At 36.0% G+C, this 135,244-nt stretch overlaps 1 protein-coding gene across 1 annotated transcript; it reads left to right on the top strand.

Annotated features, from left to right (window-relative positions):
• Positions 1–21,743: 21,743 nt before the first annotated feature.
• Positions 21,744–90,756, top strand: LOC110447196 (neuronal acetylcholine receptor subunit alpha-10-like). The gene is made up of 5 exons (XM_021492737.1): positions 21,744–22,006; positions 66,121–66,299; positions 67,185–67,342; positions 75,141–75,676; positions 89,749–90,756. The coding sequence occupies exons 1-5, from the start codon at positions 21,931–21,933 to the stop codon at positions 90,333–90,335; spliced, it is 1,536 nt and encodes a 511-aa protein (XP_021348412.1). The 5' UTR covers positions 21,744–21,930; the 3' UTR covers positions 90,336–90,756.
• The last annotated feature ends 44,488 nt before the right edge of the window (positions 90,757–135,244 follow it).

Raw genomic sequence — 135,244 nt, 5'->3', positions numbered from 1 at the left:
GGGGGGGGATTTACACTTCTGTTATGAAAAACAATAATGTCTTACGGAAACTGAAACTCTTATTAGGTAGGGATGCTCTTTTAATAATTACCAAGACTTTTATTTTACCTGTTTTAGAATATGCTTGTGAGTTGTTGGCGGTTGCACTGTTTTTGAATCTGAAAAGTTAGAAAAAGCCCAACGTGAAGCTGCTCGCATTATTTTAGGATTTCCTTCATATACTCCTATTGATACTTTATATTACGAAACTAGTCTTGAAACTTTATCTAATCGCAGAAAACGGAGGAAACTTTAACTATTGTATAAGCTGCATAATAAATTAACTCCTGATTACTTTAATCATCTTTTGCCGCCTTTATCTGGGAAAATAATTGTGACGCTATACGTAACAATAATAACTATAGGATTCCTCCTTTCAGATTATCTCTTACTAATTCTTCTTTTTCACCTTCTACTCTGCACTATTGGAATAACTTAGACAATTCGGTTCGATCCCTACCCTCTATTAATTCATTCAAATCCTATTTACCATCAAATAATCAGTCAAGTCCACCTATTTACTTTAAAATCGGAAATCGTAAACTTAATATCTTGCATACTAAGCTCCGAAACCAGTGCAGTTCCCTTAATTATGACCTTTTTAGAGTTAACCTTGTTGAGAGTGCATCTTGTAATTTTGGGCATCCTTGTGAGAATGTCTTTCACTATTTTATGGAATGTCAACTTTTTACAAACGAAAGACGTATTTTGGTTTAAAATTTGAGAAGGCGTTGATAAGTTGTTATAACTTGTGCCTAATGCCTTGTCTAATTTTGGCAATAAATATGTTTAAACTAAACCAGACCGCTACGGACTCTTTGTCCGTAATATATGTTCATGTGACTATATATATGTAATGTGTTTGAAAACATATAAATACTGCGTTTTTATTTGTAGACTTATAAATAAAAAATAAGATAAAAAATTAACTTTTGATAAAGCTTAATGCTTAATACCGTCGGTAATTTCATCTTTTTAGCGATTCATGCGGTATTGTTAACATGTCATTCGTAGAAGTAAAAACAAAAGTCGGTTTTCTAGCACACATGTTTTGGGAACTTTTAACTTTTAGAGCTTTATCAAATATTGACAATTCCCGCAAAAATAACTAAGCTTGAAATTTTGCGCGAGCGCGTCCAGTTCATAGTCACCGGTACCAACGACCATCAAAAGTATTGCGATTGTTGCATGCTGAATCAGCTCGGGAACTCATTTTTCTACGTACACCATCCACGAACTTAGACTTAATCTAATTACGTGGTACATCATAGTATTGAGACTGATGAATAGTAAAAAGTACATAAACCCTGAATTCGATCGGGAACTTCATAAGTTTGAAACTTGAGCATGTGATTCATTGATTTGCAATTGTTGTTTTTCAACCTTTTTTTTGTAAAACACACCTCGCTTGATCCTTTCTGACCAATATGTCTCTATACGTGTTCTATACGACTCATAAATCTTTAGCGAGATAGTAATGGATTTTATATCAAACATCAATTCAGTAAACTTTTCTTGTGTTATTTTGTCATAGACTATGCATAAGCTGACCTTTTTAGGGGCACCATCTTGTTTAATATAAAGTAATATAGAGGGCTCATTGTTAACGTAATTGATTATACCATCACATGCACAACAGCATGTCAGTGAAACAATGTTTATACAGCAATATGATCCGGGCTGGTCGTATTCAGCTATACGGTCGAAGTCCTACGTACATGTAGACATATGTGACCCGCCTAGAGCTTCATACGTGTACTCATACAACTTAAATACCTCACGATAACTCGGTAATTTAGCCCCCTGAACTCCATCGTTTCTGATTGTACCATGTTGTTTTTCACGTCCAATAAATGTGTTGAGAATGCGTTTTTTTTAAAAACTATTTTGCTTCACAATATAGCTGTATATTTTATATATTGTGTTGCATAGATGATCACCAAACCTTGTTTGTACCAGGTATATATAAATCGGTTTTTAATGCATATACTTTCTGTTGATATGTACATTGTATATTGAATGTTCATTTTAGGGGAACTAAAGGTGAAACCTGCATTTGGCGGGGAGGAGACTGATGTGAGATTAGTTATGAGAGGGAAAGCCATTCCTGAAGGTTTTCTAGAAAGTGGTGATAAAGGCCAGGGACCTTCTCTGCCTACACTAGATGTATCCAAACAAAGGAATGATGACATACTATGTTTAAAATATACTTTTTAGACTAATAGTGCATTTCAGTGACTATTCAGTCCATTTGTACTGGCCTAAGGACGGTCTTTCTGTGGATGTCAAAGTGTTTACTGGAGGTAGAAGGTGAGGCCAAAATGTGTAGTGATGTGATATGAGTATTGAGATTTTCCTTGGCCAATAAAATGATGGGAAATGAACAGTTATTTATTATCTACAAAAAAAAAAACAATATTGAATATAGGAATAACAAATTCTGTGCCTTAACTAAAATGCCTGTTTTGATTTCTGGAAATGATGTTTAACAAATATTTGAGAAAAACAATCACTAAATTAAAACAGCAAGATTTTGAAGTTTTTCATTCAAATAAAAAATGGTACTGTTGGAACAAGTGACCTCATCAACCTCAAATATTTACATGGGGAAAGTCTGAGGCTAAGTATACCAGCATTTTCAACTAAAATAGAATAGTCAAATACTTATTACACAGGATTGTACTGTACTGAGTGGTTGGGTGGTGAAGTGGATAGCGCACTTGCCTTCTTTCACCAAGGCGGCCGGGGTTCAATTCCCCAATCAGACGTGAACAGATATGGGTTCACCTGCCCGATCACGTTGGTTTTCTCTGGGTCCCAAGTTTCCCCCAGTCCCCCCCCCCCCCAATTTATTTTTTATTTATAAGCTGAAATATGTTGTTTCATATTGTTGTAAAATAAATGATGTTTATCTTTAATTCCTGTACGAGTTTTGACCAAAGTTTCGCAAGAATATATACGCTAAAGAGAAATAAAAATTGTAATTAATCCGTTACACAGAAAGCCACGATTTTCTTCGTTGTATATTTAGATATAATCTCTTCAATACATTAAAAACTCGTTGAGCTGGGCATGCCTGACATTCAAAGTTGCGACGTAAAAGACAGTGACCACGCTTGCAACGTCAAATCTTGCACCACTTTATTTCATGTATGTCATGGTCATTACAAAGTGGTATAGATTTGTGAATACTGATTCAAGTTTTTGTTGTAAACATATTTTTGTCACAGATATAACCGGAAGAAAACTGTAGAGATGTTGGTCTTCAAAGTTCAAAAGTACAGAAGTATTATTTGTACCATGGTCATATGGAACCCTATTGTTTTACATTTCAGTATTTGTGTATGACTAATAACATATTTAATTATTTCCGTTTAAATGCTCTGGAATTTCCCTTTACAATCATGCTCTAACCCTAACCCTAACTTCTGGAGTGAAGCCAGAAATAAGCAGTTAAAATTAATATACATATATATGTTATCCGCCGGTTTCAATCTTAAAAAGTAACGTTAGAAATTATGACGTTGCAAGCGACGTCAGTAGTCATATAGCATACTTCTATGTATGACGTATCTTTAAAGTGGCTTCAAATCATCAAATATTGAAGGACTGACATATTTTTTTATATCATTTTGATCAGAAATGTCTCTAAATTTCGAAATCATAAAAATCACAAAATTTATTTTTTACTACTTACATACACTGACTTACAATATGTCCTATTTTCAGTCGTTCATGTTAGTATGAAAAGTAAGTATGGCAATTTGTATGCTTGTTCCAGTAGTCACTTAACATGAACATTTCTGAATCCCTGTAAATATTTTAGATAACATACGACTGTCTTTATATAAACCTATAATTTTGTTGATTTGGTAGCCAAATACAGTCATTCTATAACGGAATGTCAAGTAAATAGATCTTTATTTTTTTTTTTGCTGTAGCAGTGACTCACGAAAGTTAGGTTTGTGTGTGATGTAAAATAGTAACCTAATTTATGAGTAAAGAAATATTCTTTTTAAAACAACAACAATCAATATCATCTTGAGCTACACCTTCTCACGTTGGTTTAAAACTGACTCTTAAGGATCACCGTACCTTGGCCAAAATATACAGCTACGCATTGGACTTTGGTTGTTCCCTGACATAACTGTTCCGTCTTTGCGTATTGCAGAGTTATCTTCTCTTGTGAGCAGGTATTGTTTGTTACGTCATTGGTTTGTGTGAGAAAATTACGTCGTTTTCTCCAAAACTGATGACGTTACTCTCACAAAAAAATGACGTAACGATCAATACCTGCTCACATGAGAAGATAACTCTGCAATACGCAAAGACGGAATAGCTTTGATACACCATACCTTGTGGGGCCTTCATGAATAAATAATCAACAACAGTGTTCTGAATGAAAACAAATCAGCTGGGCTGGACCGGGATTAGAATCCTTGACTTCAGATTGTTATACTATTGCTCTAATATGCCGAGCTACCTGGTCGACAGAAGTGTCCTGGCCCAAGTGTGAACAATTCCGTTGCATCTAAAACGAAATGAAAGGATGGTTACTGTTCATACGAAAAAGCACAGAGCAGTAGGACAGGAATTTTTGAATTTAAAATTGTTACAGGGCACTATTGCATTGAGAACACCGATGTCCCCTCGGACGGTACTTACCTGAATAGTTTCAATTTGGACTTAACATTTCTATAATAAAAAATTTACTTGCCAAAGAAAACAACGAACACTATTAAAGTTCATAGGACAGAACACCTGGATCACAATTCACTTAAAAATAAAATACAAGAAGAGTTGTTTAGAAGTAACCGTATGCTAAGCATGATTCACCCCAGTTACATCATTGGCAGTATATCAAACCTAACGTCACAAATTTTATTCCGTGAATTTATAAACGGCATAGGCGAGGTATAACGTTAAGAAGCGTAAAATGCAATTATTGTGTCGGTATCCATATCATACCGATTGACGTTTTTGCAAGAGTTTAATTTCCCCTGAGATCCAGACTTTTATCATCTTGATTGATTGCTTTCTTTGAACTTCCATAAGATTTTCGAATATTCTCATATGAAATAGGCGTTGATGGCATTGTAGTATTTTTGATGCAATTAATTGGTGGAATCCATCACTGTTTAATATTACGCCGTAATAGAGTTAGAGACGAGAGAGTAAAACACTCCGAGTAATTGGTGTTTGTGGGAACCCATGGTTACCGTCTGTGTTTGGCGCAAGAGGTTTGATAAATGCATGTCTTACGATAATACTGCCGTTTAATTATGTGTAATTTATAGCACCAGTAATTACATAATGCTACTACTTCGGCAAACACATTAGTTACACCTAATTCCAAAAGCATTTAAGGAAGACATAAATGGTTTATTGGAGGACGGGGCATGCACGATTTATGAGATTAGGGGAACAGTAGAATTATGCAGATGAATCGATTACAAGGAACGAATGTTAGCTGATAAGATGATTCAATATTCACCAACTACAAATTTGCCGGTTTGGGGTCATGAACTGGAATTTATGATGACGCTTAGTATATATTGTACGTCTCTGAAAACATCAAGAAATATGAAAATATTAGTCTACCCACTTTCCTATTATGTACTTTACCCTAGAGGGTTATGATAGAAATATTATCCGACTAGGATGTTTTCCAAATGTCTACCAAATATTTACCTTTATGATGGTACTGAAGGAACTCTTCCGTTTTCTCATTCATGAGATGTTTTCCGTTCGACAAAATACGAATAACGTTACATTTATGTTATTGCGAGCTATTTAGGAAAAGCAAGAAAATGATGAATGCCAAAACAAAATATACCAAAATCCTGATTTTAAATATCTTTGCTGAGTTCGATGAGGAAGGTTGATGAAGACCATCATGGTCTCATTTAGAAATCCGTTATTTCTTCATGCGTATGAAAATCGACGTTTTTGACAACTATCAGTTTGACTTCCTTGTTTTGATGTCATTAACACGGGTTTCTCTTTGAGAACATAACATTTTTTTGATATTACCTAGAATTACCTGGTGGTTTCTTTATGAGGCAGAAAACTCGTTCCCTTCAAAACCACCTTACTTCCCTTTGATCATATTTACTTACTAACATTTTTGTTTTCGGTTTAGTTTGGGTTGGTTTAATTTTGTTTAACGTCATATTAACAGCTAAGATAATTTCAGGACATGCCTCTATGTGTGTTGTGTAAGCGTGTATGCGTTTATGTGTGCCGGAGACAGGGTATGTTGGTGTACTTGCCTCTTTTTTAGTTAGAATGATGATTTTATTCACACTTTAATGTGCTTGTACTTCATTCTTAGATAATGATTACAAAGTTCAGTGATAACATTCGTTAATTATGTAATGTATCTTGTGATAATTTATATATTTGCCGCGGAGCCGTACTATTAATTGCAACCATGACAGGAAACACCTTTTTGACTGAATGAACGTGTTCATGTGAATTGTAAATGTAGACCTCTTTAATTGAATGTGTTCTTATATGTTTGTATTTGTGTTAAAACGAAAAAATTTGTCTTATAAAAGTGCAAAAAGAGGAACTCAATCACGTTTTATGTACAGAAAAATATGAAAAGCATAGTATGAGACAAATACACGTTATAAACTGGGAAATTCAGGACAGGGTATGAACAATCTTTGAGACAATTCCATCGATCGTAATATATAACCCAGTTTCTACACACAGTAATTTGTACCTGTAAGGATTGACCTGTCGTTGACGTCTTATACGGTAGTATGAACGCAGTTGCCAACGAACAGTCTATACTGCACGCTAGCAATCCATAAATAATATGTTCGTTGCCAACTGCGTTCATACTACCGTATACGCCGTCAAAATGAAGGTGAATTCATATATTTACATCATAAATAATGTCCAAATACTATACAAAGAAAAAAAATCGAAGCGGGTTGCTACAATTGTGACCACGATAGCCGTGGTTGCTAGGATAATTAGTTCCTGTGAATCTACATCGATATATTGGTAAATTTAGAAAATATGCAGTGAACAACACTATTTTTCTTCTTTTCATCCCTTGCGAATTTTTAATTAAGTAATATGAGTAGCACTAAGAACATATTTATTCATTTATAACGGTCGTTATGTACACGCATTGACACACTGTTCTGGTAGTGATGCGGTCGAACGTCTCAAAAGGAAGCCGCCATTCTTTGTTTTACCGTCAAAGATTTTAAATGTGCATCCATGGAATAGGAATTTAGTCAGCATCCCTTTGTTGTATCATCAGACATAATGGATCCAAAGTATGTTTCATGCTTCTAGATACTGATGGAACCAAACAATTAATGTCATCGAACAGAAATCGCGCTGAAGCGTGAACGGCGCCATATTTGAAACATATATCAATCCGCCGAGCATTTTGTCATTGCGTATACGCTAATTTACACGCATCTTACTAAGCTGAATAAGGAAGAGATGTAAATATTTCACTTAATGAGACCCATGTACATGTATCATGCTATACCTGGTATCAGATGGTTAGTTTCTCTGTTATCAACGGACAAAAATGGCCGATAACGAATTACTGTTTACCAACGGATGTAACATGTTAGGGTATAAAAAGAATAAACTGGAATAAAACATTATATAATGTCTCTTAAAAGGACTTCTCAACCCTGGCCCCCTTTATTGATGTGCCAAGGGATTTAATCATAACAGATAGAAGACAATGATAGGAGGATTCTCGAACATTAGAGAAAAATAATACAGAGGAATCACCCCATTAACAACAGCTACAGATCCCGATGATCACTTCTATGTTAACACCCATGTCTCTATAACCTCACATAAACATGGTGTTTCTTGGCACAATCTCACGTAACGTAACGTGGTGAACAACGCAAGGGACCGATCAAGCTTGTATCACCAATGAATATGCAATTTTGTGTCACTATGATTGCAATCCCTACACGGCTGGCTCCCTTTACAGACGGGAAGGGTCAAACACCTCTGACTGCCTCAAGCGAGTCTCGTTCAAAGCTTGTGTTTGTATCGACAAAGGGAAGAAGTCCAAATGAAAAATCCTAACATCAACGACCCAGTCGATCAAAACCTGAGTAACGACTGTAACTTCAAAACTTACAAATATTTTTCGTAAGTTTGCATACTAAAAAGTATTTGGACTCCCAATTACAAAAAATGAGGCTATTGATATCATTATTGCAAATTTTATAACATATTATACGAATATTACGTTAACTTGTTGCATGGGCTTTGAATACGTTAGCCGGATTGGCAAACTTGAACACATTTTTAATTAAAGGCAAAAAAGAATACTGTTTTTGGTTTTAATTTCATGAATTGGTTTTCGTTGAAGTTAGATGCGGTATAACGTAGAATGTATCAAGAGATAAGGATAATTACAACGTGTACAGGTATATATGACACAGACGGAACGTCAATATTTCCCCTTTTTATAAACATATACAGTATATTTACATTGCCTGGTCATCTGCATCTTCGGATAGCAATTGCTCCATATGATGCATTGGACATTACTGGTAAATAAGGATATGCTACAAAGAACAAATATCCATAATACATGTGCTAAAATATATAAAACAAGATGTTACACATGTTTGAGCCTGGAACACCATATTTGAAGAGAACATAACGTTGCTATTGTACAATGATAAGAGATTCGTTTTATACATATACAGCACAAATAAGTCCTATCGGGTCAAACTGAGGCACTTTAACTTCACATCATTGATGACAGCCCTCTCCGAATTCGAGAAAGTTGATAGGTAATTCGACGCACTGAAAGCATTTTTGGCATTTCCGTTCCAACTTAAATGAATAGTCTGTCTTTTCTATGAAACTATTAAGATTTAAGCCTTCAGGTATTGACCTATTCTCGAAATGTATTAGATTTCCCGCGGCAGAGTTGACGTATGGATTGGTATCATTAGAAGACTTCATTACTCGCTCCTAAGAGTTTGAAAATTGTATTGATGTAAGAAAAAAATTTGGGAAGACGTAATTTATAGTTAGATGTTATTCCATGTCGTCATCTGAGTGAAATCCAAGCTCATTAAACGCATCAAACCTACTTCACGTAGTGCCGAGTGTCGTGTTACTTAAGGTTTCTCATAAAGGTCATGTACCAACTTACAACGTTCAGAACTGACATCAACGCACCAGTGCTATTGTAAAGGTAGTTGTCGGCTGTCGGTAGCTCTCTTAGGTAGGGCTTTGATTATATATATTCAAACTAATCATTTTAGTTATACTTTAGATACAGTATCACACAAGCAAACTTAAATGGAGTCACCAAAAAAAAGGATTAAAAAAGACACTCTTTGCTAGAATTAAAATTATACGTCTTTTTTTTTGTTACCAGTACATATGATAGAGATGTTTTGACTTTTGTATAAAATAAAACTTAATAAATCTTGAAATAATCTCAGTAATCAAAACAAGTTTTTGCTTCGTGCAAAGATTAGTTTCAGGATGTTCACATTGTATTTCAATATAATCTTATGTTGCAATCTATCTTTTCCTGTAAACTGATAAGTTCGAAGATGTTAGAATTTCTGACCTTTTACCTTGTGTTAGCCACTTGAATACGGAAACATACTGGCGCCAAACGGTTTTAACAGTGTTACGTAGTGGAGGTTTCTTATGTTGCAAAACATTTTTGGAATATAACTTCTATTATATTGTTATCAACTTTAAATAGCAATTAACATCTGGAACATTATCTCCAGACGTGGGCAGCTTTTGTTTCAAGATAGAGCACTGGAATGACCTAGAAAGAGATCAGAGGGGCGAATAGGAGGCTGAACAGGTACGATATGTAATAATGAGCAATAAGGTCAGCTGGCAGATTTGAAAGAGCAAGAGGGTGAAATGCCCGAAGGACTGACATCAAGAAGATGGAGAACTGTAGAACTACCTTCCGTTTGAAGTCGTACTATGAGTTCATCGCACTTGTTCACCTCGGAATTGAAGGAAAACGCATGCGGACTCTAAGCAGGAAATCTGGAATCCTAACATATGGGAGGCATACAAGGCGCTATAATTAACATCTACATGGATAATCAGACGATTTTGATAATGTCAGAATGACGGACTGAACAGTCACGGGATCACCAAACTATGTCACATTTATGAAGGGTCAAACGGAAAAGGTGGCATGGAGAGGAAAATGAGTACGGACAACATTATTGGACTGCGAAATGACAACAGACATGCAACATTAGAGGAGTTTTTTTTAGCACAGGCTGTTTCTTGTATTCCCAGACTCCGAGCAGGTCTTACATTGTGTAATGGTGGATGGCGGAGACGGTGGAAATCCCCGTTCAGTAACTTCAGATTGGAAGGTATGGTGTCTGCTACTAGATGTTTTTGCACGATTTTCACTGGAGGGTTTTTGAGATTTCTAGGCATAAGGAACAAAATAAAAGGTCTTCTAGTAATGCACACAGGTTGGCAGAATTTTGGTTCTACCGAATAATGCAGCGAGTTTTGAGCTTTTTATAAACATGGGATCCAAACGGAAGCTCACAGGGTGTCTTAAAGTGGGGGGAGACCGGATTACCTGAAGAAAACCCACGTGGTCAGACAGGTGTCCCAATGATCTTGTAACGTTCGGACTGTAATGATTGTGATAAAGTATGATTGCACTTATTTAAGTTTCTTTACATTGTTTTTTCTTGAATATTTTAATTGGATCGCTAATTCAACAAATAAGCAAATCTATTAAGATTCAGTAATGCGTCAAACGTTGAGTGCGCTAAATAAGTACGTTTATTAAAAATTTAATTAATAAACGTACTTATTTTACCACGTATAAACCAGTTAGTGGCTGACATGTTTTCCTTTATTTCACAGCAGACATCATGACGGTTCTACATTGAGATTAGAAAATATTCCGGAGCTTTTGGATTCGCTTCTGGTTTTTTTTGAGTGGGTTTATTATAACTCTCATTATGTTTTGATACACGCCTCGCTTCTGTTGTCACATTGAGGCCGGATGTTGTCCTTATGGGTTGACGTTATAGAGTATTTCGTTCCTGTTTTACTTTTCGTGTGAACGTATCGGAATCAGAACTATTCCTGAAATACCTCATATAAACGAGACTCGTAACATGTTACAAAACCAATAGGCTTCCGTACACGGTTGCTTCCGTATGGAATGTCAATAGAAAGAACATAAAACTTTCGATGTCGTCAGACGTAGCCTTTCTAGACATTTGGTATTTAGAGTTCTAAAGACGTGGGCATACCTACGCAGTTATTGTAAGGAAGGGAACGAGTTTTTTACAGGACGTATCAGGTAGCCGGTATACACACTACTAATTAAACGATATACAAGAATGGTTATTAGTCCTATACAAACAATCAACATCGTGCGTGCTTTGATTAAACTTAAAACTCCTTAGTGTATGACATACTTGAAACGTTGAGCAGGACAAGTTATTGACCTTTTTGTACCTTCATTACACAATAAAACACAACAAGTCAGTCACCCGTTTGGCTGACCAAAATGCGAAGTATCCAGGAAAAACTGTTTAAACAACCAGCACATGAATAGGTCTCACCAGTTCTGCAGGTACACTACAGGTAAACCAAATGGTATTTCATTTTGTTGATAGTTTGTTCCAAAAGATAATCTTTAATTTCTTGAAGAGGAGTGCTCTCCCCTTTAAGTATAAAAAATGGTCTGGCTAGCTGTGACATCTACTGTGTCTAAATGAAGATCATGTGTATGGAGACAATAGAGGGTAGATGTTAATAACATGACTTCTTACAGGGGCAAAACATCTATATATTGATTATAAAACGAATACTGAATCGTTTAAGAACAGTCAGAACACTATTAACTATACTAGTACTTTTTGCATACTCTATCGATATCATGTCATACACGTTACAAACAAGATACACCCTCCTGTCAAAAATATATAAAATAGTTATACAGCTGCACTATCGATATTGTTGTTAAAACTAATTGTTTTTTTTATATTTCAGTCACCAAAATTATAGCTTAGCAAACCGTTTGGGACTGGTATTTTCCCCATCCCAAGAAAAACATCTTAAATATTCAGTTGTGTATTGAGAAAACAATCATCTAGAATGTATCAATACACACCAGTATGTCAACTTGAATTACGCGTACGTCTAAATAGATCCTAAAATTAACTCCAAATATACTTTCAGAGTTGACATTGAAACGCTACAATTTCTATGTCGGATCTTTATGAAATCAAATGAAATATTTCTTTGCAAGATATATAGATTTATAAAGCGAACAATTCTAGGTTTATAGTACAGCTCGCTGTTTTTGTTATGCTTTTGACAAGTTAATGTTTTTAATAAACATTACACATAACGGAAGTGCTGCTTTGCTGGACACGTTTTATTCCGGAAAACCAGTAGTTACATCTGTCTCCAAACGTTTTATAGCGCATTAATATATTAGCTCCTGTGTGTAGGCCCAGACAAGTCATAACGATGATCGAGAGCAGTGGTTCTGGGCCAGGAACAACTCCAGTGACGTACCTTAATACCAGACAACACTGTTGAGAAAATCAGATGCTTTTTTTGAAGATGACTTTCTCCTCGCTCTCTTCTCTTGTTAGTCAAGGAATAAAATGTTTTAATACATTTTTATAAATAAGAAAAAACCCCCAAATAAACTTACTTATTTAAGCATCTTGTCGGTCCTGATAAAAGACATGTTCACCATGTATAAAACTGTTATTCACAGAAGACATCATAACGGTTCTACATTGAGAATAAAAAATATTCCGTAGCTTTTGGCTTCCCTTCGGGTTTTTTTGTGTGGGTTCATTATAACTCATTATGTTTTGATATCTTTCTAGTTTCTGTTTTTACGTTGAGGCCGGATTCTGTCCTTATGGATTGACAGAATAGAGTATTTCGATTTTGTTTTACTTTTTGGTGTAAATGTATAAGAAACAGAAGTTTTCACTGTCGAGATAATCAGATGGTAGATATTGAAGATGGTTTTCTCCTCATTCTCGTCTCTTGTTATTTGTAGAATAACATATTTCCCCACATTTTATAAAAATAAGAAAAGAAATTTGTTATACATTCTTTTCACAATGTCGTGGCGAGGGATTGCTAAACTTTAAAGATATGTCTCTATGTCAGATAAAATCCCCAATAAAAATATTGTGACGGAGTACGCCCTTTACAAGTCACGATCAATATCGTCCAATCTAATGTTAGAGGCCTCTTGTCGGCCCAACGGGTGGAATACGATTTAAAAAATGGACGTTGCATTATGTATCCCAAGATACCATTTAAGTTGAAATGAGGAACATAATTCATTTCGTAAATGTAAAAAGGATTAACACGAAGGGTTGATTTAATATATTCTTTATTGCACTAGTGCCGAAACGTTGATGTATAGAGGTAACCCAATTTTCCGTTTTGAAATTCAATCTGGACGAACGTAACATACAGATTGCATACTCTTCTTACTGAAAAAAATGGATTCATATTGAAACAAATTACTCTCAGTGGATGATAAAGTTCATCTTTTAAAATTTTCTTCAAATGGAGTGTTGAATTGAATTGACACCGAGAAGCAACATTTCCTGATATTAAAGAAAATTTTACAAATATTTCATTGAAATTGGTTTACTTTTCCAATTTCTGAAAACTTTGCATCAATATAACTTTGTTATACGTAATTGTACTCAAATACGCATTTAACTCTTTCTATATACCGCCTTCAGACCGAATTCAGTACAGAATTCACAAACTCGACAATCTTTTTATATATTTACTTTTTATTCTGACTAAGATGAAATATAATTCACAATATGACTAAGCGCTCGCGCAAATCATGTTTTCCACTTTAAATAATAATGATTAGATTAAAGACCTGAACAAATAATAAATAATCGATGACACAGAGACCTATTTCGACTCTAAGACCATTTTGCTGACAGTAATGGCGAAAGCCGGACGACTTGCAAACTATTAGAGTTCAACAACCTACGAAACCATTCAAGCACAAAAGCTTTCGGCAGCCATGCCCTTAAAGATGCCTGCTTTAGGCGTTGTAGCAGGAGGAGGTCATCGCAAGTAACTCTCGCTCGGAACTTCTCGGTCGATTCTGTCATCTGCGTTGGAATCAGGGCAAGGTGTTCCGAATGATTCCATTACATGTACATACATGTTCGGATACAGGAAACGTAAGCATAAACACAAACTTTCATGGTTAGGTACCAAAATCATATTCAATAGTGTTAACATATCCTTATCGTAAGGACAAAATCAGCTCATTTTCCTGTTTCATACATGGTGCCGTCGAAATATTTGTTCATTCAAAACCGCAGTACCAGAGGCATATTTTCATTTCCTGACGAAAGTCAGGAGGCATTCAAGCCCGACTTTAAAAAACCGGAAGTTGATCTATATTACGGATTGATCATTAATGTTTTCAATTTTGAACGGCGATGAAACTGGAAAACAATTAACACATTGTTGGACCAACTGTGTTGTCAAGTCAAAGATCTGTGACTTGTTTTCTACATAGCTTCATCTCCTTCTTATCTTTACAATATTATTAATCAGTCCTATATACAATCTTATTTGTCAACGTATCAAATCAGTAACCAATGAGGAATATTATTTTACTCAAACATTTAAAAAAAATACTACTTGAAGAACAGCTCCGGCGGAGAATTACAGAAACAAAAGTTAAGGTATAGAATTTGGCAAAAAGAATTGAAAACATAATTTTTTTCTGGGAAGCCTTTCGCAAATGAATTTGATGATCCATAACATCACCACTAAAATCATTATTTGTACGTTTCCTCTGTTCTATTTGAGATAAATCTGATAGAAATGGAAAGAAAACAAATTGTTGTATTTGTTAGTAAAGACTATGAAAGAAGATATTTCTATAACTATAAATATGAACATTGTATATTTTTAATGTTTATCACTGACAACGGAATTTTACGTCATTCGATGATTCCTTCCATCCAAAACCATGGTTGTGTCATATCACGAAACGTTTCCCTGGTGTATATGTACAGTGTGTTAGTGACACGTGTAATTCATTATAATCATTTATATATATATCTATTTATGGAATAAGAGTGGGTCGATAAACACCCGATAGACATTTCTAGCTCCTGTCAACGTGCCTTCATTTATTAGACGACGGCTAAATGGAATCAGGCCAGCCGGGTCTGTGTCACAGTTCCAAGTGTTCCAGCGGTAGTTAGGCCAATTTGAATGCATTTTGGACAACATTAGACAAACTATTAAAACAGAGCACTATAGCTAACCATACCCAAGGCTATTGGAAATGCAGTTGAAAGAGTCACCTTTGACGGCATTTTGTGTGTGTGTGTGTGTTTTATTATCAAAATTTTGTATATTTTTTATGGAAATTTCTTGTCGTATCCCTTGATTGGGGTATTTTTTATGCTAGGCAAGAGGACTTTTAACGTTTTCTGAAAATTTCTTCTGTTACACACACGGACACAATAGAACAATCCCTTTGGATGCATGCAAAAAACCTTCATCGTGCTGTTTAGGCCTGACTTACATGTGGAAATGTCACCCATCATGCCAGATAAATGGAAATTCTAGTATAGAAACAGGGTTTTGTACATAAATTTAAAAGTGAACGTAAGCTTGCAAATGGAAATAAATGTACTTCGCTAAGAGAAAAAAAGGTTGAAAAATAAATACTTTCTGCGATTCAGTACTAGATATATGTTTTTAACAACAAATGTTTTTAGCAACGTCCTTCTCGCCCTAACTTCATGTCATTGCTGTATAACATGCACAACCGGGATTTCGTTATATCTCGTACATATCAGTCGTGATGTTTATAATAGCATGTACCGATGACATTCATCTTGCGTGGACCTAACTACCAATGAGAAACAATCACACTCTGACTTTTTCAAAACAAAATATCGCCGCGCAATTAACTGACGCTGATTGTAAGAACAAGATATTCTTTAAAGCATATCTTCATCATAACGTTTTGCTATTTTCAGCTTCTCATTTGAAGAGCATGTTTATTGTGATTGCACTGGGTACAATATCCTGAAGTACTGGACACACGTATCAGTTCGACAGGTGTATTTCCGTGTTTATGTTACATTGTACAACTGTGCATCGCAGAGGCAGGCAGTGCATCACGCTATTTCCAATACTAGTTCTTGAAAGACACATCTCACATTTTGTTCCTGGTTTTCAAAAATTGATTTGTTTATCTGAAAACACTTTGATGATTTCATTGATTGTAACTATAGTTACCACAGACGATGTATTATATAACAATAGAGCTGTAAGGAATTTAGACAAGACTTGATTCTGGTGCTCCAAAACTGTACTTTAAATGTGCAGGGAATTATTTTCTAATAAAACCTAAAAAAATAATTTTGTTGAGACTTTAAACTCCTTTCCTATATCATACATATATCCTAGATCATACAAATATAAACGAAAGGATAGGTGCGAAATTGGGCATTATGGTGACTGTCACCGCTAAGTTTCATTTTTTGTATACACATGCTTTGGTGTTATGTATGGTTCGAATACGTATTAAGGTACAAAAAAGGAATGATTGTTGACATAATTCAGCCGATATATAACAAGGTCACAGTGGCCTACTTATCAACTATGTGCTACTTTTATCGGCCATTTTTCTTATTTGCAGCTATAGTAATAAGTAACACAATGCATCAAAAGTATGAAGAAACTTAAAAAAAATTAACATGTAGTTTTGTCAAAAAGAGACCATTTGCGATTTTGGTCCCCCACTTAACCCCCTCATATCTCAGAATGATCTCCAAGCTGACCTTAATTTATGTCATATCATGATGGTATACTGGAACCTCAATGTATGTATATAGCCACCCGAATGCCCAAATTGGCACCCGTCCTTTGTATTTCGTTTTTACATGCCCAATGGATAGAACAACGAATATCCAAGATGGCCAATGCTACCCTATTTTACCATCGTTGAATACAATATTAATCGCTCCAGTCATTAAAAGCGTATATATTTGTCAGCTAGATTTTGTGGAATTATATAGTGGGATTGTCATGCAACGGTGAATATTACCGTCAGTTTTTGGGGACGCAATAGAGAGATTTCTGAAGCCAATAATGTGAGACGATTTAACAGCGGCCATTTTGTTGTTGGCTGATGAGAGCGCCGGCCTCTAGTGTCGAAACTATACAAATTTGATCTTGGACAGTAGTACAATAAAAGCCAGGCGGCATCGTTCCAGAGTGGTCAAATGATTATCCAATCAGTAGCCGGTAGCTTATCGCGTGACGTCAATGAGAAAGCATTGAAAGTGTGGTCATGTGATTGCTAAGGAATTCGAACAACCCATTGTGGCAATGTATATTTCATACGTCTTACATCTATTTTCAAAATAGTTATAGGCACAGCAATTAATTTGAGTTTCTTCTATGCATAATATCTAGTCATTAAGTACAATAAGGATGGAAGTGATTGTGCTGTATTGTGAATTTCTCACGCTGGTTTCATTTTTATGGTTATGCGACACATTTCACGATTACGAATAGTCCCTGATGTTTCATCACAATGAATATTTAATTTAATCGTTCATATCTTTTATCTCTCGCAGGACAAGGACTTTGTCAGTCTTACAGGAAAGATAAAGAGTACTACCCTCGCGTCGATCAAATACCAAAAAAACGTCATGCCGCCATATTTTGCCGTACATCAGCAACCTAAGCAAAGTGCCCACCTGGCCGATCGGCCTTTCGTGACCCGATGTGCGCAAATCAAGCAGGTCTATGTAACAACCATAATTGTTATCTCACCCATTAATGAATCCGGGTCACACTAGCGGGTGCAGTTACGTTAGAATATAACAGTGGTTGTGTTACACGTCTGTTTGTGTCACCTGCTCCTAAACGTCTTTTCTGTATTTGCATATTGTTGAGACTTATTGTGTTGTTGTTTAAGTTATTTGTGATTCTTATCAATAAGACACAAAATAGATTGTTTTCAGAATATTAACAGTATAATGCAGTTAGTGGTGGAAACCTATTGGTAAATTTGCTACAGCGAATTTGAAATATATTGTGTAGAAATGTCGCGTTCAGTGATATTTAATAACATTACAGTGATAGACGTTAGTGCAGACTAATTAATTGTATACATTAAAGTCGCGGTTACATCTTACGGTCTACTATAGTCAACCATGGTCATCCCTCACTACGGTCAACAACGTGCGTGACCAGAAGATCTGACCGCGGCTTAAGAGTAACCTGTTCATTTTTCACAGTTCCGAGTTTTGTACCCACCAACCAAACATGTTGTTATAATCCAATAGCTATTACATTGGAATAAATCAAATCGGGAACTGTTCCGGATTATTTGTCATATTATTTGAGTAATCGGGAATCGATCCCGGCTTGGCGACAAATTCAAATTACTCTAAGGAATTCCCGAATGATGATTTCAAATTGACATTTGCCGTTGGAAGAAACTGCTGGTAATAGAAAACAAAGCCATTAATTTTAAACTGAAAGAAACCAGAACATAAAGATGATATATAATTGTGTTGTTGTTTTAAACATATATATATATATTTATCGCATAATGTACTGTGTTATCCAATTAACATTTACCAATGTAATATGACTTATCAGCCCTTTGATTGGTTGTAAGTACATGACGTCACAGACTTACGCACTGGAGTCAAAATGGTGGCTTTTTACATTTCAAGGTTGCATGAAAATTGTCGTTTTAAACGAATAGCTGCCACAAGTCTTGAGTATGTGATAAAAAGGATCTTTCACTCGTTATCATTTCATATGAAAGTTGAGAAACACGAATTTTTCATTTTAGCTCGCCAGAGGCTCGCTAAATTGAAAAATTCTTAGACTCGTTTCATAAATCTCATATGAAATGGAATATCACGTACGTTCCTATATAGATGGATTGATATCACGTATCATGAAATATTTTTGAAAGGAGCTTTGTTACATATCATCACAAATGTTATAAAAATATGCATTTCAATCCACCGATAGTCGTATAAACAAAAAATGATAGTTTTGTAATTTGTTTTTTATGAATTTATGAATTGTGAAAATATAACGAATGTGATCGAATCTAGCTCGCTGTTATGTTTTACGCGAATTTCCAGTACATTGGCAATAAAGCTCGTAAATGGTTAATTACGTGCAAACAAATGTTAAACTTTTAGATTCAGTATTCAGAGTCGCTAGCTTTATACCAGTATACATTCATGTAAAATCCATAAAGGTGAGATAGACATCATTTTGTTTAAACCAAGAACAAGATATATAAGTCTTGGGATTTAATGATCATCCCCAGATAATATACACGAGAAACGTTATATTTCTGCACACACATGTTACCGAACGTTTCATTAAGCTGACGATTAATTACTCAATTACAATATAAGGAAGCACATGCATGTATCTAAACATGCATTAAGTCGATGCAGAAACCCAAACACATGTAACAATTTTATTGCACCATTATGGCCATTTTGTCCATTTGTTACAGCAGGTGCTGCTCGTTTTCTCTTTCGTAAGTTTATATAATAGCAAATAATTAGCCTGAATTAACATCGTTCAGATCAATAAGTTCACTGCTGTTGATGCACACATCAAATACATTTCAAATAGCTTAATACAATTTTATGCAACAGCTCGAAATCCCAGGAACAAGATAGTTGCTTCTAGTCAAGCTTGTTTGCATATATCGATGTCCCCCTAATTGTTATTGTCATTGCTATGACGTCAGACAAGAGACTATCTGTGGCGTTCGCTGTCATGTCATTGTAGACACACCTCGAAACTCCAGCCGTCTACAAATGTATGTAACTCTTTATGCTGCCAAATCCATCAGCTCGTAAAGGTGGACCAATAGTCCCCGATGATCGCCTGTCGGCGGGGACAACGAAACCTATGTACTCTAATAGTATCAAACAGAGTGACCAGCAGGTACGAAGCTACCAACCAGACAATAACGTCGATTCTAGAAACCAAGCACCTGCTACTTGGCGGCATTTACTTTATATGTGTCCGCCGATTGTGTCGTGATTTTGCTTTTTTTTTACAGGCATGTTGACATTACCAACATCCGACACCGCAAATCAACGGCAGAACAGCACACAATACATGTATCTTCATTTGAAGACTGTGTTTTGCTTGTTACTTCATTGTGTTTGTAAAATAGCAGAGTTAACTAAACACTTTCATCGAATGTTGGAAATGTTTTATTTTGTAAATAACTATTATGATTTCAGAGTATTCACAAAATAGATCGTAGATGAATCACACCCTTCTGATTGAAGTGTTATACGGACATAACAATGTTATTGACCAGCCTTTTAATATCATCTCAACGTCATTACCCATTTTTAAAGAAACTATCCCATATCTAAGGTGCAGACAGTGTCTCTCCACAAATCTTAGAAAACTGGCTGTGACCCTCCACCTATCCGACATTACAGACAATAACTCGCGCCTTATCCTACAGGAAATGCTGGTTGTAACTATCAGGGATTATTACTCATTACAATGGGGACATGTGTCCGATAGGCTGTTGAAAGGTCCAGCACTCAACATCGCCAAACCAAATCGCGGTTGGCGAAGATGACGAATTAACTTGTTTCAAAAGGGTATTTGTTAGAGGTATGACATGTCCTTATTAACTGTTTGCGCGTCATTTACTCTTTTCATTCCGATGGCGAATTGCAAGTACCGTCTCAACGGGGCTCGAGTGTATGAAGTGCTCTAACCGAAGCCACGGCCAATTGATAAAAACGAAAGCATACCAGCATTCTGGTTATGTGATATGTCTTTCTAACAACGAGACAATTTCATCTGAATAGGAAAATGCTTGAAACAGCGAACATTTCATAACTATAATTACCTCGATTCGGTTACTTTAAACAACTACATTTACATGTACGCTAGCTTATATATATATACGGGGAACTGCAAATACCATTCTATAGTATACATGCAATAGTGTTAGTTCGTAAAATAGAAAAACGTAGTCTCCAGAATAAAAAGAATACATTTTTCGATGATAGGGCCTGTTATTCCAGCGACTGTGAAGGAGAACAGATTTCCTGTTAAGCCGGAACACTCGACGATAAGGGTCATAACATTTGAGGCTAGTAAGATCAATTCTAATTCCGCGCGATACATTAGTACTAAAGACAATGGCGACACATCCTTGTAATTAACGAAGACAATACTCGCGCGTGCCTTGTGTGCCACTGTCAATCTGGCCAGGTTACACGTACATATAATTCTTCCGGGAGAGTTAACATGGCCTTACAGCCTTCTCTCTGTATGTAAATAAGATATTCATCTCCTGAACACTCCAGTCGGACTCGTACACCTATTCGGAAAACAGATGCATATAGGCTTTGTATATATAGAGCTGATAAACCCAGTATAGAATGAGTTATAGACTGGTTACATTTTTTTCTTTCTTGACACTTAGTTTTGAAAACAAACACCGACGGATACTGATGTTCCCGACAGTTCCCGACATATGCCGGACACATGGGCCTTCACCGCCACCCAGCCTGCCTCTATACTTCAGCCGATAAGCTTCAATATTGACTTATGCAGCCGCCCATAGGTACACATTGATTTCGCCACAAATGTGAACGCTATGTAAAGTCTCACATGTACAACAAACTCCGTAGTAATAGAAAGGAAAAAGCCATTTACTGTGATAATGTACCTCGCTTTTAACTCGTGTATGGGGTACAGCTACCGGATGGTCAACTAAAGCACTACGGATTACAGCTATAGGGTGTTCGTTCCACAAGAAGTTTGGCACCTGTGACAATGGCACCGTACAGGTGGGAAACAGCGTTCGTCCATGTACTTATCATGATTGGATTGACAAGGGGATGCAGAACAGGTAAGATCATATTTATAAAAAGCAATGATATTATGTTAAAAAATGAACACACTTTATTATGGATAACTTTGATTTAAACATGCACGGAATTGGAAATGCATCGCGAGAAAAATGTGCTGCATGATGAACTAACACAGAAAGCAGAAAAAATCATTGATTTTTATTTCACTCCATGTTTGCAGATATTTACATTTTAATCTACAACATGCCATATTCCGTACTCACTTAGGAGGGTTGTCGTCACATGGCCGGTGCTTTTGTTCGTATAGTAGCACCTCTCAATTTTGCTACACACACACATTAAACATGGTATGGTCACAGATGGAAAGAATCGGTCTATTTGGTAACAATGCACCATTAAAGTATGTCTGAGTAAGCGTCGTTTCACGCGATACCTAATTGGGTCCAGGCGGACAAATCAGTAATGGAGGATCCCCGGGGACGCTTTCCTCTAATACAAATTCTATAGTAAATAAGACCATTTGTTCGTTTTCTGATATTTCGTTACGAGTGAAACATGCTCTAATGTTAAAATAAATATCCGAAATTACCATCGGCAGACCAAACTTTAAAAAGCTGATTTAGAAAATCACTTGGCACATTTTGGGAAACCCCACTATGTAACAGTTTTGGATCCTTCACTGTTTACGAGCGTCGCATATTAGAACGCTGATTACTTAAAGATTGAAAACATTTTCGTTCTCATACTTGCATTTACACGTTTATTGTCAATGACGCCTTACGAAGAGTATGTATCACTGGATTCTATTTATAAAATGTTGTCATGCATATTTACTAAACAACCCTTTTAACTCTGAACATCATTTTTGAAGGGGCGCTTATTGGGGTAATACCTGCCGTCCGTTTATTCTCATGCCTTTTATGGGAGTGATCTAAATGCACGTATACACCTATATTGGTAGATGTATTGAGCATGCGCGTGCGGTCAGGCCATTTAGGGTATGTTTGAACATCGGGATTATTTCAGAGAAATGTGTATTTGGCTTTGAACCCATCATTTGAAACATGTTTTATTGATAAATGACGTTTGTTTTGCTTGGGTTGCGTGTGATGTGGGCGTGCTTGGGATCAGCCTTTCTATACAAAAAGGAACAGCTATATACCAATATGCGTGACAGCGTGTATATTAAAAACATTTTTCAATTTGAAATTATTCATGATACTTGTTTTAAATTCATACTTTGCTTGTGAGATCTTCATTTTCAAACATGCCAAATATTCGTATTGTTATTGTTTTCTTATAAACAAGGCATATACACACGTATACCAAAAACCTCCGACACAATTTAGTGAACGTAATAGCTCTGATCCAATATATAATACAATGAAGCTATGTTAAAGGATTGCTTGGTGTTGAATTCGGAAGGAGCCTCTGCATCGATATGTCAGGTTTCTGTCGGCGTCCACGTGGAGTGATTGATTGTCCGTTGGTAGGTGACACGAGAGAGGCAATAAGCTGCAATAAAACCCATGGTTGGTCTGATTTCATGCATTTTATTCACTGAATATAAAATTCCCTGATATCGTACGTATTGCTATGCAAAAAGATAGAGAATATTTAACGGAATACCGACATACCAATGACGTCACACTTGACAAAATGGCTGCGTGTCATTTTATAATTTTACCGTCTTCTGTTTTTTTGGTAACATTTGCCTTCCTAAACGGCGTCAATTTTGAAGTCAATAAAAAGTGCAGTTATGATTGGTCAATAACAAATGAGATATATTCACATCGTGACAAATATCACTTTCGATATGTGTCACAGTTTGGCAAATTTAAACCGATTCAGCACTTTATGCTTTCTGTATAGTGCTCTGATAACATGTTATGGTTATATAATGTAGCAAAATGTTTTTCCTTGTCATTGTTGAATACCTGTTGACAAGGCATGTCCCCATTTTTAAAGCATACAGGTAGGTATGGCAGGTTTGGCAGGTATAGGGAAGCCGCCCATATAGGCGTGAACGCCGCGTTCATATGATCCTATACATTTGTAGCGGAACTGGACTAGGATCGTCGGCGACCAGATAGCTCAATTGGAAAGGTTTCCGTCTTGACTTCAGAGGTTCCCGTGTTCGAATCCCAGCCTGGCCGTCGCATTCCTCTTTTTCCTGTTACTCACTTGTAAATATATATCATGTGATCTGTTTTAAATTGTATCGTTTTGAAAGTGTAATGCTTTCGTGGTTTCCATTCTTGGTATCTTGTAAATTGTATATATTGGTATTACAATTTTATATATGGAAAATTATATCTGTTGTTTTACTAATTAGCAGGCAGTGCGTTAAATGTTTTTCCATAAGTGATAACATTTGTGAAGCATATTTATGGAGAGGTATTCTAACATTCTCCACAAGAAAAATGTGTATTGCTTGAACACTCATATCCGATTTGAAACATGTGCCAGGGATGGAAAACGAAAACTAATTAGCATGAATTGGTAATGTATTGCGTCTGGGTACAAACTAAATGTCAATACAATATAACGTTTTCTACTGCACAACATTTCAATTAAAATTTCCACTGCCAGGTATTACAATAAGTATTTCATCACATCTGTCCAAGTGTGCGTTCAATGGACTATATCTGCCGTCTAATGTCTGTTTAAATACTGTTTCTGACAGGGCGTAGACCATCTCCAATGCCGCGTGTCACTACGATACATTTCACATTAGTCCCATTAATAGAATGGGACAATGTAAAATGTTTTGTTAAACAAGAACAACCCGATATAGATGTGTCACGCATTATGGAGTAATTTGTTCAGAAATGTGAAGAGGATGCCTATCAATGTACAATGAGGACCCAAAACACTTTGAGAACAATATGACTACACTTACCCACACGACCTAACCACGTTCTCAATGTCAAGGTCATTGTGTGTTTGCTCAACAAGCTTCGGGGTTATTAAACACGTAATGTGCAAATATAAGTCGACTTTGAAATGCACGGGCTGAACAAAGGTAAAACATTAGCTTAATGAAATATCAGTGTAAAGCTTTCATCAATAATATTTTCATAATTACTGATTGAAAAAAGATTGATTAAAGATTGAAAACAAAAAAATACATGACATAGGGATTAATATTTTCACGGGTATTTGAAAATAATATTACTCACTCTATTAATTAATCTTATATTTAGGTCCGTGAGGTCTTTGAATACCAATAATGGTATAAAATATCAGGTAGTTTTAATTACCAAACATCCACATATACCAGCGGTTATGGGTGTCTCTCAGTATAATTCATTAACAATATTCCTGTATCCACTTTCATCAATATTTAAAAATCACTTAAGAAAAAAACGCACCCGATGGCTTCCTATATTTGAGAAAGTTTGCAGAACCATACATGATTAAAGTTCTAGTGATTAGCATTATCTACTTAACGCAATTACAAGAAGTACGAAGTGTGGACACTTTTATTTAGAATTTAGTTGGCGGATGCAGAAACCCAGATAAAAACACACACGTAGGTGAATAAGAACAATCCTGTTGTCTAAATCGTCTGAATATAAAAGCTATGAGGGTAGGATTGGGAAGGATATCGAAGATCAAAAAAGCGCTGGTCACCTAAAAAGAACTTATACGATCTGAAACTTAATAAAACATAAGAGTTGTTTGTATTGTACTGTCTATCTCAGTATCATTTAAATATAATGAAACTACCACGTGGTGTCAAGGATGTAGTTCCTGGCTTAATAGGACAAGATATTGCAAATATCTTAATGCTACGCGTATCTTCATTTATAGCACTATTTTTTAATACAATACCGAATATGCATACTATTGCATTGTTTACATTCTAAAACGTTAAGATGTCGGACTTTCTGTGTGTAACATGAATAAACCCGGATTACCGGAACTGCGCCATCTTAATGCTTTTCCCATGTAAAACGTGTGAGGTGTTACGCACACATTGATCAATAAAGCGTCGCACCGGTGATGCCAATAACTCAATTTGTTAATCTGAAAATGATATTGTTATATTCGAATTATGCACAAATATTTCATGGAGTTCGGGTTTTTATGAATCGCTACAATACACAAAGGAAGGCGACACCAGTGCATCTGCTGAATTTTGCAGATCATTTCTTTCCCCTCTTTCCCCGAAACAATCTGACAGCGAGAACAGAGCTAGCGGTTAAGTTGAACACGAAGCGAAAACACATTTAATCGATCAGACTAATTATGAATAAATTTTATGTCCACACTTCCCCGGTATGCACAACAATTTCGTTTACAATGTTTAGAATGTAGTATAAAGTAGTCTTTAACATTCTACTTTACGCGTGTATAACGATCAGCCTTGATATTGATGTTGGGGTAAGGTTTGTATTTATGTCTTAAGATCACATATAGATCAATTTAATACATGAACACATAAGCTGCAGTATTTATCCTTCGTTAATTAACTACAGTTATCAAATCTATAAATCATTCAGTTCCGGGCGTTACTCTATTCAATTCCTTCCATACACTTTACGTATATTGCGAACGATGTACAAGTCTGTGATTCCCTAGAGTAAAATCTTTAGGCTGCTAGCTTCACAACTTTTGCAATTTATGCACATTTAAGAAAATACATTTATAAAATGTTAGAAGTTAGTTTTTCCATAGAGAATCGTTGACATTTGTACTACTTTATATACTAAATATACCAACTCTTTGCAGTTTTGTTGTATCGTTTATGCAATTTGTTTATATCGGACAAATAGATGAGTCATCTTTATGACCCCATTTAAACATCCATTAAGGGGTGGAATGAGTAAATACATTAACTGTTCCTCTGACTGGCTGCAGAATTAGAGTGTTATTTGGACGAGATGTCTCGATATTTTCTGACAGCTGTCTTTACCTATTCGGCACATTGTGGCTTAACGTGTTATTTTCACCGGTTTTGAGTCGAGACGTCAGTCATTTGCATTCTTTACTTGACAAAGAAAACAGACCTTTTCAAAAGCTCGCAAAACAAATTTGTTCAAAACAAACTACGCATATATTGTTTATGTACATTTTAAAATGTATTGATGATTTAAAATATAAATTCATTACACACAAATCCCGATTTAGTTAACACAAGTAATGCATATTCAAGCAAAAGGTATTATCTGGGTTATAGTTGTGGGTGACACCTGTTAAATATCAATATCCACTCACAAAGTATGTAAAGATTACACATGCCTTAAAAAATTCACTGTTAAATTACATTTGTCCGGATATCAAAGCCGGAAATTCCGAATAGATTTGATCATATAAGACATTCTGATATAAAAAAGTCAATGCATAGTGAATATATATATTGAGGAAGGATTCCAAAGCCCTATCGGTTTTCCTATAATGGTGTATGCTGTTTCTTTTACCTGTTTTCCTTGATTCTAAACAATTGCAAGTAAAAAATGTGTCGTCGCCGGAGACAAAATCTGAATGTAGAAATATAGATCAATATTCGTTTTTGCACAATTTGAATACATTCTCCAAAAGTACATGCAACGTTTTCCCGAAATCGATCTTAATTCTGTCCTCAGATACAATATACCAGTGTCATAAGTTTGTGTATTTTGGTTACAACGGAGCTGTGCTGATTTATCCTACAACATGGTTACAGAGTGCAAATTGGAGTGGTGCTGTTCCTTATATTATCCATACAATATGCCTCCCGTCGCTGCGTGATACCTGATACTATTTGACGGGGTGTAAAACGGATGATGGAACCGCCAGTGTGGAAACATAACAGTATTCCCATTGGAATCCATTGTCTGTTCTAGAGAGACTGTTTGTGGTGACATTTACATACTATCGGTAGACTGATATTGGTGCATACACATATTTGCACGTTGTACCGTCTCACCATCAGTTGGATTCGATGGCAAGTTGAGCTTATTACCGGCCATTCCAGGATATAGATCAATGTAGGTCACGATCGTTTAATCTGGATTAGGTATCTCCTATTTCGTAGCCGTGTAGACAGATTTGTATCTGCAAATTCCATTAATAGCCTTTTGTATTCAGATATAGATATCCGCCTAATTGTGCAAACATAAATATTTGCCCAGCATATTTTGAATATGTTATAAGTTGTAGAAGGTGCGGTTGTTTGTTTCCAAATGACGTCATTAAGTTTACTTAAACATGCGTGCTTCGACTGCATTAATGATAATAAAATTAGAATGTATAGTTTCGAAAATTAAAATTGAAGTACATTTCTCGATAATGTTTTTAGACGCAGACTGAAATGAGATGTAATTACATAAGAGACAATGCTATTTGCTTGTGTTAACGCATGCTTTCAGTATTCACCATTGATGTGCCCGCAGTCGTAGCCAAACCACACTGGGCAGTCAAATTGGTGTGAAACAACATTTGCTTATAGTAACACCACGTATAATGATGCTGATTATCGTCTAGAAAGTAGTGAAGACGAGATAGTTTGAGTCTGTGAGTCGCCGCATCTTTAAATGAAGCAGTCTTTATGTGGCGTGTTTCCTCTCCAAGTAAACGTGTTTGATCAGCATCTAGACTACGTGCCTTTCCCAGCATTCCCTCTCAACAACATATCCGGCAATCGCCCATATGTCCCCAAACTAATTACTGGTTGCCCTTCCAGCGTTAATACTTATTACTCACCAAACATATAATTGATATGACAAAAACACACTTGTGGTGCGAACATGACGTTCTATGTGGATCAAATTAACGAATATAAATATAAAATGTACTTTATTTCATGGAAAAATGTGTTTGTTTTATATGGGTATACATGTTTACAGTGTGGCCAAAATATATACCATCGTGTTTTATCAAATAAGATGCACGCACTATCGCAATACCAATACATACAATGTCAAATAACTTACACAGTGTAAAATGGCAAAATATCAAATGACTTGAACACAGTCATAAATGACATGTTCATATAACAAATTCAGTTATATAAGACAAACGGGGTGATAAAAAAACCGGTATTCACAATATTCAATTACATGTACATAAAATCCAATATCTTAATACACATTGACGTTACATTATTTCTGGTTGGTTAATCATATCACATGACCGGAAGTCGTATATATGTCAGCGCATGACCGTAGTCAACACAACATCGTATCTCCTGGTAGCACGTGCCCCAGTTCCGATTATCACACAATGGCCACAGGAATATGAAAACAAATTACATTAGATGTTTTCAGACATTCTCTTCTGAGTGTGTAGCGAGTACTATTAGATGTTGTATGACTTAGATTAAAATCCATCGGGAGATACGATTCACTTCAGGAAACAAATTCCATACCGCGGTGCGTCCTGGGTAAAAAAGGTGCAATGTTTAACAAAATGAAATCACGTGTGCACAATATCAAACAACATCCGACACAAAGTCATAAATAAATATAGTCGAGTTACGGCAGCATTTCGCTAACAGTTTAGTTGTTAATTTAGAGTTTATATATGCTCGACAATAGTTCCTACATGCAGAGCACTGGTTGTACCTTTGCGAATATACGACGAACATCGACTCAGTAAACGGGAAAGTGAAGCTAGGTTTTGTTACTTTTTGCACCATTTCGGTACAAAAATGTGTCATTAATGTTTCGTTTTTATTTTTGTTAACTGAAAACAGGAGATTAAGTTAAAACAAATATAAATGTTATTTATTTTACAACAATCATGAAACAAGTTTGTACAACTTATACTAATCAATCTTGTTAACCCGGATATTAGCGCGCAGGCTGGGGGTCTTGCTGTGGGAGGAAACCGGAGTACCCGGTGAAAACCCACGTCGTCGGGCAGGTGACCTCATACCTTTTCACGTCCGATCGAGAAATCGAACCCCGGCCGCATTGGTGAAAGGCAAGTGTGGGGTATCCACTGCACCACCCGACCACGCTTAAAGTAATTTAAATGATAATCTAAAGACTGGAATGACTGGACTTGAACACAACGTCCAAAGAAGGTTGTTGTAAACTTGTATGCTTTTTATATTGATCTTAAAATATCGAATCATAGTCGATGCGATATATGCACGGTCTGTTTGTTAGTAGAAGAGGTGACAAATCCTTTTTTCCATCAAATAATATATTTCAGGTAAACAAATTCCTACATATTATTTTCAGAGTAAAAATTGTTTTGTAATTCTCTCATTTCCCTGTGTGTAAGATAGAGCTGTCATGGGTAAAAGAGGGGTGTTGGAATAATAGAATCTTTCACCCCCTTGGGGGTGAGATAGGAGAATCTCAACCCGAGGGGGAAGGTTCTTAAGTTGCCAAACACGAGGCTTTGCCGAGTGTTTGGCAACTTAAGAATCTTTCCCCGAGGAGGATATCCCTGTCCAGGGTAAGAGAAATTTCTATCTTACACCCCATTTCACGTGACGTGACGTCACAATGGCTCAACAATGACGTGACGTCACGAATTTGGAACTCTCCGATGCCGCAATGCGGAAAAGGCGACGTGATGAATTTAAACCTTTTATTTTATATTTACCGTACATGTTAGAAAGATGAAATTATTTTTTCTGTGCTAAAGGTTTGCAAATATGGGATATGCTAAACCTGGCTGGCTTATTCGTTTTTATCCAAAAAGCTCAGGGGAAAAATTGATAAGAGAAGATTACTCTGCAATACGCAAAGACGGAATAACGTCAGAGTTAAACTGTTTGCGTTTACTTCAGAATTTAAATTGACACTCGTTTTTAAATATTTTACACATATAGAGAAGAAAAGTAGAACAGACCTAAATAACTTGTTGTGAAATATTGTAACAAAATCAACCCGTTGTTAGATAATAAAATGAAGTGCATTTGATCGATTTATTGAGTTTCACAGGTCAAAAACACATAACACATCATATAATGGTAACTATACGGAGGAAGTGACACCATCAAATCTATGTGTATCAAAAACTATTAAGTGGACCGGAACTAGTTAAGAATAAAGGAAACATATACAGAAAGTACGTAAACTGAATCGTAGCATGTCTGATGTATTCTACAGGGTATCGCGACAAACAGCATTTGTTGTATGTCGTGACTCGCAAACTGACAGGACATGTAGTGGTAGACTCTGTACCTTTATGCATACACTGTATCGGTCAAATGTATATAACAGTAATAGGTCTACACTGGATGACATCATATATACTAAGCGTCAGACTCAGTGGATATCAGTTTATGTATATAATGTATCGGTCAATTGTATATAACATTAATAGGTATACACTGGATTACATCATACATACTAAGCGTCAGACTCAGTGGATATCAGTTTATGTATATATGTCGATAATATATAACAGATATAGGTCTGAACGGGATGACATCGTAGGTGTCAAACACAGTATATATGTCTGTAATGTATTAGTCCACTTTATATATATATATAATACATGTATACACTGGATGACGTTAGATGTACAGTACATGACATAAAATAGATATGCCTTCATTAAAACAATGTATATGTCAGTTATATATCAAAGATACCGGTTTACACTGGATTGCATCAAAAACAGTGTCAGACTCAGTAGATATATCTTTATGTTTATACTATATTATTCAGTTTTATAAAATATACTGGTGTACACCGGATGTTATCAGTTACATAGTGTAAGCATATTTAGATAAAACGTCGTGTGGTCAGCATAGCAGTCAACACTGGATGACACGAGATTCAGTTCTGTACCATGGTGCCAGCCTCTGTTAGGACATTTTTATGAATTCAATGTAATCAGCTAATTGTAGTTTTTCAACAATACTAACTAACGTTACACTGTGACTCGAATGTCCACCCAATGCGCAACAAGACATTAATAATGCAGCAACATAACAATAAAAGCAACATGTTTCCTTTATTTATCATATTAATCAAAAGCCTAAAATCGAGTTGCCAATTTAGTCATACATTATCAACCATTTACTGTAAAGGGAAGGAAAGTCATTGGGTAAACGTGCTAATTATTGTTTTGTTAAGGAGTTACGTGCCCGTTGCATCCCAAGTTCCCGTTGATATACAGGAATCAAACACCCTTTATGACTTTATGATATCTATGACAGGAGAACTGTATCAGAAAAGTATAACTCAAATGATGGGAGTATGTTAGTAAAAAAATGTTATTAATGTTCCGGGAATAAATTGATACTGAAAAATGTGATAAAATTGCTTAACGGTTGATGGAAAAAATTTACAAAAGAATAAACAAAGAGGCGAGTTTTTCTTAATGACTTATTTTTGTAGTTAGTTGAATCATAAGAAAACTTATTTAATACATAAGAAAAGTACCACATTTCGTTTTTTAAAATTTCGATAATGTCTCTTATGATTCAACTTGTTTTATTTAAAGATAAGGCTGACAAACAAACCGATTAGTCTCGCTAAAATTCCATATCCTCCATCTCTGGCAATGTGTATATCTTCATGGTATTATTTAATAGAAATCAATAATTTGTCGCCTATGGTTTTATAATGTACACTATGGATATGCCATGGAAATCAATTGCATGTGATATTTATCAGCATATAGAGAGGCTAAGGCAGTGCTTGAAGCACTAATAATGCATATTACCTCCACAGCTTATATACAGAATCTAGATCTAATTTCAAATATTAACACTGTCAACATTTAGTGATGGAAATTAACTAGAGACGGCAAGACGTCTTCATATAAATTATGAGGTGTAAACAAACCATTAAGTAAAAGGAAAAGGGTAACATATGCTCCATATCACAAAATCTTAGAAGTAAACATGCTTATAACACACGACCAACCCTTTGTGGGTACCTATATATATAGAACGGACTGTTTCGGAGTAGTTTACGTTACAAACAGAAGGAATTATGGTAATGTATTAACGGGTTTAAACATAAAATTTTATACTCGGACCACTAGATGAAGCCACGCGATACTAATCCCAGTCGGCCGTGATAGCAAGAGAGTTCCACTTCCTGTGTTTAGAGTACTGTAAACGTGGAATATTACGCGCTTGTTTTTTCAATGAATATGTGTAATTTACTCAGTATGCCTTCCGCACAACAGTAAAGCACAACAGCTCTAAGCCTGATACAACATTGACTGAGAGGAAATCTTGCCTTAGCAAACATTTGTCGGTGGCGATAGTCATTTCGTGAGTTATTCTCAATTAAAAGACAATCACGACCGAATCATCAACCGTCTTTGTTTCTACCAACAAGTTTACACGTTTTATTTATTCACTCCGACACACTTACGTGTGTAACAAGAGGTCACATACATATAGTAAATATGATACATGGCGTGTGATGTACACAATTACAACATTGTATATAGCATAGTTACATATAGAAGGAGCACAACCTTGTACAGAAATGAAGTTAATATTTTTCAAGCTTTTCTAAGAATCTACAAACTTTTGTGTACATTTTTACATTAAATATATTAAACAATCCTTGCGTTTTTATTTGTCTTGGATAAGTGAAATGATATTTTGGTATACATTTCTCTCTTAGACATTTAACTTAATAACTTTCGCATATAAATAAGTAATGAAATTCATCTCCAATGTACGAATTACATAATGTATAGGTTATTTCTTGACGAGGAATACCTAACCATCTTCCTTTTTCTATGGGTAAATGCATATTGCAAGAACGACATTTACACATGATTTTCCTATCATTTGTATTAAGCTTAATTAAATATTTTTCTTGTTCAGTCTTTGTCTTAAATATTGAATATGTTTGTCCTTTAGAGGAGTTTAGAATATCATCAAACCATTTCTGTATAAATTGATCCTTTAGTCTACTTTTTAACTTATGCCAGAATACTACCGTCACGCAACAGTTCTATAACAAGTTGTGAAAAGAATTGACAATCTTTGCTGTAAATTATATTTTGTTCGATAGCGTAAGAATTTTGCTAAAACATATTTATCTATCAGTGGTATGTCAATATGTCAATGTTGATCCTAAGTAATGCTGCCAAAAGATATACTAACTTTTGGTTACATATACAAAGAAATACATGTCTTCTCTCTGTGATACTCCATTGGTCGACTTAAAAAAATAATTTAATAAACATTTACAAATACGGACTCAATACGCTAGTATTAATAAGAATTGTTCAAAACGTGTGTTCCTTCTTCTTGGTTTTGTCGAAAAATAATAAATACCAACCCATACGATGTAGTTCATATATATGTTTCGAATATTCAGCTTTTTAGGTATTTAAGAACAATTGTGTGGTATGAACTAAATGGGAAAACATGCTACTCGTGTCCACAGCAGCTGCCAGTATTTTATCACCTTCTGATGAGGAACATAACATAATATAGTGTTATAAACCAATTAAAACCTAAATTATTGCAAATCATGTTAGTTGGATCTAATTGCTATCTTTATGTTGTATTTTAAATAAAGACAATCCATAAAGTATTCGGAACTTCTCGTGTTTTTATATATGTGGAAGTATATAACTCTTTTTTTTTATGTCTTCCATACACTTTTACGAGAAATTTATTCATTCGCATTTGGGATAGTTTATTGGACCACTATGGAACAAAACAATAAAATTAAATAAACATTACGACATAGATATCCGACTACTTGTTTGTATTAGGAAACACAATTCACAAATTTACAAAACATCACCAAAGCTATGATTGTTCTTGTTGTAATCCCTATAAACCCATTTGGATTGTATCAATCCAACCGTAAGTGTCTACGGTCAAAGACATTATACAAGGAAGAAGCCTTTTATCTGTCAGCTCAAAAATACATATATAAGATTGCTACAATATGACAAGCATAGCGGAACTCCTGTCAGTTACAACCTTCAGAAGAAGTCATTTTCCGCCCAGAAAAGCAAAATAATAAACAGAATAAAACAACGTAACATTCAGGGAGTATCGACCAAGGTGTGTTTATTCTTAATACATAATTTGACTGTTGCTGGGAAACACAAACACAATCACAGGAATTCAATAGAATGTTCGTCAACATTTTATATGGTAATTTCATATGTTGTTTAGACTATAGGTATTACAAGCAGCAGAACGAACGATGTTACGTTAATAAAGCTGAGGCATGGCTATTTGTGTAGGTTATTTCTGTAGAAAATGTGCTGGCATAATCATACACAGAAACAATTTTAAATTCAATCATTCTCAAAATTTCCTCCTCAATATATTTCATCTTGAACTTTGTCGTGTTCTTCGCAAAATATGCTCAGGTAGTTTACAACCGTACATTTATTTCACCGTTCCCCTTTGTTGGAAAAATAACGCTCTGCTATTAAGGTAACGAACCTCCAAATCAACTCTTACTCTTCGGCTTACTTCTGGTTTACTAGGGGAAGTCCGTCTGGTATAAGTTAACAATGATGGTTGCAGTCTTGGATATGAAAAGACATGTGAATGCTGGTACAAAAGCAGATCGACCATTGCCATCGATGACATCATCATGGTAAGGAACAGCGACACCTGGTGGCAAAGTATTGACTCATTGATATTACGCAAACTGTGGTATTGTAAAGCAAATTCATGTGTACAGAAAATATCAATATTTATCTACAAGCACAACGTCACTAGTGATACTAAGTGATTGAAACGTTTTGTGGTGTTAGAACTTGCCTAAAGACAGTTTCTGGGATGGTTTGCTGTAGTCCTAGCATTTAAACGGTATATTAAGTTTATTTGATTAATCTTAATGGCGCTAAATTTGGAGGCTTGTCTAGACAAGCTGCGTCTTCAAACATCGATTCTGTAGAGACCGATTAATCTAAATCAAGTGGACAACACTAATGGTCCCTGTGAACCCTCCAGTCATTACCCAAGCGTACAGCGTTATTGGTGCCAGGACTATCTAAACTTATATAATTCATACCAATAGATACCTTGATGTTGTACATCGGAATATTATACGTTTTATTTTCTACATATTGACTATTAAGGATGTGAAGCCGAAAGAATCAGGGTCATACGGTTCAAAGTAAATCGAGTACACCCATACTAATTTTGTCAAGGCAATCAGCCAATCAGGTATCCGGATTAACGTCATATGATATCAACATAAAATTTACAAGACTTGAAAGATTTGTTCGGACTTTCTTTGTTCCATCCATGCAATTTCTGCTTTATATTCTAGACTCGCATTGTTTGGTAACCCTATTCAGATATTTTACCTTATAACCGATTGTATGGCATTTGTATTCTTCTGCTGGTGCTCCACGTTTTTGGATTGCTATTGTTTATGTTATAAATATGCTTATGCAACATGGTTGACATTGTTGTAACCATATCTGCCATGTTATTCGTCATTTAATAAAATGACATTTACTAGACATAAATTAGTCTTTGTTGTTACTGGTGTGTATGTATCCATTACAACTAGCTTAAGTTGTGATCTGATGATCGTGATGGAGATTTATAACATGAATATATATATACATGCTCATTAAAGCTCAAACAAGTTGTTACGGCAGGATTAAACTGGTGATCCTGTGGTAATACAACTACATGCAGACTATACCGTACGAATAACGTGTTTATACTGTTTTAAAGATTATCCATACTCTAAGAGCGACATTGATACAATTTGTTCGTGGAATTTCTTTACTATAATTATGGTCGTAATCAATATGTCTATTACGATAACAGTGATTGACATCAACATGTCTATGAAAAGTGCATGTTGCTAAAAAATTTATATTTTGTTTGGCATTTTTGTACTTTAAAACCTAGACTTCATTTATCGCGATGTAACCATATGCTCTCGATGCTGGATTTATTGCACGCATAAACCAGTTTTGATGACTGCGTCTTCAGAAAGAAATTTGACAAATACATTTTTAATTCGAATAATATTGGTATTTTGAACATAAAAGTATCCGTTTAGAATATTTTCATCGAAACGAAACTTGTCAGCGTCAGTAACACGTACACGTCATGTCAGACACGTATGATGTAAAAGTGTTAATCAGCCAAACCATTGTTATATAAGTTATACAGCGTAACATGTGTTGTATAGGTTATACAGACTAACCGGTGGTGTATTGGGTATACAGCGTAACATGTGTTGTATTGGTTATACAGACTTACCGGTTGTGTATTGGGTATACAGCCTAACCGGTGGTGTATTGGGTATACAGACTAACCGATGGTGTATTGGGACTACAGACTAGCCGGTGGTGTATTGGGACTACAGACTAAGCGGTGGTGTATTGGGACTACAGACTAACCGGTGGTGTGTTGGGTTATACAGACTAACCGGTGGTGTATTGGGTATACAGCGTAACATGTGTTGTATTGGTTATACAGACTAACCTGTGTTGTATAGGTTATACAGTCTAACCTGTTTTGTATTGGGTATACAGACTAACCGGTGGTGTATTGGGTATACAGACTAACCGGTGGTGTATTGGTTATCCAGCCTAACATGTGTTTTAAATAATCGGTACAATCAATGAAACACCTATTTAGAAGTTTTATTTGTAGATGAACAAGCCAAAGTTAACAATTTGCTTTACCATATAACCATTTAGTCTATGTAGTCTCATCAATCGTACTGCAGGTCAAACGAATATAAAATCAATGTCTTAAGTGTTTAAATATATATATATATAGAATACAAAAATTGAGGAATGGTGAAGTGTGTTCAATAGATTCTTGTTATGTTTAGAAGAAATGAAGCTTTGCGATATGGATACGTCGTTGCTACTTGCCTTCGATATATCACACTCATAAGAAAACAGCATAAATAGATTAACTAAAAAGAATGAATTTCAACTAAAAGAATGGTACAGTTTGCTCCAATGGGTATCCTGCTGAAAAAAGCTGAATATATATCCTGTCAACTAAGAAACCAATCGTTCTACAATAAAATCCTCAGAATATTTCATCTTGAGCTTTCCCGTGGATTTCAAGAACTAAGCTCGATGAAGCTAATAGAGGGTACATGTAAGCGATACATTTTTTGTTTGTTTGTGTATAGTCTAATGACTCTGGTGTAATTCACAACAAAGCCATGGATCTTAACCATTCGCAATTTGTCATTTTCTTTTCTGAAAGTTGATGAAATTAAATTTGAAGCTTAAAATCATATTTATTCTAGTGCTAATTTCCAAAAATAATTCTTTCAATGGCTGTTTAAATTGCAGTCTTATTTCATAAAAAGCGGAACACGTCAGAAGGTATTGCCACTTTCCTAGTCATTGTAAAATGTCAACCCGTCAGAATTATTTCCGTTTCCCAGAAAAGACCATCACGATGTGCCAGCCATGATCGATATGATTGAATCAACATTGCCTGTAACACCCTGTAAGATAGCATGTCATTCGTCCTCTTCAATGTATTTAAGAGTTTCACTAATATCGTTATTTGCTACATGCGAACACATAATGGTATTATCGGCAACGGTCTCACCGCACAAGTTCTTATTATCTCAGAAATAATACTGGTCTTCATACCAATGAATATAACATTCTCAATATTTCTGAACGACACTTATCTCCGTGGTCTAAGCTATGGAAGAAACTGCCCTTTCCATGCTCATAATTTCCGTTGACACTTCGGTATCCCCTATATTTATTATTAGATTCTCTCCGCACGTCCGTCTTCTTGATTTTTTTTTTTTCCCTATAGGTAAAAAAAACCCCGATCGTTTCCGCGTTACTTTTCTTAATTCAAATATCGAAGAAAATATGCAATCTTTGCATCAATGCTTATATTTACACAAACCTGTTTAAAAATATTAACTTTAACAACCACACACGATAGAATTGCATTTTCTAGAAAACATATTTGATGAATAATGTGGTGTTAATTACTATTGCTACTTGAATGACGTTACAGACCATCGTTGGATACCACTAATATGAAGTGCAAAGCCTCGGGATTAGTATGAGTACGCCTAACATTTTATACGTAGCAGTATGAAATTAGTCTAATCGAATTCGAGTGTTTGGTAGGAACAACGGGTTTGTGTTTTCAAAATAAAATTAAATCTGTGGCATCGCAGTTTTCTTACTAAACCTTTGGTATTTCAGAGCTTGCGTGGTTTTCGAGCTAACAACTTGATCGCTGTCAACGAGTTTCCATCGATAGTGAACAATCTTCCCACAGCTTGGGTTCCCTAGGGAATAATTCTAGGACCTTTCCTATTTTTGGTTTTCGTTTATGACAGTGTCGAAGGCATTAATTGTCTTATAATGTCATTTGTCGACGATACGTCTCTCGACGTTGTGGTGTTGTTGCTAGGTCTGAACCCCAACCTGTTGAACAGTTTGTCTAAGGAATATTCATGTGTTGTCGATTAGATGATCTGTTAATTTCATTTCATCATTTTTTTACCTCTGATTGTAAGAAAATAATAGAACATTTCACCCTCTCCTCTCTCTATGAATACTATCCACTGTTTATTTCAACTAACTGATGATGAACTGAACATGTACATGCACACCATATTATCAGCAAAGCATCAAAGAAATAATAAAACACTTTTTCATATTGACTGAAATACCCTTTTTTATTTTGTTGTTATGGTGAAGTGGCATAAAACAGCATTACGATTGGCCAAATGAAAGAAAATATACAACTCGAAGCTGCCAGAATTGTAACTGTAGCTACTACACTGGTCTATCAAGATATCTTGCTGCGGAAACCCTAGCTATCTGTCCGAGGAAGAACACATAAATCACACAGTTGCACATTGTCAGTCCCCATCCCATTTTACTTTCAAACTTCAAGCTCGTCTTTCAGAAATACATTCTCGTGATATCAGAAAAGCAAACCATTTATGTCGCACCAATTTGTATAAAGATTCCTTTAACCCTTCTCTACTGATATATGGAATGCACTTCAGGATACCGAGAAGCAAAAATCGTCTCTTACGAACGTTTATTCCCTGGATGAAGGTAGTCATCTCAAACAATCAATATATTACTACTGAAATTCGGCCAAATGAATCAGATGAGACTAAGGATAAACAATAGTTCGATCAATGGTCACTTGTATAGAGGAAAATTAGTAGCAGACAATCATATATGTTCCTTTAAATAGAATCTGCAATGATTAGCATTTCCTCCTCTTAGGTCGTTACTGCCATCAGTAAAGAATCAAATGATTCAAAGCCCTCCTTTCGACCTGAAACATGATAATATACGGAAGTTTGTATATTGCAAGTTTGTACAGTTGTAAGGTCGCATGGATTTTTGTTCATTCCGTTATATTTACTTACCAATTCTACCAAATCTTATAGTTGCGTGGACTTAAGCGCACACCAGGACGAGGTGCAATTGCATAACGACTTATTTTTACTTCATCCAGCAATTTATCTCTGACTTTAAACGATTTTAGAATTAGTTTCGTCTAACGTTATTATTGTGTAGTACATCAATATCACTAATATATCATGTGAATCATGTCCAGTCAAACAACGGTGAGACACGACATTGATGTCTTATAAGACAGAATGCCAGTCTTGCGTTTTGTTTCCTGTATCAAATGATTTTACAAAAAACACTGATTGATTTCACATGATGCCAGAACAGTCAGAAGTGAATAAGGACATGTTACACATGAGTACAAGTAAAAGACATTTTAACATCCCCCTATAGCGTAACCGTAATACTCAATTATATTCCCGCCAGATTTCCATCCAGTAATGCAGCGTTTTCACTAAATTGTCTGCATTAAACCACGTTCTAAGCTATTGCAATCCTTTCTTATCCGTCGCTATGTTAATACAATATAGTAAGTGCCGGTCTAACGGCAATACATTAATGTAAGGAGATCAATGCATATAGATTCCATGTTTCTGTTTTCAAATCATGTATTATTTTGTTTTATTTATATTACTGTTATAAGATATTGAAAACAAAATAACGTTCAATCTAAATGGGTATTAAGTAACCATCTAAGAAGAGGCCCAAAAGCGTTCTCTTAAAAGAGATGGTCTTTTTAATAGAATATTGATATTTAGAAAACTGCTGTATGCTGATCCCATCAAAGAGACGGTCTCTCGAGCAGATACAATAGTCGCATGGAGACGATGCACTTAGGTGTAAGAACCTGTTTCTAACCGATTGGTCTGTACACAAGAAAGTATATTTAAATAACAGTGTGTTTTTTTTTACTGGGAACGTTGCGACAATTTCGAGCATTGCTCTATATATGCAGTTGTAATCAATATTACCAGTACCGTCTAATAATAGGTCTCCAGTAATAATATATTGGGTATTTGATATTTTCTGTTGTTAGAGCGTCTCTCTGCTTTTCTTTTCTTTTTATTTAACGAATGTGCGCTCCATCGACGCTATGCTACCCTGTCATTGTCCCGTTTTCTCGACGCTGTTGTTTATTGTATCCTTGCGTGTTGACGTTGCGGTATTGTTTTATCTTTTACCTTATAAACAAATCACTTGACATACGACGTTGGGAAGTACACATTTAGAGCTGAAGTACGGCAATGTAAAAAGTCAAACAACGCACACGGTTTATGTTCACTTTGATTTAATCAGGTAACCTATTTTAGACAAAATTGAAAACTGAAAGTGTTAAAGTTATTATATATAAGTGACGTTGTTTCTATTTCTCCACTTTTTCCAGCACACTCCGGTAAATGCACAGATTTAAATGCTCAATGTATAAAAAAGGTATTTTTTTTTTTACCTTTATCAGAACACCTGTTTATAAACGGCGCCTCCGTGAGTACGAAACAGCACTGCGCTTTTACACGTGAGCCCTGGGACACCTCTCGCAACCCAATTCAACTTTTTATTTGATTTGCTGAATTGACAATCACTTCGAAACCAACTTCATCCAGACCTGTATTTAGTTCCTAAGTCGTCATGGCTTTTGTGTAATAAAGTTTTGTATGTGTCGTCAAGACTCTTGCATTGCTGTCAATGGCGATGGCGTATTCTATTTCACGATTACCAATCATGCACACTAATCTTCTATTTCTGAAACTTCATCTTGACAACTACACATTATTTTCATTATGTAATCAACTTGCAACGAACTGCGTCCCTGTTTTATCGGTTGGCATGATCATTCTGTGACATTTTACAAATGGTGTGGCGTAGTAATACGCAACTATGTCTATTTGACCTCTAACCTATGTAGCAAGGGCTGTGCAGTGTTGTGTATAATCCGTCTGACAAATGCGTTTTTCATCTGATTCATACTGATCAATTCAATAATATCTCGATGAATCGTCTGGGTTTCGAATTACTCTTGGTCAAATAAGTTCAATAAGGTACCGGCAGACACTCAAGGTCGATAATGACTCTGTCTATCTACTCTTCAGCACCAACGCTATAGACAACATCAATATTTTAATCGTAAAAATGTGCAATAATCTTCTCGCAAGTAAGTATTTTGTTGGTAATATACAAATAATAGATGTACAGGTTATTGATCACCTGTCTGTAGCGGCTAATCGCGAGTATACGAAAGAGCATTAGGACCATGAAGAAATACAATTCGAGTATGTGGATGGAATTCAAGATCATCGCCGGCCACCCGTGAGTGCATCTACATGGGTAATTTTGAGAATGAACAAAACTCGAGTCTTAATCTTTTTTATTTAATGACGTCATTCGACTAGTGACTTCATGGATTATTGCAAAATAACGTGCTTACATTTAGAAAACAATTCTCATGTCGTTATCACATTGATCCCGATCTTTCATGTTCTCTCAACGTAAGGGCTTTGGTTATCGTATTTTTTTTACTCGAGTTAACTCGTTACCAAGTATGTTTTATAACATTTGAAATAAAACATCACACAAAAGAAATAGAAAAACATGACAAACGATCGGAATGAACCCATAAACCATTTTTTTTTTCATTGAGACGAGACGCTATGCATGATATTTTTGTCCTTTTCACATTTTGTTAATTTTCCTACATTGATGTTAGGGGTATTCTTTTGTACCATAGTTTAAACTATCATCTTTGGCCTGTACTGGGTCAAAAAAACAACTCTATTGCATTGTCGTCCGTTCCTAACCTAATGCTGTACGCTGTTAAAACCTCAGGTTGAACTCGCTTCGTTTCACACGGAACGTCAAAGAGGTGCATGTAAAACTAGGCTAATAAATTGCAATTTGTCGAAGGGAAGATCGCCGAGGTTGCATGCAATCAGCAAATAAACTTACCATTCCTTGTAATGTTCGACTATTGTCGCCAGCCTGACTGCAGCTGACTTATTTCAAGGTCAATTATCGAAGTATACACGGTACTCAAGTGTTGCTTGTCCGACGAAAAAAATGATACCTTTTAAGTTAAAGTCTTCGTATTCTTGTATGAAAAACACAACGAAAATTATAGTGAAAATGCACGAATACTTTGACCAGATGTTTCTTCACATGCTATTCTTTTCTTTGCGTAATATTTGTTTTAAAACAAAATCTTTAGCAATATCAAAGTGATACACTTGTGAACCGCTGCGTGACTTGACTACGACACATTGTAAAAACAATGACGACCAGAGTTATAACTGTGAACATAATCACCAAACCATGCAAATTTCCACTACAACAAAAATGTTCACAGTATTACAAAAATGTACTGCATTGTAAAAAGTAGCATTAAACGGTCACACTAGCGCATATGGTCAGAAATATTCCAACTGATCACAGCCTCCCACAGATTTCTGAGACTTCTGCTGACATTTTCATGGCGAGCACCTCATGTTGTGCATGCACTGTTTTCGTCGACCTTTCTAGTGTTTTTGAGTATATCCGGCAATATAATTTCCAGTCGACGCTGACTCTCGGTGATTTCCTGTATTTTGAAATTGTTTTTGATATTACCTCTTTCTTGTCTTATGGTAAACCTGTATGAAATGTTTTACCGTGATTCTTATTTTTTTGGACAAAAACATCACTTTTTGACCACTGTATCAATGCACAAACCATCAACGACGTCTTTAAGTAGTTTCAACATTAAAAAAACAAATATATATATCTTCCTGTAGTATTACCAATGTGTATTTATTCACGGCTCGGCACTGTGTTGTATCTTTGAGCAAGATGCTTTATTCCGCTTGTTCCAGTCTACTCAGCTGTAAACGAGTACTTGGTTGGGCAGTGTGGCAGCACCGGCTGTATGGTCCCAAGGGAGTTGAGAAAGATATTGGCTGGTTGCAAAGGCCCTATGACCACGGATAATAATTTGTGAACCGCGTTGAGACGACCTATGTACTAGGTTGTGATAAAGCGGTATATGTAATAACCTCGAACTATTGTTTATTATTAATGATTAGCTGGAAATCCCTATTGGGGCGCATCAAATTCAAATTTGAACTCATCTCACAACTGTGTCACGTGCCCCGAGCCGCCGAGGTTAGGAAATCTCTTTACAGATTAGAAATAGGACGCGGATGCGCCAAGCGTATGTCGGAGTCCAGCGTCGTGACCGTCGTGACCGCCGTAACTAGTGAGCTCCATGGCCATACTATGTTATGTTCGTATGTCTACAGACAATTGATCTGTTTTAATACAATAATGCAGGATCATTAATGAAATTTTCTAATTAATTTTCAACAATGATGCTTTTAGTTTAATAACCCTCATGTTTTGATGAAAATATTGCTGCAGTATCCAATGGTCTGTACTTGGGTATTTTATCCCCATGGCGGCCAAATTCTATTGATTTCCGGGCACGTATCAAATCCTAGACGATAACCCGACTCATTTCAAGTAAATTCTACATTTTCAGGAAACAATTTATTCAATGCAACTATTTGTTATTTCCTACTTGCGTTAAGCATACGTGAGAAACGAGATCGGCGAAGCGCTTGATTGGCTGCCCTTACTTGAATATGGAGTTCTATTCGTCTGTCCCTTCGTGGCGATAAAAATCTAGTCACACGATATAAAGTAGCGTGGGAGCGCGTCAAGGTCAACATGATGATGTAACGAAGCAGGAGATGAACAAACAACCTGGTCTTATTAATGAAATGATGTGCTAGGATGAGTGGTGGCCGATGTCAGATCGGGCGAGCTATCGCACAATAGTACCAATAGCTACTCAATTCAGTTCGTTTTTCAGAGCGGAGAAATTTGATATATCCGTCATTCGATGTTCATATCAAATGACAAACGTGTTTCAATTTCTTATGATCAGTGGTAGACATATGGTTTTCAAGGTAGGATAAACGACTCACTTAACTATTATTGCGACATTATCTGCAAGGAGAGATACATACATATTTTTTTATCATTACCGAAATACATAATGTAATAGCTATATGGTGTGGTAAACAAATTATTTGAACATTGTTGCAGTTTTTAGTAATAGTACCAGGTTATGCCGCAACGTCAGTAAGGATCTATGATAAAACACATTTGAATATGGTTACGACCTCCGTTACAAATTATGGTAAAAAACCTTTATCGACCATTGCTTATTAGACGTAAGTCACAGGGGCTGATGAATAGCGTATCTTAACACTTAAACAACTTAAGTTGGAGATGTGTGGATGGTATCGCAACTACTGTCCATGAAATATACACCGTCGCCAAATATGAATTGTTCCAATTACATCTGCGTGTGAACTGCTGGCTCAGCTTAAATATGGAACTGTTGTTATATAATTATTTTAATATGACTTCATCGAAGGTATTTAGTAGGGGTGTCACAATACGCTAAGATTGTATCACGATATATTGCAATACAGAATGAATACATTGCGATACGTATCCCGATATATTGTCATAGAAAAGATGTGCTAGATTTTATGATAAGTTATTGTCAGAATGTTATCAAACTTAATCATATATAATATGGATTACATAGATTTAAGATTTTTGTCAACCCAACCAACGATTACAAAATTTGAACTAATTCCCACCACTATAAAAAGCATGTTTTATGCCTATTGGCATATCTGTTAGAATTTGTAGTAATTTGCAAAGTTAAATTACCAATCAGAATGAGATATATAAAAATAAGCTTTCAAACAAATATTGCGATACAGCAATATTTCCTCACTGTATTGTGGTACAATACGATATACCCGTGTATTGCGATATACCTGTTTTCCGATATATTGTGACAGCCCTAGTATTTAGTGAAACGTATTTGATTAGCCGTGACACTTTCTGCCATTTCATAAGAGAAATATGTACCTGAAATACGAAGAGAGTATCTATTAAAAACGTTCATGAGTCGATGCGGGAGCAAAACAAAGTAAAACTTAAAAAATGCTCCATATAGCCATTTCGTCTATTTAGTACTCACCTTATAATATTTCAATATTTCAATTTTTAAAGGTCAAAAGAATGAAAAACGGCATTAGGGGAAAAAATGAATTTAAATCCTTTCAAAACGTTATAAATTTACAGCTGCTTTTGGACACAACATATGTTATGCCTCATTAACTATGACAGAAATATCCATTTACTCGTTTATTGTTTTTGCCTCAATTTGGCTCTAATTGTCGCATATGGTTGAACGTAGTCAGCCGATTTTACCACCATTGCTTTAATGCTAGTTCCAATGTCTGTTCAACATCTCCTTTCACCATTGTTACATTGTGAGCTAGATGGTTTATGTGGATGTGATTTAAAGAGTCAACATGCTTGCTTTATGTATAAGACAAATAGAATATCGGCGATCAGAGCGAAAACAAGATATATGCGCTAAAGGGGTGTCGGGACTAGCTGTGATTACAATGTAAAATATCGAGGCTTTTTCTGGAAAGATGATGGAAGGTCCCGTTTCGCACGGAAATTGCCCTGTAAATCTTAATTAGGAGACTTTTGATTAGAAATTAACTCGAGCGCTCTTTGCGTGTTAACCTTTAGCGAGACGGGAACAGTGTTGCCAATACGGTCCCAGAATAGCTATTAGAAAGTCTCCAAACACTTTTTGTCGTATCTACGGACATACATCATCAATAAAATATGACGGAAAGAGATTTCCACGTCCGGTATTGAAAATGGCCGAAACAGCAGTTACTTGGACATTAGAATTTAATTGGTCCATAAGTTATTCCGGGACAGCAAGAAGGTATTTTCGGAATTTTCTTTTTGATAGTGTCATTTCACAGATAGTTTCCCCGTTAAATGCTCCTGTTTTAATGACATGATTGGTCTAGACTAGACCACTCGAAAAAAATGTTTAACCATCAGCTTAATATATTTGTCTTGATGTCTATCCACAGAAAGACAATTATCATGAACCTTTAACGAAACAAAACAACACACTTTACAACTTAGCTTTATCACCGTTAACTTTCCTTTTCTCAGTAGTATACAGTTATCTCCGTCAAGGGGCACAGTTTTTCACCAAGGGTGACCATAAATGTACTATTTCCCGAATTACCCATTCTATAACTGTTTTATTATAACGAAACAAATAATTAAAGGCAATATAACAAGTGAATTTATTTATTCATTTCATTTCACAATTTCAAAGAGAAAACAATACAATTGGAAGTACTGTATGCATCGTCGTTGATGATATCTTAGGTAAACAATCTTCAAACTATTAGTATCCCCCCCCCNTTGTATGGGCAGTAGCAGGTCTAAACTTATAGACGTTTCTTAGCACCAAATACTCTCTCATCACACTTTTCTTTCTTTCCTCTCTCTCTCTCCCTTATGTATGCACCAGTCCGCACTTTATCATTTCTATCTCGGTCACCACACAATACCTTTTAACACGCTGCACATAATACTCGAAAGAGGGTGATTCAGAATATATAGATAGATAGATAGATCTTCATTTCTAGCATTTAATAAATGTTTTTATAGACTGTATCTCATAGTCGCCATTGTTTGCCTACTATATCTAGATCTAATCCGATCCACTTGTTTTAATTTCTGTGTGTCCTAACTGGACACACGTTCCTCTGAGCTTGCTTGACCCTTCTCGTCGACACTTCCGGCACTTCGTTCTGTTAAATAAGTTTGAAGTGAATTCACTGCAGTCTGTATAACAGCTTTTGTATTTAAACTACGTTTAGCGTCCAAAATCTGCTGTAACTCCTCCTTACAATAACAAAACCGCCTTCATCGGTGGCCATTCTATTCTGTTCTGTTCTTGGTAGATTCCTCCGATTGGTTTTCGGAGCACCCAGGGATTAAACTAATCACTGGTATAAGTTGGAGGCACTTCCGAATCAAAGTCACGTGATTCAAATATTACACTTGATAGTCTTAAAATGTCAGGTGGCACATAGATTGTGCTAAAACGGTATACAAAAAGAAATAAATAGTTTAGAAAAAACAGTGTATTCACAGGTTACTGTTTGCCAACTCTCTACTCACTGTTGTCATTTGGTTCTGAAAATGTGACGTCACGAGCGTCATGGAGAAAGCCCCGCCTATCAATGTTTTCATTGGTTGAAATCTTATAAGCTCCGCCTACAAATATTCATGAGGAAAATAGAGCTTATGATACAAAGACATTAATTAACTCACGGGAAAACACTGACATACGATCAGACGACTTCAAGAAGGTCGTATATGAGGCGCATGGAATGCAGACTGATGTGTTTTGTTTACCGACCTCACCTGTACATGTACGTATCATGTGCTAACAGTATAGTTCACAAGCTCTTGAGCGCTACGATTTGTGTTGTCGAGCGAGTTACCTTCTGTCAGATAAATCGGTTCACAAATGCAATTACAATAACTCTGTGAAAATAGTGGTTTGTTAAATATCAAGATCCCTATATAATGCAAGTGCATGTGCGTGTACGTAATAACGGCATACCATGCGATAGCCTATGGTTACATATGTATATACCATGCGTAAGCGGGCTATGGAATGATGTCCAAAGTGTACATGATTGAGAGTAATTTTGTTCCAGAAAAGAACAGTAAATTGACAATAAAATATAGTAATTTAATTTATTTCCGTCTTTGGTATAGTTAAGTCATTTTATAAATTCTATCTCTCTGCAAAAAGTTCCAATTTTTTTTCAAGGTAGACAACTCTCACCAGGATCAAAATTATTGTAAAATGTAAAATAAATTAATTATAAAGACTTTGTGTGTATTTGGTTCAATTTTCACTCTTTTTGTGTGAAACTATGTGTCCTGTTTTCCTTTAAACTGTATTTAGCAACTTTTATCCATACAATTTCAATAAAAAAACGCTTTTTGTAACATGTTGTAGATATTTTATGATAAATAAAATATTTGTAGGCTTGATGAGCAATGTTTCTTTTCAATATTTTATTGTTGTAATAGTTTTGAACAATGCCACACGCTCAAAAAATGTGAAAGTGTTGAAAATCAATTTTTCGGTTTTTTCTATAAAAAAAATCCCCAGTATCGGAATGCTTAGATTTTCATAAAATCATCTCTACATTGTGACATAACCATAAGGTGAAACTTTCATTGAACTCTACTGGCTAATTGCGAAAGGGTGGAGCCTCCTTAACCTTAGTTTAGCGTTTCGATCCTACGTTTGAACGACCTGTGCGTTCGGGTTTGTTTTTAATCCAGTGTTGTCATTGTATGCTGGACGATTTGGTGTTATATCCCTACTTTACTATTCTAAATGCTTATTATCATCTAGATGAATAATATTTGCAATATAATTGCGATTAAAAATTGTTTAAAATGATAAAAGCTTATAAAACATAAAATGTTACACATTGTCGTAGGATATTTCGTTTAAACGCATTTGCAAAAAAAAGATTGATCACATCATAGCTGCTTCATTCTCCTTAGATTCCAATAATGAAACTGAATCAGATAAAAAAAATACTCCGAGTTTCCATAGTGATAATTTTGTAGCGTGCGCATTCCAGAGACAGGAACCAATCTCCGCTTCATTTCCGGGGCGTACCCTACCTGATCGCTAAAGGAAATTTATAAAATTCGCCATATTGTATTCCAAATGTCTAATAAGAAACGCGATAGCGAAAGTAAAGAAAAAGTAATTTGTGCCGGATATACAACTTGTTGAATGGCACGCAAAAGGCTTGATACCTTTCCTAAGAGTGGGGATATATTTGGCGTAATCAAATTGATAATACATTATTGGCAAGATTGTGTTGCAGACTGGCCGGGGAAACTCCAGATGGGGGTTGTAAGGGGTTATTTATACTGATTGTCTGCGGTAACGCTAAGCGGATAGTGGGTATATATTTGACTTTTTTCAGCGTAATTAATTACAGTCTATATTGAAATTGTTGTACGTAGATTTATTTGAGTTGCAGGCCACGTCCGTATGTTTTACGATTACGGAGAATTTATTTTAGTTTTCATAAATGTATTTTATGTACTAGGCGCACTTTACGGCAGATTGAAATTTGTCTGTTATTATATTGAATGATATCACGCTATATTGCTTGGCTATGCTATACGATATCTTTGTCCTAAATTAAGATAGAATATGATATGGCTTCTATATATCTCGTTTAACATGTAAAGCAATGCAATGCACAAAATCATATTAAAATTGCAAAAAAAAAAAAAAAAAAGGAGCGTCAACACAAAATTTTCAACTACTATGTGAAAGTCAATATATGGAAACAAAAATAGTACATCGCGTAATTCCGTTACCCCTCCCCTACCCCCCAAAACACCCAAAAACACCGTTCCCACCTAAAAACCGTTAGCTAGCCAGCGTCTTGGTAATCACCTCATACCGCACACATGTATTCCATTAAATGTATAAATAACGCAATAAAACAGGTGAGTCAACACTATTTCATTTCAGCAAATTTTGTTGACATAGATTGTACAGTCAAATAAATTGAATAACAGGCAGGCCTACATAAAATTTCTCCGTGGGTAGTCAACATATTATGACTTATTTTAAGAATGAAGTAACTTAATTAATAACTTTCTATGAAATAATCGACAAAGTTTTAAAAACGAACAGGGGAGATAACTAGTATATGCAAACAAGCACAAAACACCGCACAGGACACAATATCACGTATACTGTAAAAACTAATGAACTTCACCTAGTGGTCACCGATACCGTAACAAATATGTAATGCGCCGTACCCTATACACGTATAATACAACAATGAGCACAAACAAAGTGTCAAGAATGACAACACTTTCTATAACTATCATTGTGCATGTCACTAACAGTAATATTAGGCTAATATGAATACATACTATTAACATTTCCTATTTTTGTTTTTATCAAATGTTAATTATGTTTTGTTACTTGTGTTGTGCTATTGGTCTAGTTGTACATCACAATACCGTAACACCACAAGGTATGCCACAGGTCCAAACCTGTTTTGACCTACTTGTACTATTCTGTATCACAATTGTTTATATGGTGATGAGGTCGAGTTTGCAAAGAATGCTTTATCGAAGAAATAGTTGTCAACAAACCACTTCATGTTATACAAGTACGAAGATTTGATAACGCAATGTTACTGATATTGTTTTTCTCCGATTTTCCAAAAAGCATGAATTTATTGTGTGTGTGCTTGTTTTATTTTAGTTTGTGGTTATTTTGTTTACGGTAATTCCGCGGTATAACTTATAGGTTCACTGGGGGAATCTTACAATCACATACGGCAGGTTAAGAGGGGATACACACTGGTCTGCATTCCTTATATTGATTTTCGTAAACATTAAATTGATTTATAACTTTAAGACTGTTGTTTTGTATAGCATATCCAAAAAATTGACACAAGAGAAATTGCCTCAAGATTTGTGTCCTTGGAATTGGCTTGATAAATGTTTGTGTCTTATATGCATAACTTCTTCTTTGCATTTGAGCAACTTTTATTCTGGTATTGCTGTATTGCAGCCGATTATATTTAATGTCATGTGCCATCTGAGGGACAGACAAGAATTAAAACAATTGTTTTTGTATTTCTTAAATGATCAATAACAATAGCACAATTTTGCTTTTATCAAGTGTTTCCAGGATGCTGTCTTTGTGAAGCTAGTAGTTAAGGACAAGAGCACCACCATATTGAATTCCTAGATACTGGAAGTCGTGTTAAAGAGAACAATCATTATATGCATGAGTTTTATAGAACTTTGGTGTGAGAAATATAATGACTTTAAATAACAAACAGAAGAAGAAATGAAATACCACCGGTATACATTTTGAAAGTAATCTGTTCAACTTCAGTATTGTTTCTCTAGAAGAAGGCAACCGTAAGTGAACAGAAAGTGGTACAAGTATAGGTACATTTTCTAATCGTGGACGGGTTGTATCAACACTTTTCTCGGTCTGTTATATCCTTGTGGTCACCCTCAGGTCGGCACGAGGGAATACCTAGGTTTTAACCAGTGTATGTATGTCTCCATGTCAAGCGTGGCATAACGTCAACGTTGCTTATATGACAACGTCAACTTGGCATGCTTCTTATTCTCTTATTAGGCAACTTGGGTATCTCCCCCTCGGAATGAGATTGCTGATTTCCCTACATGGTAGTGAGAGGTTTTACAAGTTCGTATGCACTTAATTTCTCCTGATTTATTTGCCATGCTATTGTAATAATTTTACCTCCTTCCTAACTCATGAGTAGCTTAGTAGTTTCCTTCTGAAGATATGAATACATTTACAATGGTTATGATGGAGTATATGTTATATACATGCATACAAGACATATTAAATCAATTCATTCGATATTTCCATATTTGAGTTATGACGTCATCTTTAGCTATGGACAGTTATAAGCGCGTGCTTCAGTAATTGTCAGTGTATACCATTATCAAAATGACACAAAATAACATTTGAATCACTGGTCCTTACATAATTATTAAAGCTAAAAAGAAAACAGTTGATCCGTATAAGATCATATTCAACAAAGTCAAAGATTTTAAGACGGCGTCTTAACTGTTAACATGTCTGGGCCCACTTGTATAAAACATCTCAACTCTTGAGATATCCTCAAGTCTAAGATTTCGCATAGACAATACATTGCTTGTGTTTTTCCTTAACTTTGAGATGTTTTATACAAGTGGGCCCTGTTCCTTCAGGGGGTCTTTATATCCATTTAAAGTTATTTGTGTTCGTCTTAATTATGTAAGAATGGCACAATATGATCAGTTCATCACAAATATGAATTTTTATGATAAATATCAGACTTATTTTGTATAACGTATACGAATGGAAAGTGCATATACAATCACATAACCAATCAGGGCTGAGGGAAACCTAGTATAAAGAGTTTTGTTGGGTAAATAGTCTAGTGATTGGCGCCCTATTTAACATCAGCATCTAAAAGCGAGGTGAGTGGTCTGTAGCATCTAATCAGTCTGGGTCCATTTGTTTCAGTTGTAGATGGAATGTGACAGTATCAACCAAAGTCCATAAAATAGTCTCCAGAGGGCGTCGTGCATAAGACATGACGTCACGCACCCATGTTTAACAATGTCGATAAGATGCAATCATTTGCTGATGTTCATGCTCGAGTTAATTACTATAATGGTTGGTAATGGTATCATTCGGTGGTTTCAGGATTTCCCCGGATAAGGTGGTTCCCTGCTTCCTCGGTTAATTCAGAAGTATGCTTCCCCTCGGGATGGTTACCCTAACTCTGTTAGCGTTTACAGCCTGTAACGCATCACATCAGACCAATGACGGGTAACAATGTACTGCCAATAGCCCACAAAGCTTCACCGATTATATGTCGTATACACACTCAAAGGAGATAAAGATTGAAGACATTTCCAGATCTGGGACGTGTGATGTAAGAAAATCCCTTTCGTCAGACAGTGGTAGTGCAGATCGGCAGAAATCGGAGATCCAGTTCTGCTATACTCTTGACAGCGAGAACTGTTTCCCTTCAGAAAATGCTCCCCACATTTTATCACATGTCAGAGCGGTGAAATCTGAGATGTGCTTACCGATGGGTTTTATGACAAGTGGAACGAGTATTATCTTTGCTTTCTTTTTCTTTACTTTTGTCGATCAGGTAAATTACATAGTTTTCGATAACGAGTTTCCAGTTTACGTTTTTGATGACGGTTTTGTGTACTTTTGTGCATTAATCCGAAAATAAGTTTCATTTTTGAAATTTACATCATCATTATTGTTATTTGTTTATGGGAAAGATACAAAACATATCTTTTCAAGACATCAAAGGTTGAACAATGATCCAATGAAAATAATAATTCCCTCAACTTAGGGAGATGCTTATGATTTTGTTAAAACGTCTTTAAATCAAAATGACTAAAAATAACAGTTTCTTTTGTACGACACCCCAGATTAGAATCTGTTATAATACTTTCAGAATGTTATAATCAGGAATGGTATCTAATGAAACATTCAAAATCTCCTTGAAGAGGGGTTTCTTTATAAAATTACCGCGTTATAAAGTTCAACTGTTTCACAATTTGATACACGATCAAAGTGGTAGTGATTTGTTACGTTTGCATTTACGACAATTTAAACCGACGCCGACAATAATACCAACAAAAACCCCGGTTACGAATACGTTTATTATATTACTAATGTATCTATTGCCACTCATACAGACAACGATGGCTCCAAGCCAAAACAAAGTTTAACAAACTCACCCGTAACCAGTAATTAACCTCTGTTAACATCCTCCCAGTGGTATGGGTCTAAAGAAGGTCGAGCGTCAAAGTAGCATAAAGTTCCCACATTGCTTTATATCTGTAATGTTTACAACTAGACCCAATAATTTATAGGCCATGACTTCAAGGTTGTTCGACTACGGAAAGCAGGCAGGCGGAAGTTCGACTACCATAAAAGAAGATTTATAAGCAATGGCATTATTCTTCATTTATGTATGTATTTCCTAAATAAACTCAATGTCACGTCTGATTTGATTTTCAAAAGTGTTTTTTCTATCAATAATATTTAATGAGAATTTAGATATGTTCATTCATATAATAAGGCACATGGCCGGGGTTTAGAGCATAAGAGCGTGCATATGTATCACGGCGCAAGCGTTCTATCCGCAAGGAAGATAACTTGTGTTGATGATTACAACAATTTCAAAGAATGTCACCAAATGCAATCTCATTAAGCAGAATAGATTTTTAACATTTCTAAAACCTATGCTGAAGAATACCATTGTAAGGAGAAAGATCCTTATTTAAAGCAGAGGAATTATGATTTAACAAAATTTAAGTTCTATAGTAGATACATGAGTGACATATATACATAGGTATGATAATTATTGCTAACGTTGATGCATACATTACAACTGAATTCAATTCAATTGTCAATCTAGTTGAAAAACCGTAAAGACACTTCGAAACTGAACTTTGTGTATACAAATGGAAAATGGGTTCTGAGTGAGATCATATCATGAATAACTATTTCTACAAGCTCCCTTGTGTCCCTTTTAATGGGCTATAACTTTGGGAATTTACAATACTATCGGGACCTTTCTATATAGTAGTATACTAGCATGTATGTTTGTCCTCTGAAAATGTATATAAAACCGTAGCTGTTGATGTGGATCATGGCAGGTCTCCAGAGGTTACACTGCCAATGTTATGGAAGGAACAGTGCCGGCAGCACTATTTATAAGGATCTTCTAACAAACAACAACAACAACAATTGTTAGATAATTGAAGGAGGTAAATGACGTTCTAAATATTTTAATCCTTACAGTTGATATTTTATGAAACTATTAAAGTCAGAGTGCTGAATATAAACTTTAAAGTTAAACAAATTATGACAGAAGCTCACAGAGTTTGAAAGAAGCATGTTTAAATACCGCTTTATAGATAATGATAACACGAAGAGTGCAGACAATTCACGAATAGTGTGTTCAGGGATAACACGACCACACAGTTAAAACGTAATTGACATTCTTTTATGCATCTGATAATTTCATGCTGCTGCATGGAATACGATAAAACGGTCTTGAATAATCCGATATGTTAACTCTCCTCAAAGTGCAGCACTGCCCGTTGTAATCGACACGACGAGTTTCATAAGTATTAAGTTATCATTATATAGGTACAGATAGCTACGGGGATTTTGAAGAAAACACGGAGTTTTGTTTGGAGTGGATACTGCATCATGACACTGCCGAGAATGCACAATATATATTTTATTTCCTGGGAAAGGACACTTTATTATCACCCTGATAAAATAGACTGGAATAGTTGTGATAATGTGCTTACGTTTCTTTATGTATTTTACAATACATCATTTTCATTCAAAGCCTGCTAAGAAGTATTATTACAAAATTCTAGACTTTACTGATATTGATAACATCACGTGTCTACATTTGTAGAAGGGAAATATGCACACTGAGTATGTATAGAAGATATTAAATGCCTTTTGAATACTCATAAAGGTCACGAGAATGCAGAATCCAAATTTGTAACATTTTTACAAGTGAAATATCAGCAAATATCTTTGTGATAAAGACTGACATCTTACTGAGGTGAAGAGATATGAAATTCTATGTCTTCACAAGTGATGCTATAAAGCTCTCGATCGTTTGCATTTACATTTACTAATCAGAACGGTAGTTTTTCAAAGTTTCTGTTCAGATACAAATGACGCGACGGTAGAATATATGACTGTTCATGTGCATTTTTGGAACAATGCATACACTAAGTTGTTAACATAACCACCTAATTGATAACATTTTGCAAACAAATAATGTCAGAAAAAAACACACACGAAAGAATTGCGTTGAGTAACCTATTGAAAATGGCACACAGCCTTGTGGTCAGGCGTGACGTCATGATAACCTGGCGCCAAATATTACGTTACTGATCCCTTAGTATTGTGTTCCATGCACGATGAAAAATGAAATATTAAAAACAAATACATGAAAGGTAGTACGAAACAGATTGAGACCTGGACCTAATATATATCTATGTTAAAATCACTCAGTTTAAAATGTTCAGATATATATGACTGTTAGTTCTAAGTTCTATACAAATCTTCTATTCCGGTATTATATTTCATTGCTGTTCTTTCATAGCAATATTATTTTTTCTTCGGCTAATGACTCCAGCCGACCTATGACGTGTTTGTTGTTATGACGTCAATCCAAAGACCAACACACTCTCACTTTTAGACACAAATAGATGAATAGTATTTCTATGTTTATTAAATACCTTCGTCACTTTACAAAAAAACAATACCCTCTTTGAACGTGAACATATGCTATTTGGACACTGAGGTTAAGATTATTTTAACTGTACTATGATAAAGGATATATTTACAATAATAACAGCAACCCACAAGGGCATATTTTAAAACTATACAAACAACGCACCTATGTCAACCGATCTCCTTATGTTATAGGCAATCTATTGTAATATGATTATTTTATCAATGAAAACATCTTAAAATAATGTTAAACTCATTGTAAATTATATACAGATACCCGTTATCGAAGTTAAGATAACATGCTACTCAACAGTGATGTTTATGCTTGGCATTCATATAACGATTTTATCTCTTTTCCTTGTCGGTAGAGGACGCCACCTACGTAGTAAACGCGCTCTGTAATTCATTACAGTAAGCATATAACTACAGCGCGCTGTTACTGTTCCGATCTGGAGAAATGATAAGAGGTTGGTACTGGTAGTATATATGTGTGTACACTATCTTTGTTTGCATGAAGCCAATTAGCAGGCAATTCATTCAAAGGAACGCAAACAGGTGTATTGATAGAATCTGGTAACATTTAACTTAATTGTGTTTATGTGACCATGTCTTAACGATTCTAGTAAACGATTGATGTTGAAATATTTAACGAGTGTATATGCTTATACAATAAAGAGTTACAGTGGAAAAGATCGATCTTAATGTTCCAATGAGTGGAGAAATTCAGCAATATTTGCACGTGGGCTAAACACTACATTACCACATGTTTCGTTTCTATTATTTAATTTAACAGAATGGAATATTAATCACCACGCATTTTCCTCAAACGTGTCTGGAACAAGTTTTGCACCTGATCTGAATATAGGATAATGGTAGGTCATAGTTAACAGGATATTAATCTGCTACATCTGCATGCGATGTACATCACGTCTATGGTTTCTTTACTGTTGTGAAGATTTTTTTTATCTTTACTTATGATATTTAGATTTCGGTGATGTCATAATACAAAAGACGACATGCGATTGTGATGTTCAAGGTCCCGGAGACGCACTATATTCACTGGCAATCTCCTGCAGTTTCGGAAAAGGCAACAAACAGAAGAACATCAAGGTTTTTCCATTTGGTGTTTCATATATAATTACTTCCTTTACTTATATATTTGATTTTGTTTGATAAGTTCACCCCGGCTTCGTTATAATAAACATATCATTGAAATTTATCAAATTGAGCAATGATTGAATAACATGTATTTGCCCAAACCTTTGGAGAATGCACGTCAGTGTTGATTTGGTATCCAAGAGCTTGCTCCGAATATCTTGATGTCTTTAATAGACGCCGACTACTGATGGACATACTTGCAATGCAGGTGCTCCAAACAGGTTGATTCAGACAATGGGCAACTTTTATGGTCGGCATCATGATGTCATTCGGAATAGTGCTATCTTATACATATTGCTATGCCTTGTTGTTTCGTTCTCGCTTTGAGGAGGTAACATCCCTAATACTTAACTGGGAATACATGGCGGGTGTCGTTGATGAAACAGACGACGCTAACATTTCAGGAACACCTGGTCTTATTCTCCATACACTCTTTCCATGAAAATGTTTGTTTTGTTTATAGTTTGCCTTATTTTTAATGATTTTGAGTTCGAATGACTGTTTTATTAAAAGCCTAAGGTATTCTCTGGTTGCTTCACTGGACTCAAAAATAACGCAAGAGAGGATTGTTCTCTATAAATGAACTAAGATCATAACAATAAATATGTTCTTGCCATTCGGAAGCTCAGCAAGATGTTTTGATTTTAGTAATTAAAAATGTACAATACATGCCGTAAACCAATTTTGTTAAGGCTTTTGCAAGCACTTTGCATGCTCATTGTTGCGGCGTTCTGTTTAACGCCTTGTTAAATACCCATATCCCCCATTCGTTTGTTTCAAATAAGTATTCGATATATTCCTTCCAATATGTATAACCATAAATATATGTAATTCATCCTGTAAATTTGGACATTGTGACGAAGTGTTGGGTTGGCCATCCCTTTTGAGTAGCTTTATGTCAAACTTTGGTGAAAAGTTTGAACTGTCGGTCATATTTCTCAGCAGACCAAACATGTTAATGACAGTGCATCGTACGTTTCCTAATTGTATAATCAGTCATTGTGTAAAGGAGATCAGTTTTGTGTAGTTTATAGAATTTAAAAAAATCGATATATCACTTGCAAAAGATGTTATAAAAATAAAAATATTTAGACGAAACAAACAAGTAATACGTGATGAGAAATGTGTTATGATAATTAAATAATCGTACTTAAGTACGTAACAAAATGAAATCAAAAAGCAGACCTTTCCATAGAATTATAGGCAAAACGTTGTGTGAAAGGCATATTCTGCTGACGGCACTCATTGGTTCCTGACAGGAACTTCCTGTTGTCGTGACAATGTACAAAGATATTTTCATGAAATTACTTCCTGTTTGCTCTTACACACCAGTATGACTCTGAAAATCGGCCCGCATTTACCAAAGAAGAAAAAAGAAAGTATTGTCACTGCAAATCAGCAGATACAATAAAGAGGACAACCGGGATATTCTCAGATGACATTCTAGAACGATGATACCTGTCCTTTCATCCTTTCATAGTAGATAGGATGTACATTTATCATATACACATCATAAATCATGAAATGATCTTTGTACATTGTCATGACAACAGGAAGCTCCTGTCAGAAAGGGCGACACAAAATAGAGAGGCTTTACATTCAAGGCAAATTGGGAGAAGGATTGCGCATCCACAATCAGGAAGATGGCAGACTATCTAATGCGTTTAAAAAAACGTGAAACGCAAAATTGCGATGTAATTGAATGCTATTTTTAGATGTTGCGTTATGATTTGTTGAACATTTCAATTAAGTAAATGTAAATACACGTCTAGCCTATCATTGGACCGCTAATGACATTGCCGTCTCAGTCGTTACGACGCTTGTGACTTGCAGCACATTGATGTTGTCATGTCTGTGGTTTTCCTCTAACATCCTGATCCTAGAAATGTTTAACATGTTAAATTTCTGGCTGACCGCCATTAACACGTCCTGATTGCCACCACCGACTCGTCCCCTCGCGGCCAAAGTGAGAACGAGGGTCACTCGGGGATAAGTGGATTCGGAACTAAATTAATTTTACTCTAACAAGTTAGTCTATGTATTAACCGAGGTTTGAACTATCCCGTTTGTAATACTGTCAACGATCATGTGTTTACATTTTACATTTTTTTCTAGAATGGCTACAACTTAGGTTATGTTGTTGTCAACAGGTGTAAACAATGATAAACAAACTCATTATACTGTCTTCTATAAACGACGTCAGCCCATACTTCAAATGAACATATAGATGAAGTCACCAATTTCAATCTCAAACTAAAAATATGATATATACCTGTTTTCAACTTGATATATGTATATGAAAGCCCCATCTTTTTTTTATGTAAGGTACATGTATAATACGACCGTTATGTTACTATGCCTAGAAATAACAAGACCCTGGAATTGTCTACAATCAGTGAGGATTCGATTTGTAACCTTACAAAAGGAAGTAGTATCATTTCATTTCATAAAACTAAAAACACTGAAAATCAGACGAAATTGCTTCAAAAACTAAATTTTACGATAAAAAGGGAAATTAACAAGAAGCGTATCAAACTGTTTGTAACTGTGATTATGTGTTTATTTTCTGATAGCTTAATTGATTTGTGATTAAGCTGGGATAAGGGGGATTCGAACCATATACATGTATGAAATTGGTATACACCACTGATGTTTGTATATAAAACATACAGATGTAGTGATGTTGACGGACCACATACGGCCAATGTATGACATTCATGCTCGAAAGTCACCATGCGTTTTTAGAAAGATTGTTGCATCGTAAACGTGTAGATACTAGTGAATCTCGTTTAATCCTACACATCAAGCCCTCGTTACTGCATATTGTTAGATTATGAATTGATGGACGATCAAAACTAGTTATTAAACGTCGCTAAATCTACAACGTGAACAACGTATTTCTCAGATGGTGAATTATACCCCAGATAGTCCGCAATTGGATAGCATGCATGTGATGCATACCATCCAGCGAAAGTACAGGTACAAACGGGAAGCTGTAATCGAATCCGATGAGTTCCTGGGGCAATATTACCGACAACAGCTGCAATAGGTAACATGTTAGATAGGGTGAATGTTGAGTGACGCAGAGTGTATTGTAGTATACATCGCATGCATATATTAACAATATCAATTTCGATGTTGTTTCATTCTATGACTCAAACATGGCATTTTATGAGGAAACATACGACAAGCACCTTTATATTATAGTTTAAATCTTAGGTAATAAACTTAAAATTCATTACTTGTTTTGGCACGAAGCCTTTTTTCCTTCTCTTTGGTATGATGCGATGTCCAAATGGCGCCCAATAAAGAAAATCAAACTATAGGAATCTTCAGTCAAGGAGTCTGCGAAATGGTCAGAAAACAGCAGGGCTGGAACATGTAAACATGCAGAACGGCATGTTACCGGACACGGTATCCTGCGGTTGTGGTAATAACAAGGTGCTCAGACGGAAACCGAATGTTTACCATAGATAATCAGGCGATGTAGCACGCCCCAGACGTCCAAACGTATACGGTAAACGGCTTACGGTCTATTAAGTTACATGTCAAACATGCCATGGAGGATGTATTTATACTGGTCAAGACAGATGGCTTATCACCATCATAAGATACACATTTAATATCCAATACATACCTCAAAACGGGATATATTTTATCATTTTTTTTTAATTTTTTTTTTTGTTTTGTTTATCAGGCACTTAACTTTTATATTCAAGTTATTTTAACCATTTTGTTGGGCAAAAATATTGATCTTTAGATTCCTCGCATTTTTTTTTTTTTAATTTCAAACTTAAAGATTCACTTATAAGTTGTGTTTGCCGTTTTCGTTTGTATTGGATTTTACGTTCATGTTTAAGTTATGTTGATGTTTGTCCATTTGTTTTTATCACAAACCAACACACCAAACGTTTTGCTAAAGTTGTAATTAATGAACAAATCAATAGGTCTATTTTTCGCTACCGGAAAGTGGATTAGGAATGTACGCAGCTCCCAAAACCTTACACTGACCAAAACAGGTTGATTTAGAAACAAATCCCTCGTATTAATGTATTTCTTAGAACGAGACGACCGCTTGAAGCGTGTTTACTAAAAGGTAGAGTACACATCAGCACGTTTTGCGATGTCGCTGACGGTGTTCGCTGACAGTGTTTTCGGCTTCGCGAAGCCTGTGTATCGCTTTAGAGTTACATTTCCCCGATATCCCCAGTTCACACTAATCCGTGACTCGGTAACAAACGTACAACAGATCGTTGGTAGGACGACACAGCTCAGGAAATTACACCTAACGATTTGCACAAAGTCCAGGGTCATAATTGGGAAAAGGAATAAAAACGAATTAAGTAGGAATTAGCAAGGATTACATGTGGGCATAGAAAACTACTTATTTTGGGGTCGTGTGTGATGAGCGTACTATCAAAGTCTTACGGGCAATTTCACAAGAATATATGGAGCAGATTTTGTGTACATCAAAGCTACATTGTACATGTTGGCTTTTCAGACCTTTTTATTGTTTGATATACATGTCTGGGTCGCTATCTAATGAAACTTGCACACACGTATAAAACATATCGAGCCTATTCCTGGCGTGCGGTTTTTGGTGCCAGTTTAAATCGAAGTCTTACTAGTGTAACTTCCTGGTCTGTGATCATGTATTACGGCTAATCTACAAATCCCAGGAACCCAGCTTTCACCTCATATTTCTGGTAATATAGGAGATTGATGGTGAGGCAATTTATTGCTCTTTGGCTGAAGGGATCAAGCCGTAATCTGGTTTACGCTACATCTCCAAATGCTGCTGTCGACAGCATGTACAGTAGAAACGTATTGACCTTTTTTTATATCAACGTTCTATGCTTACGTCGTATCCATTATAATGGCAGGCCGGGATATACTAAGTTGACATAAGTTCACACAGTCCTGTAACACCCAACACAAAACAATATTTGAATAAATCAATTTTATTCTGTATGAAAACATCTTAATTGTCGTCCTTGCTTGTCCAAATGTCAGGACCTTGAACGGATTTTATCTCAATAAGCCCCGAAACTGAGTATGCATTCCAATACTTTGTTATTGGTATATAATCCATGGGTAAGTGATCCATTGATCTGCCTGAAAAATAGGTCTCAGAGTCATTGTTTTTCAATGTTTAACTGGTGCTATTATAGTGGGATTTTGACGCAAGGGTTATACGTTTTCGATTTGGGTTAATATAGCGCTTTAGTGTATACGTGGCGGCTTACATGATTGGACAAACGAAAACATTAATATATATGCGATGTAACAGATTTCTACTGTTTATTCCGTTGTACACATTGACATATATATGTAGGCACACATTTGACAACGTTTATGGACATTTTTAAGATCTTATCAACTCAAAATCGTCATCAGATATTGTAAAACCAAAAGCTAACTTCTTTTTCATAGTTATTAATTGTTACGAAATCGATATATTTATATATAGAAAATAAACTCGGATAATCACATTATATGGATCGGGGAATGATGGTGTAAGTGATACGACAAATATATTTTGATCACATGACACAGATTCTCAAAAGGCGACACAGATTTTCAGCAGAAAATGATAGAAGTGGTTTTCCGTTACCATACCTTGCATTTTTATGTGGGGTTGTGTATGTTGTCACGTATTCATTGAAAGACATGTCATACACTTGTATGCCATACGCATAATCAATATACCGTAATTCCTAATCTAAATTCAACATATCTTCTTAAACAATTTGAATCGTTAGCTGTCCTAATAACGATCAAGATCCCGACATGTTATGGTGTAGCATATTGTTGGTATCCTCACAGAATAGAATGAAATATAAATAGAATTGGTTGACGTTCTATGGTTAAGTACAATGTCAGGGTTTGGGTTAAAAGAACAACTACAAGTGTACATATAGGTCCGGGTATCGTGCATCAATATCCACTGGGACCAGGTAAAGTATATCGTTTGTACGCATACCAACTAGAACCGGTACTGCGTACTCAACGTTAAGGTTAGCACGCTACTGAGATATTCACATAGACTGTCGTTGGTAGTTAGTCGGGTCTACAGTACATATTTAATAGAAACCAACATATATTTATCTTAGAAGTAAGTCAGACCGTTCGCTATGATACGGCTACTTGTAAAGTATATTTTGACCAGTCAAGTCAAATAGTAGCCCTTAATGGAAAATGTCCAAAGCTTAACAAGACGTACTTTTTGTCACAGTGTATTCGGATAAGTATACATGGGACGGAAACACTAATGGTAAAGGCCTAATGCCTTCTCGCTTTCCTAACAAACCAGTAATGGAATTCATACATCTTTCTTAGAAGCAGACTGCGGGAAAAATCGGAATCCATAAAAGTGAAACTTCACATGATTGAAGGGTATACAATTCCAACTGAGTGTTTGTGTATTCAAAGATTACATTTATATGAAAGAAAAAGCTTCGAACACGAATGTAAGCCCAGCTAAAACAAAAGTGTTTCATATAATCAGAACACGTTGACTATGTCTTCATGACAAGATAGAGTCACAAATGGTTTGGAGATACAAGAAGAAATTATGGCTCATGGAACTCGAGACAGATAATGCTTGTTGAAAACATATTTACCGCCACGGATTAGCAATGCCCAGACGCCGCATCGAAATTTGTTGTTTTACCAGGAAAAATACTTGATGGGCGTTTCATAAGGTCACTGTCTCTATGTATGGGCATAATGATAAGATAATTCGATAAAAAAACGTTATTAGGATACACTAAGATAAAACGTATTGAAACAAAATAAACCGCGATCTGCGCTAACACAATCCTTCAATTAGGGATATTCATAAATGTATATGTTGGTTGCGCATTTATTTCATTTTCAATTAATGAATAAAGACTATACTTTGGAAACAAATTGTGTTTTCTATTTCAGTCTCATTAATATTAACGATTTTGCTGTCACTAAACAGCGTGCATATTCTTCCTTACTGTGTAAACGGCGTAGAGCCTAAACTAGCCAGCGCAGCAGGCCAGAGTGTTGCTTATTAACAAAAGTGTTCAATAACTGACTACACTGTAATATACAGAGTAAGGAATGAATTATGCTAATAGTTTAGAATATATTGAATTAAGATACCTTGAAGATAAAAAGCATATGTTTGGTTATTTTAAATCGTTATCTCGATTTCCTGGGTTTGGTTGAAGACTTCATGAAAGGTGCCACATGCAGGGTTAGAAGCGCTTACTTCGATTTTAAGGAGTTTATGATTTCTTGTTTGTTTGTTTGTTGTGGGGTTGCTTACGTTTTAGACCAAGGGCACCATATTATACAATTATGGACTTTTGTGCTGGTGAATATGATGTGATATGACCCTGAAAGAGTGATATTGACTGAGGCAAAGCCGAGGTCAATATCACTCTTTCAGGTTCATATCACATCATATTTAACAGCACAAAAGCCCATAACTGTTTTATTATATGCCTCAACAATAAAATAAAACAAAACTAAAGGTTTTGATTTTTGTATGCAAGCCTCTGTGTAATATTTAGCCAGGTTTGAATCAACAGTTCAGCATCGTAGCTTTCGAAGACATCGTCTAGGTTCTTTTTCCTTGAGATAAGCATGGAGGACATGCACTGCGTGTTCAATGGCCTTTTTATGTTAACAGCATCTTTATCCTTGAACAGTTTTTGAAATTTTCTGATGTAACGGAGGAGAAACGTTCGCCAGCAGCCATCTTCAATTGTCGTCTGAAAGATCGTGTTCCGGTCTAACTGCGCATGCGCTACAACAGGTTCCGGGGAATTTCCATATAGGTTATATTAAGAAATCGATATTCACCGGATAACCAGTCTACATGAGTTTTTGAGGACTGGTCACGTGTATCTGATCCGACCAATGTGATTGCGAGAAATTTTCATGCATATAATAACATGTCTTATATACGTGTTTGTATTTCAGACCGAGACGGCCGTGGTATATTCGACCCCAAAAATATACCTGAAAAGGACATGACGGAGGAACAGCGGTTGTTATATCGGATAATGAAATCGTACGATCGGTCATCTCGTCCAGTCTTCTCCGCCAAAACTCCAGTGGTCATCCGTCTGGGTATTACCCTAACTCAGGTGCTTGACGTGGTAGGTTATCAGTCTTATAGGTACTACCCTCTTATGACTATTTTACACCGGAACAGTAATACATAAATGAGTGGCATCCCTCTCCTACTTCGTCTGTTATCGTTGCCTCCCTTGACATCAATCATTAACCTATTAGATCACTGTGAACTTATATGTGACATTTTTTTTTATTATTGTGAGGTCCTGTAGGCAAATTAAATCACTGATGGGTATTACACACACAATCATTGTGTGGAACTGTGTGAAATATTATATTTATACCCCGTTAAATCAGTATGTAGTCCTTTATGACTCTTTAAATCATTGAGTTGCTGTGTGCCTCTTATATCATGATCCCTCTTTGATCCTTGATATCACTGTATGTTCCTGTGTGACACACTTATTCACTATTAGTTCCTCTACAATCCGGTATTTAGATCACGAATCCCTGTGTGGTCCATTATGGAATTTTGATGTTAACAACCCATTAATGGCTTGAGTCAATTGTCCAAACCAATACATTTACAAAATCTCTTTAACCAATTTAAACATGGACAGTTGTCTAATAAGTTTAACGTTAGTGTAAATGAAAGTGAATAGAGAATACGTATTGTAGAACTTTAATAACTCGACGTCCATGTTTCATGTGGAATATTGATGTCTTTATGCCAGTCTGAGGTTGTTGGACACAGTGTTTTGTATTCATTGACTTAAATAATAACTGATCTGTTTTTCTCGAGGAATACAAAATTTCGTTTTTTTATTCTTGACTTAATCCTATTTCTACATTTTAAAACATCCATATCCGTTGTATAATAGAAGCATTAGAAACCCTAGTTGTTCCGTACTGTAGTGTTCATGCTGATGCAATAGGATGCTTGATACATGCTTGTTCTTACTGTTTAGGATGAGAAGAATCAAATATTGACAACGAATGTCTGGCTGGACCAGGAATGGGTGGACGAGAAGCTACAATGGACAAATATTTCAGAATTTGCTCATATAAAGATATTTAGAATTCCCTGCGACCTGATATGGCTACCAGATATTGTGTTATATAACAGGTAAGTAAGTAAGATCATTATAACTTGTAAATGGTTGAAGTAAAAGGAGTATTAAAATATATATCGAAAAATATGTTCATGGTAAATATCTAGCATTGATTGGTCTTATTATATATTTAATATGTTAGGTAACTTAGTATTTGTTTTTCTAACAAAATATCAAATAAGCTATTAAGTACGTTTTACGTTGTATTTTGGACTCTCTTCTGAGCCACTACATATAGCTTGATCCGGGTCCAAAGCAACGAATGCGTCCCAAACACTTCGTTGACATTTATGCCAGATCAGTATTCTTGTAATTGAGTTCAAAATATATTGTATCCGTGTCATGTATGACAGCTATACAATATATGAACCACATGACCTTATCTAATGTCGTTTTCAAGGGTATTTAAGTAAGTTTATGTTTTCAGAAAAAAAACTTTATTATGAAGATACTTGAGATTGCAAGTGTGACATAATTTATCTGAAAACATATATAGTAAACATGTCAAAAAATAAAAAATAAATAATATTATAATACCACCCGTATCATGCAAAGATTTGAAGCTTATGCTATAAAACTGCGTTTTCATCCATACAGCATTAATTATAGGTTTACTTCCATTATTATGTTTGAAGAACTCTTCAACCGCGCAACAAGAGCCTGCTTCAAAAAAATACAAGAACACTGTTTATGGACGTACCGCACACTACACAATAACTTGAGGATATAACCAACGGGTTTTAAATTATGGACAGAGCAAGTACCAAATGCATTTATATCCCAGTATTCATCAAATTTATTAAGTTATGCTTTCGTATGCTTACGTCGATGCGACTTCATGTAACCTTGTTCTAATTAAAGACACTCTGATGGTAATATCAGAAATTGATCCAAATTATATCGGTCTTACACTGTTATTGGTCTTATCTAAAATCTACCATATATCGGCACGGTTACATCCAGTTCATACCAGAGCTAATAGGTCGTCCGAGATCGAATCCCCAGTCAGTAGACGTGTTTAGATGGTTGATCTCGTAAAGCTCCCACCTAAATCAATTGGCAACTTAAAGGCACTTCAGGTCATCGTGATGAATTGTCTACAGTATTAAATATAATCACGTTAGCAGTGTTACCAATAGCCTTATTGTGGAATTAGTTGTCTGAAGCAATTCCCTGGATATGAGATGGAAAATGACACTCGTGGTACTTAATGTACAAATTAGAACTGTCAGTGTTTATTTATCTAACGCTATATTCATTCCAATGTCTAGTGGAACAAGGTTGATTTCTTTTTCATTCTAGTGTTTCGTAAACTGATCCACGCCAAAATTATAATCCCACATAGTACACTATCTATTTGATTCAGACTACATTATTCATTTAAATTTTGATAAGGGTTTCAAATAGAGTTTATTTAATAAAACATGTCAAACATTATTTATATATGGTACTTTAAAAAAGCACGAACGTCATTTGTGGTTCGATAAAGCCATCCCGCCAGGAAGTCCCGGGGGACGGGACTGATAGAAAATGGTCACTGCCGATAAATAAATAGCCTACGCAGCCCAAAGTGTCTCATTCTACCATATGCTAAATGGGTTTAAGTTCATAATGTATCCCTCTGCAGTAATAAAAGAAAGATCGGGAACAACTTTGAAAAACATGATATACAAACTTGGTCAGATCACGCAAAACTGCACTCAAAACATCACGTACTGACGCTGACAAAACGTTGGTAGTGGTAGGTAAATACGACAGCCCACCAGTGACTCCCTCCGGTATGTTGTCTAGTTACATAGTGAATGTGTGGTTCATAACAAATGATTTACTTGACGTCTTTATTTAGACTTTGTGTCTCGTTTTCGTTAAAATCAATCTTAAGTAAAATGTATTTTGATTCCCAAATCCCTTTTTCAGAAACCGTTGGTGCCATATGACTCTTACTCTTTGCCCTTATAGGATTGAAACAAAAATTAATGCCATCTACTGCACCACTGATTAGCACTAAAACTAATGTAAAATAAGTTAATGGGTTATCTTTATTATCATCACATACGGTCTATTAAAACTCATTGCAACTAAACACATACATGTAATTTATGAATCTAATATGAGTCGTTGCCGATCCAATATTTTACCGGAACAGTTTGGTAAATCGAGTATTTTTTTTTAACAATCTTTATTTTTTTGGAAAAATCAGTGAATTTGTTTTTTTTCACAAATGCTATTAAACATTAACACTTATTATCTCACAAGTTTTTTGTTGCCTTTAATAGAAAATTGAAATGTGTATTATCAAAAAAGACACTATCTCTCTCGTTTGAACCACCATCAATAGCAAGAGGGATGTGTATAGTCAACTTCCATGGTTTTTTTTCGAGATAACTATATACCAATTCATGTTAATACAGAATTTGTATAATTTGAAACCGATTTATTCTGATGCTAGTAGGTTCGACACCAAGTTCAATTCAATGTTAATGCCTTACCATGGATTGTCAGGGGAAACGAGAAGTATGACTATATGTAAAATAGACATGTTCTGGATTGGATAATTCCTGTACCATAAGATAATGATGATACAACTGACATATCGTTATAGTCTCCAGAGTACCGCGTTACAGTCTGGTACAGAGCTCACCGTTCGTTATGTGATTCGATCGAAGTCTGGAAGAACAGATGTATCAGAGCTATCACTAAGACATATAACTCTCAGAGCGTACATTGTATGATAACTGCCATTAACGCACACAGCAACTACTTAGAAACGACAGTGTTCCAGCTATTCCGTCTTTGCGTATTGCAGAGTTATCTGCTCTTGTGAGCAGGTATTGATTGTTACGCCATTTGTTTGTGAGAGTAACGTCATCAATTTTTGAGAAAACGACGTAATGTTCTCACACAAACCAATGACGTAACAATCAATACCTGCTCACAGGAGAAGATAACTCTGCAATACGCAAAGACGGAATATATACAGCAACGACAATGTCTCGGTCATGTGCATCCACTGTATCTCAACATCATTGACGTAAACATTATCCTCACTATCAAAGACATCAACAATGTTCCCAGATTGTACTTGTACGATACTAAAGACGATTTTCAACTTTCAATCGCGCTGTAATAATTTTCAGACAAATAACTACGCCATTATCCAAACAATCAATTACAAATACAATGATTTCATACACACTATTCATAACAAGGACGAATCGATTACATACATAATTACAATGACCAGGAAGATGACAGCATATGCACAATATTTTTTTCTGTTTATTATAACACCGTTTATGTCCCCAATATCAATGACAAAGACAATGATTCCATAGACATTTGTACAAGTAACAATGAAACGATACCATACACAATAACAGCGACGATATCACACTTATCAAGGGCACAACAATGATTGGATGAGAAATACGATGACGATGTCCCAAATTTCAATGACAACGTCAACGTTTCCTTACAAACATGTTACAGAAACGACGAAACGATACCATACACAATTACAATGAAGATGCCCAAAAATGACAATGATTTCAATTGTAATTAATTACAATGACGATGCTACAGGTATCAAAAGAAAAAAGAACATGATTCCATAGAAAATACCACAACGATATCCCAACAATAAACGACATCGACATAGACAATGATTCCATAGTTACTTGCACATGAAAAAGCTACGTAGAATCGACAGAAAAAATAATTACAACGACAATATTATTTCCTGTATCAGTACAACCAGGATGACGGGTTGCAACATAACAGCGATACAATAGGTCTACACGTAATAACAACGAACAATGACCATTCAGGCAATTACAAAGAGAATACATGTAACTATGCAAACACACAACACAAAATGGTCAATAAAGAAGATTGCTCATTGTTTTTACGCAATGAAAGAAGATGATTCGATATATTTAGGCACCCAAAATGGCTCTTTTATATATTCAATCACTCAAAAATAAGTTCATTCGTTTATTTTATACATTTTAAATGGTATTTTGTACTGACATGACATCAAATTTAAACGTGCAATTGAATGTATCTCCAATTTCAAGGCATGTAGATAAATTGAATAGCCTAGTTTATATTATAGGTTGGGGTATTAAATAATTGAATTGTTAAGATTACATTCACTGAGAAATTATTCCTTGTCATATTGAGTGCGATAAGTTAATGTTCCACTTAATATGATGCTTGGTATTTTATTTATTACTTACTGTATGTGTCGATCTCTCTACTGAATATGAGATCTGCGGCGAAAGCTGTCTGCGTTTAATCACAATGTACCGACGCAAATCTCAAAAAAAACAGCATAGGCTTATCCTTATATACTATTATAAGCTAAATCAACCAAAATATCGCTGACTCAAAGTTACCCTTCTTTGCTGAACTCTAGTCTATTCTTGGTATATTAGTGACGTCATTAACATTTAAAACTGAGGCAAAATTACTTTGACCTTCAGGAGTCATGCTATTGTGTTCGTAACAGTAAAATTAATCAATTTCATGACGTGTGGAAAACTGTAGGGGTCATTGACCTCATTAGTAGTTACCATTCGGAGTTCATTTGCAAATATGAAATTCTTTAGAAGGTACAACATCGAGTTATACAGTTGCAAATTATTTCGTTTTACCAATCAAAAGCAATGATACATTTAAAATGAATTATAATTTTTGATCTTTAATTTTTGCATGCATTTGCCTTTATCCTTCGGGCTAATTTCTTGTTTTCTCAATATCTTAACCATAACGCTAAGCACTCGCGAATTTATTGCCTCACGTATAAAAATAAGAAAAAAAGAAATGCGCGCAATGGTTTCTGTGTCGCGTTATTGAAGGTAGGAAAACCGCACTTGTAACTTTTTTTTTTTTTTATGTAGCTATTGTTCTGTATATTGAAGATAAAACATTAATTATGTACACACCAGACTATTTGTATTATTCTCCTACCGCTTGAGTACAGTAGAAGCTTGATAACCCATTCGTTTTATAGCAATTCCCTGCAAAAGAGACGATTGCCGTGCTGTGACAATTTTGTATGTAAAAAAGGCCAATATGTCTCCAAAATAACAGGCATAGTAGTGAGTTAACTGTATTAGTGGTGGCTGGATCAACGTAGCTAAATCCTATGCAAGCTCAATATTTGCAAACAGTCACTTTGATTTTGTCTACTGCAACCATGTAACTCTGTAATTTTCACCGATACCGCTATATTAGCTTCCCTCCTCTTTATTACCACAACGTATTGTACAGTCGAGTCTCGCTAATCTGTCTGATCTGGATAAAAGAGGGAGGTGTAGTGGCTCATCTGTAAATGGATTGGAATTAGGAGAGGAGAGGGGGGGGGGGGGGATGGGGTAGACGACGCTTAACTATAAATGGATTGGAGATATATGCTTCATTGTAAATGGGTGGGAGAGGAGGGAGGTTAGTGGCTCAACTATAAATGGATTGGAGGTATAGAGTCCACTGTGAAGGGGTGAGAGGTCAAGGCACCGTTGTTAATTAGCGGGGGGTAGAGGCTCCATTGTAAATTATTGGAGGTAGAGGCTCCATTGTAAATTATGGGAGGTAGAGGCTACACTGTAAATGGAGGGGAGGGAAGGGAGGTTAGAGGCTCCACTATAAAGGAATTTGAGGTATAGGGTCCACTGTGACCGTTGTTAATTAGCGGGAGGTAAAGGTTGCTCCACTGTGAATGGGCAGGAGGTAGACGCTCCACTGTTAATTATGGGAGGTAGAGGCTCCATTGTTAAGTACATGTATGGGAGATAGAGGCTCCGCTGTAAATGGGTGGGAGAGGAGGGAGGTTAGAGGATCCACTATAAATGGATTGGAGGAATAGGGTCCACTGTGAAGGGGTGAGAGGTAAAGGCACCGTTGTTAATTAGCGGGAGGTAGAGGTTGCTCCACTGTGAATGGGCGGGAGGTAGACGCTCCATTGTAAATTGATGGGAGGTAGACGTTCCACTGTAAATTGATGGGAGGTAGACGCTTCACTGTAAATTGATGGGAGGTAGACGCTCCACTGTAAATTGATGGGAGGTAGACGCTCCACTTTAAATTGATGGGAGGTAGACGCTCCACTTTAAATTGATGGGAAGTAGACGCTCCACTGTAAATTGATGGGAGGTAGACGCTCCACTGTAAATTATGGGAGGTAGACGCTTCACTATAAATTGATGGGAGGTAGACGCTTCACTGTAAATTGATGGAAGGTAGACGCTCCACTTTAAATTGATGGGAGGTAGACGCTTCACTTTAAATTGATGGGAGGTAGACGATCCACTGTAAATTGATGGGAGGTAGACGCTCCACTTTAAATTGATGGGAGGTAGACGCTCCACTGTAAATTGATGGGAGGTAGACGCTCCACTGTAAATTGATGGGAGGTAGACGCTCCACTGTAAATTGATGGGAGGTAGACGCTCCACTTTAAATTGATGGGAGGTAGACGCTCCACTTTAAATTGATGGGAGGTAGACGCTCCACTGTAAATTGATGGGAGGTAGACGCTCCACTTTAAATTGATGGGAGGTAGACGCTCCACTGTAAATTGATGGGAGGTAGACGCTCCACTTTAAATTGATGGGAGGTAGACGCTCCACTTTAAATTGATGGGAGGTAGACGCTCCACTTTAAATTGATGGGAGGTAGACGCTCCACTTTAAATTGATGGGAGGTAGACGCTCCACTGTAAATTGATGGGAGGTAGACGCTCCACTTTAAATTGATGGGAGGTAGACGCTCCACTTTAAATTGATGGGAGGTCGACGCTTCACTATAAATTGATGGGAGGTAGACGCTTCACTGTAAATTGATGGGAGGTAGACGCTCCACTTTAAATTGATGGGAGGTAGACGCTTCACTTTAAATTGATGGGAGGTAGACGCTCCACTTTAAATTGATGGGAGGTAGACGCTCCACTTTAAAGTGATGGGAGGTAGACGTTCCACTGTAAATTGATGGGAGGGCGACGCTTCACTGTAAATTGATGGGAGAAAGGCGCTCCACTGTAAATTATGGGAGGTAGACGCTTCACTGTAAATTGCTGGGAGGTAGACTCTTCACTGTAAATTGATGGGAGGTAGTGGCTCAACTGTAAACGGATGACTGAGATGATCCACTTTAAATGAGTTGGATGTAGAGGCTCCACTGAGAATGGATGGGAGGTGGAGGCTAAACTGTGAAAGGATGGGACGTAAAAGCTTCACTTCAAATGGGTGAGATGTAGAGGCTTCACTGTAAACGGAGGGGAGCTTCACTTTATATGAGGGGAAGTCTTATTGGTGGTAGAGGCTCCACTCGTTATGGGTGCGAAAAAGAAGTCTCTACTGTATATTGGTTATAAGTAGAGGCTCCATTGTATAGAAGTAAGATATATGAGGCTCCTATTTATATTGCTGGGAAAGATGGAGGATCAAATGTATACTGATTAAAGACAAAGACTGCGTGGAAGATAGAAAATAATCTGTGTAGTTACATGTAGTATAAGGGATCAACTACTGATCGGTTGGAGAAGCAGTTTAAAATTGAAATAATCTTTATTCTTGTTTCCACTGGATATATTTCAAAACATAATAATGTTCGTCGAGATACGATGAAATTGCCATGATATATTGTATTACGGGCGTGTTTAACGAGTATTGTTCTGGTATTCTTTAATGAAGAATTATGATAGTTTTTGTTAAAAATAACGAATCAAGTTTGAAAAAGTCTCCAACAGGATACACACATTATTTAAATTTAATGTTATGGTGATAACGGTTTTAATAATTTCCTATTTTGCAGCGTCGACAACCATAACAAAGGATATATGAAAAGCCTGGCTATGGTCGAACAAACCGGAAACGTGTTTTGGCCACCTATTGTTCGCATGCGTAGTTCATGCAAAATGGATATCACTTATTTTCCTTTTGACGATCAAGTGTGTATACTAAAAATGGGATCCTGGGCATACGACGGATTTCAAGTGGACGTCACAAATAGAACCATGGAGGTCGATACTTCAAATTATGTAGATAATGGGGAATGGACACTCATTGATACAAAAGTAGTCCGCAATGTAAAATATTACCCATGCTGCCCCGAGCCATTTCCGGATGTAACATTTTATATTCATTTGAGACGTCGAGTGTTATACTATGCCTTTAACGTCATCATCCCGTGTATGTTGTTGTCAAGCCTCACTCTGACAGGATTTCTACTTCCGCCGGACTCGGGGGAAAAGGTGACTTTGGGATTAACGGTGCTGCTGGCCTTCTCCGTCTTCATGTTACTAATTGCTGAGAATATGCCTCCGACGTCGGAATACATACCCCTCATTGGTAAGTTGTGTAGGTATCAGTGTCTTTTTAATGAGTATCTAATTTCCTTGTGTAACCAGGAACGTTCATATTGTCAAATATATGTCATGCTCTATATTACCGCAGACGATCGGTTTCCAAAACTAAAATATTTTTTCTGTATATGGATGCAACAGTGCTTCTATCAAGATAAAGAATACAAAAATCTGGACACAGCCTTGGTTGTTCTATATGGTATCATTATTGAATAATTACTGCACAGGAATATGTTACATCAAAAAACATATTTCAAATGGAAAATTAAATAAATAAATATGTTTAAAAATCAGTGTAAACAGATACATTGTCATTAAATATCGGTTGTTGGTACAGCCATAAGCACACAGGAAGTGGTGAGCCGGCTGAACAAACAATCGCATATTTATAGTAAAAATGTTTCTCTCTGATTTGAGTTTAGAGCTGGGGCTTTGTGTACAATTTACCTTAACAAACATCCTACTATTTACAAAGGGTGGGTGTGATTGATTTTATTCGTTCAATTTTCAACAAACAAAGAAACATGTATTACAGCTCTATCCTAAAAATCGATGAAATGAACTACATACCGGGGATTTAAAAAAAAACTTCTGTCATTAGCAATGACATATGGTCATGAACTCGCGACATTAAACAATAGTGAGACAATGTCGGGTTAAAGGGAAATCAACCGCCAAGCATAAAAAACTAATAGCATTGATCAATGAAAAAAACATGTTTCCAATATGTATCAGGTGACATTGCGTCACACACACATCAATTCTATAAGTACGTATTCCTGTGTGGATATATTTCCTTTGTGTGGTTGTTTAATTATTACAAGGGCGTGTTTTGTGTGTTTCCATTATATAGTAGAAATATGCGACTATATGGTCATGTTTCGTTTGCTTCCATTATGCATTAGGTACATTTGCTCATGAGGACACCTTTTTTGTGTTTCCTAGTGTTTCCATTGTGGTAAATATTCTCATAATTAGGACATGTTTCGTGCTTCCATTATGAAGCCATTATACGTGGTTATGGGGACTTGATTCGTATTTCAATTATAATACAGGTAAATATAGTTATTAGGAGATTTTTAGCACGACTATTTGATAAAGGGACATCTTTTGGGAATTTTCATTATGTACTACATGTAGGTATACTTGATATTGCTGGCAAGTGTTGTTTTTCTGTTATACACAATTTGTTATCTCATGTTAACAATGTTAAATACATGTACTTTAAATATACTAATATAGTATATATAACATATGTAATATGCCCTCAAATCACTAGGTCGTGGACTCGAGGCCTACGTGAGACAGTCGCTAGGTTCTGGCCGCAGGTCGTCTACTTTTCTCCAAGCACTCCGTGTTTTCTCCACCACCAAAACCTTGCATGACCTTTAATGATTATAGCTATATTGAGACCCAAAACACAAACATTTTTTAAGGATTTAATAATTGTGTGAACTTAAACATTTGTGAAACAACATTGGAATGGACTGTTTATTGGACAACTTCATAGTACGTTCAGGTTAAAAAAAAGTTATTATTTAATTTCTTTTTCTCTTCAGTTATATATATTTATGTTTTGGTTTGAGTAATTGTGTCAACGCTACTTGATTTAACAATATGTCTTAATTGTCTTTTAATTTATATACATTGTAAGGCCAATTATAGCAAAGGCTTGGATAAGTATTGATTTTGCATTCGTAACACTGCCCTATTCAATAATGCATGACACTTCTGACAATCTATCGTTAATGACAAAAGTCCCACTATGTAAAACCCCTTTGTTATTATGAATTTCAAAATTTTCTGTTACTTCGCATATTTTAAAGCAATTAAAGTAGTCTATTCTCACATTTCCAAGAGAAGTAATATCAGTGTAATCAAATGAATGTCTGTTTTTTTAATGGAATTTGTACGTTAATTTTCAAAGTATTTTGACTGTTCATAAAATGACAAAAGTAATGTTCGATTATTAAGCCTTTTGTCGCATTAAGAATAAAATGAATCGTGTTTCTGTATTAAACAGAATGTGGTTCAATCAAGCTAAGTTATTCATTTTAATTAGTCTTCAGACAGAATGTTTCCGTTTATAATTGAGCTGGTACAAAAGTCGGCAATGCCAGTATCCAGATTAGACCGATCCTTGATATATAGATGGATCTAACATGAAGGAGAGACTATGTCTTCTGTGGCATAACCATCGTGATACCTACTTAAAAAAATAGCGGACTAAGCACCTTCGCATTTTGTCATAGATCTTATTTTATTACCTTCACATTTTGTCTTAGATCAAAACACCTTCACATTTTGTCATAGATCTAAACACCTTCCGTTGGTCTTACATCTTATTACCTTCACATTTTGTCTTAGATCTAATGACCTTCACATTATGTCTTAGATCTAATGACCTTCACATTTTGTCTTAGATCTAAACACCTTCACAGTTTGTCTTAGATCTAATGACCTTCACATTTTGTCTTATATCTAATTACCTTCACATTTTGTCTTAGATCTAATGATCTTCATATTTTGTCTTAGATCTAATGACCTTCACATTTTGTCTTAGATCTAATGAACTTCACATTTTGTCTTAGATCTAATGACCTTCGCCTTTTGTCATTATTCTAAACACCTTAATATTTGGTCTTACATCTAATAACCTTCACGTTTCGACTTAGATCTAATGACCTTCACATTTTGTCTTAGATCTAAACACCTTCACATTTTGTGATATATTTAAACACTTTCACATTTGCTCTTAGATCTAAACACCTTTGCATTTGATCTTAGATCAAATATATCTACATTTATACACAATGTACATAGCTGAATATATTTTTTCTTACATCTATGACATATCCAGATGATTTGTGTTAGATCTATAATGTGGTATATACATATCCAGATATATTGTCCTTTTAACAAGTCTATTTCCCCCAAAACATACATTTTCTACTTCAAAACAACACCCGATAGACAGGAAAATCACCGCGGCAATGTTTAATTTCCAACTACGTTATCGCCAATCCTATGTCCGCCGGTAAAGCGTCTGCATTTGACAGTCTTCGGTAACCGACGATAAATTATCAAAGCTCACACAATGACACCTCTGCTCATACAATCACACTTCCACTTATACAATTTCATCTTCGCTGATGTAATTACTCTTTTCTCATTCGATTACATGGAGTGAACTATTTACAGTTTAGAAAGTATTTGTACACAAAATCCATAAATTCTGTTGGTGAGATTAGAATTTTCAATATTTTGTATAGGTGTTTCTAGCCATATCCACATTGCTATCTCAACTTACATGTATATGTATATGGTATGGTTTGTTTGTGTTTCACGTCCTACTAACATTTATGGTCATTCAAGGACGAGCCAGATGCTAGTGGTGGAGTAAAACCGGAGTACCCAGAGAAAAAACCACCAACCTGCGGCCGGTACCTGGCGACTTCCCTAAGTGGGCCCCGAACCCGCGACCCATTTGTGATAGGCTAATGATAGTTAACAGTCAGACGACTTAGCCATTCGGTTTACGCAGCCCCTTTATCTTCATATTTTTATCTCTTACCACATATGTCAAACATATGGTAAACAAACATTATGACAATTATAAATTACTATAAATTAAGTGTAATTACCGTTCAACACAGTATAATATATATATTTCGTATCGACCACCTTATTAATCCGTTTAATATAAATGCAAGTTGGTATCTATGACACAATAAGGTAAATATATTCAAAAGAAAATACCTGTTGGATGTAATCCATTTTAGCATATTTAGAAAAGTTCCCGGTAGATAAACTGATGATTGAGATTTCGAGTACCGTAACAGTGTACAAAAGTAAATGTATAAGGGGATAATCTCGTAACTGTTTGTCCTTGAGTGAGCGACGTTCACATCTGCCAGAATTTTTTGCACTGAAAAGTAATATCTGAGCGTTGATATAACAAATAAAAAAAAAAAAACAGTTGGATGGTTACTCCGGAACGGACAAATATAAAATAAGTATACTTCCTGTTTTCCGAAGGGTGTCTTCGTGAGAGATACAATATTATGTAACAAAATCAGAACTCAACGTTGATACAAAAACAAGAATTTGGAAAATATCAAATGGAAAGGAAAGAAATTATGGATCAGCCGAACTGACTCGGAACACGTGTCCATACGTCGTTCTTACCTCAAATTGTGTTCTCTAGCAAACTGCATATATTGCTAGAAATCTTATCACAGATTCAAAAGATACACACTCATCATATGCATCGCTGCATAGCTGTAAGTTCCAATTAGGTAAATAAAAGGAATAATTTGCTGGATCATGAGAATAATGTTCTAAAAATGCAGAACCAGGTGTTCCAAAAGGGCAAGCTTTTCTTGCACCACGTGTGGCCCCTGTCACGGTGCATCCCTTCAAGTCCTTGCAAGTATGTTGTCGGCCAATAGCATAAGACATGCTGAAAAGCTATTTAAACACGGTTGCTATTATTTCTTAGGTGGACATCAGGTTGTACTGACAACTATTTCTTCAGGGTGCAAACAAAGCATCTTTGATAGAAAACTCGGATATCTTACTTGTTTAATAGTCAACAACATGCTTATAAACGGTATCGCCTAACAGAATTTATGAATGGAAACATTTATGTAATGTAAACTAAATTTGGCAATTTTTGTGTTTTACATCATAACAATTTGGATTCATTAAAACGGATTTGGCAACGAAATTTCAAGTCACCAAATCGATATACATATTGCATGTATGCACATATACCCACACAATCATCGATAACGAGATGGGGACCTACCAAGCTTGATTACAGCTTCAATATATTTAACTATGCTCATACCAGTGCCTTGTGGTGTTGTTATGACTTCCTAGGTTCTCGATGTGAGGACGTGGTTTTTACTTGGTTTCGACTGACATGGCGTGTGTAATTGATGGAGTATAGGACGCTTAATCTTCCGGAACATCTGGTCTTATTCTCCTGGTACTATTTCGAGCGTATTAATGTAAATGTAAACTTTGTGCATATCTCGTAGTGTTATCGATTTGATATAGCACTTTTTCAATCAGTTTAAAAGCTTCGATATTGAGGCATATACTTACAGATCAAACGTACAATGTAGCTATAACTATGATTACAATGTACCATCTTCTGATTATATAGTGTGTACTGACGCTATAAGTGACCTACATACTGAAGTCATCAATACGAAGACCTGCAGTGCAACATGATGTCTTCTCCAGTGCAGCTCTGGATGATCTTCTTTCTGTTTTGATGTTTTTGCCAATATTGTAATTGTATTTTTATGGCGAATTCGAGTTCTGATTCTGTTCATTTACGAAGGCTTATGTTTATTATTGGGTAGAACATGACCACAGCTGAGAGATGAAATATGTTTTTACTCCAAAGCGATATGGTTTTTATATCGAGCAGATCTCCATCAGTACGATTACTCAATTGCTATAATAAATGTCAAAATCAATCTATGGAGGTGTTTGCTGTCGACTTCATCTGCAACGATTGTCAAGAGCAGTGGACACTGTTCTTGTATCGACGTTATATTCGTAACATATTGATGCTTTCCCAATTTATAATAGAATGGATAATCTGCACGTGAAATGAAACCATATACAATTTCCCGCTGGATATGTGTTCTTACCTCTATCATATTTAACACTTGAATGCTCTTTGAGAGATTACCAGCTCTTTGCAGATGATACCAAAGGTTTTAAATAACTGCTAGAAAAGAGGGAGGAAACGATAAAGTCCTGATGGAAGAAAGCATTTGTTCTTAAATTCATCCAGAAAAAAGCAAACACATGGTAATATTACCAGCCCTGATGATCTAACCTCAATCCTACGAGGGCAAATCGTGCATAAATTTATAAAGACTGATGTTCTCGAATTAAAGCCGTTGTAACAATCAAACCGACACAAACGAAGATAATATCAATCCTCCAATGCCTGGGAAATTTTTAATTTAAATAATATCACGTGTAATATTACTTTTGGATTACCCTATACAATTCTACACGCTGATCAACGCCATTAAGTAGCATAATTGAGCAAAGGAGGATGTGGTCGAATAATTAAAAGTCATTAAGGCGAATGAAAGATGTACTGATCAGTGTGTTAATTCGTGAAAGTAATATGTGAAAATATCATGGTATGTATGATATTTAAAGGCGAGTCTAGACGTCCATGTATGTATATATATATACCGAACAAAAAAAGAAACGCACAAAATTACCCCCTGCAGTACACCTTAGCTGTAAGGAAATAATGAAATATTTGGTCAGGTATTACATCAAGAACGATCTCCCTTCAACAATCTACCCTAAAATCAGCCAAGCGTGACGATGTCATTGTGTGACTTTGTGAGCTTCTTTAGTCTAAATCACGCGGCGCGATCAAGCCAAGCCGGAGTTTTTCATACAAATAATCTCAACGGATACTCTTAGTTCAGCCACATTAATTTTCCACGTTGGCATTTTAATTTCGCCATTGACTGAGATGCAAACGCAAATTCAGAGGGGTAGAGCAATTGCGATGTTGATGGATGGTCATAACCAAACTGCTGTTTCACGGCAGTTTGGTGTTGGCCCGTATACAATTAACCGTCTCTGTACACGTTTCCGTGCTACTGGGTTAGTTTCCGATCGTCCCAGGAGCGGTCGTCCGCGTGTAACGACCGCACCACAAGACAGGGCGATTCGATTGTCGCACTTGCGCAACAGATTCAAGACTGCTGTAGAGACTGCGTCGCATACCTTAGGTACTCATGGCAGACCTATTAGTCCTCAAACTGCCAGCAACCGCGTGCATGCCGAGAGAATCATTGCGCGCCGACCTTATGAGCAGACATGGCCCGAATAGGTTTTGGATGCGTCGATGGAGGCGTGTGATGTTCACCGACGAGTCTAGATTCTGTCAGTATCGCTCAGACGGAAGAAAAGGGTATATCGCAGACGCGGTGAGCGTTTTGCCAACGCATGCGTGGTTGAACGCGATAGATTCGGTGGGGCTTCTGTAATGGTTTGGGGAGGCATCTCCCATGAAGTAAAATCCCCCTTAGTGGTCCTGGATCAAAACCGCAATGCCGTTCGATACAGAGATCAGATCCTCCAACCACATGTCCTTCCACTTCTCAGACCTCATAACCTAATTTCCTAGCAAGACAATACTCGATCGCATGTTGCCAGAGTCTGTCGTGATTTTCTCACGGCAAACAACGTTCAGCCTCTGGAATGGCCTCCATATAGCCCCGACATGTCTCTCATTGAGCATCTGTGGGATGAGCTGGACAGGCGTATGAGGAAACGTCAAAAACCCCAACTAACCGCGGCCAGTTGATCGCAACATTAACAAAAGGTGCCCACACCAGGCACTGAAGTGTCATTTTGTTTTTCGCGGGTATCCCACTTTGAGTAACTACTGAAGACACGAGTGACGTCACACACACTTTTCTTCTACAGTATTGTAAAGAGTAGACTTCTTGTTGATATAAAATTTTGTACAAATTTCCAAAAATAGCATAGGCTATTGATTGCATAATTCAATTGTGAGTTTCTTTTTTTGTTCAGTATATATATATGTTTATGTCATATAATTTTGGAAAATATAGAATTTAGACTCCGCGCTCGGTTTATATAAAACCAATTACATTGAAATATTCTTGCAATGCGATGTCCGCCATCACTTCAATAGTATACTATCTTTTTGTCATTGCTGCATGTAGTGTTTTCTGTGAATTAAACGCTATTTTACAACATTTAGTGGATCATTAGTCATATAACAACTTGCCTGTGTCCCTCCGGAACAAAATGGCATTAATTATGAATTTGAATCTGACAGAAAAAGACAAAAAATGCATTTTAAAATTCTTTCATCGTTCAATAAATATTGATTTGACAAGTCAGCCGTGGTTCCAGTTTCTTTCTGCCGCCATTGTGTGCAAGTTTAAAACGCTGACCTTTAATTTGAAATATGGATTTGCTAATATAATGTGAAAGACCCCTTTTTCTCGAAGTGTGAACATTTCGTTTTCTAAGATTTTCCGTCATGATGAATACCGCGTCCCCAGTTTGAGAAATATCGTATGCAATTGAAATAATTTCACAAAATATTGACACAAAGAATCTAAGTTATCTCAAATGATGGAGACAAATTCCAACATCGATAACGAACATGACAACTGACATTACTAGCTGCGATGTGCATCTGATGTACAGTAAGTATACTGGATCCTATCACGTGTGTTACAGTTGTTGGCTGGCAAACGAGGATTGCAGTGAGGTGTACTGGCATACATTATAAGTAGATATGATATGAAGCCTTTTTGGGCTTTTTCCACCATTATGTCGCCGTGGACATGTGGTTAAGGCGACTGACATTGTGCTACCACTAGCCCTCCGCCACTTGGTCGCTGGTTCGGGTCCTATGTGGAGCTGTCGTTAGGTACTGGCCGTAGGTCGGCTTTCCTCCACCACCAAAACACGGAACGTCCTGAAATGACTATAGCTATTAATAAGAGTTGAAACACAAGCGAACCAACCGTAACCCCATTTTCACTTTTTGGATAATAATACTAATGCGCTCAACTAGATTTTTTCAGCAGATTCCTTATGTTGATTTCACAAACCTTATAGAATTATTAAAGTATTTTTACATATGTGTACACGGTTTTGTCGATTTTGCTCTCCAATTACGGGTTTATCCATATTTTGGTACTCTACAGTAGTTTTTGCAAACCCTTGGCAAGATTAGTTGTAACAAATGTTTACTCAGGACTTGTTTACATCAAAAGTAGCAACAGTAAGGTATCTTGTTTGAATTGTACATTTCATATGCGTTATTTAGCGTATTTTTTAATGTTAATACTTGTATCAATTGCCATGAAAAAACCACATGTTGATATCGAACCACTGTTTATTACATGTACATAGAGTAAATCATGGTAGCTCATACCGGCATTAACATGTATAGGTTTACGTTCTTAAAATTCATTGATCAGTATTACATTCATACGGGCTACCTCGATATTATTGTTTAATATGTTCTTGTATATCAATGCAAGAATATTGGTGTGACATAGACATCTTAGCTTGAAGCCGTACTCAATGCTATGTGAAGTACGTGTAGTGCCAAGTGTCAAATGAACCAATGGACATCACAGCCTTCGAAAAACAGAAATTCATATTGTGTATCCCATAACCAGAGAAATAAGCTGGAAAAAATTGTGGTCTCAAAAACTTAATATGCGATTGTCAACTTTCGATCCCAGCACAATCATGATATCTCCTCCTAAAATGTTTCGATCTTTGTGACTATTTTTCTTTCTGTGGAATCATCAGGTTTATAAGGAAAAGCAAATTAAGAATCGGTACTCATTCCACGTGTCCATCAGTTACATGTAAGCGACTTCGAGGATCCCATGATTTGAACAGTTCCGGTCCCAGTCGAGAGCTGTTAACACGTTAGTGTTGAGTGTCCGACCTGACCACAGCGACCTCCGGCGAAACGGCTGAACCACATTGTCTGTTAATCATGTGCTTGTTACTCTATGGGAGTTGTTTCAGTATGAGTGTTTTGTAGTTATTGCTTCATGTTAGTCTTCAATACTACTGAAACTGTTTAGCGTTTTAGACAATTCAACATTCCACAAATGACAGCAAGGACCTTCTCACCAAACTACATCACAGTATGGCTCCCATTATATTGACTGAATTGTATTGCAAACATAAACATGTTCAAGCTTAAGGGCAATTTATCACTTTTACTATACATGTATTATAACCTGTTCAAGTTATGCAAAAATGTTTAATACGCACAATTATTTATAAATTTTCATGCATGTCAAACCTGAATCTCATGACAAACAAGAATGAAATTCATTGCAACAAGCCTGTTATGTTGAACATGAAATAATGGGTAACTCGTCAGATTTTTTTTTTTTACATATATATAAACAAAAAAATCCATTGATATCTACCTTCCCATGTACAGCTATAATTGATTGTTCAAAACATGATCTAAGATGGCGTCACTGTTGGTGCGTGGCATGAAATATATATATTCCCGAATAAATGTTTAGCAATAACATCTCAATATTATTTTGAATAAACAACGACGAAGTCGAGTTATTATCTTTCTGTAATACTCTGATGCCCTCATCTAATTTAGTTGCAAGACGTAGCTGTTATTGCAATAGAATACGTTACCACATGCAAAACATCTTTTGAAAATGTATAATCATTGTGTGTACCAACTATTCTTTTCATACTAAATGGAAAGTGAGTTATATGTCGAATTGTATATCGGGTGATGGTCTTTTGTCTCAAATAAAACACAGGCAATATCACTGTATACTTAAAGGTCACTGTTTGTTAGAAGATTACAAAAACTAGACATACACTTCCATTCACCTACAAACACAACTTTCCGCTGTACGAACGACACATACTAAATATATCCCCCCCCCCCCCATCCAGCATACAATCACACGATGGAATTCTGTCATGCTAGCAGTAGTACAATACACAACACTTGAGTACTTTAAGGCAGATATTCCCTACGCAGCCGTTAAAGTCCCCAAAACCCGTACGATAGCCACATATCTGTTATTATCTTTATAATCACCTGCACTGACACAAAATTTAAAAAAAACTCTCCCTATACATAATTTCTTGCACTTTTCTGCACTTACCCTATAAAGCCAGTCAGTGTAATCACTTTTACTGATGGAACTGATTAATTTTGAAGAAGAGCAATCCATGAGGTGCAAACTAAGAATTGTAAACTGAATAATTCTGTTGTTTTCGATCGCACATGGGATGGTTGCAACGTTTCTAAAGCTGCTTGAAGCGTTTCCTATTCAATAATTATGTATTTTTTAGAGCTGTGCTTTAAATAGGTTTATGAGTGGGCTGATGTGTACATATTTACTACAATGAATTGTTAGCTGAATATCCTGTAAATTAAAATTGCATATCGGCTACATAGAGTAATCACGTATCCCTACGTTTTCAGTTTGTGTAACCTTTTTATTATCTTTTGTTTTTCGTGTTCTATGGATCTGTTTGTTATCTAGTGTGACTATGCTGTGTGTTGGTATTCAATATATTTCAATAACCAAATATCCCTTAAACTCGGGTTTGAATTATATTTGTGTGGTGATTGCTCATTTTCTGAAGTTATCCTTCAATTGTGTAATTTTTGAAAATGGTTGTTAAATGCCCATAAGATGTGGATACAAAAATGACGACATAAAATACGTGTATGTTCGATACAATATAAAAAAGGAAACTACAGAGAAACCAAACACATTCTTCTTACATTATGAACGATTTCATGAAATGATTGCCGAGTGTTCTTCAATAATGAGTTTGAATTGTATATAAGGGATGGTTGCAGGCGATCTCCTGACAATAAGAAACAGTTGAACATATGCTGCAAAAACTGTTTCATGAGTATGTATGCAAGATTGCCAAAATGTCCACCAACTGTGACCTAGAACTGCAAATGGACGGTGACGTTCCAAATTCTCATATGCTTCAATTTGAAAATGTTAAGTTGTAAAAGGCCAATTTCTCATAATCTTGGTGTCAAAACTGAATAAGGGCGATATGCAACATTACCATAAAATATACTATGAGTTTGAATTGTATCGGAAGAAAATGCCAATAAGCTTTGTCTTGAAACTGTAAATGAGCCGGATAAATTATTGCAAAGTTTTAATATCATGAGTTTTGTGATAAAATTGTGTACCAGATGAAGGGAGATTGTCCTCATCATTCGATTGAGAAATATGAGTAGACAGATATGTGCTTGCTAAAGGTACATACAACTATGCTTTTAGAATTGTATTTGGTCGTGTTGCCGAGTGTCCCCAAGCATTGGGTTAGATTGTGTATGGGCTGTGTTTTCCCAAGGTGAGATTCAGCATTGTTTATGGGATAATGGTCTAGAGGCCCGTATTAAGCCATGGAAATCTGAATGTACTTTCAATTACATCGCCACATCCATAACCTCCTATTCACTAATTAGAATTAACGTTAAAGGTACATGTGCGAATCGATACCGCAAGTCTTCGCAAGGAACATGAGTCACAAGTGAAAAAAAAGGGTTCTTTATCCGTTCTTCGTCTGTCATGTATTGTATGGACAAAGCCGGTGTCGTGACGTACTGAGTAGTGTGTCGGCACGTGCTGATTCATCCAGGTCCTGGTTATATTTATAAATAGTGTGTTATACACTACAATAGGATATGATCGATATGTTAAGATGTGTATTGCAATTGAGAATTGTTTTTCAGTGCGGTGATTTAATTCACAGAATAGTATGACTTATATATGAAATGTTTTGCATTCAGTTTTTCTTACGACCTGGTTGTTTTATGCGTGATATTTTAGAACCAAATACGTCAGTTTTGCAATGGTTTTATTTGGTATTTGTACTGTGGAAATGTGGGGGTGGGCGGATTGGAGAGGACCCCGGTCGATGGGTTTGGTTTGGTTTGTTCGTGTTTTACGTCCTTTTAACAGCTATGTTCATTTAAGGACGTGCTATGTTTTGGTGGTGGAGGAAAGTCGGAGTTCCCGGAGAAAAACCACCGACCTACGGCCAGTAGCTGGCGACTGCCTCACGTAGGCCTCGAACCCGCGACCCAGTGTAGAAGGCTAGTGGTAGTAGAATGTCAGACGCATTAACCACTTTGCCACCGTGGCCTCGTGGTCGGTGGGTAATAGAGTGGTTTACGGTCGCTGGTAATACAAATGGTGCAGAGAAGTGTTAGGTGGCAGCATCAGACTGCAGATCTGACAGGTCATACACTACCTCTTAATTATGCACTTAACTTAAACAGTTATTTATGCGTTATATACGTAAGGTAAAGAGTACCGTCAATTTAAAATATACATGTACTATATACTATTGGCAATATCATCAAATGTTGGTTAAGTCATTTCGGATCTACAGTTTCCATACAATCCACATTATGCAGTGTATTTTTACAGTATTATTACTGTTTGATAATTGATAATGTGGAAATAAAAAATAAAACAAGAAAAAACACGAAATAAGTGTCGAAATGATGACCTATTCACAAGCAACTCCATATTTTACCAAAGAAAATACACTATATCAAAATAAAGTAAAGGATGTTGATTATTTTTTCATATATATGTCTTGATGTAAATTTATATCGCTCATATGTTTTATGATCAATTCTTTGTCTTTGGTTGTCACTGTAAGAAAACTAAGAAGGAGTTGTGAAAGTCTTGAAAACTACAAAAGAATGAATTTCCCTATATTGGAATGGATTTTCTCTTCAAAGAACATCTGCTCGCTCCTAGTGACGTCATGAGCCTGAAATTAAATCCTCTCAAAGGTGTCTAGCTTAAGAAAAATATCCGTCAGAACCAAATCATAATAAAATTATGAAATAATATTGTGACTATAACTAGCACCGTTGTAAAACATAAATGTGCATATGGAGCAGTCAATGACGACCACATTGTTTTCATATCTTATCTTTCTACATAGTGTCCATATTTTGTTACGTGTGTCAACGTCGGAGAATCTCTCAATGATCATGAAGCTAAGATATTGTAAAATCTAGAGTCTCAAGTCTCGAGACCACCTGCGTTGGCATCTCGATTGTATCCAAGTGCTCCCGATGAGAACACAGTTTGATAATCTATAAGTATTTTCTATAAACTCTATGTCGAAAAAGAAAGAGTTAAAGCGTAACATTTTAAGTTATATCTGTGACATCTTTATCCTTTACCTTTAAATGCATTAGAGTAATATTGGATATTTTGCTCTCTATTTTCCCTAATTGAGAATATTTTTCTCATAAAACTCTACATGAGGTTATTGTTATTGTCAACAACAGACTTGATTGAACCATATATCCATATTTATATATACATAATGCCAATAATACAACTACCGGCAAAATGTGCCATGAAAGGTTTCAAAAAGTCACTTCATATTATTACCGATGTTAACTTTTGTAACTAATGCTTTTCTTGTATGTTTTTGTTTCAGGTATATATCTTACAGTGATCATGGCTATGAGTGGTCTTTCTGTTGTGTTTTCCGTGTTTGTTCTAAATATCCACCACAAGGGAGCCTTGTCCAGGGGACCGCCCAGGATTCTGAAAGGAGTAGTCCTCATTTTAGCCAAGGTTCTGTGTTTGAAGGTTAAGTTCAACGAGGACAGTTCGTACACACCTCACACGGGAAGTTACTCGTCGAATTCCGCCTATGCGGCCTTCAAGGCGAGAGACAACGAGTCACTTATACTGAACAGTAAGCACGAGAAGATCCACGGGGACCTTGGTGACGTCAGTGATGATACGCTCAATGACGTCATGAATCAAAATATTAACATGTCGTCACCAACGTCAACTAGAACTAGTTTTGATCGAGAAGTTGTAACCTATTTTAAACACGTAATGTCAGCTTACGAACAGACGGTAACAGAACGTCGAACGATACACGACTGGCAGGAGGTTGCCAGGGTGATGGATAAGTTTTTCTTTTGGCTGTTTCTTAGCATCACGTTCATTTCATCCTTTATCATCCTGGTCATCAGCCCTATGACAAAAAAGATAACTTTAGATAAGAGTTAAGGCTAAGTTAAGTATGGATGTGTTTGTTTGTATGAAGAAGCCAGGATGTACATTATTGTTTGTTTTCGGATATTGATATTTCAATTGATCGGCTTGTCATTTCTTTTTTCAGTCACATCAAACTCCGCCCAATGAATGTGCTATCATAATCACTTTACTAAACTTGCCTAGTAAGCAGTTTGTGGTAAATTATAGTTATTTTGTTTATTTGTAGTATATCATATTATATATCTAATGTCCGGCACATTCATTGCATTGTAATTTGGTCGGATCAAACCGGAAACAATCAAATTGCAACTCAAGTTAAATATAGACGTAGTCAAAACGTTTTCATGACTTCAGTTACCACAATACGACGATTCGTTTTATACCATAGAATAGTAAAAACGTTTTGATGACTTCAATACTTACAGACACATGAATGACAAGCTAATTGTTTTAGTGCATGTACTAATATTTGTCAACATCATTATTTTTCATATTTACTTCGGATTCGCAAATACGAACTTATTTAACTGCATTTGAAAAAACATTTGCGATCAATTAAAATTTTTGATTCAATATATCTCCGGAAAGGGATTTAAAGTATTAAACACCATCTTCAGAAATAAGCATACACATTATATTACGACAAATAAAACATCGTGAATAATTATAATAATAACAACACCTTGGTATCTAGATATCTTAGAATAAATCACAGATTGCAGCGGGTTTGCTAATGATTAGTCCTAAATAGTTCACATTGAAAATGAAACAATTAAAATATGATTGATGTTTTTTTCTCTCTCATTTTATCAACTGATTGTGATTACATCATTTTAAATATGTTGTATACATTTTTTAATAGTATAGTCACTGTATATTTCCGTTCGGAAGACAATTCATGATATTTTATAACATACGATTTTCATATTTTATGTGAGAGTTTTGTTATGACGTAAATAATTGAAAATAATACATATACAATGTAGATACCTAATCATGATGCATATACAACATCTTTCTGTCATAACTGCTCTAGGCTTCATCACCCCGCAGTTCATGGTTTATTACTTTCGGTAATGAAAGAGTGTGAAATAGGATCACGAGACATGACGTCACAGCTTCTGGATGTGTTTGTGTAATGTGTTATGGGGGAAACAGAATACCAAACGAGTGATAGAACTTAACAGTTTATATCCATTCTGGTGAGTTATTTTCGAAGTTTTATCAACTCACTAAAGCTCGTTTGCTTTACACACTGGAATGGATATAAATCATTCCGAGACATCACTCATTTGATATCCTCCTTATATTATAAAATGACTTAAGGACACAAACCCCTCATACATGTACATCCGTAAAAAATGAGACTTTTTTGTTCTATAAAAACATGAATTTAGATATAAAATAGGATTTTTTATAACGTAAAATCCCTTCGAATGCAGTTAATGATAACAAAAAAGTACGCCATTGTATGACAAAATGAAATGGGTAAAACATGTTAGGAAGATGAATATGTTATAGACTGTATAATATCTGTTAAGATATATTTTGTTTTTTAAATTTTGTTCCAGTCAAATCAAATTTGAAAATAATGCGATGCTGAAATTCAGTGTTAAACATTTTGTAATACACCAGCAAAGACAACCGCACCTCATATTGTTCGATATGATGTAACCCAATGTATCACTGGAAGTATTCAGAGAAGTTAACGCTTTATTCGTCTCAATGAAATTCCATGTATAGGTTCGGATATTAGTTATTACACTCATGTTATACAATGCACAACTCGTGTAAAATGGAAGCGCATTTTAGATCTGTGTTTTCCAAAAGAGCAAAGGTTTAACAGATATTTTGAAAAAACATGGCTTTTCATATCATTCTTTAAATGTTTATTTCAACAAAATGATAAAAGCATGCCATTGGTCTATTCACTGTATAATACGGTAAGTATTTGATGGATTAAATAGTCCTACCTGTTCATGACTCATTAACTAATATTCATAGTAAAAATTACGAACGTGGTGCAGGCCTGGATAATAAAAAACAGGATTCATTTTGTTACATATATTGTCAGGTATACAGCCAATGCCGTATCCTGGATTGTTTTTATTTATAATATATGATACACCAAATGTGCTCAGATTTTTTATCCATGTATAGTAAAACTGTATCCAATTTAGATTTGAATGTTTTTATTGTTAATAGAGTAATGAAACAGATAATACAAAAGTGAGAATACAAAACGTGTTAACAAAAACAGGTTATGCCTACATCAGTCTTCTCCAATGCTGACAAAGGACTAATTAACACCGGAACTATATATAAATAAAAGGGGAAAAACACAGGTGTTCAGGAAGGAAAAGCAAACATCTGGATTATACGAATAACATGACAGGTATCATAACATCTCAGTAAGAACGTAATGAAAGCATACTTACATCATTAACCGATTGATCTCGAAAGCTTGATAATACGGTTCTTCTCTTACGCTTACTGTGGATTACATACGTTTCGATTGGCACCTATTTTCATTTGGCGTGATGTTATCCATTACAGTTAAACACGATGAGATGTTTGTTCGCGAAAATGAACGTGTTGCGAGGTATAAGTAATCTACAGTAATTGATAACAAATACGTATAAGACATGTTTTGGAAGTCCCGATGATGAACGTAGTTTGATAAATTCTATAACTGTATTGATGTTCCCTTTGTTTTGTATAAAGCGTTCACCCTCAACTGATGTTGACAATATGGATGTTATATCAATAACCAGTCAACATCGGAACAGATGAAACAAACGAACGAGACATGTTTATGCTTGACATGAATAAAAAATACACATACACATGTCTTTACGAGTCTTATTTCAAAGGTAATCTGTATACAAAATACCATACCTGATATAAATATGTGTATGGGGTCGTGTCTTTTGTTGATGACTTGTAATTATTTCTTACATTTTAATTTCTAAATACATTGTTAACTGAAAGGAACACATGCGTAACACGTTTCAATAAAGCGACAAGACAATTGTGCTTCATTTTATTGATGAGTTTGTTTTAAGTGGGAACAATCCTGTTAATCGTCCAATAGATACCAAGCTGTCATCTTACGTAGATGCATGATGTGGAAATAAAAATAAAATAAAAACATTTTTGTCTAATACAGACTGGCGTTTTTGTTGTCTTCATGATGTTAAAGAAAATGTCGATGTGGTTGTCCATCTCAATTTGTAACTTCCTACAGCTGTTTCTAGAAGTATTGACTCCTTCCCGCGTCAAGCATTCAATAGTAGTTACTGGTGTGTGCCGACTGACATAAATCGTGTCTCGATAATCCAATCGCTCAAGATAAGCCAGCTTGTACATATATAAATAAGGTGCATATTGGAAAAAAGAACAGATACATACCACAACAAACCAATGGTTTTATCATTGTATTATACAAGAAAAAGGAGAATACTGATGCGGTTACAAAGCCCGTTATTTGAACTTGAAAAATCGTTGACACTTCGGCAAAATGTCGACAAAGGAATTTATTAACACCGGAACTATGAATAAATACAAGTGATAAAACCAGGTGTTCAGGAAGGGTAAGCGTTATCTGCTTTATGTTCATTGTGTATGTCCCCTGCCATGTTAAGCTAAGTCGTTAATGCTATGTTATCAAAGAGGACCAGGATATTGGCAACGAAACAATAAAGAGCATTTATAAGCATGATTGAAAACCTACGATATTCATATCGCACAAGAAAAATGAATAGCTCCCATTATGTTCAAATGTTAATTATCTGTAACTTAAGACATCTTGAGACATGTTTAATACGGTTTTTGTATATAGTGTATAGCGCCGCAGCTATATATGTGATAAAGGAAAAGTAAAAGCAGACAAAATCATTAAATACACTCACAATGGATGACCGTCATGCACGCCACCATGCAGTAACAATGACACGTAATTAATGTCGTGGTCGAAACCTTTACCATTTCGAAACACCATCATTTCAGCATTTTTACGAGTGAAATTCTTCACACGTCGTTTCTGATGTTTTGTGTCTACATTAAGTTCCGATTTGTCCTTTTGTGTTGGCGTTCTGTTTTTATGTTTTCAATATTTGATGGCTCTTTAAAACGGAATCAAGTAATATCACAGGAAGATTAAGGAGGCGCAGACCGACGGTCTTAGTACTAATTGATTACACCGTACTGATTAAAAAAACCACAAGAGAATACCGAAGCGTCAACAAAATCACAATTCGAACTCAAGTTGATCAAACTAAGGCAAAATATGAACAAAAGAAAGATGTAAATGTAGACACTTGAAAATTAGCAAGGAAAATAAGACCATGTGCTCCGAAACTCCGGAAGGGAGAGTGTTTTCTTCTTCATCAATGACATCTGCTATTTAAGTCGAAGTCGAAGACTAGACATGTCACGTTATCGCTTCGAGAACTCGGGAAGTGACAACAAAACCACCGGCCACTTCCATGAACATTATCAAAACATTAACCATCATATCACACAGAGTAAAAGCATATTTACCAGCGAGATCCTGATGGCAACCACAAAACGTGTCCATATTCTTTATCAACATGCATCTTTAGAAACCCTGCGTTGTACGTTTGTCTGTCAGCAGTCGATATCTGTCACGAAAATCATGATGTTCGGAACAAGCTTTTGAGTACCGATTCAACTGCGACACCGGCAGACATTTTTTCATTCATTCAGTATGATAGATTAACGAATATTGCCAAGCTTTGTGATTGGTAAGCTAAAATCTAAAAATAAAGTTCAAATATTGGAAAAAAAGATAACTAATAGTTTATGAAATTTAGTTAAAATATAAAAAAATCTTACCAAGTGTTGCAAAATATATTGACATTTAAGAATTAGAGATTAACATCCATAATTTTGAAAAGGCTTAATCAATATACCCCGACAATGCACTTACTGAAACATCCGCTTGAGTAAATTATATACAGTGTATATATTAATCAATTTTACTCGATGACATGACAAACTCCCAGTCCAGACAATGGGTATCTGTATTGCTATCACATTTTGACCTGCACCGTTCGTAAGGCTAATCCTATCGCCAATCGGATCTTGTTTTGTTGTGCGATTCCTTTGGTCCAGTTACATTGTACATCGTCGGAAGCTCGATTTGCCAAATGATTGATGCCACTGTATCTCACAATCTGAATCTATCATTGGTTCTCATTCTATAACATAGACAACCTGTCAATGATCGAGACAGCATCGTGTTGGAAGGTGAAGTGTCAGTTCAGGAGGCAGTAAAATATATCGGACTTGGAGTTGTCACGTTATAGGACAGCCTGGCATATTGGTATTGTATGCAAGATATGTATATGACACACATCAACATGTCTAACCATTGAAAAGCAAACGTTCCGATGTAAGGTACGTACATGTATACACACTTGTAGCCACTTGGCAATGAAAGTGTTAAGGAAAAAGAACCGCTGCATGCGTTGCATGTGCCAAACCAGACAAACATGTGTTCTATTTAAGATATTTGTTTTCCACTTAGTGTCATCTCCCTTACATATAGAAAATGAAGCAGCAAAACGATTTATAACTTCTCTGGTAAAGACACTCAAGCTTTTTGGTTCTGTTTCTTCATAGTTTCTGGCTTGCTGTGTTGGTTCGTGTGATGTGTAGGATTTGTTTATTGGTTTTGTTGACAAATCTTGAAATTTAAACAATTATAATAGTGTAAAGAACATCACATGATTTAACGGGAATACATAACTGGAAAATGATTTTTACAAGAATCACTATTAACTACACCTTTAAACATAACTACCATCATCTTATCTCAAAATGCAATTGCTTCCCTCAATTTTTTTTTTATTTGATTGACAAAATTAATAAATAACATATCCTGAAGTTTAAAAGGTACTACATGTTTTATTAACAATCACGTCCAAAAAATGAAATACTTGATGTAATAATGATGTACAACAGAGCATCTCAAGTGAAGGTATTTACAAGGGAGGCAACCTTCGTTGTCACACACAACATGCAGGAAGTTACTTTTAGAGAGAAGAAACGACAGGCTAGAATGACAAAAGGACATTCCTCGTCGCAAGCATTCGATCAACTACAAATAAAAACCCCAGTAATTACACAATTCAATACTTCACTATGATAAGCAGCAATTATAATAAAATCATAAACCGACAACCACACAAATACACACAACGTGATCCGAAGTCAATTATATTTATATAACGCTGTATATTGGTGATAAAATCCAATTCAAGTACTATGTTTATGTACTATCTCCAAAGATATTTCATCTGTTTCAATCGACAAAACAGTGAAAACACACAAAACATCTAGTCTGTACACTATTATATGTAACAAGACGGCTTAACTTACTTGTGATTCATGTAAAAACAGCAGATACGCAGGTTAAAATACATGTAGTAACTGATAAATAACCACAAAATACTTTGGTTAGTCAAAAGGGAATCATAAAGGAGCCCTCACTATTATGTTTGCTCAAGATAGCGTCTAAATTAAACTTACAAATAAACTGTTATCTCCAGACAAGGAGTATTGAAAAATACTTCCCGCCTACACGTTTGTTTACGCCTGTCATACTCTGTCAGTGCAGTGCCTAATATAGCCTAATCGTACAGAGTGACGTCAAGGAAAATTTTGTAACCTCTGTGATATCAGTTATTTTATATTTGAATAAAAAAACATGAATGTTCTGAACAAACTAGTTGAAACAATCTTAACTTGAAATGGAAATGAATACCTACTAGCAATTAGTAATTGAATTGGTTTCTGTGAAAGTTGATTTACGCAGATCAATGCTTCTGATGGAAATTAGAAACACATTTCAAGATTGTCGTTTTAATTCCAATTTAAACATGAAATAAATCAAAACCAATGGTAACGCATTGAATAATCCAATCATCGAAGGAAGGCTGCATTCTTTTGATAAAAGAAGTAATATGCAAATTGATGGTAATGGTAGGTTTCACTTGCTTATTGCATATTCAAAATATAGATATGCAGAATTTTGTAATATCTAACGTTTCATTACCATTGAACCACTATGGCACATACAATTAACATCAAAACTAATGAAAAAGGTTCAATCTACATTGCATAAAGTATTTAATTCATATAATACTGAATCACACTGATCCTCTTTGCACCACTACCAAATATCAATATTCCATTCGTAAAACTTCTGTCTGATCTATTTAATATGTTTGTATGGATGTACATGTATGTGTATTGACGTCATGCTAGCGATAATCCCAACTTTTGGTCTAGGTTTTGGTGCTAAAATAAAATTTGACATTACATTACATCGTACATATCATTAGACAGCCCGTCAGCAACCCTACATTTCTTGACGCCGATATCGAAATCTAACTCAACGATCTGCATGATAGGTGTGTAGTTGTGTCTGCAGGCAAAACATCTGACTACACAATCTCTGTTTGCAAACACTTGTACATTGCCTGCTTGCAATACAAATTGACTTGCTTGATAATTAAGATAACCCTAACAATGTTGTTTTACATTTTTTCAAAAGACAAAGTACCAGCTTATTACGCTTCTGTATTACAATCAGTGTATGAGTTTTTTTCCGTTTTTACTGGATAACGAAACTTCATAAGAATTCTTATTTACAACGTATAAAAGCTGGTCCCTTTTGTTGCTCAACCAAACCATTGTCCACACTTTCTTTTATAACCGTTAAGTTCACAGTCCTATTGTGACTTTGTTTTCACCAGAAGTGTAATTTATAAATTGTAGATTATTTTTTTCAATCTTAAACATCCTTTCCCCAAAAGAAATTCTATCAAAACATTTTATTTCTTTCGACTTTTTACATTGCCATACCTCTTACCAAACTGAAGTCGTTCTCCTAATTTGATTTATATAAATAAATGTATAGATGTAAATTAATATTAATATATTTTAAAGAAAAAAGTATTATCAAATATACTGAGGATGAAACTTTGAGAGTTATTCAATTCATCGTAGACAATATCTTTGTTAAGATCAGTTGCAAGATTCTTGAACAAACCGGAAGCCTTCTTGTTCCCTTTTTCTAGTCGACAGAACTTGTAGCAAAAGCACAGCAAAGTCTTCAATTTCAAATTCAGATATATCGTCGATGTGCTGTTTTGTTTTTAAGTAACAAGAAAGTTATTGACCTCATCGATTTTATATACCCACTTGCGCTTAAAACCGAGGACACCGAGAAGTCTTCTGCTTCGGCCGCTTTCCTCGATTTTCTGTTCTTACAAAATGAACAACAGAGTCAATTTACAACTGAACTGTTGTTTGCGATCGCCAAAATAAAGATGATCATGTTCATCATTCCCTGTTATGCATGCTATAACAACATTCCTGATTCTAAAACCTGCTGTGTTTACACGTCTTAGTTGATTCAGTATTCCAGAGCTTGCCTCCAGTGTCAGGACTTCCGTGGCGTGGACTGCTGACGGGCAAACTTACAACACAGGATTGTCAAAGATGCAGGTTGGAGAAGTTGGTTTTAGTTTGTTACCGTCCTAATACCAGCTAGGTAATTTAAGGATGTGCCTACATGTGTGTTACGGGTGCGTGTCTGTGTGTTTGTGAGATGGAGACAGAGCATGTTGATTGGTGTAGACTATGGACAGGTTTCGTGGTTACTACTATGATTCATTTGGAAATATGCCATTTCTTTGTGTGATATGAAGGTCGATATATTTTATTATACTCGTTAGTTTGCTTTGTGGTTTTAATGTCACTACCTCGATTCTCGCTATAAGGACATGAAATTATCTACATGGCCTAGATCTACATGGCGGGCCTCGTCGATGAAGAAGAATACGCTTCCCGGGACTTTTTTCAAGGGCCTTCGTGTAAATATTTTATTTGTTCATAGTTTGCCCTAGTTTTAACGATTTTGAGTTCAAGCCTTGGATTCACATTTCGGTATTTTTTTTATTTTACGTTTTGATGGTCTTTCAGTATAATTTAAACAAAATAAGGGTGAATCTTAGACTTGTCACCCAGGTATGAGTCAAATAGAATATGCATACGTTTGTGCAAGAATTAATTGATGGACTGAAATGTATGAACCGAAACGAGTGCAGTATGCTGTTCATCACATACTGTATAGCGCTTTAAATTCGCGGGGTCAGTATACTGTAATACTATTTGCAGTGTGAATTCAGTAAACTCGCTAACCAAACTTTTGTGCAGAGACATATAAAATATTGAATAATCTTAATCAGTGCTTGCCACTGTTTCCATGCACTGACATAAGGACGGTTAATTGGCTCTGAAAGATTGATGATTTTATGGAAATGCTTAACGCACAACGTTAAAACCTGCTTTAGAATGATTAATTTTTAAAACGCTTTTTCAGAAAAGTCAGAGAGCTAAACAAACAAGCAAACATAATTAGCCAACTTTCGTTTAAATTAACAAACCACATTAATCGCTGACTAAACCAGTAGTTAACTTTAATTTGAAGCTTTTTCTTTACCTTTTTTCTTCGAAGCGAAGGTTGTCTATAAGTAGTGTATTGATAAGGCGCTTTATAGATTTCCTTATGTTGATTTGACACCTGACACTGTACCAGTATGAACCCTTCCTAATTGGGGGTTTGGTTTCAACATCAGGCTATGATCAAGAGACTCATCGTTTCTCCACAGGAAGGTTTCACATTACCATTGAAATATCTACTTTGAAACTGAATACTATTCCCTCCAGCTATGATGATAATTTACCATAGGTTTAGTCCATATAGTTCATCCCGTGTTTCAGTTTGGTACTTAATGTAAAATCCGTTCTGGATCGAACGATATTGAAAGGATATACACATATAACTGGAAGCAAGAGAAAGCCTTAAGCTAAATTATTCTCCTATAAATGTTCAATTATAGATATCGACGTTGATTTTAAGAAATGGTAATATTCAAAGCATATGGAAATATATTTGTTATTTCAAAAGTAAAACGGAAATTTTATTCTTGATGAAACTTTGCCGATGGAAATTGTATACTTAAATAATTAATTTTGATAAATATTTAATATTTACCTTTCAATAAAAGCATATACATATACTTAAGTATTTTATAACAACCCTGATAGAGTAAGGTTGGAAATAAAGTTGGTAGCGACATTGCTTCAGCATGGACAGTTTGTTGAGGTTTAGTCAACTTTTGTATGATTTCGTTTGATGACCTCAATTTTTACTAAGCGAATTTAAATTCCCCGCAAATATTACCAAATATACTCGATATACATGTTACTGACCATGACAAGTATTAATTCAGTGATGGATAACATTAGATCCATTGCTCAATCACAAATCGTTCTTGTCAGGACTGATTTGATACTTCTTAATGAACTAAAACAGATTTGATTATAGATAACATCATTCGACATTGATTCAGTATGATCAAATGCAACATTCATTTGTTTCCATCAATCGTGCTGTGTTCCACAATCCTTCGTCGGTAATTCATCCCAATGACAACCTTCATAAAAAAACAGACGCTTGACTTCGACAGCATGGAAACCTGTACTACACTGCATGCCCCCTTCCGATTTATAGTTGAACGATTAAGTTAAAAGTACAATTACATGAAAATAATATCTGTATCGTTACTCGAAAAATGTGTAAACAGAGCTCCATATAAATATTGGTACTCGATCACAATCGTCCTCGCGTAGCAAACTGTCGTTCAGTGTCTGGAATACTTGTGGAAAATAACATATGTTTTTGAGTTGATGCGTATACCTAGTGAATGATAAATTTACAAACGGTTTTATTTACAACATTTTATCGCCTGTACTAAAATAGCACAAACCTTTCGAGAGGTCTCCGTGTAACTCCACATTCCAAGGGAAGCAATCCGTACTCATCGAGTGGCGGTGTCCTCGGAAATTGTCATAACTGGAAAGACAATTTGTGATCCAGTGCTCCTTTCCAGTCTGCAAATAATCAATACATCAGAGAACAAACAATTGTATTACTGTCAAAGTACAGAGAAAGGTTTTCATCAAAACCCTGTTCATTTGTACATATAAACACATTGTTTACACTGCTCAATGATTGAAGAAAAATGGATTTCATAAGTGAAACATTTATATCATATATAGCCTTGATCTTAACTGATACAAAACTAAACCGTATGTCTTATGCTATATAGTATTGGTCTTAACTGATACAAAACTAAACCGTATGTCTTATGCTATATATATCATTGGTCTTAACTGATACAAAACTAAACCGTATGCCTTATGCTATATAGTATTGGTCTAACTGATACAAAACTAAACCGTACATCTTATTATATATAGCTTTGATCTTAACTGATACAAAATTAAACCGTATATCTCATCATAAATATCATTATCTATTATCTAAACTGATACAACATTTAGTGTTCATTTATTATAAATAGCATTTATTTTAACTGATACAAAACTAAACCGTATATCTCATCATAAATAACATTTATCTTAACTGATACAGCATTTAATGTTTATCCTATCATAAATAGCATTTATCTTAACTGATACAAAACTAAACCGTATATCTCATAATAAATAACATTTATCTTAACTGATACATGCTTTTCTGTTTAACTTAACTGTATATATCCCCATATACAATGTATACCATTGCTCATAACTGATGAAGAACTATATTGTGCGACACAAACATATACCATGGAACTGCGTTATGTACAGTATATAAATATATAGCATGGATCTTAGTGCTATATAACTGCATTAAGTTTCTTAATATAGAAATGGGTATTATTTGATACAAAACACTCAATATAAGCACTTATCTCTATTAATAAAGAATATATTGCGTATATCAAAATACATAGAAAGGATCTTACGCTATAAAAAACATTCGGAAAATAAGATCATTGATTTTAGCCGCTGTTACAATTTTTATTAATTTCATTTTCATTTTGTATATAAAAACAGTTATTAAATAATCATAATGATCTGAACTAGATGAAATACATAACTATTCTTCTAAGCATTGAGTGTATTTTTAGATTCTCGTCATCTTTCAGATCGTCAGACTAAACTGACAGGCGGCTTAAGGACACGGAGTGTTTTCTCTAACTATATACCACTTTGTGAACGTATGTCCAGTCCAGCGCTCCAGTGTTGTCAGATTACATATAGAATCTGTACAATTCTCAGCTATCAAACAAAATTTGTATGCGATATAATGGATTCGGTTTTCATTAACCTTCCATCAATCTAACCGGTTCCTCTTCCGGATTGATAAGTCCCGATCGATTCCGAATAGTTGATTGCGTTTCAAAGTCGCTGGCATTGCACTGCTGTCATTTAGACCCTAGGCTAGGATATATGTATCAATCATAAGGGGGACGCAGGCAAAAATCCGTGACCGAGGGTCAACGGAATTACATGCAACTTTCGATCATTAGGAATTGTCGGGAAAATCGTTACAGTGTAGACGTGCATTGTCCCCTGATAAGTGACTTCCGGTCACATTTGGATGCACGTGAGATGCTGTTTTCGAATACATTAAATGTTCTGTATGAGGTTTGAACTTTTCACGATACAAAACAAAAACACCATGATAAAAGGACGATACCCATAAGCCTTCTAGATTGGACACGAGGGAGACAACATGTTTTCGTCAAACGATGGGTGTAAATGTGTAAACTATTTATAGAGAACAAAACAAAATGCAAAGGATATGTAAACAACAGCACCCTATGGTAATAAAAACAAGAAGCATCGAAAAATATAGTTAAAAAGAACAAAAATAAAAAAATATTATAATAAATAATCAAAAGTAGACTCTCCAATATAAATCGAAGAAACAGTAAATCATTTACAATAAGATACCTTCGGAACCTTTAGTCTAATGCAAGTACCTACCAAATAAATAACCCCTAGACAATACCAAATTACACTTTATCGTGATGATATTACATCGTTAATGGGAATGATAATATACGATGCTAAAACGTTAGTAGCTCTCACATTTACCAAATAATGGTGACATATCTCTCCCCGAATAGTATATCTCTTTAGTTTGAGTACTGTCAGTCTGACTGTAGGAGCCTGTGGCACCTATGCAGATAACTCCAATATCTTGTTTAGTTTACGATATACTGGTGTATATCGTAGTTTCCTAACAATTAAAAGTGAAAAGGAGGTTTCAATGATCGCCTTGAGATGAATTAAAGAAAACGTTTATATTGTTGGCGATACGTTAGAATTATTATCAAGCTAAAGGTCTTGGTTAACTTAAATCCAGAAAACGCATCACAAATGATGCGCACACATCGATTGTGTGTTGCTCCTTTAAAACAACAGTTACAAGACGGGATTAGTAAACGGTGAATGTTTTCACCATCTGGGAGACCTCAGCTGATACATGAAATAAACCAATCTAATTAGCCAAAATAATTGAAAATATGCTAATTTACGCCTGAAATTAAATGTTTGGGGGATAAAAGCGACATAACTTGGAAGTAATATTATGTCTGTAGAATTCTAGGGAAGAGATCCAGGATGAAGCTGTGATCACTCCTCACATAAATGGCTTGTCACTAAACAGTAATTTGTGTTGGGGTGACACACACGCACGTGAGTGATAACGGTATATGAACTTGAATTACATCCTGACAAAGCATTATGGTAAATTCGAATTGCTCATTTTGTTTCATTCAACCGATTTTTTTTTTAAATTTTATATTTTTATTTACCAGTCGATAACACGAGTTTATAGAGTTACGTAGAGTACGATCATTTGAGTTTTAAGTAACACACGAGATTATGGAGTTAGGTAGGGTTCGGTTGCTTAAGTCTTAGGCAACACGACTTTACAAAATTAGGTGGCGTTTGGTACCTGAAGATTAAGGCAACACGAGTTTATAGAGTTAGGCAGGGTTCGATCGCTGAAGTCGTTGGCAACACGAGTTTTTAGAGTAAGGTACATTGGTAGTGTTCGGTCGCTAAAGTCTTGCATGACATGAGTTTATAGAGTAAGGTGGCGTTCGGTCGCTGCAGTCTTAAGCAACACGAGTTTTTAGAGTTAAGTAGCGTTCGGTCGCTGAAGAATAAGACAACACGAGTTTATAGAGTTAGGTAGGGTTCGGTTCCTGAAGTCTCAGGCAACACGAGTATATAGAGTGAGGCAGGGTTCGGTCGCTGAAGCCGTTGGCAACACGAGTTTATAGAGTTAGGTGGCATTCGGTTTCTGAAGATTAAGGCAACACGAGTTTATAGAGTTAGGTAGTGTTCGGTCGCTGAAGTCTTAGGCATTATGAGTTTATAGAGTTAGGTGGCGTTCGGGTCCTGAAGTCGTTGGCAACACGAGTTCATAGAGTTAGGTGGCGTCCGGTTCTTGAAATCGTTGGCAACACAAGTTTATAGAGTTAGGTAGAGTTCGTTCGCTGAGGTCGTTGGCAACACGAGATTATAAAATTAGGTGGCGTTTGTTTCCTGAAGTATTAGACAACACGAGTTTATAAAGTTAGGCAGGGTTCGGTCGCTGAAGTCGTTGGCAACACGATTTTATTGAGTAAGGTACATTTGTAGTGTACGGTCGCTAAAGTCTTACACGACATGAGTTTATAGAGTAAGGTGGCGTTCGGTCGCTGAGGTTTAAGACAACACGAGTTGATAGAGCTAGGTAGCGTTCGGTTAATGAAGTCTTAGAGAACACGAGTTTAAAGAATTAGGTAGCGTTCGGTTGCTGAAGCCTTAGGTAACATGAGTTATCGAGTTAGGTGGCGTTCAGTCGCTGCAGTCTTAAGCAACACGATGTTATAGAGGTAGGTAGCGTTCGATCGCTAAAGCCTTAGGCAACACGAGTTTATAGAGTTTGGTAGTGTTCGGTCGCTGAAGTTTACGACAACTTGAGTTTATAGAGTAAGGTAGGGTTCGGTTCCTGAAGTCTAAGGCAACACAAGTATATAGAGTGAGGCAGGGTTCGGTCGCTGAAGTCGTTGGCAACACGAGTTTATAGAGTTAGGTGGCGTCCGGTTCTTGAAGTCGTTGGCAACACGAGTTTATAGAGTTAGGCAGAGTTCGTTCGCTGAAGTCGTTGGCAACACGAGTTCATAGTGTTAGGTGGCGTTCGGTTTCTGAAGATTAAGGCAATACGAGTTTATTGAGTTAGGCAGTGTTCTGTCGCTGAAGTCTTAGGCAACATGAGTTTAAAGAGTTAGGTGGCGTCCGGTTCTTGAAGTCGTTGGCAACACGAGTTTATAGAATTAGGTGGCGTTCGTTTCCTGAAGTATTAGACAACACGAGTTTATAAAGTTAGGCAGGGTTCGGTCGCTGAAGTCGTTGGCAACACGATTTTAAAGAGTAAGGCAGGGTTCGGTCGCTGAATTCGTTGGCATTACGAGTTTATTGAGTAAGGTACATTTGAAGTGTTCGGTCGCTAAAGTCTTACACGACATGAGTTTATATATTAAGGTAGCCTTCTCGGTCGCTGAAGTTTAAGACAACACGAGTTGATAGAGCTAGGTAGCGTTCGGTTGATGTAGTCTTAGGCAACACGAGTTTAAATAATTAGGTAGCGTTCGGTCCCTGAAGCCTTAGGTAACACGAATTATAGAGTTAGGTGGCGTTCAGTCGCTGCAGTCTTAAGCAAGACGAGTTTATAGAGGTAGGTAGCGTTCGGTCGCTGAAGTTTAAGACACCACGAGTTTATAGAGTTAGGTAGCGTTTGGTCGCTTAAATCTTAGGCAACACGAGTTTACAAAATTAGGTGGCGTTCGTTTCCTGAAGATGAGGCAACACGAGTTTATAGAGTTAGGCAGGGTTCGGTCGCTGTAGTCTTAGGCAACACGAGTTTTTAGAGTAAGGTACATTGGTAGTGTTCGGTCGCTTAAGTCTTACACGACATGAGTTTATAGAGTAAGGTGGCGTTCGGTCGCTACAGTCTTAAGCAACACGAGTTTTTAGAGTTAGGTAGGGTTCGGTTCCTGAAGTCTAAGGCAACACGAGTATATAGAGTGAGGCAGGGTTCGGTCGCTGAAGTCGTTGGCAACACGAGTTTTTAGAGTTAGGTGGCGTTTGGTTTCTGAAGATTAAGGCAATACGAGTTTATAGAATTAGGCAGTGTTCGGTCGCTGAAGTCTTAGGCAACATGAGTTTATAGAGTTAGGTGGCGTTCGGGTCCTGAAGTCGTTGGCAACACGAGTTTATAGAGTTAGGTGGCGTCCGGTTCTTGAAGTCGTTGGCAACACGAGTTTATAGAGTTAGGCAGAGTTCGTTCGCTGAAGTCGTTGGCAACACGAGTTCATAGTGTTAGGTGGCGTTCGGTTTCTGAAGATTAAGGCAATACGAGTTTATTGAGTTAGGCAGTGTTCGGTCGCTGAAGTCTTAGGCAACATGAGTTTAAAGAGTTAGGTGGCGTCCGGTTCTTGAAGTCGTTGGCAACACGAGTTTATAGAATTAGGTGGCGTTCGTTTCCTGAAGTATTAGACAACACGAGTTTATAAAGTTAGGCAGGGTTCGGTCGCTGAAGTCGTTGGCAACACGATTTTAAAGAGTAAGGCAGGGTTCGGTCGCTGAATTCGTTGGCATTACGAGTTTATTGAGTAAGGTACATTTGAAGTGTTCGGTCGCTAAAGTCTTACACGACATGAGTTTATATATTAAGGTAGCCTTCTCGGTCGCTGAAGTTTAAGACAACACGAGTTGATAGAGCTAGGTAGCGTTCGGTTGATGTAGTCTTAGGCAACACGAGTTTAAATAATTAGGTAGCGTTCGGTCCCTGAAGCCTTAGGTAACACGAATTATAGAGTTAGGTGGCGTTCAGTCGCTGCAGTCTTAAGCAAGACGAGTTTATAGAGGTAGGTAGCGTTCGGTCGCTGAAGTTTAAGACACCACGAGTTTATAGAGTTAGGTAGCGTTTGGTCGCTTAAATCTTAGGCAACACGAGTTTACAAAATTAGGTGGCGTTCGTTTCCTGAAGATGAGGCAACACGAGTTTATAGAGTTAGGCAGGGTTCGGTCGCTGTAGTCTTAGGCAACACGAGTTTTTAGAGTAAGGTACATTGGTAGTGTTCGGTCGCTTAAGTCTTACACGACATGAGTTTATAGAGTAAGGTGGCGTTCGGTCGCTACAGTCTTAAGCAACACGAGTTTTTAGAGTTAGGTAGGGTTCGGTTCCTGAAGTCTAAGGCAACACGAGTATATAGAGTGAGGCAGGGTTCGGTCGCTGAAGTCGTTGGCAACACGAGTTTTTAGAGTTAGGTGGCGTTTGGTTTCTGAAGATTAAGGCAATACGAGTTTATAGAATTAGGCAGTGTTCGGTCGCTGAAGTCTTAGGCAACATGAGTTTATAGAGTTAGGTGGCGTTCGGGTCCTGAAGTCGTTGGCAACACGAGTTTATAGAGTTAGGTGGCGTCCGGTTCTTGAAGTCGTTGGCAACACGAGTTTATAGAGTTAGGCAGAGTTCGTTCGCTGAAGTCGTTGGCAACACGAGTTCATAGTGTTAGGTGGCGTTCGGTTTCTGAAGATTAAGGCAATACGAGTTTATTGAGTTAGGCAGTGTTCGGTCGCTGAAGTCTTAGGCAACATGAGTTTAAAGAGTTAGGTGGCGTCCGGTTCTTGAAGTCGTTGGCAACACGAGTTTATAGAATTAGGTGGCGTTCGTTTCCTGAAGTATTAGACAACACGAGTTTATAAAGTTAGGCAGGGTTCGGTCGCTGAAGTCGTTGGCAACACGATTTTAAAGAGTAAGGCAGGGTTCGGTCGCTGAATTCGTTGGCATTACGAGTTTATTGAGTAAGGTACATTTGAAGTGTTCGGTCGCTAAAGTCTTACACGACATGAGTTTATATATTAAGGTAGCCTTCTCGGTCGCTGAAGTTTAAGACAACACGAGTTGATAGAGCTAGGTAGCGTTCGGTTGATGTAGTCTTAGGCAACACGAGTTTAAATAATTAGGTAGCGTTCGGTCCCTGAAGCCTTAGGTAACACGAATTATAGAGTTAGGTGGCGTTCAGTCGCTGCAGTCTTAAGCAAGACGAGTTTATAGAGGTAGGTAGCGTTCGGTCGCTGAAGTTTAAGACACCACGAGTTTATAGAGTTAGGTAGCGTTTGGTCGCTTAAATCTTAGGCAACACGAGTTTACAAAATTAGGTGGCGTTCGTTTCCTGAAGATGAGGCAACACGAGTTTATAGAGTTAGGCAGGGTTCGGTCGCTGTAGTCTTAGGCAACACGAGTTTTTAGAGTAAGGTACATTGGTAGTGTTCGGTCGCTTAAGTCTTACACGACATGAGTTTATAGAGTAAGGTGGCGTTCGGTCGCTACAGTCTTAAGCAACACGAGTTTTTAGAGTTAGGTAGGGTTCGGTTCCTGAAGTCTAAGGCAACACGAGTATATAGAGTGAGGCAGGGTTCGGTCGCTGAAGTCGTTGGCAACACGAGTTTTTAGAGTTAGGTGGCGTTTGGTTTCTGAAGATTAAGGCAATACGAGTTTATAGAATTAGGCAGTGTTCGGTCGCTGAAGTCTTAGGCAACATGAGTTTATAGAGTTAGGTGGCGTTCGGGTCCTGAAGTCGTTGGCAACACGAGTTTATAGAGTTAGGTGGCGTCCGGTTCTTGAAGTCGTTGGCAACACGAGTTTATAGAGTTAGGCAGAGTTCGTTCGCTGAAGTCGTTGGCAACACGAGTTCATAGTGTTAGGTGGCGTTCGGTTTCTGAAGATTAAGGCAATACGAGTTTATAGAATTAGGCAGTGTTCGGTCGCTGAAGTCTTAGGCAACATGAGTTTATAGAGTTAGGTGGCGTTCGGGTCCTGAAGTCGTTGGCAACACGAGTTCATAGAGTTAGGTGGCGTCCGGTTCTTGAAGTCGTTGGCAACACAAGTTTATAGAGTTAAGTAGTGCTCGTTCGCTGAAGTCGTTGGCAACACGAGTTCATAGAGTTAGGTGGCGTTCGGTTCTTGAAGTCGTTGGCAACATGAGTTTATAGAATTAGGTGGCGTTTGTTTCCTGAAGTATTAGACAACACGAGTTTGTAAAGTTAGGCAGGGTTCGGTCGCTGAAGTCGTTGGCAACACGAGTTTATTGAGTTAGGTGGCGTTCGGTTCTTGAAGTCGTTGCCAACATGAGTTTATAGAATTAGGTGGCGTTTGTTTCCTGAAGTATTAGACAACACGAGTTTATAAAGTTAGGCAGGGTTCGGTCGCTGAAGTCGTTGGCAACACGAGTTTATTGAGTTAGGTGGCGTTCGGTTCTTGAAGTCGTTGGCAACACGAGTTTATAGAGTTAGGCAGTGTTCGTTCGCTGAAGTCGTTGGCAACACGAGTTCATAGAGTTAGGTGGCGTTCGGTTCTTGAAGTCGTTGGAAACACGGGTTTATAGAATTAGGCAGTGTTCGGTCGCTGAAGTCTTAGGCAACATGAGTTTATAGAGTTAGGTGGCGTTCGGGTCCTGAAGTCGTTGGCAACACGAGTTCATAGAGTTAGGTGGCGTTCGGTTCTTTAAGTCGTTGGCAACACGAGTTTATAGAATTAGGTGGCGTTCGTTTCCTGAAGTATGAGACAATACGAGTTTATAAAGTTAGGCAGGGTTCGGTCGCTGAAGTCGTTGGCAACACGATTTTATAGAGTAAAGCAGGGTTCGGTCGCTGAAGTCGTTGGCAACACGAGTTTATTGACTAAGGTACATTAGTAGTGTTCGGTCGCTAAAGTCTTACACGACATGAGTTTATATAGCTAGGTAGCGTTCGGTCGCTCAGGTTTAAGACAACACGAGTTGATAGAGCTAGGTAGCGTTCGGTTGATGTAGTCTTAGGCAACACGAGTTTAAAGAATTAGGTAGCGTTCGGTTGCTGAAGCCTAAGGTAACATGAGTTATCGAGTTAGGTGGCGTTTAGTCGCTGCAGTCTTAAGCAACACGAGGTTATAGAGGTAGGTAGCGTTCGATCGCTAAAGCCTTAGGCAACACGAGTTTATAGAGTTTGGTAATGTTCGGTCGCTGAAGTTTAAGACAACACGAGTTTATAGAGTCAGGTAGGGTTCGGTTCCTAGAGTGAGGCAGGGTTCGGTCGCTGAAGTCGTTGGCAACAAGAGTTTATAGAGTTAGGTGGCGTCCGGTTCTTGAAGTCGTTGGCAACACGAGTTTATAGAGTTAGGCAGAGTTCGTTCGCTGAAGTCGTTGGCAACACGAGTTCATAGAGTTGGGTGGCGTTCGGTTTCTGAAGATTAAGGCAACACGAGTTTATTGAGTTAGGCAGTGTTCGGTCGCTGAAGTCTTAGGCAACATGAGTTTAAAGAGTTAGGTGGCGTCCGGTTCTTGAAGTCGTTGGCAACACGATTTTATAGAGTAAGGCAGGGTTCGGTCGCTGAAGTCGTTGGCAACACGAGTTTATTGAGTAAGGTACATTTGTAGTGTACGGTCGCTAAAGTCTTAGCTAGGTAGCGTTCGGTTGATGTAGTCTTAGGTAACACGAGTTTAAAGAATTAGGTAGCGTTCGGTTGATGTCGTCTTAGGTAACACGAGTTATAGAGTTAGGTAGCGTTCAGTCGCTGCAGTCTTAAGCAACACTAGTTTATAGAGGTAGGTAGCGTTCGGTCGCTAAAGCCTTAGACAACACGAGTTTATAGAGTTTGGTAGCGTTCGGTCGCTGAAGAATTAGATAACATTAGTTTAAAGATGAAAGTAGCAGCAGCGACCCCTGGAGCAAAAGGCCACAATTTTTTTTTAGCAAGAATTGGCTAAATAGGCAACATGTGTTTGACCATATTACACGACTTGCTCTGAGGTGCTGTCATTATTACATTGTACTTTGATACAATGTATGACGGTACAACATAATCGGTTTTTTTTCTTTGGAATTGTTACTTTAGATATTACATGAACTATTTGTTAAAAAAAAATGAATTATACATTATATGTCATAGAAGCTGTGAGCTCCAGCATAAATGACGAGTTTAAGTGGTAATATGGTGAAATAACTTACAACATGAGCTTCCTTACTTTGTGTTTCTAGTAAATGTACTATACATTGCATTAACATAAACTTTATTTATTTTACATTAATTAAGAACAGACGTTTTTACAACTTATATTTATCACTTTTGTTGACGATGTTAGCACGCAGAGGTCTCACTGTGGGAGGAAAACGGACCAACCGGAGAAAACACACGTGGGCGGGCAGGTTACCCTTTTACGTCCGATCGGGGAATCGAAGTCGAGTAGCCTTGATGAAAGGCAAGCACATTACACACTGCAGCTACTGTACCTGTATCTATGTATAATATAGCAAACATTGTATGTTTTGGCATTGTTGGTTTTACATGACAGTATACAATTTATTGAACGATTCAATATGATATAGATACTCATGTTATATCATTAATGTATAATATGACTGTGTATTATAGAGAAATCTTCATGTTATTGCATTTTGTAGTTAGATATGACTATATGATTATTTGACTGTATACTTTAATATTTCAATTTCTACTCAAGTTGGACTCAATGCAACTACCAAATGTTACCTGTTTCATTTGCCGATGAAATTGACCAGATTAACATTGCCTGTGCGTATGAATACAATTTTTTCAGATTTTGCAAATGGAAATATCTATTAACATTTTTATTGAAGCAACACAAGAAATTGTTCCAGCAGTTAAGCACGATAAATCGGCACATTGTTATCAGGTGTAGCTAGCGGTAGTGACAATTCATGTAGTGCCCTAGAAATTCCCCCTCCAGCTACCCATTCTGTCTCTTGTGCCGGTGAAAATCTGGTACATCACACATCCATGTGGTCACATCATATATGAAATGCAGTCTAACAGCCAACTGCTAATCAAATTGTTTCGTCCTTTCAAGCCACGAATTATGGTGTCCTGTCTAATTCGACATACAATTACTGCAGCTTCACATTCCAGAAGATGTAGTTCTCCACTTCGAGCTAGTAAAAAGATGGCTGCCGTAGACTCGCAGCTTTGCCTTCGCACTGCGTCTAGACATTATTCTTCTCCGATGACGCGTCAGTATTTGATATCTTAACATATGCATTCCTCAACAAACCTTAAGTACAATGTTTGACATTTAAAGTATGTTTTTGTGTTTTATTTCTTTATAATTTGACTGTATTGGACTATCAGCGTAACACATCATTTTGTTAATGGTCCTTCAATGACGGACTTTATTTTGTTTTAAATTACGTCAATACATAGACTTGCACAAGCTCCAAATCCGGGACAAACTATCAGCTTTTGTAGCATTTTATGACTGTATACTGTAGCGAAATCTCCATGTTATTATATTATTTGGTATTCCAGTGTAAATGACTGTATTCTATAGTGAAATTTTCATGTTATAGTATTTTGTGGTCTGATATGAATACATACTATGGTAAAATCCACATGTCATTTTTTTATTTTAATATTATATAATTGCTAACTGTAGTGAAATCTAAATGTTATAATATTTTGTGGTACATGCATTAGGCCTATTGCTGTTTACTCTATTGAAATCTCAATATTATGGTATTTTGTGGTATTTTGTTGCTGTTAATTATATAGTGAAATCCTTATGTTATTGTATTTTGTAGTATTATATGCCTGTTCATTCTTTAGTGAAATCTTCATGTTATTGTGTTTTGTAGTATTATATGCCTGTTCATTCTGTAGTGAAATCTTCGTGCTATTGTGTTTTGTAGTATTATATGCCTGTTCATTCTGTAGTGAAAACTTCATGTTATTGTGTTTTGTAGTATTGTATGCCTGTTCATTCTATAGTGAAATCTTTATGTTATTGTGTTTTGTAGTATTATATACATGTTCATTCTGTTATGAAATCTTCGTGTTATTGCGTTTTGAAGTATTATATGCCTGTTCATTCTGTAGTGAAATCTTTATGTTATTGTGTTTTGTAGTATTATATGCCTGTTCATTCTGTTATGAAATCTTCGTGTTATTGTGTTTTGTAGTATTATATGCCTGTTCATTCTGTTATAAATCTTCGTGTTATTGTGTTTTGTAGTATTATATGCCTGTTCATTCTGTTATGAAATCTTCGTGTTATTGTGTTTTGTAGTATTATATGCCTGTTCATTCTGTTTTGAAATCGTCGTGTTATTGTGTTTTGTAGTATTGTATGCCGGTTCATTTTGTAATGAAATCCTCGTGTTATTTTGCTTTGTAGTATTGTATGCCTGTTAATTCTATAGTGAAATCTTCATGTTATTGTGTTTTGTAGTATTGTATGCTTGTTCATTTTGTAATGAAATCGTCGTGTTATTTTGCTTTGTAGTATTGTATGCCGGTTCATTCTATAGTGAAATCTTTATGTTATTGTGTTTTGTAGTATTATATGCCTGTTCATTCTATAGTGAAATCTTCATGTTATTGTGTTTTGTAGTATTATATGCTTGTTCATTCTATAGTGAAGTCTTCATGTTACAATGTATTGTGTTTTGTAGTATTATATGCTTCTTCATTCTATAGTGAAATCTTTATGGTATTGTGTTTTGTAGTATTATATGCCTGTTCATTCTGTTATGAAATCGTCGTGTTATTGCGTTTTGTAGTATTATATGCCTGTTCATTCTGTTATGAAATCTTCGTGTTATTGCGTTTTGTAGTATTATATGCCTGTTCATTCTGTTATGAAATCTTCGTGTTATTGCGTTTTATAGTATTATATGACTTTTTTCTAGAATTACCTGTATTGTATACTGGTATTGCATTTTATTGTATGTTAGTCCTGCCTATTTATTCAATCATTCCATTCAGGCTAAAGGAATATAACAGACGATAACCCATACAAAGCTTTGTACTCAAAGAACTAGACTTAACCAAAATTATGAATTTCTGAATTATTTGTTGAGATGATACATAACCGTAAATCATGGAGTTACAGCATTACACAATGGTCGTCCCTGAAGGGCAATACTTTCAATTACTAAACAACCGTGAGTGTGTAATCGCATGAGTGTTGTAGAGCCTGCAATGTTTCGCTGGACTGCACGTTAGTCTGGGATGTGAAATGCTGCATTTATTTCCATCAGCACGGTGAGCACGCTTCCCGGAGTATCTCAGTGGTAACACGCTCAGTCGTCCCTGTGCAGGGCGTGACGCGGCGGGCTGTATGCTAAATGGGCGTATATCACCGTCATTCCGCCTATAAGCACACGTGCTAATTAAGTTAGTCCGGTTTGAAATAATTGTTCAATTATACGTAAAGTTTCTCATGAAAGAGCAGAACAATCTTATACGCGTCCATGAGACATGAAATGACCCACAAGTGAAGGGTGGTCAAAGAAAGCCATATGACACGCTAAGATCGTTCCTGACCCTGAGTCCACTGAACAATACCAATCACGTCATTGGGCTATTCAGCCCGGCCCCCCGGGGCAATATCACTAACACGCAAATACATGAATATTGTTTATTGGCGCGCAGGAGGACATGGTAAGTGGGTAGTTGATGGATAGCAAAAAAGAAAAGAGACCATCCAGGATCACGGAATCGAGACATGATAAACAAATGTCTATAAATGTTTTACAACATAATGAATATAATTCAATCTATTGGACATTTAGCGATTGACCTCGCTTCCGTAACTTATTGATACTGCTTTCACTTTGATAGTATAGGGAATTGGCATGCAAAGACACTATAATTTGTATATCATAATTAACAAATAATTGGTGTTGATCTAGAAAATGTAATTAGAGATTCTTTGTAGGTAAAGGGTATATAATGACACAATGTTTATGTATGTTTACATCTTCACACTTTGATAGCACAGGGAATTGGCATGCAGTGAAAAGAAACTAATATTTATGGATAATAATACACAACTAATTGGTGTTGATATGGAAAATGTAATTAGCTATTTTGTAGGCAAAGGGTATATAATGGCACAAAGGTTCTCTAAGATTTTTGTTTACTTTCTGATAGCATTGGAAATCGGCATGCAAAGAAACCATTATTAACAAATCATGATTTGCAAGTAATTGTTGTTGATTTAGAAAATTAGATTAGCTTCTCTGTAGGTAAAGAGTACACAATGTTTCTCCGTGTTTACGTACAGAATTGTTTGAAACCATTACTAATCGTTAAAACAAAACACTCGTGTGTTATGTTTAAAAGGTTTCAATTGTTATCTATTTACTTTTGTATAGCCTAACCCTGATTCGATTAGTCTATTGATTAGAATTTCTGTAGGAGTACCGTTTAGATTCATGGTCATTTCTAAATGGAAAGTGTTGGATACTATCACACAGAGCAATGCTGATATATGTACTCTCACAATATACCAGAAATCAATGAAGATTTATAATGACGATCTAACAGTAATTCATATTGCTGCCTGATAGACGGTGACTTTCAATTATTAAGTCATTGGAAAAGACCAGTTTAGATAAAACTCCCTTTTCTGCACTTTTATTAAAAGACAGCAATACGTGTGTAGAACAATGTATATAAATGCAGTGAAGGTCATGATGTGTAGAATAATAAAGTATCTGTGATATTGTGTAATCTGACACTTGTGTGGAATCGATAACATGTTATAGTGTGGTACAGTATGATAGTGTATGCGGAACATTGTGTAGGATTTGAATATATGTTATATTGTTACGGGAATTGAGAAAATGTGATATTGTGTTGGAATTGAGTATGCGATATTTTGTAAGAATTGAGTAAGCTACTTTTTGCAAAAAATGATAAAATGTGACATTGTGAGTATTTGAGTATTCTATTGTATATGTTATTGCGTATAATTATGTAAAATTCAGTATGTTACATTTTTAGGAATGTACCATATGTGATATTGTGTAGGAATCGAGTTAACATATATGTACATGTATACAATGGACATTATACATACTTGTCATGGACTTCATCAAATGGTAATGAAATAGTGTCACAGACTCCCAGATTGTACTATGACGTTAATGATACAACTGATTTAAAGCCAGGACTGAGGAATTGTAAACGACAAGATGACATCATGGAAAAGCTTGTTTTTCGCTATATACGTGTAACAGGAAATAGAATAGTGTGCTTCCACCGGGGATCGAACCCTCGTCAGACGCTCTACCACTGAGCTTCAGGGAAATTCCCTCCAGCGCGAACACGACTCCCCCCTTTTTAAATGTGTTCGCCCTCGAACACCAAAACACAGGTTCTAACTCCTTGTCACAACATGGAGGGCCACGGACGACATTTGTAACTGGAAAGAGAATAATGTGCTTCCACCGGGGATCGAACCATCGATATCCGGGTTCCTAGTCGGACGCTCTACCACTGAGCTAAAGGGAATTTCCCTCTAGCCCGAAGCGAGAAGGCGACCGTAATCCTATGTACAATTAAAATCTGTCACATACGCAAGCATTCTTAGATATATTCCCAATCATGTAAGAGCAATGAACCTCGTCATTCACGATATTGTTTATAGGTATTGCAAGTTGCAAGACAACCATGACCTATATATAAAAAGATGTTAACAATAACTTATAAAATAAAAAAAAGAACGTACACAATTATGACGTTTATACAATATTGATAACTAATATGACAACTGAGAGATACACACAACCCATTAAATAATGCGTACGATTCTGTGTTAGGGCAGTAGCTGCCATATGCTTTTAGAACTTTGAGAGAACGACATTGTTGTATTTTTTTTGTTAGAATTATTGACATCCCCAGTAAAATCACCAAGAACTGTGCAGATATTTGTTTACTTGCTTCTCCTGACTCCAGACGCATCATTAAGAATATTCTTGCTAGGTTTAGATAAAATAACATGAATTATGTATGTCTGCCCGTCATCTGTTGGAGAGTGGGCGCAACAAGTGCTATAGCTTCAGTTCTTTTTAGGCTCAATGTGTCGCCACGCCAACGCCCATACACGTATTCATATCATACGCCCAGGTACGTTTTCTTTTGCATTATTGATAAGATGTGCATTTCAATACTTTTATGTGATGAAAACATGGACATAAAAAGCCGTTTTTAGGTGTAATGGTGTCGTTTTATGAAGATGTTATTACATTGATAAGAACTAGCTTTGCTTGAAGGTCAAACCGTTATTCCATGTTATTGGTGTCGGTGTATCATCCTGTTTAAAGTGCCAAGATGTTCGTCTAGTACTGGTGATTTATCACTCACCATCAGTCCACTCATCTGGTAGAATGATGTTAATTAGCCCCTTGGTCATGTCTACGCCTTCACACTTTCTCACTGGGAATACACACCATGGATGAGGCAACAGACCGTGTCGATATTGACTCCCTGACCCTCCCCTGTGTCCGGAGTTCTCCGCTGTGATATAAAGGAGGTATATTGTCCGTATTGGACAACTATCGTTCCGCGCGCCATTGTCGATTCCATATCTAGTCTGCTATGGTGTCAGTGCAATGACACCCACGTTGTCCAAGCATGGCAGCCCAATACATCAGAGGTGTGATTCTATAGATCTTCAAACCGTGATTATATCGATTATTTAAAGATATAAAGTTAACCTGGATATCGAATTTGTAATGTTTAAGGAACATATGTATGCAGGGGTTTACCGAAAAACTGTGTTTACTTGGCGTGAATCCTCAAACTGCAGTGGATTATATATGCATTGTTTATGATATAACCATATTATTTCCAAAAATAATCTTGGTTATGGGTTACAATTTAAGTAAGCAAGACAATCAGCACTCATTTTTGTAAATATTGAAAAAAAATGCTGAAAAACCTACTTTGCTCTGTAGTATCCTTGCTAAGCAATTTCAATCAAACAAAAGATAGAATTTCAAATACCGCGCCATAAATTGCGGTACATGACGTCAACCTTTTGGGTATAGCTATTTGTTTCGGGACACTTTTAATACATGTACGACATAACCTACAAAAGGCTATCATAGCGAGTATAGCAACATTAAAGGATAATGTGTCCTACACACCGATGCTCTATGTAGTGCGCCAGTGTTTCACTAAGAACATGTATATGTCTGAAGCACATTGCAACCATACAACATACATGCAACCAAACACAGCGTTATAACGTTCAGCAATAACATCGTCTTGCCTGACTTAAAATAATTGGTCTCCATATCCAAAGTCGTGCATGCATATTCATTCTATGATCCAGCACTTGACCGATTCCCAAGCGGTAATTGTCAACACTACTTTTGACATTTTACATGTTAATGAAATCGCTATCACCAGAAAGAAATCCCATTTCAACTTCAGTGGCTTAAGTGTAATATGACCTGTATTTGACATCAACGTTTCGAAAACTCACATTACAGAGCTTTGTCTATAACCCGGATTTACTAAATCCGTGGTAATAAATTATCTATAGTAAAATTAATTCAGTGCTTTATCTTTTATATTGAATGAACAACAGATGCAAAACAATAGAGAGAAAAAACATTAACAAAAAATATATTGGTTTTAATATACAGTATATTTAGAAGACTGGTACATCTCGTCGTTAATTATTAACTTAGATTAACTTAGATTATTCTGAACGCAGGCATATACATTTGCCTCTATATTCAGATCCCGGTCCTTCAAATAATAATTATATACATGTAATATAGTGTATGTGACATCACTCGGGTGTTATTGTAAACATCCTGTCGCCAGTGTCCCAAAACTTATCAAGGGTATTTTTAAATGTTACAATATTCGGTGCTTGGATCAGGTTCTCGGGTAAGGAGTTCCAGCTGCTGACTACACGCTGAGTAAACGAGTATTTACGAACGTCTAATCTACTTCTTAATTTGTCCATGCAGAATGAATGCCCTCGAGTTCTTTTGTCTTGTTTAATTAATAGAAGCCTCGTTGATCCTGATGTAGATGTATCATATATGCCTGACAATATTTTAAATACTCCGATCATGTCTCCCCTGTTCCTTCTAAGGACTAATGATGGACGTTTAAGTCAATGCATTCTTTCCTCGTATGAAATATCCTTCATCCCTGACAGTAATTTGGTAGCTCTCCGCTGAACGTTTTCCAAAAGGTTGATATCCTGTTGTTTGTATGATTTCCAAACGCATGCTCCATATTGCAAGTGTGGTCGTATAAGCTTTGTAGAACAGGCAGAATGTTTTGTTGTCCAAAAATGTGTAAGTTCTTCTGATGGCTCCAAGTACTCTATTCGCTTTGTTTACTGCGGCTTGTATATGGCTTTTTAAATATAACTTATGTTCAATAGTTAATCCTAGGTCTTTCTCTTCAACTTCCTCCTTCAGCTTTACCGTGCTCCTCATACCGTCCATGTCCTTGTAAAGGTGTAGACCATTTGGATTTTTATCCTTTCCCAAACATAGTGCTTTACATTTATCTGGGTGAAACTTTAGTAGCCACGTGTCCGACCATTGTTGCAGATTGTCAAGGTCCTTTTGTAAATCTCCCTGTTCTCTGGTATCCTTGTACAGTTTGGGCGTAATCTGCAAATAGCAAGGTCTTCGAATCATTTACTACATCGGGCAGGTCATTGATGTACAGTACAAACAATGATGGTCCCAGCACGCTGCCCTGTGGTATTCCACTTGTGACATGTTTCCACTCGGATACATTTTGTACATGTCCATTAACTTGTTGTCGCCTTCTGCCAAAAAATCCGTTATCCACGCTAGTATTTCTACTGACAATCCATATGCGTTTAGTTTGCTGATCAACCGCCTATGTGGAACAGTGTCGAACGCTTTCATAAAGTCCATACATACTACCTTAATGCTACCTCCTTCATCAATGATTGTTGTCCAGTCGTCTACAGTTTTGAGTAGTTGAAGAACTGTTGATCTTTCCTTTACAGATCCAAATTGCTGAGAACTAAGAAGGTTGTTGTTTGTAAGGTGTTCCATAATCCTTTCCCTCACAATGTTTCCAATAGTTTGCATATGATACTAGTTAGACTAACCGGTCTGTAATTTCCTGCATAACACTTGTCCCCTCCCTTTCTTGAAAATGGCAGTGATCCTCCCCTCTTTCCATGCTGACGGTACTTGGCCTCTACCTAATGATTGGTTGACAAATATCGTAAGTGGTTTGGTTATAACAGTTTCTAGTTCCTTCAGTATTTTTGGATGAATGCTATCTGGACCTTGATATTTGTTGGTGTTTAGACCTTTTATGAGTTTAGAAAGTTCTTCCTCGTTGTGGTATATCCCCTTCCGGTTCCTTTGTAGATACGCTGCTGAAGAAGTTGGCTAATACATTAGCCTTTTCACCATCAAATCACCACCATTATGTTGTACTCTTTGTTATTTATTTTTCCTTTTTCTTCGATAAAAAAGGAATACGATCCATAATTATTTATAGATCTTGTACCTTGTTACACATACTAGCTTGTCCCCAGCAGGTAGGGCGTAAGAATTGTACCTGCTGCCCCCATTGCAGGATATTATGTTTTCTCTTTTTTCCAAACAACTGTCTTTTTCCTAATGTCTCCCTTAAAAATGCCTCACTTTTGGCCTTTAGTTGAGCGTGCGCACCTACGATAAAGGCTTTGGGTCTGTCCCCTGGCTGAGACATACCGAGTCTCTAAAATTTAGTTTCTATCCTGCTTAACGCTCAGAAATTAAGGAGTTGAACTACTGGTTCGCCCATTGTCGATATAATGTGACCGGGTGAGGTATCCTGCTGGGTGTCTTCGGCAGTACGCTTAAGTGAGGTAGCACTTTAAAGTCGACATCAGTTCCGCGCTATCACAAGGAGACAAAAACGAACATATCGCAGCCTTCCAAAACAATCACGCATACACTACACGCATGCATCTTGCACACATGGGAGGCCGTCCTTCAATGAACAATACTAAACCAAACCAATCCCGCAGTTAACGACTGTCTTATGATGTTTGAGTGTGATGAGCATTGTATGAGGATTCGCAAATCAAAAAGTGAAGACATTATGTTTAATTCTTAGTTATAGTTCTTTTTGATTCCTCCAACACTTTTTAACTTTAACACAACTTCAAAGGTAAAGACTAGGGAGAACATTCCTGTAACGTAAAAATTGAAAGCCAGTTCATAAGAAACAAAATGGAACCTCGCATTAAGCTTTTCCGATTTCAGCAATTACATTTTCTAGATTAATACATATGTTTTTGTCAATATATATTGTACGTTAACAAAAATACATCAACATGGTTCTGAATATGGTGCAGTGCACATTGTTTAAGACAAACACACACAGACATTATATTGGAAGTTCCTAATTTTGAAACCTTATTGTTCAAATATCATTGTCATTCAACATTCAAATTAACACATGACCCATTAATTGTGAGTGACACGATTTTCCTTTTGCTATTAGCTAAGAAAATAAGGGTTTTAAAATTTTGGTACATTTTTCCATTTATCCATCCTCGAAGTTTGATATCATACAATATAATCTTCCATTTGTTTAACAAGTTCGCGAAATGCATTGATGTGATATCTTTAAAGATCTTTTTTCTTATTTTAATGGTCAAATGATGAATAATTGACAACTACCGTTAAAAGATGAAGAGGCTAAAATATATCGATAATTCCCAATGTTCGCTATGAATAAACGAGTTAGTTTGCCTGTCCATACCCTTCGTGTCAGTCTCGTATCACGTAATTATTGAACACAATTAAAACCGGTTCGTATAGTTGCGATAAGGTATGTCGATAAAGAATTTCCTGTTGTGGCTGCCACAAAGGTCTTTCAAGTCCAATTTTAAAGGTTGTCAACTGACATTTATATTTATTAATCACGTTTCATATACGTTATCAATTGTCTATGTCTTAGATCTAGAGTGTTCATGCAATTTTAACATAAATATTTAGATATATTAAAATTGAAGTAATCTTAAACTGAATGGATTTTGTTACATCAATTTAGGTTACTAAAGCAAACGTTGGGTTGAACTATAGTATGCACATCATCCGCTATGCATCTACATACATCAATGTATTTTGTATATCTTTCATTTGACAATAATAACTAATGATGCCAACTCTTTTATTCAAATATAATCAAATGACACTGCGTTAAAGTAAATGGGTTATCAGTCAGTTGATATTTTGTAAAGATCGAAAGGCAACAGGATTAATCTACAAAAGTAAATTAATAAGACATTTTCTTCTTTTAATGATGACAAATGGGAAAGGGGGCACTTCTACGATCCTTTAATTCATATATATATGTATTGATTATGTTTTCTTGAAACCAAGGATTCGACAATCCCCAACATCAGCAGGATTTTCTCAACTGAGTTGTGGGTAACAACAAGTATTTTCTTTTATCAATCCCCGAGCACAAGGGGTATGTTCATATATATTCTTGGGAGATGGCTTTTATAGGCTTCATCTGTTGTCAAATCCCTTTGTATTGAACAATAAGCTATTTCGATGGAATTATTTCGTATACTGGATATCATATTGACTATCAGTGCGTATAGTCGATTTCAATATGTGCGCAGCAAATACAACGTGTTGAAAATACAAATAATAAATGTTCTGAATACGAACTGTAAATTGATCTAATTTCCCAGCGACGGCATAAACATTGATAACATTACTGAATATATGAAATGACGTGCCGAAACAATTTTATATATTGATAACGTCCTGGATATTTCGTATCATTTCAAATCATATCATGGTTGCCTGAACAGCTCCTTATTAAGCATTGCCAAATGTACAACAGCGTACAGTGTATTGGGGGAACGGAAGTGAGTGAAGCATTAAATCCTGATTATTTTGCATGCCTTCCTTTTGGTTTCCTTAACATATTGTAAACTAAAAAGTACAGTATCTTCGTACAACCTTCTTGGTATTATCAAAGATAAGTTCATAACCATCTACAAAAATAAACTATTAACTATTATAGAATGTGTATGTTATTAATTTTTTTCTTATATATTTGTATATAACTGGCAATACATATCACTGACATACGTGTTTCAAGAACATTTAGTTAAGTTTTTATATGCATGTTTTTTTCAAGTTTTTTATTTTAAGAAGTCAGCACCAACGTTAAGATTACTGAAAGATGCAGCAGGAAAGGTAAATTAATTCCAGCATCAGAGATCTTTTACAATTTCCATTAAAACCACTATTAAATGAAAATTCAACGGCATTACTACAGTACTACTCCAAAATACGGAGAAAAGGTTTTGGACAAAGACTGGGCAAAGGACTGTCAGAAGCATGGTTGTGTAGGGACCAGTTACCGCCTGTCGCATTATAAATACAGTTAATTCACTTATAGTTTTCATATGATCTTTGTTTAATAGTATTTTGACTATACACATCCGGTAGGGCAAAACAAATCCCGAGACCTCTTCCTTTGCAAGTACATCTGCCCTATAGCAAAAGAGAAAAAAACGCATCAGTCACGTCATAGTCGGTCTATCATTTAACCGAAAGTACACGTGCCTTTTGGCGGTACAGTCTTATCACTATTCCATTCTACTAACAACGCTGATGTGTCAAAGCAATATTCCTTTACAGGCATTTATAACTTCTGAACTACCACTTACGGTCCTGCTAGACATTCCGACCACTCACTTATCATCCATCAAAGGGTATATCCCATATACGCTGACCGCTGTTACTGGCCCTTATGTGTCAACTGTTTTGATAATTTACTTAATAGTTTTCTCAGTAGCCTTTGTAGTGGATTCGTGTCAAATTAAGGGTTCATTTGTTCTTAATTTCCTACTTTCATGTACTAAAAAAGTTTGACCCAGTAAGTCATGGCCAATCACGCGATCCACTCATCCAAATTAGTTTTATTACAAGTTCTGTTGGAAAAGTTCATTACGGTAACAACGAAATGAACAGTTTGTGATACCAAGCTGTCAGCTAGACTTATAGCATAGCGATCAATTGTAACAGTCGTCCGTGTGTCGGGCGGAACAGCACGGCCTTATTGATTTAATCAAGGATCCATAAGTTCGAATATTAGTGATTATAGAATCTATCGGCGCTCTACCTTCAACTGGGGAAATGGGAATAGGATTGCCACTTGCAATGCTGTATTGTTGATGCATAGCGAGGGCTTCCGATTAAACACGAACCAACTTGTTGGACTTGACCTCCACTACAAAAGAGTTCTTCTCAATGTGCGGGCTCGCCGTGTAGCTCGAGTGTGCGACATACTCTTGGGGATCGATTGTGTCATACAGACATTATCAAAGTAGGAAACGATACCCGTGGACAGTCAAATGATCCAAATCAATACCACAGATTGTTCAAATAGGAGACATAAAGTGTTGATGACGATCTTCTTGCTGCTGAATGAAGACGATGGCCAATTTGGTTGGATTGGATGACTATTTTATGAGCAAGGATGGGGAAATGCAAAATTTCAACTAATTCACTAGACATAAAAGATAGTATATGTGCCCTGCTGTAGTTGGCCCTGAATTGCACAATGAGATTGCTCAGAACGTGTACGAACTCGTCTGTAATGCTGGTATTGCCACATGAATCATGATCGTTTCCCTTTAAGAAATATTAGCGCAATATAAAGGGAAGGGCAACTGGATAGTCAAGAGTCCTATATCTGGAGAAAAGGCATGCTAGTAATGTAACGTTACGTGTGTATCATTGTATTTCAGTGCATAACCCTAACGTGTCTATTAAGTTAAAAATGACAGACATGTCATAGTTTAAATACTGTTCATGATTTCAAGTATGCAAGTTTTAGTAGTTTTGATCAGTAGACAACCAGAAGAAAATGTATTCCCAATTTACATTTTCTTTCTATTTCTATCATAAAAATCAAGTGAACAACTCCTTATCCATATCACTACTTATATGCTAAATGCCCTGTAAATGTCAGTATAGTAGTGAAATATTGTTTACAAACAATAAATACCATAGAGTAGTTAAGACACATCAAGAAAAGAGTTTCTAACACCACATGATTTATCTCTACTAATTTCATTTATCAGTTATGTAGTGTATTTCAGGGTAAAGCTTTCGACTATTGTTAGCTCAATTTTGTAATTTTACCGTGAATATCTTTGAGACAGTGCTACGTAGGTAATGTAACTTCGTTAAGGATATGTTAACGTAGGACACGTAAAAAAGTTGGTACGGTAGGGCACGTGACATAATTGAGGGCGTGTTACTGTAGGGCACGTGATATCATTGATGACGTTTTACTTCAGGGTGCGTTACATGTATATCGTTTAGGGCCTGTTATTGCAGGGCACATGGCATAATTGAGGGCGTGTTACTGTAGGGTACGTGATATCATTGATGACGTTTTACTTCAGGGTGCGTTACATGTATATCGTTTAGGGCCTGTTATTGCAGGGCACATGGCATAATATGGGGCGTGCAACTGTATGACTCCTTACATAGTTGAAGCTATATGAATGGTTTGCTTCGCAACATGTTTCCGTAGTAGTCGTTACGTGTTTGCGAATACCTTATTGTAAATTACATTATATCTTTGAGGGCGTGATATTGCAGGGTACATGACATCGTTAAGGGCGTTTTACTTTAGGGCACGTTATGTTGTTGAGGGCGTGTTAGTGTATGGTACATGACATAATTGAGGGCATGCCACTACTGGACCTGTGACCTAGTTGAGGACCTGTTGGTGCAAGGCGTGTTTTATCGTTGATAGAATGTTACAACTAGATGGGTTATAACTAGATGTCGCGTTACATCGAGTTACTGTTATTGTTTTCACCTGCTCCTCTTTACGAGTACAACATGACGAGGTTGATTTTAGTTTCGTGAAAACAAATAAATATGATCGGGTTCAGCATGTACATTTGCAAATATAATTTGGTCTCGCACACATAATTTTAAAACATATTCAAACGAAGTTTCACGTGCAGGTTCATTAGTTATATTTAATGGATATTGTGGTTATAAGATAAAATATTTCCGTACAAATACATTAATCCATTGTATTCGGCAGGTAATACGTTCTGCGTCGTTCAATCCTCCACAGATTTGTGTGTGTATTTTACGATTGATCAAGTCTCTGCAAAAATGTGAATCCATCATTTTAACATTTCATCTCATTAACAATTTGGGGAATCTCCTCAGTCATATTCATGATAACAATTAAAGAAACGATGGACGGCCAATTAGATCATGTCTTTGCCAATCCCGAATAATTACAGCCATGATTATATTTTATTTTGTTAAGAAATAATCAATAATCTAACGTATAATTTCTTAATCTCAGATTGTTGCCCGTGACATGTTATGTCTTGGTGGCTGAAGTTTGCCGCTATCAAAACAAAACATTAAATAAAGACAGGAAGTTAATTATTACCTGGACAAAGTAGAACATACAATTTACTTACTATGTTTCTAACCAAACAGATCATAATGATGAATTATGATGGTACATGTATGAAATGTTTTGACTAAAATCTTCCGACAACAAAAACTGAATTGTTTTCATATTGCGTGACCAAACCTAAATCAGATACTGTCCCATTTTGGGAACAACGGATTGAGATTAGAAAAATAGTGAGGAAAGCAGAAATTCTGCTGTATTCAGCGATAGATTAATGCTCTGATGACAAAACACAGAATAGTCCGAAAATAATTCAAAATTCCCACTGTGTAGTCTGGTTATCAACAGCGGATCTGGGTCATCAACTGGTATGTATTAAAGAAAAACAAAACACACTGTTAAAAAAGGGCAGATTGGCCATGTCATAAATTATACAACTACGGTCTTTTTACTTGATGAATATGTTGAGCAAAGATTAACTACTGATCAAGGAATTCAATTACAAAAAAAACCCAATGTGTATCATTTCAATTTAATAGTAAACGAATTTCGGAGAACATCAGTTCATAAGAAACAATGTGCAGAAGAGGTGGTGGTGTTAGTCCGACTTTGCTACATACATTACAATATTTACGATAATTACACAATTTAGATTGCCTTGTTGTCAAGCGTGACGACTGTAGAACACGGCGTCAAATAGTATGCTGCCAATCCCTGCAGTTGCTGTTTAAAAATGTAATAAAACGAAAAATTAACGGTTCCCCTTGAATGCAATACAGTAGATATTTCGTTCATATGACATTATCGTTTGTGCTTCACACTTGCGAAAAATGTTGGAATTCTGCCATAGACGTGAATAATATATGGTTTTCAACGGGTAACAATTCTTTACCATGCATTTTGCCGTCGTGCTATTGTAGAGTAAATGGTGTCATCTGGTATGCGGTGTATATATATATTTACATTTGTCGTTGAGATATATATTTTGTCTACCTACGCCGTGGTATTTATTTTCTCTATTGTAGCCGAGATATATATTTTATCTACTGACGCTGTGGCAAAGTGTATTTATTTGTCTAATTACTCTGTTGTATGTTTATATCGATCTTATTTGCAGTCGTTTTATTTCATCATCCATTGTAATAATTGTGTAAGAAAAGCTATAGATATATTTCAATCATGTTCTATTATGTCGAATTTAAGAATCATCTGACGTTAAAATTTATCGAGATGTAGGACAAAAGCTATTCATTCGTCATTCATAAAAATAACGCAAACTCAGGAACAACGTCGTTTAAGTTAATGATTCTCAAGAGTATTACTTTTTATTAGATTCTAAATTCAAACTGTTCATGCTTTGCACATTAAGGTAATATGATTGTGTCACCATTTCTCAGTAGAATTTCTTGAAATTTTATAGTTATATTGCTTTGAATTAAAGAAAATTTTCTGCCACAAAAATATATATAGGTTGTCACAATTTTAAGGATTTTAAATGCAAATTTATGTAAAAAGGAGTGAATTTTGAAAAAAAAAATGAAAGACACATCATCAGTTTAATATTAAACATCAGAATTTGCGGAAATTGTGATACTGTCTCCCTACATTGGATTTTCAACTAGGGGTGTACTTCCTAATTCCGTTTATCACTACACTCCTATGACCTTAACCTCGAATTTACGTTAATTAGAATCGTTTGATATTAATATTTAAATCAAACTTGATGACTTATTCAAAAGTTTGCTACATTTTAAAATCTGAATGTGAAATGTAGGAGAAAATTATCATGATGAAAATGAAATAGTGTTCTATTCTATAAAATACACACAATATCATTAAAAAAGTGAAAAATTCCGAAACAATTTGGTTTCTCAAGCATTGACATCTAGCTTTGATATTGCGTGTTTTTAATTTTGCCAGAGTAAGACATCGTCAGAAATAGTTTCTTGTTCAAAACTTGTTTGATTAAGCCGAATATTGAGATGACTTCTTATATTGAAAAATGTTTTAGCAAATATATTGCTTGCAATCCTTTTTAATCAAGTCCTAATAAGGTTATTGTACATGTCATATTTGGTTGACACTTGATCAATGAAGGGCGGCAAGAAACTGAAACCGAGTTATCTAATTACCGGCCATGATTAATCGACCAATATCGCATTCCCCCGTGAGATACTACATGGGCATTTATCATTGGAGGCGTGTATACCGCTAAAATGTACGAAGGACATTAGCTCAATCCCGTTGCCGTAACACATGATTAATTTTGATTATATTTTTACATCGAAGCACTCAAACTATGCATGATTAAATCCAAAAGGTAATATTTATCTTGAAAATGAAATAGAAATGTTTTCATTTCGTCCTTTAAAAAGTACTTACGCGTTATGATTACGCAGACAATATTTCACAGTTTTCCTGAAACATTCTTTTAGAAATTCACTTCAAAAACAAATATTTCATCAGCTACACCCTGTATTAATTTAAGTTCTGCATTTTTTGTTCGTTTAAAAGTGATGAAATATTGAACATTCAGATGGATTTAACATTGAAGTATCACAAAATTTGTAATACAGATCAACACAGAACAGAATAAAAATAAAAACGTCAAACAGAACTGGACTAGGTCAATCACCGGCGATCAGTTAGTAGAGCATCCGTCTAGAGCTCAAAGGATTCAATATTCGAATCCTGGTCTGGACCTGCCCTGTTGCACGTGCCTTAACGAGATACAATTACAATGTACATGCAACGGTTAATAATATCATTATCACCCTAGGTGTATTAATAAAGAAATAAATATTGTAATATGTATCTATTAATACGCCGTATTTGCTTTAATTTAATATCAAGTTTCTCAATTTACTCAAGTCATTGTGTTGTGGTACAGAAGAACTTTTTTATAAACAAAATTCTGTCCCAAAAATGTAGTCGAATCAAATTACTGTCTCTTTTAGCTGGAATGAAGGACGACCAACTGTACAGAGTACCTATTTGTCGTTGTACGTAGCTCAACAAACAATTATATAGATCATTTCTGTACGTGTATATGTTACAAAACAACTGGCAGGTTTGGACACAATCGATAAAAGTAGGATGAAAAACATGAGTCTGCAAAAACATTTTATTTCACTTTTCTGGTAATCTCTCTCAATTTCTTTGTTATGCTACCACTAAGACTGAACAGCGGAAGTGATATCCTTTTTATGCAAAAGTGTTTCCGAAAACCCCCACTGTTTTACGATTTATGTAAAAAAAATAAGTTACTTTAACGTCAACGCCCCAACGACTTATTAGGAGCATAAAGTAACATACAGCAATCCAGCAACAGAAATAACAAGGACACCGAAACAAAACGAAAATTTCATGCTTCCAGATTACGAAAAAAACACCTAAAAATATAAATAAATAACTAAACAGAAAATATTGATAAATAACCAATATTAAAACTAGGTGAGACCGCTAAACAAAACCTGTTGTCCCCTGTGTGGTACGTTTGTAAACTGTAAACACTTATTATTAGAATGGGAGACGATATACATGAACAATATCAGTATAATCATGTAGTTGGGATATACTGACGTAACAACCTACATTGTATTTATGATCGAAACTCTGATCAGTTCGAAATGACAACAGCAGTACCAAAGAAGACAACAAACGAACACTAATAAACAACTGACATATGCGAAGCTGAAACGAGAAGATCTGCACGTTAATTCAACTAAGATATATATCCCTATTGAGTATATGCAAATGCATTGGTCACACCGATATTTTCTATTAAAGACAACTAAAACTTCTTTACTCTTTTATAAGATATATTTATATATATTTATATATCCATAAAGTGAAAAAGACGCACAAAAAAATAAAATATAATAATCTTAAAATCATCAATTAAAAAAACTAATTTGCAACATTTCCCCAAAAAAACCTTGAAATCACGGGGGTAAGACGATGCTAATAAAGGGCGTGAGTAAACACTGTCTGTCCCATGGCTGGTGCGTATAGATTTGAACCATTCTTCAATAAGGTTCATCAGTTTGGAAATATGTGATATCAAATGTTTACTTTCTACACAAACAAGGAACGTATTAAATGTGTCGCAACGTGTCGTAATACGTACATTGTTTGTGAAGAAAGAACATTTTTGATATGATTTAAACCATTTTCTCATCGCAAAGTAAGCGTAAATAATGCATACATGTACTGATATGGATCTGTGCGATTAGTGCTTATTGACATTTTCCTTATATGTACTGGAAACAAAACTATATTGTTTAGGAGCAAATCCATTACGTTTCTGTAAGTTATTGATATATTTTCTGGATTGTTTAGCAGATATCTTAGCGTTGTTGTCATTCAACCCTTTATATACAATCCGTCGATTTGAGATTGTTTACTCAACGAACAACATTTTTCATAAATCATTTGAAAATAAAAGTTTACCACCAAACACAGTATTTGTTGTTCTCTAATGATACACACGGTTTCACGTGAAATATCTCGGCAACGCTATAACGCTTTGAGATTTTATTGACGCTTACGTCTATATCAAATCTTTGTTCCATACAGACTGCCAATTTAGTAAACATACATATTTTTGACATTTGATGGATTGGTTAAGAAACCCGCATGCACAGTCTGAACTGGGTATCAGATGACTCCAAACAACCAGTGGGTTTAATTAAACCATATGATCTATACAACGTTAACCACAAATCTTCATCCGTGGTTGAGATTATGTCAAGCGACTGCGAGCTATCTATTTCTATCAGGAAAATCTCTTCTGGCTTTGCATTGACGTTTTCTGGGAAGGAAGTGGGGAAAACTGATCGACAATATTGCACGGTAACTTAGAGATCTTTCTTAAGAGCGATGTGTGAAATGATAGACATATTTCCGATATGATTTTCCCCTTCATTGACGAAAGCGTCCGCAGTCATTATATAGCCATCTTGTCCAACGAATATGTACTGATTTATACGGCTCGCAAACCACGGTACTGATTGTCATTTAATGGATGTCTCAAGACAAAAAGTCAGGCCTTATTGCGTAATAATTCCCTATAGACAGAACAACCGTTCTACCGGCGATAATCTAAATATCCCTTCTGTTCACAGTAAAGACGCTCCCTGATAAAAGCTTAAAAGCTTGATTTCAGAATACGAGACGTCGGATGTTACTCATGTTTTGCAAATTCTAACACAATTTATATAAATCTTCCCCACATTAATCATGTACCAATTAACGGGATTAGAAAATAGGCATAGACAAGTCGCCCTCGACAAATATGAGGCTTTGAAATATCGACTGTCTATCCAAAGGCGATATGGAAACAAAACAAATACGGTGTGTTGGCATTTGACACTCCCGAGCAGACGAGTAAAGGGCAAACTCGCCATTTGATACAGAGCAAGGGAGAAACCTTTCAATCTAAGACCATACCATAGTTATTTTACATTAGCTGTCGACTCGACTAAAGGAAGGAGATAATTCAGGATATCTCCTGTGACCCAGAGACATTCACAGGAACAGTTATGTGGCGATCAAGTTGCAATACTAGGTACGATGCTGTACAGATCTGGAACCACAAGCAGGCTGGTCAAGTGGACACGTGTTTTCGAGATACATTTTCATTACATCCACACACTGTGGTATGTTGCTCCGGAACGTTACCGTCAAGGGACATATTTACGGCGAATTTCACGTGACTATCTCATATACGTACTTTGGGGCGAGCGGTAATGGGGAGTATGACAAAGAAAGTGCAAGCAGCATTTAGTCAGAAGTATAGTTTGTAATAAAAAAAAAACAAAGAGCTGAAATGTTAAATGTTAAATACAGGGAAATCCAATTATTTCAAAGGAACGTATTCCATGTAGAAACATTAAAATTGAATTGATAACGTCGTATTAATGTCCTCGGTTGTGTATATTAAAAAAATCGTTTTAGCTCAAAAGTTTTTTTGTTTCCTTAACATGTTAGTTTTAGGGTGATTCTTATGTCTGGCCTGAACATATTTTCCGTTTAGATTTGTAGCTTGCTTTCGTTAATTAGATCGAATGCAAATTTTTAAAACCAACGATGGATATGTAACCGAATTCTGATAATATAATATTTCGTAAATCATGATAGACATCATATTTTTTTTTTAAATATATCCTTTTTACAACAGCCACGACACAAGTTTTTTTTCCACTTTATATAATTTATATTTTTTTTTTTTTTTGCTAAATTGGCAGCGCATGGGTTTTAATGTGGAAGGAAATGTAGTATAAGTAGAAAATCCACGTGGTCGGACAGGGGATCAGATACCTCTTCTAATTTGATCGGGAAGTAGAACTCGGCCGTTTTGACGAAAGGCGAATGCGCTACAATTGTATCAGGGGCCCCCTCCAACAACCACACAAAATATTTAAATACGCTTTTCAATCCTCTGCAAATGGTCATTCTTTAGCATTAAAAAAATGCAACAATATTTGATGTAGAAGGTTCATTCGGAAGTCGGTAAATTCAACATTTGTAGACTGAATTTACCAAGCAAAGGGAGAACCGAAACAGCATGCATGTTGTTCCAGAATATCCTAAAAATAAAATTGACCCGAGTATTTTCGAATATTCAAATATCTCATTGCTCTCGCTTGCATGCAATCACAACGGAAATTTTACTCGGTATGTTTATTCAAACACACAAAATTAGCACAAGTTACTTCTTCAGTCTTTTAATAAACTGTTCATCCAAATTTAAATTCACAGATAACTTCAGTTTTAAAGTGTATGTAAATTGTTTGAAGGGTCTCTACAAACTCAAAAATACTCTTATATTGATATAACTATTACAAAAATACCGTTCATTTCCCATATGATATATGTTTAATGATGCAATGTCCATCATTATTGTTTGTACTACCAGAAAGGTGCATACTTACCCAATATACTGGTTCATCGCGGTATGAACGTGTAACTCTCACTGGAATCAGGATCAGCTGTACATACAAGAAATTTCATCCTACTTAGTTGTGGATATGGTTGCTATTCTGTCCATTCTTTAATTCTAGTAATATCATAAATGTGTGTAGCGCAGTATGTAAAGAAATTACTCCATCAAGGTTTACAGGGGCGATAAAATACAAACAGCCATATAACTATTAGTTTTTAACAACACACAAGCATGAATACATATAATTGCGAAACTATGTATCTGTTGACCCCCTTGCTGTTAATGAATGGATCGGTTCGGTATTTGAAACCAAGAATATTGCAGAACATATAACGCTGTAGTTATTTATTTTTTCGGTTATTATTATAGTTTTCAATAATTTTCCTAAATAATTTTGGAAAATACATACGTAAAAACACGAGATGAATTTAAATTCGACTGTTACAATGTGTAACGGACAATGGGAGTGACGCTTAGACAGACCAGTAAGTACAAATGTACGCAAAGATAAATATTGTAAATAAATTAAACAGAGTGTCTTCTATTCGACTGAAAAAGAAGTAAAATGAGGTAAGGTACATGTAGATCGTACGGATATTTTGTAGATCGTCTCAGAAACAGAGAAACCAAATTAAGACGGAAAGGCGGTAGGACCTCAACGGATTAGCGTTTTGCTATCGGCGACCGAGGTTTCAACGTACTGTCACGCCTGTCATCAACCAACGCCTGATTAGAAGGCTGTATTCCTAATGGGCTCCAGTTGTTCGCACGTCAGTTAAAGCCTGTCACTGTCGATATATAGACTTTTAGCGACCTGCGCCGACCAGAAGACGTTCCCCAGCGGGACCATTGTCCATACTGAAGCACGAGGTATTCTTGCAACCTCAGGTTGACAAGTACGCGATATCAACGAGTATAATATGTTATCATAAAACGTATGACAGCAAAAATACTAACACTGTATCAACTCACGGAGGATGTGGATCCCAAAGTTATTTCGAAATGAGACATGGACAATAAACCGAAAGAAAATAAAAACGGCACAACACAAGTCATCAGCCATAATTTCTCACGTAAATTTCCTGTAGATTTACTGGTAATAAACAAACTGTTACAAAGCAAGTGTTTTATATTTCGTCAATAGCATTCATGCAGACTTATTGGGAATTTCTCCAATAGAAAACCAAAATCATGACTGAAAAAGAAAGAAAAAAAAGAAGAAAAGAAAACAGTTTTTGATTTTATAAACCGGACTGCATGTGAAGTTTTTATTTTTTTTTTATTTTTTTGAGGATTAACATCGGAAATGAGGAAGTTCTTCTGGAAAAAATATCAAAACAAGATATGAATGTGTATATACAATTATGATATATTTCATAATTTTTTACGAACCCATTGTTTGTATTCTGCACACGTGACTTGTTACTCGTGTAGACTGCTTTCCCGGTGAATATCGATATCTAAATATAGCTTTTCGAGGAATCTTCTACGCCTGAACAATTAATTTGCAGTTGATAAATAAATACATATTTGAAAAAATCTTATTATATGTTTGATTATCATTCAACATAAAAAAAATACAACAATGTATGTTGTATTGGTCAGTATAAACGGGCTATTTTTAACCGAAATGTATGATTTAAAAACTTCCAAAACACCTTTATTATTTTTTATTGATTCTTTATTGAATGATTGATCTTCATTTTGACGGCGTATACGGTAGCGCACACC

This window comes from Mizuhopecten yessoensis, unplaced genomic scaffold (assembly GCF_002113885.1).
Source record: "Mizuhopecten yessoensis strain PY_sf001 unplaced genomic scaffold, ASM211388v2 scaffold3235, whole genome shotgun sequence".
Taxonomy (NCBI): domain Eukaryota; kingdom Metazoa; phylum Mollusca; class Bivalvia; order Pectinida; family Pectinidae; genus Mizuhopecten; species Mizuhopecten yessoensis.
This window is presented reverse-complemented; position numbering and strand designations above follow the sequence as displayed.

Excerpts from the sequence above, each read along its gene's own strand:
- LOC110447196 (XM_021492737.1), top strand. The coding sequence starts at position 21,931 with ATGGCACCGTACAGGTGGGAAACAGCGTTCGTCCATGTACTTATCATG. Across the intron at positions 67,343-75,140 it reads GATATTGTGTTATATAACAG|CGTCGACAACCATAACAAAG; the intron begins GTAAGTAAGTAA and ends CCTATTTTGCAG. Across the intron at positions 75,677-89,748 it reads GGAATACATACCCCTCATTG|GTATATATCTTACAGTGATC; the intron begins GTAAGTTGTGTA and ends TTTTTGTTTCAG.